We start from the raw sequence: 144,179 nt of genomic DNA, 5'->3' as shown, positions 1-144,179 counted from the left end.
TTTATTTTCAATTTAAAAAATAAAATAAAATTCAGTTTAGAGGAATCTGGACCATGGGCCAGAACAAAACTACTACTGTCTCCAGTAGCAAAATTCCTGGCAATCATGTGCTTCTGTCCATCCTGCCATTCCATGGGGACCAGCAGGCAGAGAGCCCTTGTTCCTGGTTTCTCCCTGTGAAGGGGAATACCAGCATAAATCCCACATGGCATACTTTGTAAGACTGCCCCAATGACGGGTTTCTGTCTCAGAGAGTGGACAGCCATGATGTGTCTAGATGCCAGGGCCCTGCTGAAAACAAAGGACAACAGACTGTTCCCGCTGCTCCAGGAGTTCACGGTGCAGATGAGATCGATGAAGACCAGTCAGTCACTTCTCACTGTGATGACAGGGAACAGAAGCGTATGTGGCTGATGTTCTGGCTTCTCAGGGCTGTCCAAGATGATCTCTCTTGACTGAGAGTCCTGACAAGACCCAGAATCGTACAGAGGGCTGAGAAGAAACTAGCAAGACAGAGGGGTGGTTTGCCACAGCCCCCAGGGAAACTGCAGTACCGAAGTCAGACAGCAGAGGGAACCAGAATTTGAGCACCCTGACAAAGCCACCAATTCCTCTAACTGGGAATTTGCAAGAACACACACACACACACACACACACACACACACACACACACACACACACAAGGCATTGGCTGTTTCTTCAATAAACCGCTTTATTATATAATCCAACAGCTATGCTCCTATGTACTACCCAGTTATGCTGCCTAGGAATGTTTACAGCAGCTTTATTCACAGCTGTAAAGTTGTTTGTTTGTTTTTGTTTTTGTTTTTTTTTTTTTTTTGAGTGCAGCAAAACATCAGAGATTAAAAGGGAAATGATCAAGCCATGAACAGGTGAGGCGGGAACACCTGTCACTATGTGAAAGCAGCTACTCTGATACCAGGATGCATGATTCCATATGACACTCTGGAAAAGGAAACACCATAGAGAAATAGAAAACTCAGCAGCCGTCAGAAGGTCTTTCTATGGAAGAGGGGCCGGGTGGTGGTGGCGCACGCCTTTAATCCCAGCACTCAGGAGGCAGAGCCAGGTCGATCACTGTGAGTTCGAGGCCAGCCTGGTCTACAGAGCGAGTTCCAGGACAGGCACCAAAACTATACAGAGAAACCCTGTCTCAAAAAACAAAAAAACAAACAAACAAACAAAAAATGGAAGAGGAATGAGCAGGTGAAGACGGGCTTTTCATGGTGTAGAACTACTTACTCTATCTATGTGGCTGTCATAGTCAGAATTTCTATTGCAGCAACGAAACCAAAAAGCAGTTGGGAGGAAAGGGTTTATTTGGCTTACACTTCAGCATTGCTGTTCATCACTGAAGGAAGTCAGGACAGGAACTCACACAGGGCAGGATCCCGGAGGCAGGAGCTGATGCAGAGGCCATGGAGGGGAGCTGCTTACTGGCTTGCTCAACCCACCTTCTTATAGAACCCAGGACCAGCAACCCAGGGATGACCACCCATCATGGCCTGGGCCCTCCCGCATTGATCACTAAATGAGAAAGGGCCTTACAGCTGGACTTCAAGGAGGCATTTCCTCAGCTGAGGCTCCTTTCCTCTGATGACTCTGGCGTGTGTCAAGTTGACACCCAAAACCAGCCTGTACAATGGTGGATATATGCATGAGGCATCAGCCAAAACTGATACAAACATTTAACACAGATGTATACATTATAAAAATCATTTAGCAAGTTGAAGGGTCCCAGGAAACGTTATGGAAGTAAGCCTGGCAGAAATAAACAAAAAAACAAACAAACAAATAAATAAATAACAACAACAATAAAACAATGTCCACCTGTACTAGGAAAGCATGAAATAGCCCCACTGAAGCAGGTGTGTGATGGGGGGGGGGGCATGAAGAGGTGTTGGCATACGTAAGTTTGGAAATCAGTCTGTAAAACTGAAGGTGAAAGTACGCACAGAAGCACATACAGGCCTGAAGGTAAAGAATTCTAATATTCTACACATGTGCAGGGGAATTACACAGTTGGATAAATGGATGGCACTGGCTAGGGGACAGGGTCCTTCTGGAGGGGAACTTTATAGAAAAGGAGAAGCTAAAATGGTCTGTGCAACAATAGAGTTGGACATCGGGATGACGTCACTTAGCTTAATGTAGACACACATATTATATAAAGAAAGCATACAGATTGTGTACTGCACAGGGAAGGATAGACACATATACCCTATGTTCTGGCTGCACTGTGAAAGCCTAAAGGACACAGCTCCCAATATCAATGAGTGCAGTACACCTCACTTGGTTTCAAACATCCATCTTCAATAAAAAAAGATCCCGGGCTCCTTGGAGAGTCAGCTGATTCTGGGATTGGGCAAGAAATATCATACAAAGGCTGGAGAGATGGTCTAGAGGTTAAGAGCACCGGCTCCTCTTCCTGAGGACTGGGCTTCAATTCTCAGCACCCAGATGGCAGCTCACAACTCTCTGTAACTGAGTCCAGGTATCTGACATCTTCTGGTCTCTCTGGGCACCAGGTATGTGTGTGATGACAAGACATACATGCAGGCAAAACACACAGAAAATAAAAATAAATACATCTTTCATTATAAAGAAATGTTATATGAAGAGCCTAGACCTCCTTATGCTGCCATAGAGTAGAGCAATGAATGCCTCCTCAAAGTAAAAAAAAAAAACTAAAAATGCTTCCCCACCACAGAAAAATCCCACCCCACTGATGGAAACGTATCAAAGGAACCCAGGAACCAACCAAAAGAGCCTCCCGTGAGCAAAGCTAAAATAATGTCAGTAATAAAACAATACGGGATTACATCCCAAAGCACAAAAGAGATACCCACAAGTCTGTGGTATAAAAGGCAAAATAATCTGTGAGAAAACAGAAAAAACTGTGAATTCCTCAAGCAGGTAGAGAGGAGCACAGGTCCCCACTGCTCTAGTCCAGGCTGAACACAGTCATGAACACCCAGAGGGAAGAGCCCGGAAAGAGGAAAACGAAAAGTAACCTCACAGTGAGGAAGTCTAACACAGACCTTATCATCCCCAGAGGCTCATAGTCAACAAATCATGGACAAAAATGACACTTTGGCTTTGCAATCTTCTCTCCTGAAACTGGCAACTCCAGTCTAACTATGAGGGGGGAAAAAAAACCATTAAGTTCCTGTAAGGGTCATGTACATTCCTCCACACAATCCAGGTCACAGAACAAGGTCTGGGAACAACAGCAAAGAGAACCTGAAAAGACATACCACATTATTTCAATAGAAATAGCAAGATGAGGGAGGGCAGATAAAATCTTGGGAAATTCAAATAACCTATAAAATCTAGCTAACAAACATTTTAGTTCATCAATTACAAGAGCCCTCTGCCAACATAATCAGTTAAGAGGAGAAACTAGTGACCATACAGCAGTTCTCTGCTGTCCTCTTAACCTTTCTGTGAGTCTAAAGCTGCTCTCTGAAATCAGTACCATCTACAGGAAAGAGAAAAAGATCTTTCAGTGCACAGGAAAGTATCTGAAGGCCTTGCATTTGGAAAGGAACTGTCAAAACACAAAACTAAGAGTTTAAAATAGAGCAATAGATCTGAACAGTGTCCAGGGAGGAGTACAGACAGCAGAAACGTGTCAAGAGATCTAATGGTTGTGGCAGGTCATTAAGTAACTGTGAGCAGCACCATGAGCTGCCGCCACATGCACACCAAAACAGTTGAAATCAGGAAGACTGGCCACATGAGGTACTGGTAAGGTGGATCAGATTGCTCATAAGCTGGTATGAATGGAAAATGGGTAAAAAAAAAAAAAAATCCCTCTGAAAAACTGTGATATCTCAAAAAGATGAGCATGAGCCTACCATATGACCAAGCCATGTCACTCCAAAGACACCATTTGTCCATAATGAGATATGCATGCAGATGGGAATCCATTCTCTGTACTGTAATGGGCAAATTGTGACAGTTATAGACATGATGCTTCTCAACAATAAAAAAGGAACAAAGTAATAGGAATAAAAGTCAAAAGAATGCTAACATCAGGCATGCTGGCTCATACCAGTAACCCTAGCACTTGGAAAACTGAGTCCAGGTGACTGACTGTTATGGGTTCAAGGCCCAGCCTGGTCTACATAGTTGAATTCTAGGCCAGCCTGGGCAACAAACTAAAAAGGATACTGGAAAAAGCCAGATGTAATTCGGTTTGCTGCTTTAGAGACAGACTGATCTCAGTGGTAAAGCATACCACCCTACACCCATCACCAACAGTAGAGAGAAAGAACAAATACTGCATGATCCCGTTTCCACTAATCTGGTGACTGGAGGCACACCAGTGGTGACCTGGAGTGAAGGACCCAGGACAGACACTGAGGACAAGAGAAAGCTGCCATCAGGATCGTGTTCAGTACTTTGACCACAGTGGTGTTTTCATGAGTATCTGTTGGTCAAAACCTATCAAACTGACACTTTAAGTAAGGGCATGAGACAGCATGTCAATCAAACTTCAAGGCAGATGGAACCGGCTGCTGGAACCATGCTGTGGGAGGGGGAGAACACGGTATTCCTTTGTGAAGGGGCTGCACTAGAAGGATTTAACCCAGAGACCACAGGACCAGGCTTCCTGCTGCACAGCTCTTGCAAGCCATCCGTGCTCTGTTCTGACTTCCGGGACTCGCCAAAGAAGAAATCAACACCCACACGGAGCACACCCAAAACTTCTTAATGAGAAAGTAGTACACTGAGGAACGTTCAGTCCCAAGCTCCTTTTCTAGGCACTGTTCTGCCACAGCCTACAGAGCAGCACTCCTTCACAGCCTTGTCTGAGCCTGCTTGCAGCCGTCTGAGGGGATTGGTAGTCATCGCTGCTCTGGACGCTCAGACTGATGCCTGATCAAGCCACAGAACTGCGGGGGCCAGCTAATGCTATACCAACCACTGAGGCATGCAGGGAGTCACTGAGATCAGGCAGCACACAGAGATGAAACCAGACACTTTTATTTGTTCAGAAGGTTTATTTGTAAAGCTAGCTGAGATGAAAAATGGCTTGTATTACAATTAGTTACCATCCAAAAGCTCAAATTCCATATTAAGCATGTATAAAAACCAATTTGTATGTGAGTAACAATATGTACACCACGCCATCAATGACAGCTTGATCTTTTTCTCAGACCACAGTCTCCCGAGGAGGTGGGGATGTGGAGAAATAACAATGTTATTTTCATTTTTTGTAGTTTATGTTTTAGTTCGTAAAATTCATAAATCTCAAATTATTCACACAAATTTTAAATATTTTCTTGTTCATGTCTGATAACAGTCTTTACAACTTAAAACCTTTTCTTTGCAACAGGAAAAGATATGCAACCTCCTGAGTAACATATGCAGCTTATACAGGCTTTAAAGCATTATTTTCCAATATCACAAATTCTATATTCATAATACATGGCTTGCTATTCGAATTCAATCAACAGTCCTGTATGTCTGTGCTTTGTGTGTTTACATTACTCTAGAACCTATTTTTACCTTTCAATGAGGCCTTATCTATAGAGTTCTCAACTACTTAATAAGCGAGACAAAACAATCACTGCGAAAACACAAACTGAGACTTGAGCTTTTCCATCTTTTGTTCTACGCATTTCCTGTCAGCCATACAATTTCCTGTTCGCTAGGGATGCTGACAGACTTTCACCTCTGTAATCTCAGCGCTGCTGCCTGCTCAGCCTGCTGCAGCACCCCCCCTCTGAACAGAGCACTCGATCCGCCGCGGTGAGCAGCGACATCGGATAGTGTTGAAAGTCACCATTTCCAGTCACTTCAACTGCAGGACCACCTTAAAACACAAACAGGGAGAAGCGATATCAGGTTAGACTGGCATGAAGCCGCTCTCTGCTAGATAAACTCCAAAGGTAGACACCAAGAACCACAGGCAAATCACGGCAGGGCCGTAGGGCTCCCGCCTGCCAAGTGCTCGGTCACTCAGCACCTGTACCAGGTTCCACCACACCACACTCACGGACAGCTTCATCCACCAGGCTTCCCTACTGGAGATGAGGGTCAATTGTGAAGGCAAATTAAAATGCGAGCTGTGGAGAATGGGAAGAAGGTGATGATTCTGAGGGCTTAAGAGGACAGGGGCATCCAGAAGACGACAGCAGCCAGGGAGCTGGCCAAGAACAGCTGGGAGCCAAGCGCTGGGACTGGCCCTCTCGAGAACTGCTGCCCACTAGCAAGTCAACACTGACAATGAAAGTCACGCTGACGTCTTCCTCACAGCCACTTCCTGCTGTTAAACACTGATCGCTCACATACTACATACACACTGGGACTGGCTGCTGGCGTTCAGACGCAACTCTGCAAATGTGAGGATCTAGCGCGTGAGTCAGTTCTACCGCATCTCAACTTGATCTTGTCATGACTACAGTTATACTTCATACTCGGAATGTTACAAAAGCAACTGTCTAACACTTGTCCGTCCAAAAAAGACGTTTCCTTTTTAGAATCAAAGTTTGTTTGTTTGTTTTTTTAATTATAGAAACTTGAGAATCAACTAATGTTCAGTCGTGGTTTCAAGGTAAAAATTTCATTTTTTCAGCTTAATGAACACTGAGGGAAAACAAAACACGGTTGTAACAGTACTGTTTTTGTTTCAGGAGTTACAGATAATTAATTCAGAACTTGGTCACTGAACATTGTAAGTTATAATTAACAACATTTAAGGCAGAGGTCAGAACATTCCAACAAAGTATTTTCTGCTCTTGATATCAAGTATCAGTAAGATGAGATACATTAAAATCCCCGCAGGATTCTACTTTTCCTACCCAAGGGTCTGCTGAGGCTTAAGGAGGTAAACTATATGATCCAATTCAAGTACGCACCTTATTAGCGGCCTCCAAGGAAGTGATTAGATTCTGTAGCTCCTCTTTACTCATTTCAATGGAGTGTGGTTTCACCTCACCATTTTCCTTCACATCCAGATGAAGGTTTAAAAGTGGCATCTGTAAAGTGGCGATCTTGTCACTAGAAAGCGCGAGCTGTGGAGGGAGAGAAAGACATCAACGGGAAGGTGGACTCCGCACAGCGAGCATCCAAGTTGGGTAAGAGCACTCAGCCCATCTGCTGGCAAATTCTGGGAAGCAGGAGTGATAAATTAAACACACATTCAAACACCGGGAGGGAAAAGGAGACAGAACAAATACAGGAAGTGGACAGGAAGAAAGGAGCCAGCACTCTGTCCAAAAGCCAGTATCTGGATTAGAGTCTGGCTAAACAAAACATTTCCTTCAGGTTCAAAACCGTGTTATATTATAGAAACTCAGAAGTGCTGAAAGTGTCCAGTACAGCAAGAATCAGAACTGTTAAAGATTCCAAGATGATGTTTCATATATAAAAGACTAAAAATACTCAGAAGAAACTCTTAGAAATTAAGCAACTTAATTCACGATTGGCTATCAAACTGTTGATGAGCATACTATCAAGATACTACCCAAAGGATGTCTAGTCTTCTGAACATAACTACAGTATGCAATTGGCCTTCTTTTCTAGGTTCGTGGTCTCCAGTGTCTCAAAGAAACTTCACAAAACATGATTCTAAATTCCTGGTCATTCTTTTCTGGCAGGGGTCCTATTTGTTTAAATATTTAAGTCTAGCAACCAAAACTAAAGGGATTATTATATTAACACAAAAGGTAGCATAGTTGTGGAACCTTCCCCTGCCATAAAGCACGGCACGTCTCCCAACAAAATGCAATGAAGCCTTATCAGTTAAGCCACAATTTGCTTTAAAAAAAAAAAAAAAATCGGCCGGGCAGTGGTGGCACACGCCTTTAATCCCAGCACTTGGAGGCAGAGCCAGGCGGATCTCTGTGAGTTCGAGGCCAGCCTGGGCTACCAATTGAGTTCCAGGAAAAGGCGCCAAGCTACACCGGGAAACGCTGTCTCGAAAAACCAAAAAAAAAAAAAATCAACTAAATATCCTTCATGAATGATATACTAGCACCTCTCCTGTATCATCCACACTCATTTAAATGTTAAATGTTTATTTCAATAAAAACTTTTATTTAGGTTATCGGTGCTTAATTTGCTTTTTAACATTTGGCTCATGAGTGTAACAGGTATAAAATCATTTCAAATTTTGGCTGTATTGCATACCAACCACACTTGGGGTGTTGCATCAATATAATAAGCATGTTAATAAAATGTTTAAACAAGGCTGAGCCACAAAGAGAACTATGAAGTCCATTTCCTCAGCTAAGACGGCCTTGTCGATGAGTGGTTATTTGCACGGCTAGGAGCCTACCTAACGGTCCACTTTCCAAACTTCTGTCCTCTTAGTCCATCACGACAGCATGGAGCACTTGCTGGATCTAAGGCCATGCTAAACTCACACAGAATGTGTCCGTTCTGTCTACTCGTTGAGAGGAACAGAAAGCTGCTCTGAAGTTGTCCTCGCTCTACTCAGGACCGCCCTCTCACCCGCTCCCACCATGTTTTCAAAACTGTTGCTCTATGACATACACTTTTCTCACAGAAGCAGAATAATGTACCAGTTCTGAAAAAGCCAGAGCATCTAGAAGACTCTTACCGAGGTTATATGCCAAATACACACTTCTCCTAGTCTGATTAATAGGTCCAGGAAAATTCATTATCAGTCCAATGGCACCACACATGCTCTAGTTGCTTAGAATGCTCTTTATGTCCAAGTTAATACAAACCAATAACATATATGAGCTCTGCTTTTACCTTAGAACAAAGTAGTCTTGAAATAACAAATTTTAGATATTTTTATTTCAAAAGACTAAGTATATTTAAATATTACACACAAAAACATATAAATAACTCGATTCTTACCTTTAACTGCCAATCAAAATCCTGTAGCTGCGCACAAGAAATATCAACTATTTCCCCTAACAGGGTCTGTTTGATCTCATTCTTCCTACTCTTCAAGCATTTCACAACAGCTTCTTGATGACATGAATTCAGTTGGTTCAATTGCTGGAGTGTCTGTGAAAACACACACAAATGGTCAGGGAAGTGAAAGGGACCTCCTGCTTCTAATGTGAAACCACGCCCAGCCTCTTCCCACACACTTCTTAAAACAACAGTACAACGAGAAAGAAATACCTCACTGACTACAAAGAGCACAAGGCGAAAATGAGTAACCCAGACAGGTCTTAACAAGTTCCTGCAAACCAGAAGGTAAAGAAAGGGACTAACTGAGCACAAGGCAGCCCTGAAAGCAGGGATTTTATAAGAAACAGGAGGAGATACTCAAGAGAAAAGCTCCAAGTCCTAAGTCTGTGTGTGCCTAACTGCACAGCTTCAAAATACACAATGCAGCAAAATTCTACAGTTCTGTTTTGTTTTTTTTTGTTTGTTTGTTTTTCAAGACAGGGTTTCTCTGTGTAGCCATGACTGTCCCGAACTCATTCTGTAGACCAGGCTGGCCTTGAACTCACAGAGATCCTCCTGTCTCTGCCTCCTGAGTGCTGGGATTAAAGGCGTGTGTCACCACCGCCCATCAAAACCCTATAGTTCTAAAGAGAGAAATGGGTAAGCACATATTCAGAGATCTTAACACAATTTCCAGTTACTGAAAGAAACTCATAGAAAGCATCGATGAAGTTTCTGAACATAAAAATATTAACTGCCACTTAATCCAATGATATGACGTATACAAACCACACCCCAAAACTTCAAAACACACAGCAGTTTCAAAGTATATAGTAAACCACACAATGTGCCATTAAAAGACTGAATTAACAGTCTGTATTACTGACAACTGTGCAATTAAATAAAGGCTAATGAGATAAATTTTTTCGCATTTTAAAAATTAAGTAGTTCCCTTTAATCCTAGCACTTGGGAGGTAGAGGCAGGCAGATCTCTGTGAGTTCAAGGCCAGCCTGGTCTCCAAAGCAGTTCCAGGAAAGGCTCAAAGCTACACAGAGAAACCCTGTCTCAAAAACACAAAAACAAAACAAAACAAAACAAATTAAGTAGCTCAATAAAGTAGCTCAATACCATTAAACAAAGAAAATCAATGGTGCATAAACTCTTCCAAAGGACAGGAAAAGAGGGAAAAACAAAAACCTTCTCAAAGTCACTCCACAAAGAGAATATACCTGAGACCCTGACAAGGGTACCTTAGGGAGGAATTCAAGGGCCAGTGTCACTCAAATAAGAGACCTAAAAACTAGGCAAAATACTGGGTCATCCAAAAAATGCACACATGAAAAAGAGTAATACTTCATGACCAAACTGGATTTATCATAGCAATGCAAGCTTATTTTAACATACAAAAAAAAAAAAAAATCAATGCATTAACAAAGTAAGGGGAAATAATTTTTAAAAAGCTGATGAAATGTCATAGCCATTGGTGAGTAAAAAACAAAGTCAGCAAAGTTGGAAAGAATCTTCTTTAATCTACCAACTGATATCTATAACATCAGGTATATATGCTACTAACAACTAAGAGGTAAGATAGTAATTTTCTCCCTTATTGTTTAAAAAAATATACATATATACATAATACACAGATACATACTTGTGTGTATACAACAAACACACTAAATAAACCAAGAAAAGTATCAGACATAGGGAAGAAGATAAAAGTCCAACAGCTTCTACATCCTAATAAGAAACAACTAAAGAATAAAAGAGTCTAACCAAATACGTGTAAGACTTCTATATTAAAAATTATAAAACAGTGGAGAGAAAGGGAAGCCCATCTAAATCAAGAGCCCTGGCCTATGGTCACAGGCCACGAAGCTAAATATTGCTGCCAATTCTCCCCCAAATAATCTAGAATCAGTGCAATCCACACTAAAACCCAAACTGGTTTTTACAGTTGACAAGCTGATTCTAAAGTGTACACGAAGACAGAAAGAAGCAAGGAGAGCCAAAGCAACCTTGAAAAAACATGATGCTGAAGGTCTTCTTCAGCTGACATCAAGAATTAATGTAGTGTATCTTCAATGCTGTGGTGATTAAAGCAGGGTAGAAACTCTGCCACAGAGACTAATGGAATTCAACAGAGTCCGGAGACAGACCCCACACATGACCACCTGATTTATTACCAAGGCTGAACAGTAGCCTTGTAGGCAAGGACAGTCATTCCAATAGATGGCACTGAGTCAAGGGGACACTGTGCAGAAGAAACTGAGACAGCCCCTGACCCCCACAAAAATATTAATTCAAAACAGATCTGAGAGATTATGGAAGCTAAAACAATCAAGCCTCCACAAGAAAACCCAAGATAGCTTTGTATTTCTTAAATACAACATTGATAACACTCAGCATCAAAAGAAAATACTGAGAACCTGGACTTCATTAACTTCAGAACTTCTGTTCACCAAAAGCCGCACTAAGAGAGTGAAAAGGCAAGGGATGTAATGGATTAGATGAATATAGTCAAAGAAATGCAGATCCAGATTATCATCCAAATCAACAGACAAACATAGAACTCCATTTGTTAAAGTAAACAACACATATAAATGTGTGCAAATAATTCTTGACCAAGTTGTAAGACACACTCCATGAGGTCCAATGTTAACTGTGTAATCAATCCCAGCAACCAGAACAGGAAGGCTGATCTTTAACATCCTGCCTTCTTCTGTACGCTTTAAACGTGTTACAGTGGGAGAAAAAAACAACTAAAAACTACAAAGGCCCCAAAAAATTCAACCCGGACTTCCACTCCCTCCTAACTGGATGTTTCAGTTGTTTATCATGTACTCAGTACTGAAGACCTGTGTTGAACCCTCCCCAAAAGCATCTTCAGAAACTCTGGGCCATGCTTATTAATAGAGAAAGAGATCAGGAGTGAAGTTACCTCTTCATCTGAAAAGTTTTTGCCCACTACAGCTTTGAAGAATGTGGTAACATCTTCCAGAACATGCTTCCATTCGGTTGAATCCCAAATGGTGTGATAATCCTGGTGAGCAGGATAAGCTCGGCCACACATGCCATCAATTATTTTGTGAAGCAGCTAGAGAGAAAAGGGAAATAAAAGTACTTTAAAGTAAATGACAAGACAGATTTCTCTTCCTTGCAGGAACACCAAGGTTGGCACACCGTCCCTTTTATAAAACCAGCTGAGACAGAAAGGTAACTATTTTTAAGATTTATTGTTGGGCTTTTTTTTTTTTTTTTTTTCATTTTTCTTGTTTTGTTTGTTGTTTGGGGGATTTTTTTGTTTTGTTTTTGCTTGTTGTCTGGATTTTGGTTTTGTTGTTGTTGTTTTGAGACAAGATCTCATTTCTGTAGTCCAGGCTGGTCTCAAACTTATTGCAATCCTCCTGCCTCCCAAGCTAAATATCAAAACTTTCCAATATGATGTCTACCATTAGAAACTAAAATAACATTAAAGATACCCTATTGTTTTATTTCCAAAATTCCTGAATAGAAAATAGTACTTTTAAAAGTTTTCCTCCAGGGTCCTAGGGCATCATTTCTAGACCAATGGCCAAACAAAGTACGACTGTCACATCAAAGCCTCCCACGGAGCTCTACTAACTTGACTTTGCTTTGCCTCCACTCACATCCCGACTCCCTCTGTGAAGCTCTGAGAAAGCCCTGACCCCCTTTCCTCCTCTACATCCCCTTCACTCTACACCCCCAGCAACAGAAATCACGTCAACTTACAAAACATGATTGAGACAGCTGGTTGGCATGCCTCCCAGTTCCATTAACTCCCAGTCTTATTTAAATTTTCTGCCGTTCAAGTGAAAGAGGAAAATGTCATCTGTCCACGCGATGTCATAAGAATTACACAGAAGAAACTCAACCATGCTAGGCGCGTACAGAACATCTGAAGACCTTGAGTCTGCCTTGTTATTGTTCTTCATGCTGTTATCACTAATTCCACAATTCAAGCCTCTGACTTAACTCTGATTCTCTCAGTTCTTAATCCACGACAAGGTAAACAGTAACTCTCTGATACTAACACCACACTGATGCGTAACTTCTGACTCACCTTCACACACTGGCTAATGCAGTAAGACAGTATGTTTATGTGGCATAAATACCCAATTCCTCCCAAGTTTTTACACGTATTACATCTTCTCCTATACTGTCCTATGATAAAATAACATCAAGAACTCAAAACTGAAAAAAATTAAAATGCTGCCTTTTGTTTATTCCTATGTATTGAACAGTCCATTGCATTTATTATATAGAATGGAAATACAACAAAAAACACCTTTCAGTGAACCCCTATCTAGGTTCCAAGCACTATTCTGATACTCCCTCCAACTCTGTGAGGTAAGCATTGTGACTGTTCTCATTTTACAAGTGAGGAAATTGTGAGTAAGTAATGCTCTACCATAATGGAGCTCATCTATTACCAAAAAAAGTACGTATATGGATGTGATATGGGAGAGTAGATACAAAAGATGTCCTTAGCAGGGGGAAGGGGCAAGGAAAGGACTCTGTTAAAAGGATGAGCAGCTGGCAGGCATTCCCAGCCACAAGCAATGAGCACACACAGGATTGAAACTAAAACCACAGGTTTGGGAACTGCAGCTACTGAGAGGTATGGAAAGGGTGAAAGGTCACAAGGTTTTTGAAAAGGTGAGTAGAGACCAAATCATGGAGGGCCTGGCATACACCAGAAACGAGCCAAGGCTTTAACATGTGCTCAACTGTCATTCCAGTGTTTACATTATTTTTCCAAGACTTTACCAAGATATTGTGCAAGATGCAGAAAGTGTGAGACTAAGAGATCGTGGGGGACTACAGAGGTAGAGACGTAGAACAGGTAAAGGAGGTTGGGGGGGGGGGGGGGTCCTGAGGACGACTTTCTAGATCCCGTGGCAAGGTAATGAGGGTGGGACCAGCAAAACTAAACAAGGCTAGAGAGGAACCAAACCACAGTAAGAGGAGCTGAGCCCCAAACAAGGGATTCTCCTCCACAGCTGTGGCAGAAGGTGGAGGCCGGGGAAGGAGATGGTTGGCTCCACTCAGAGGTTTAAGGGTCACGGACATTTACAGTAGTTACGTTTTGGCCATCTTTCTAAGGGAGGACAGCAGGTGTAAAAGTTCAGCGACTCGGTCCATACATAAGAGCATGGTCTTTATCTTGACCCTGGCTGGCTGAAAACCTCTGTCTAGCAAATGACTCAAACCTGAGGCTGACATTTCACTGTCCTCATTTGTAAAATCAAATATGTTTACAATGCATTTTTCCTGACAATGGAAAGAGTGAAGTTAAATTTCTTTCATCCTCACCTACACTATCCCCACTACAACCTGCGCAGAGTTTGGGAAGGAGAGCCATAATCATGATTCTTGGCACAGGCAAAGACTGGGCGCCACCACCAAACCCTTTCACAGGCGCCTGGACCCAGGGTATGCTGCAGGGAGAGCCTGGCTGTTCGTCCCTGGTCCCCACAAGCCTGGTTTTGTGCGTGACTTTGTTTTCAGCGGCTGCAGTCACCTCTTGGCCACACTAAAAGAAGTTGGTGGCCAGTTATTTTCTGGTTAGGAGTTGGCTCCAGCAGCCCTCCAGGAGACATGCCCGCCAAGGTCTCACCGCAATCTCTGCACCCAAAGAGTTCACAGGGGACGTTCGGGGCGTCTGACCTCAAAGACTGAATGACCTACTCGCAGATGCAATAGACCAAGGGCTCCGCCACGCCACCACAGCTTCCTAAATGCAAGGAGACCCCACACACCCCGAGGCCCCGGGCACCCCCGGGACGCGCGCAAAGTCCCTGGGCCGCCACTCTGTCCCCAGGGCCCCAGAACTGGATGTCCCGACCCCGCCCTCCCGCAAGCCCTCCCCGTAACCCCTCACCGGGGCGCCCCGCTCCGGAGGCAGCTTCTGCAGCCGCCACAGCGGCGTCCCCTCTTCCGCCTCCATCCCCGAGCACCAAGGACCCCGGTCACATGACAGACCCGGACCATAGGTAAAGCGAGGGCTGGCCCACGTGACTTTCCTGAGGGCGGGGCCGGCGCTGGCTCGCCAAGTCCTTGTGCGCGTGCGCAGAGCCTCCGCCGCGGTTTTCCCAGTAGACCAGAGAGAGCAAGTCTTTCCCGCTGGGGAGAAAGTCTCTCTGCCTTGTGTACTTGCTGTTTGGAAGAGGATTCACCGACCTCAGCTCGGTGGCCACTGTGTTCAGAGACCGATCTCGTCAACTTTCTTCACGCTGCAGCAAGTCATCTAGTGAAGGGTAGCTGCTGCCTGTATTTGAGTGAGCCCAAGTACTTTTTTCCCCAGAGATCCGACAATGTCTTACTAAAGGATTTTGACCTCAAAGGCAAATTAAAGTTAGATTCTTTATCCTACGAAGATGTTAGTTTATTCCCCATTTGCAAACGACAAACGCCATCCAAGGTGGAGCTCATAAAAAGGCAAAGCATAGTTAAATGTGAAAATTCAGGTGAAGGACAAATAATGTCTTAAATATGTCCAAAACACTGCGTGGCATATGATTAAGCTAAAAAGTTGTTTTTTGTTTTTTTTTTTTTTCATCTGAAATTCCTATTTAACTGGGTCAGCTGTGTTTTATCAGGCAATTTAAAAACCCAAGCTAAGTAACAAAAACAATCTGATGTTAAGGAAAATCCGTGTCTACACCCACACATTTAGCACGGGACTAAGCCTGAAACTCATAAAGCCTTTCTGTTAGTCTCCGAATTCTTTCAGCTGTAATTTTAATCTATTGCTAGAAAGTCCATGATAGAGTCAGTCCTGTGGTGCAGAGGCACCATAGCGACTGAACAGAACGGAGGTTTGCGTCGTGGTTTGTAAGGTTGATGTAACAGTGTTGGAAAGTGCTGAGGCACGCTGTGGAAGAAAAAGGAACTATCTGGACTGTAAACTATTCTCAGAAAAACTACTCAGTAGCACTTTCAAAATCAACATCAAATTCCTTTCTTTAGCCTGTGGCCCAGCATTTGGGAGTGGATGGTCTTTGGGGCTTTAGCTATCTCTCACTTAAAACACTTGCTACTTTTCAAATTTTACTATAATACAAAGAGATACTGACAAGTCACATTATTCCAGCTCAAAGATCATTGTTTTGAAGCACCGTGAACAGGGAGTCCCTAGACATCAGTAAGATAAATAGCTGCCTGGAAATCTGTTTAAGTATGCTAATAAATCTGGTGCTGGGCAATGTCACTTATAGAAGTTGAATTTTATACAGTGTAACGTGCGACAAGCGTTTGTTAAGCATGTAGTAAATGACAAACACTTGATTTATTTTGTCTTACTAATCCCCCCTGCATCCTGGTGTGGTCAGTAATTTTCCTATATTAAAGACAAGGATTCAGACTTTGTGGAGGAATTCATGCCTTGCCCAGAGTCACATAGGTAATAGCTGCAGAGTTTAAGTAGAGAGTTAGTGCTAAGCACACCAGTGAATGACTTCCCTGTGGCCATGCAACAACATGTGAGTGAACAGGGCAAAATGGCACATCCACCATGACATAAAGGGTAACAGAAATTAACAGCAGATAACAAGAAGCCTGCCATGGCCATACAGTTTCTAAACAATGTAAGTTTCTGTGTGCTTTCTTGGTTGGGTCTGAGCGACTATGGGACTGGCGGGTAAGAGAGATTTGTCCTGACTGGGCCAGGCAGGAAAACTCTAACTACACTAGACTTCTCTTTCAAGCAACACTGAACACCACGAAGAAGTGGACTTCTGGAATGTGACCGTAACAAAATTGAACTTCTGGCAGACACTGATTTTAAAGTATTACATAAATCGAGAGGAAAGAGTCCTTAATAGTTGTCTTTTTGTAAGCAACGGCTTGTTCTCATGTATGCAAAGGCATCAGATCTTTTTCATTTTCAACTTCTTTATTTAAAAAAATGTTTTTTAAAGTGTATGTATATGAGTGTGTGTGTGTGTGTGTGTGTGTGTTGGTCGAGGACAATCTGTAGGAGTTGATTCCTTCCTTCTAGCGCCCTGAGGACTGAACTCTGGTTATCAGTCTTGAAGACAAACCAACCCCTGAAGCATTTTAAAGCATTATCTGTCTCTGATTCTATCCCTGCTAGGTGTACTATGGTCTCTATCTCCCTGACCTTACTTACAGGAAGGGCTCAAAATGCAAACTCCAGGAGTTGAATTTTAGTCCAGCTCTGTAAATCATTGTAACCTGTACAACAGTGACAAGCTAGCTGACCTCTCTGGACTGTCTGCTTCCCCATTTCTCATTATTGACAATGACAGTATAGACCTTTACAGAGCTTGTTTTCAGTTCATGTGTGTGAGCTTATTTAAATGAAGACCAGCCTGGCACATAGAAAAATAGGATTCCTTTCTAAGCCGCCTTCTTCCCCTGCCTGGACATGGCCAAGGGTAAGCCGCTTCATCTCTGCTGTTGGCTCAAGTGCTGGGATCTGCCTCTGGGCTCCTTCCAGCCTGCCTTACAGGGCTGTACAGATGATGTAGAGGAGGGCTCACAGCTGGGAAACATATGAAAGAACTCAGGGAACCCTCACTGTACTGAGGAAGCTGGACAGCAAGTTTCCTCTTTAGAGAGCCTCCTCCTGGATTCCTTTCCTTGTTTTCTATTGTTATTGTTGTTTTATTGTTTTGGGGTGTTTTTTTGTCATTTTGGGGTAGTTTCCTGCATAAAACTTTGGGTAGGTCCTCCCTCCCTCCCTCCCTTTCTTCTTTTCTTTTTTCCCTCCTTCCTTCTGTCCTTCCACAATTCTTGATGGACCATCCACCATGCATGAGGTCCTCTAACATGTCTGATAAAGGAAACTGCAAATGAACACCTTCTAATTCAAGAGTAGGAGAGGTGCCTAGCCTATGAATAGGTAACTAAGATAAGACTGCCTGTTGGCAAATCTCTTCAGCATGTGAAAGAGTGGTCTACTAGAGAAAGAAAGTAAAAATTATACTTCAGATCTGTGAGGGAGCCCCATGCCCAGAAGCAGCTTTGACACAAGAGATGAGGAAGTGAAATGACTGTGGGAAGAAAGACTTGCTGGCCAAATGCCGCCAAGGCCCTGAAAAAGAAGTCAGATTTCTCTCAGACAGTGGCGAGCATGTGTGTGTGAGCTGCAGTGAACAGGGCAGGAGCTGTGGTGAAGACACAGACACATGGGAAGAGATTTGACTCAGCAAACTGACGTGGTCTTGTTATGCCACTGTGACAAGAGGCACTTGGGTGACTTAGAACAAAGTTAGGGCCCACAGAGCTGCTATCTCCTTCAGTGATTAAATTTCAGAGATGGCTGGGAGACATTCCTAGTTTGCAAAACTGATGAGAGACCTTATAAAAGGTTTACATCTCTAAAGGGTTTGGAAAATATAATTACATGTTTGGTGAAGGCGCTCTACAAAAATGAAGGTCGAGGGCCTAGAGGCAAAGAGGAAGTAAGGCCAGAGAAGATTAAGGAAACTTGATCAAAAGTCAAGTGAATGGGTAATTGTAGAGCATGGTAAGTGTGGTCTGGCTGCCCTGAGAGGCTGCCAGTGAAATGCACAATGACGAGCTTTCAGCAGCAAAGTTGGGTCCTCGAAACAGCTGGAAAGGGGAGCTGGTAAAAGACTTGAGCCACTTCCAGAGATTTAAAAAAAATGTGCAGATGTTTCTGCCTGCCCTGGAATAGCTGGAGAAATGAGAAAGGGGAATGTCTTCCACACTCTCTCACTCTTTGAAATGGACCTCCACCTCCAGGTCTGTGTCTCCACTCTGTACCTGTTGTGGGGACACTGCTCACAGTGGCCATGTTGTGCAGGCCTGAGGAATCCTTCTAGATGTTTAGTATATTGGTGAGAGCCATTTGAATGCACTCCCCTTCTCTAGTCATAAGTTATACCAAGCCTGTTATTTCAGTACAGGGAGACTAGCCTGTACTTGTTTCAGCAAAGAGAATTAACCAATGAACTTGTTGGAATTTGGAAAGACTTCTTTTGGTTTCATCCCAGAATTACTGAGGTGTTGTAACATGAATCTTAAAAGGTCTTATTAATAGAAAAAACCCAGAGCCAGATATTGGGGTGAATGCTGAAAGATCAGAGAAATAGAACAAGACGCAGTCAACCTCACCTTGCCAACTCCTCAGCTGATCCTGTTTCCTCAGACTGAAAGCCTCCAAGTCCTCACCCAGAAGGGATCTCAGTTGAACTGCTGCTAAAAAGCCTTAAAGTTTAAAAACCTTGGTCCTCACACCTTATATACCTTTCTGCTTCCTGCCATCACTTCCGGGGATTAAAGACATGTGTCTTTCCCAGCAAGGCATAGATCTCAAGTTCTGGGATTAAAGGTGTGTACCACCACACCTGGCTCTGTTTCCAGTGTAGCCTTGAACTCACAGAGACACAGATGGATCTCTACCTCCCAAGTGATAGGGTTAAAGGCATGTGTGTCACCACTGTCTGGCCTCTACGTCCGATCTAATGGCTGTTCTGTTCTCTGACCCCCAGATAAATTTATTGGGGTGTACAATATATCAACCACAAGGTATTTCTTACTTTTTTCTGATTCTATATATTTGTGGTTTGCAGGCTGATGTCTTCAAATATATAGTTTCTGATTTCTTCCAATCTACCATTTTTCCATTGGCATATAAAGATATCTCATTACTGTGGTTATTATCTAATTCCTTTTTAAAGGTTACTTATTTTTTTTTATTTTATGAGCATTGTGTTTTTCCTGTCTGTGTGAGGGTGTTGGATCCCCTGGAACTGGAGTTACAGGCAATTGTGGGCTTCCATGTGGATGCTGGGAACTGAATCTGAGTCTTATGGAAGAGCAGCCAGTGCCCTTAACTGCTGAGCCATCTCTCCAGCCCTATTATCTAATTCTTATACTACATTCTGAGAAAGACAATTGTAAAATGTCTCCTAAACCAAGAAATTATAACATAGTAAGAGAGATGTTGTTTTCATAAGACAAGTACTATCAAATACAGCATACATACATATTATAACATCCTATCAACAGTGGCATTTTAATCGAAGTAACACAGAGCCACAAAATGAAATACTTTATGCTCTTAACAGATATTAACCTATTAACTTATTCTGTATTAATAATAATAGAATAGATGTTACTATTGGTTATTAAGATATCAGATATTTAAAGCTTTATATTGTCAGGCCACATCACAACCAGGCACATTATTTCAAATACAAGATAAAATAAGAAGACACATATACATGAGTATTTTTTAAAGGTCTATAAGTTACATGTGGACATACGACTTCATTTTAGTGCTATAGTTCACCAAAGAAACAAGTAATTCAGAAGCACATAATTCAAAGCAGTCATGGTAAATCATTCAAAATAGTAAGACAACATAACTTTGATCTGCATCCCTTGTACTTTTTTAAGACTAACCAAGTTTCAGAAATGAAAATATAAGCAATTGTCACATAATGTCATCTGGAAGTGGGACTTCCGGTCAGAGTCATCTAAGACAAAGGTTTTCAGTGGGTCAAGAAAAACAGAGTTTGGAACTGCAGTAAGTATCCATAGTATAGGTGAATGGGAACAGAGGAACACTGAGCTAAGAGAAAGAAACTCTCCAAACCCAAAACACATTATAAACACTACTGTCAGTAAAATTTTAAGTCAAAGTTTGAAGCCAATAATGAAGAAACTTCTCCTTATAGTGTCATAACGAATGTTTAGATACATATGAAACATTTTCTAAGACAGCCCCTCTGTTGACATCATTGAAAATTATAGAGCATAACAGGAAAAAACAAGAACTAGGTCATATAATTGCAAGTAATTAGTTGTTTTGTTTTGTTTTGTTTTGTTTTGTTTTGGTTTGTTTTGGTTTGGTTTGGTTTGGTTTGGTTTTGGTGAGTCATCTGACCCAATATCTCCTCAGGAAACTGAGGTCTTTGGATATTGATGTTACCAGAGGTCACAGAACCTAAGCTAAGAAAGCAAAGCATATCCTGGCATTCTTAATAATAAACAAAATTACCTGTCTGTCATGCCCCAGTACACAGGTAGAATGATGAGTAAAAGTTGCCATAGGTGCTAAGTTTTAAAATTACACAAAAGCACAGTGACCATTTGACTTGGTTGTTTTCTTGTTTCTGTGATAAAAAAACGTCTAACAAAAGCAACTTAGAGGATAAAGGGTTTATTTCAGTTCAAAGTTCTAGTCAGCTGTGGCAAGGAAGTCAGGGTGGCAGAGGTTTGATGGAACTGGTCACATAACACGTGCAAACTGAAGCAGAGAGCAAGAAATGCTAGTCCTCAGCTCGCATTCTCCATGTTCCACCATCTAGGACTTCTGCCCAGATAATGGCCCTGCCCACAGTTAAGGTAGTATTCCCATGTCCTCAATGACGATACTCCCTCTATGAGACTCTCGATCTCATCCAAGTTGAGAATTGAGATTGACCACCCAACGATCATCAATTCAATTTGTTCATTCCATTTTATTGTAAAAAGTTAACACAAGGAAATATTAATCCAAAGGAATTATAGAAATTTAGCACAAACTATAAATCAAGAACCTAAGAAAGATAATCCTCTGTATTAGCACATGTTAAAAGCTAGTTTAATAACACTGTATCAAAGAAACATTCTTCTAAAATTCTCATAAAGGCCATATACTAATGACAGCAACAGATTCATTTGCAAACAAGGGTCTGGAGAGGACCCCTCAGAAATCATCAGCCCAGAGTATATGTGGCACATCATTGGTAGCCTCATAATAAAAGGATCATAAGAAAGTAGAAAATATAGAAGGCCTGTCATCAGGCACCTTTAACCATGAACTTCTTCAGAGTATTTGAAAAAAATTTATTTATGGAACTTTAATAAGTGTCACTTTTAAGGAGCATCATTATGTCAAATCAATGAATAAATAAAGTAATATTTGGCTCTTCTAGCATTGGATGTAGGTTCAGTAAATGTGTCATGTAGGTGATAGATGGTGCAATTTAGACTGAACATTTAACATTCCGCCCTGGGTTAATTTAAATAATAAGTATTCAGAGGCAGAGTTGACACCAGGATGTGTTAGGCAAAGCAGTACCAGGCTCAGAGCTGCCATCGGACTCGGGACCCATAGATAGCCCTCTTCTCAGTTTCTCAACCCTGCCTGTCCAGCAAATGAAGGTAACTGTTGGAAGTATGTTCAAGATCCTACCCTTTAGGTTACAATGCCCAGCAAATGCTCAGAACTCATAACTGGGAATTTTTAACATTCTTTTAGAACAAAGGGAGACACATCATGTGGACCTGGGCTCCTCAGAGCTCCTACCTGTCTGCTGTGTCTCTGTGTCTGTGTCTGTCTGTCTGTCTGTCTGTCTGTCTGTCTCTCTCTCTCTCTCTCTCTCTCTCTCTCTCTCTCTCTCTCTATCTCTGTGTGTGTGTGTGTGTGTGTGTGTGTGTGCGCGCGCGCACGTGCGCGCACGCAATTTTAAGTTATTTGTATACAGGAGCTTTCACAGTTCTTGAACTGGAGGTCCTAGATTTCAGACTGTCATATTAGAGCATGTAAGATCTTTACTCTGGTTTTATTTTAATGTCTATTTGTAGTTTGAAGAAAAACCCATGTCTAGTGGTTAATTGTATGTGTCAACAGGTAGGCCACAGCCTCAGTTTTTTGTTTCATTAAACATTATTTTAGATGTTTGATAAAAGCATTTTTATTTTTAGACTAGATTAAGATTTTGATCATAGCCAGACATGGTGGCACATGCCTTTAATCCCAGCACCTGGAGGCAGATCTCTGTGAATTAGAGGCTGCCCTGGTTTATATAATGAGTTCCTGATAGCCAGAGCAACATAATGAGACCCTATCTCCAAAAAGAAAAAAAAAAAGCACAACATTTTGATCTCAAGATTTTTAAATAAAGCAGATGACACACCACATAATGTCTGTGTGCCACATCTGCTTAGCAGCAGATCTCACTTGGAAGTATCTTTTTCACTGAAGCATCTAGATTACCTGGTGCTTTTAGATTTATTATAGTCCTGGTCTGGCCACAGTCTCCTTCTTTAAAGCCTTAAAAGTCTATTTAGCTGGAGTCCTTGCCTCTGCTTTCCACCAGGTCATTCCTATCCATGTGTTAAGCACCACTCAAATCCTATACTAAACCCTTCATTAAATGTTTGCTGCCTCTACCCCTACATCCCGTTAGCAGAATTCACCCCTTCCCTCCTACACTCCCAGAGTGTTGATTCCTATGTCAGTCCTAAATGGGTGTTCGATTAGCATCCCACAAGTTGGTGCTGGATTTATATTTTAGCAAAGAGAGTGAAGGACTCTTTTCAAAGACAACCACAATTATCCTGCCCTTTACAATAAGTGGGGGGTGTTAATGGGCCTATCAATCCTATGTGACATTTTCGTTCTTTCATTTTGGATTGGTTTTATTTTTGGATAGTGTCTCCCTCTGTAGCCCACTCTGCCTTGAAACCTGTATGTAGTTTTTCTGGCCCCAAACTCACGGCAACCATGCCTTAGTGTGGGACTAAAGGCATGATCAGCTTCTGCTGCCCCATCAGTTTGCCTGGCCTACTTAGCCAGCAGTGAAGCCCAGCTGTGGGCTCAGCAAGGTCTGAAAAGGAAATCTGAAGACAGAGAAGGGAAGAGTACTCTTCACAGGAGGTACTAGAGCAACTTCACATCCAGAAGGAAGGTGAGGTGGAAATGGTTAAAAACACATTGTAGGGGGTAAAAAGTGAGGGAATTCTCAGCCTGGAGATGTAATAAATTAATGAAAATGAACTTAGAAGACCTTGGGGAAATCACTTAAGACTGAGGGGGAGACAACAACATTCATCCATTTACGTTGGGAAATATTATTTTAAGGTATGTTACTATTGTGTGTGTTTAACTCCCTGAAGCTGTGTTACTGTGCCTGTGTAAAACACCTGATGGTCTAATAAAGAGCTGAATGGCCAATGGGGAGGGAGGAGAAAGGATTGGCAGGGCTGGGAGGCAGAGAGAAAAAAGAAAAAGAAAAATTGGGGAGGAAAAGGAGAACGAACAAATGAGAGAGGAAGGAGAGGAGGAAGCTAGGGGCTAGCCACCCATCCACACAGTCAGACACAGTAAGAGTGAAAGTAAGATTTACAGAAGTAAGAGAACAGGAAAGGCCCAGAGGCAAAAGGCAGACCAGATAATTTAAGAAAAGCTGGCTAGAAGCAAGCCAAGCTAAGGCCAAGCATTTATAATTAAGAAGAAGGCCCCATGTGTGATTTATTTGGGAACTGGGTTTTGGGCCCCCCAAAAAAGCAAAAAATAATCAACTACACATTTATTCATTCCATATATATACGTGTGTGTGTGTGTGTGTGTGTGTGTGTGTGTGTGTGTGTGTTTTGGGGGGATGTCTGCATGTGTGGATGTACACAGGTGTGCCTGCGTTTTTGTACAAGTACGTGCACACGTATCTGGAGATGCAAAGTCGGAACTATTTTTTTTCAATCACTCTCCATCTTATTCACTGAGGCAAGGCCTCTCACTTGAACCCAGAGTTTGCCTATATGGCTGGTCCAGTTAGCCAGCCTGCTCCTAGGATTCCCTAACTCTGCCTTCTGGGAATGGGAATCACAGGAGGGCTGCCACACTCACCTTACATTCACGGAAGTCTGGGAGTCTGAACTTTCATCCCCAGGACTGTGGGGCAAGCACTCTGACTACCATGCTATCACCCACCCTGCTTTTCCTTATTGAAAAGAAATCTCCAACCCCTTTTTAAAGCCAGGAATGAATGCCAAGGAAAAGATGGACAAGTCCTCAAAGGAGCAGCCATCAAAGCCAGTTACAATAACAAAACTCACTCTGACAAGTATTAATAGACAATGGCCTATCAAAGTTGAAGGGTTGGGGATTTAGCTCAGTGGTAGAGCACTCGCCTAGCAAGCACAAGGCCCTGGGTTCGATCCTCAGCTCCAAAAAAAAAAAAAAAAAAAAGACAGTTGAAGAGCAAAAAGGGGAATGAAACCCAACTCAGGGATTAAGGAACTGGTGGGTTTAAAATATCCTCGGTAAAGCTAGGATGAGTGATATTGAGAGAGGAGGAGGCCATCCCTTGTTTGACTCAAGAGACCAACCACGCTGCTCTGCTCGCCTCTTGCCCAACCCTCTCTCTTTCATGCTTCCTACTTTCTCCCTTCTTACACTACCTTTCTATCTTTTTTTTCCTTCCACTTTAAAACAATATATAGAGAGAATACATATATTCAGCTCCCAAGTATCTGTCTGCTGATGGGAGTAGTTTTCTGATAGAGAAAGGATTCAAAGAAAACCCATAATGTGAAGCATAAGGCTGCAATGAGACAAGAACTGGTAGATAAGAATATGAACTCCACAGAGCAACGAAACTGCTGTCTCTAAAGAAGGGGGACACTGCGCGTATAAATGCAAGGCTGGAGAGAGGTGAGGATGAATGGACTTCTCACTCCAGGTGGCTGGACTCTGAAATCAACTGTAGAAAAGGCAAGTGGTGAGGCTGAGTGTAGACAGCAGGGGGCCAGACATGTGTTTGTTGGAACAGGGATCCTGGTTGGAATCTTAGAAATAAATGGAAGGACTCCTCAACAAGATGGCGCATTCCACTGAGTGCACTAAACTTTCCAGGGGAAACCACCGTTTTCAGGAAGTGTTCCCCCCACACTCTGCTGCAGGACCTGGTGGTACAAGGGGAGGAAGCTACTGCTCGAGCCTCTCCCTCGATGGCAATTAGCAATATAGACATACAGTCAGTAGGGAAGGAGATGCTGGAAAGGAGCCTGAGATCAGGTGGGATACAGAGCCAATCAGCTAGTCAGCAGTGCAGAATCGAGCCGAACTAAAGACAGCTCTATCAAACCAAAGGTTCCAAAATTTAAAAGATCTCTTCACTTACCAGTAACTTAAATATGCCAGATACATCCCACATACAATAGCTCTTCAGGCCTAGAATGCTTCAGCTTATCTAAGACACTCTTATCCTTATTTATCTTTTTAATTTTATTATTATTATTATTATTATTATTATTATTATTATTATTATTATTTTGGTTCAGCAGGCTCCTTCAGAATTCACCTTACAAATCTCACAGTATCCAGGAAGTTTTCCTCTTTGTCTTTAGCCAAGTTGCTCATAGTACTTGAACTTCCACCCTGGTGAGTTTCTATACCACCTCACAACTGCATGGTCCTTGTTCTTCTCTAAATCTAGACCACATAATATCAAGGACTTTGGTCATGCTTCATAGCTAACAGCCAGCCACGTAGCAGCATACCAGCCTGTGTTTATTAGATAAATATATTAATTCTCTGCACACCTTTCTGCAAGGTAAGAATGAGAGACAGAGAATACCCAGAGAGGGAGCTGTCTTAAATTAGGGGCACACGGACAAGAATAACAAGGTTTAGGGCACATGAGATAGATCAATGGGTAAAGGTGTTTGCTGTCAAAACTGAGGACCTGACTTTGATCCTGGGACCACATAATGAAAGGGAAGAACGGACTGTCAGCATCTGTACTTATGTGAAAAGTGCTTCCATGCAACTGGCAGAAACTTAAACCAGTACAAGGCCTGCACTTCTGAGTCATCAGAATAGATATCCCTCAAAGTAACTTCCCAGCTGATGCCATCAAAATAATGCATAATCATAATGTCACTCCACACTCCAGGATACCGAGGCAAATCCTAGAGCGCTCTCAAATGAAAAACTCAGAAAGACCAGACACGTAATTTTTTTTACAAGCATCTCACATAAAAGAGGAAGATTACCCAGCTACCGTATTAAAAGGAAATCTAATAATATTTATAAATTTGAATTTAACCACAGGGTAGCAGTTCTGAAATAGCACAGTTGGCATTATTAGTTTAACTTCTGGAAATGGTATGCTAAGCATATTAAGTTTCTTATGAACACATAACCTCTCCTAGCCACTGGGTTAAAAGATGAGGGGGTTAGGATCTGAACCCCAGGCATCTGCAAGATCATTTCTAAGTTGCATGAGATGGTAATACTGTGTGATTATTATTTATTATTCCATCTACATATGAAGAAGTCGATAAAGTCTTAGTCCAATCACCTTTGAAGGTTATTTCTAACAGTATATCACATGGTGATTTAGAAAAAAAAAAAAAAACAGAGGTTCAAACAAGCATGTTAGAAACACACACACACACACACACACACACACACACACACACACACACACATTAAACAACTATTAGTAAAAAAACAATCAAGAGGTTTAGACATTCTTTGGTTTATTACTCCTTGTCGCCACAATTACACTCATCACCAGAAAAGATCTCTTCCCGGCAGCAGGCTTAATGAGGCATTAATGTCAGTTTTGCCATTTGTAATGTGTTGTTTCTTTTGGTGACCAATGAGAGAGCTTGAATTGGAAAGGCAAAAAAGCAGGAGATCCCTTCTAACCTCTTTAGCCTTATCAGAAAACAACATCTATAGCTGAATTGTGTTGTTTTAATCTCCTTCGAAAAGTCAGATAACTCTCCTGTGAGTCATTCTATTTCTTTTTTGTCCCCCAGATATTGGAACACATAAACATGTCAGCCATTGCTCTTCAGTTCCATTTTTGAGCATCTAAATTAAGAACGTTCTCTAAGATAATTGATGTCTACAATATCTTCTCCTTACCCATCCACAGGCTTTAAGGTGGCCTTGAACTCTGAACTAACATGGGCTCCAAAGTGTTAATTATAGGTTCCTTAATGAAAGACATGCGGCTGATGATAGACCATGATTCTCAGAATTCTAGAGCTTGTGTCTTTCCACTTTCAACATGTACAAACTGATAGAAGCCAGACAGCCAAAGAGTGGAGTTCTGCGAACTCTCAACTCAAAAATCATTACTTCCTTTTCTTATATTTTTATAAGATTCTGTTAAATTAAAGGAGAGGAAGTCCTTGGAATATGTTTACTAAAGTGTCTAGATGGAAAGTAGTTAAGAAAAGAAAAAGTATAGCCTGTGTGATAGAATTTTGCAGTAATATTTTTAGGGGATGATAATGTCCTAGTACATCTATCCTTAAAAGGAATGTTGCACTTCATAATTATTAATTCCAAGAAGTCGGTAAATATTAATTCTAGAAAGTTAATTGCCAGGCATGTATGAAAGCAAAATGGAGGCTTCAGCACCCTGACCACACGTATTCACTTCCTTCCTCATGGGAGTCAGATCTACAGCTAGGGATCATTCTGAGATAAGCAATAACCAGATTGATTAAATAAGTGTTCAGGCCCAAATCTTGTAATTATTCTTGACCTCACAATCTCTGAAAATTCACATAACAATTCTATTAGCTCTATCCCCAAAACAAACCTATAAACAGACCACCACCTTCACAGTTACCATTCTGAACTAGACCAAATTCATCTCTTCTCTTGGTTGTTAAAGGTATGTCCTGATTGGTGGCTCAGCCATTGTCCACTATTGTTGATTGTCAATAAGAACTTAAATAGGTCCCGTTAAAAATAGGTCAGATTGTTTCCCACTCCATCTATGAAAGAGATACTATAATAGAGGGAGATGTCATGGGGATAGAGAGAAATCCAATGCTAGGAAAGTTGCCAGGAATCCCCAAGGATGACCCCATCTTGGACTCCTGGAAATAGTGGAGAGGGCTTACCCTAGTGATCAAATCAGTGAATACCCTAACTGTCATCACAGAGACTTTCTCCAATGACTGATGGAGGCAGATGCAGAGATCCACAGCCAAACATCAGGCAGAGCTCCAGGAGTCCAAGAGGAGAGAAAGAGGAGGGATTCTATGAGCAAGTGCATCAGGATCATGATGGGGAAACCTGTAGAGACGACCAAACCAAACTAGTGGGAACTCATGAAAGTTGGATCAATGGATGTGGAACCTATATGGAACTGGACTACGCTTTCTGCATGGCGAGACAATTGTGTAGCTTGATCTGCTTTGGGCCCCCTGGAGGTAGAATCAGAATCCATTTCTGGTGCATGAGTGGCCTTTTGAAGCCCACCACCTATGATGGGACACCTTGCGCAGCCTTGAGGCAGGGGGAAGGTCTTGGACTTGCCCCTACTGGATGTACCTCCCCATGGAAGGCCTTGCCTTCTTGTGAGGTGGAGTAGGGGATGGGTTGGGAGGGAGGCTAGGGGAACAGGAGGAGGGAAGAGGGGGATATTTGAATATATTTTTAAATAATTAAGTAAACAAATAACTGGAGATTTAGGGAACACTTTTAAGAGAAGTAAAAACTAAGTTCTAACCCTTCTAGTGACTAGGAAATGACTGGGCATCCAAGAGATTCAAATTCTTGCTTTGGTTTCCAGGGTCATTTTATTTCCTAAATCCAAATAAAACATCAAGAACTCCTTGTTTGTAAGAGCCCCCACAAGGGCTGAGTCCCATTGGTCCCACAGTTTCTAACCCCACGTGGTCATACTGTCTCTGAATTTGCCATCTTTTCTCTAACTACCTTCCATAAGTGTAGATGTTCCTTCCAAGTTCTCCAAGGGCAATTAATGAGCCACTTCACCTCACACCTACTACAGAGGAGAGGATATTGTGACATGAAAGTTTCCAGCACTTTCTTTATGTTAATACCCACCCTCGCTATAATAATGTTTGTATAACTCACTAAGATAGACAAACCAATCCATGTGGGACTTTGTGCAAAATTCCTTGTGTCTTCTTTGTACAACAGATTAATCATGATTGTTAAACTTTATACTACTGGGGAAAATAACAGACTTTGAACTTATATAAAACTGCCTTGTAAAAACACTTTAAGTTTTTTACTGAGACACACTTTCATGCATATTATTATTATTGCTGAAATATTATCAATGCACTATAGAATTCACCCTTTTACATTCTCTTTGAAGTGGTTTAATTTCAAAATATTTTCATCAAACCAAAAAAAAAAAAACCTGTACCAACTGTCAGTCACTTCTCTTTCCCCTTCCTTGCACCCCCTGTCCATTATTCTACTATTTTCTTTGTCTGAAAATATACACGTTCTAAGGGTTCCAGACAAAAGGGATCAAAGAGCATAAAAACTTCTGTGTTTCACTTTTTGTGAACACTTTTATATGCTTGAAATCGTTACATACAATTTTGGATAACCCTTAAAAATTTCTCCAAATCTCCAATGATTACCATCAGTGAGACATTTCTTCATCCAAGTTTGTGACGAAAAATAATGACGGGTTTTTACAACCTTGTGGTTTTCTGCAGTGGTTGACATTATATTTAAAGACCATAAAGGTCCTTCCTTTTATTGGTTGAATCCCATAAATTTGTGATTTTTATAGCCAAAATGGGTTTTGCAGGTGCAGTTACATGTTGTACAAACTCTCCATTCACTGGTCATTGCAATGTTGACAATCTTAGTTTAATGGAGCTCCTACCCCTTGTCTTAGTTTCTTTTCTATTTTTGTTATAAAACACTGTGGCCAAGGCAACTTATAGAAAGGAATATTTAGAAAGCCCACGATGACTGGTGAATTGAATAAGAATGGCCCCCATAGACTCATATATTTGAATGCCTAGTTACCAGGGAGTGGCAGTATTTGAGAAGGATTAGGAGGTGTGGCCTTGTTAGAAGAAGTGTGTCACTAGGGGCGGGCTTTGAAGTTCCAAAAGCCTATGCCTAGTCCCTCACCCATCCCCCTATGGGTCAGGATGTAGCTCTCAACGACTTTCCCGGCATGCTTCCTGCCGTGATGATAATGGACTAAACCTCTGGAACTGCAAGAAAGCCCCCCCCCCAATTAAATTCTTCCTTTTGTAAGTGTTGTCTTGGACATGGTGACTCTTCATAGCAATAAAAAGTGATTAAGACAATGGTCGAGTGGAGACATGGTAGCTGGAGCAAGACACTGAGAGCTCACATCTTCAGACTGCAAACATGAAGCAGAGAAAGAAAACTTGGAATAACACAAGTCTTTAAACTCTCAAAGCTGTCTCCAGTGACACCACTTCCTCCAACAAAACTTCACCTCCTAAGCCTTCCCAACAGCACCACCAGCTGGGGGCCAAGTATTCAAATGCCTTAGACAAGAGGAGACATTTCTGATTCAAACTACCATAGCCCTCCTTAGGGTCTGTTTTCCCTCCACATTAGACAGTAGTTAATAAAGAGACTTACAAGTGGTCAAAATGCACAGAAAAAGTAACTGTGGAGTGCTCAGCTTTAATTGGAACTTGTATATCACTGTCGTTTTTTTCTGTTGGCATAGTGGCTACACCTGAATCTACTGATACTTTAACTATCATCTACAGCCCTGTAGTCCACCAGTCAGTGCCCCACTGCTCAGGCTGTGGCCTGGTGGGACTTCTGGTCAGGCCAGCATCAGCTTTCCTGCTTCCAAGTGTAGTTTTGGTTTTTTTTTGTTTGTTTTTTTTTAACTAAATCTCTATCATTATATGTTGTTGGTTTCTTTTATTCTTTATTCTTTTGGGGTAGGGGGCTGCACCCAGCTCCCAAATAAATGCACAGAGATCTATTCTTTCTTATGAACACCCAGGCTTAGCTTAGCTTGTTTCTAGTCAGCTTTTCTTAACTTAAATTAGCCTGTCTACCTTTTGCCTCTGGGCTTTTAACTTTTTCTATTTCTGTATATCTTTTCTTTACCTCTTACTCTGTGACTGGCTGTGTGTCTGGGTGGCTGGCCCCCAGTGTCCTCATATTTCTTCTCTTGTTCCTCTATCTTCTCTTCCTAGATTTCTGCTCCTATTTATCTCTCTGCCTGCCAGCCCTGCCTATCCTTTCTCCTGCATAGTTATTGGCTGTTTAGCTCTTTATTAGACTAATCAGGAATTTTAGATAGGCAAAGTAACACAGCTTCACAGAGTTAAACAAATGCAACATAAAAGAATGCAACACATCTTTGCATCATTAGACAAATGTTCCACAGAATGAATGAATGAACATACCTTCAACTAATATTCTCAACAATTCTATTTACCAATAAGACTTGGGAGTCAGAGGCTGAGATGAAAACTTGCTACCTCAAAGAGGTTAAGGAGCAACTAGCTGACCTTTCCCACTTTGCCAAGTGTCTCAGATAGAGAGTGTCCCTCTACTCTACCAATCTAAAAAAAGAGCACCATACTCAAAGTCCCTCCCTACTATTTCTTATGTGTCTCTCTATCTGTCTTTCAGATTCCCTCCAACTCTCTATGATTACTTTCTGTCAACTAGTTGCTGGCTCCACCTCCTGTCCCAAAGTGGATTTTAGTTAATTAATATGAACTCAAACTTGGGGTCAAATATCCTTTAACATTTTCCCCTTTTTGTCTAAATAAAAAGGATGGTTTTAACTCTAACACAGTAAAACTAATAAAATAAGAATAATTATCAGATAAGAATTACTTTCACAATATCCAGTTCATTTGTATTTGACAACACTGGAGACAGTACTCTGTTATCTATCCTAGCTTGGTGAGTCCAAAGTTTTATGCCTAAACCACTTTCTATCATAACTTGTATTACCAACCTAAAAATATCTTTTTTTAGACCTTAAAACATTTTCTTAGATAAACAATTTAAGCACTCATGTCTCTCAACCTATAAACTTTACATCTCTTTTGTAATTTCTTTTCTGAATTTGGTAGCAAGGAAAATTGAAAGACTATAACTACCTAGTCTTTGACCCCACCAGAGACCTGAAAAGGATAAAATATTACCTGAGTAAATAGGAAGTGCAGAGCAAACAACTATAGTTCCAAAACTATAGAAATGACAGAGACAGCTGGCTGCCTGGACAGTCACCCAAGTTTCCTCTGCAATGTTGGGGCATCCATCTTTGGCCTACAGGCACTGAACATTTGACAGACTTTTCTGTGAAACAGGGAATTTGAAGGACTGGCCTACCTTGTCCTGGCAAAGTTTGGCATTTGACTTCCTTTGTGTTCTGCTTGTCCAGTTTGGACAGCATACTGTCAGGATCAAGGCAAAGGGTAGTTTCTCACCCATGGCTAGCTTTGCCACATTGAAAGCAAACTCCATATGGAGTTTCTTCAATGCCCATCATCTTCTCTGAAGTAGATTGGTACTGCCAGGAGCAGATGGATCTCACTGTCATGAAAAGCCTTATGTTATTAAAACATTTTAAATGTCATATTTTGTAGATCTCTAAAGCATTTGAGGACCACCTATCTCTCTAAATATATCTGTCTAACATGACTACAACTTTGATTTCTATAGATGAGTATTAACTTGCATTTCTTAATTATCTAAACAGATTGTAACAATAGCTTTCAAGGACTAGAACTTACATTTTCATTTTTACATTACATTTTCAAATGAGTTGCATAGGTACAATACTTTAAACAAGAGTAGAAACATATACAGTATGCTATAACAAAAATAATCTTAAATTTGTGTCAGTATACAAAAATCCATACAAGGTAAATTATTTGAGACCAGTAGTTACTTTTTAGTAGATTCAATAGTCTACTCTATTATTATATCATTTCTATGTTCCCCCTTTTATTTCTTTTCATCCCTCTGTATCACAGTCCCTTTCCACAGGGCTCAAGAAAGAATTTAGAAGGCAGGGGGAGGAAGATTATAAGAGCCAGAGGTTGGTAAGGATAAGGATAGCTGCAAAGCAGCATCTTTTGGACATGCAAATTTGTTGTACTCATGAAATCACAGCATCTGTGGTTGCTTACACAAGCCCTGCTTTGGAGGAACAGTTTTCTTCAGGGGTGTGTCCTTGGTACATTGTTCATGTTCCAATGATTAGTCCTACACCATGTGCATATAGGCAGCACTAATTGGACTCTGCGTTATAAAAAGAAAAGGAGAAATAAATTTTGGAGGGGGAAAACAGTAGCAGGGTATCTGAGAGAATTTGGAATGGAGGTTTGGAGTATATGTGCTGTGGATATTGCTCTGTGTAAATAAAGTTCTGATTGGCCAGTGGCCAGGCAGGAAGTATAGGCGGGACAAGAGAGAAGAGAATTCTGGGAAGTGGAAGGTTGGAGAAAGACACTGCCAGCTGCCGCCATGAAAAGCAACATGTAAAGACACTGGTAAGCCACAAGCCATGTGGCAAAGTATAGACTAAAAGAAATGGGTTAATTTAAGATAGAAGAAGTAGATAACAAGAAGCCTGCCACAGCCATACAGTTTCTAAACAATGTAAGTTTCTGTGTGCTTTCTTGGTTGGGTCTGAGCAACTGTGGGACTGGCAGGTAAGAGAGATTTGTCCTGACTGGGCCAGGAAGGAAAACTCTAACTACATATATATGACCAAAACATGTTATGTACATATATAAAATTCTGAAATACTAAAAAATATATTTAAAAAATAGAGTGTTTGGGGGCTAGAAAAGTGGCTAGATGGCTAATAACACTTGATGCTTTTGCAGACACTGAATATTAGCAGCTCACAACTACCTGTAACTCCAGATCAAGGGGATCTGATACCCCTGACCTCTGTGGCCACTTTCATTCATGTACAACACACACACACACACACACACACACACACACACACGCACACGCACACGCACACGCACACGCACACACACACACACACACACACAAATTTAAATGATAAATAAGTCTTTTTAAAACTGAAAAAGTCTCTGAGGTACATTGTACTGGTTGGTTTTGTGTATCAACTTGACACAAGCCAGAGTCATCAGAGGAAGATTCCTCAGCTAAGGAAATATGTCAGATCCAGCTGTAAGGCATGTTCTCATTGAGTAATCAATGGGGGAGGGCACAGCCCCTGGTGGGTGGTGCCATCCCTGGGATGCTGGTCCTGGGTTCTATAAAGCAAGCCAGTAAGCACCTCCCTTCCATAGCATCTGCATCAGCTCCCGCCTCTGGGATCCTGCCCTGCGTGAGTTCCTGTCCTGACTTCTTTTAGTGATTAACAGCAATGCCGAGGTGTAATTCAAATAAATCATTTCCTTCCTAACTTGTTTCTTGTTCATGGTGTCTCATTGCAGCAATAGAAATCCTAAGACACATGTGTATCGGTCTGTTGTGTCCAGGTATTGTTATTTCCTTGGTATCATCCTCTTCTGACTCTTCCAATCTTTCTGCTTCCTCTTCTGTGTTGATCTCAGAGTCATGAACAGGAGGGATTTGATAAGGTCATCCTATTTAAGACTTAGTTTCTCACCCTTTGAACATTGCTCAATTGTGGACCACTATCTTAATTAACATCTACTACAAGAAGAAGCATCTCTAATGACAGTTAAATGATACTCTGATCTATGAGTACAGCAGTATGTCATTATGAGTTATTTAATTACTAAGTTTCTTTAGCAGAATAATAGCAGTAGGTTTTACCCTAGAACCTATGGCTTTCTAGTCTCAAGTTCTTGGCCAGTTTAGTAGCATTGGGTGTGGGTTCCATGTCATAGAGTGAACCCTATATCCAATCAAAAAAGTGGTTGGTTACTCCCATAACATGTATGCCACTATTGTATCAGTATATCTTGTAGACAGGTCTCTGTTATCGGTTATAGGATTATGTCTGGGTGATATTGATGATTACTTTTCTTATCCAGTTGTATGCAAAGTAGTTTTTAGCACCATGAATATTCGTCATAGAAATGAAGCTTCTAGTTCGGTACCAGCTCAATTTCTCCATATACAATGACTGAAGAAAGTGGTGTCTTCAGCAGTAGGGCCTTACTGTTTGTGGAGGGTAACTAGTAGCCTTAGCTGTAGTCTGGGTTGTTGAGGGGGTCTATGGGACCCCTTTGACTGGTGACTCAAAAAAGATGTAATCCATTCCTGGAACTGAGGTTTTACTTGGTGATATGAGATGCCTATTGGGGGCATTGTCTCCTCTATTATATGGAAATTCTGTTTAAATTTCTAACATATATGCATGTATTTTAGGAAGCTTATGCAGAAGTATAAATAGATACAAAGTCCCACACCTAAGCAAGGAGCTATTTACAATTGATATCTGCTGGAAAAGGGATAGCAAATTTTCTTCAATGCAATGTCACTGGGCATATCAACCACACTCCAGGATAAGTCCCATGCCCAGTAGTTGGCCAACACAAAATGGACTCCATGTCCTTGTGTGTGTGTGTGTGTGTGTGTGTGTGTGTGTGTGTGTGTACACGCATGCACATGCATGCATGCATACCTTTGGGGGTGATTTTTGTCTTGATTTTTGCTTTATATTTTTGAGAGAGAGAGAGAGAGAGAGAGAGAGAGAGAGAGAGAGAGAGAGAGAACATGGAAGTGAGTAGGTGAGTAGGTAGAGAGGTTTGGAGGGCCTAGGAAAGTTGAGAGCTAGGAAAGAATATGCTCAAAATGAATTGTATATAACACTGATTTTAATTTAAACACTGAAAACTTAATAGGAATTGTTGTTGGTTGTTTTACAATTTACTCTCAAATAATCACATGGAATCTGGTTATTACCTATAAATGTTTGGCCTTAGTTTGGCTTGTTTCTAGCCAACTTTTCTTAAATTATCCTGCCTTACCTCTTGCCTCTGGGTTTTTATATTTGTCTATTCTATATTAATTTCTTTACTTCTTACTCTGTGGCTTGATGTGTAGCTGAGTGGCTGGCCCCTGATATCCTCCTCTCCTTCTTTTCTCGTTCCCAATCTCCTCTTCCTAGATTTCTCCTCCCATTTATTCTCTCTGCCTGCCAGCCCTGCCTATCTTTTCTCCTGCTTCACTATTGGCCATTCCACTCTATTAGACCAATCAGGTGTTTTACATAGGCAAAGTAACACAGCTTCACAGAGTTAAACAAATGCAACATAAAAGAATGCCACACATCTTTGTATCATTAAACAAATGTTCCACAGCATAAACAAATGTAACACATCTTAAAATAATATTCTACAATAGTGAATAGATTTTTAATCTAATTCAATGATTCATCCAAAGCTTTAATTTGCAGTATGTATTTGCTAAATGGAATTCCCCACAGTTGGCTAGGATTTCTTTGAAAACCCTTGTCTGTCATAAGTAAAGCTAGATATCCCTGATGTATGAAAATGGAAATTTGGGATCAGGTCTCCTCTCCCAGTCCTACCCAAAATTCCCTAAGACTGATACCTGCTGAGGTATTGGAGAACATGGGGCCCAGACTCCCCTTTATCAGCACCAAGAGGTAATTTTTCATTATATACTCCAGATACTCCAGGTTCCATGTAATTGGCCTGGGAACTGAACAACTGTTATCTTACATTTGCCCCTGGCATGTTGGCAAGGTGATATAGAAATGTAGGCTATATCTAATCCCCAGGTAAGCTTTATTTGGGTACACAATATATCACCACAGCAAGGAGCTCTCTCATTTGTACAAAACATGTACCACATAAAATCAATCAGCTGAGATGTGTCTATTAAACATAACTTTTTTGCACATCACTCAGCCATGTTTATCTAAGATAGTCTTATCCCACCTCTGACCCAAAGCTATATGTCATTTCATGGAGGCTGGATCCCACTTGCTCTCAAGGTAGAACTGTTTCATATGTCTTCATCTTTCCAAAGTCTCCCAAATCCTGGATTTTCTGCTCATTGAAGAATAGATATAATCAAGACACATGTGTGTCCCTTGATCTCAGCTGCACCTAGTCTGACCAAAGTGTCTTTGTGTAAGTCAGAGACTGGTGAATGACGTTTTCACTGGTCTAAGGATCATGTTCAGTATAAGGAATTCTAATCTAGTCTTGATGACAGTGTTTTTCTTGATCATGGAAGAGATCGTGGAAGATCACATAAGAGCTGATGGGCTCATCTGGCACTCTGAAGGTGCAACATCTGCCAGAACTTCCATCTGTTATTGAGATCCAGCAAGGACTAGCTGCCTGACACCCACACGGTCAGTGTTATAGCACCAGATTTTATTAAACAAAACAAAAGAAAGAGTATTGTGGAAGGTGAGCTGGCATGAAGTCAAATCTGTTTCTTCTTTGTGGGTAGCAAAGGAATGTAAAAGCAACCCAAGGCAAAAGGAAATAGAAAACTGATTGGCAGTAATTGTGAGTCTTAGTGGAATAGTACACAACCAATACACATGCACAGTTAAAATTTGTGGGTAATTCTATCTATTCTGAAGCTTTATTTTTTTAATTATAAAATTTTATTATTAAAATGTTGCACGTGAAAAGAAATCACACATCAAACTTAACCAGACTCAAAGACTATACGGCTCAATGAACTTCTATACTAGTGCAGATAGAGTAGCCGTTCAGAATGAAAGCTGTGGATATTCACATTGAATTTTACACTTTGACTCCCAATATATTTGTATGCACTTATCTACCATACAAAGTGAAAAATTCATGACAGAGTTAGAGCTACAATTGTCTTTATATTCTCTCTCATAACTTTATGCACTCTCTCTCCCAAACAATTATCTTTATATTCTCTCTCATAACTCATTATTATCTGCAGTTACCCTTTTTCATCCCTTAATATTTAGCTTGTCTTGTTCTTTTTTTCTACATGTTATAATATACCTAAGCATACATTTGTTTACATGCATGCATATATTATTGGTTAGATATAACATATGAGCAAAAACTTGCATTTTTTCTTATGTAGTCTTGCATACTATTATATATCCTAAATCCATACTTTTTCCAGAAAATTTTATTATTCCATTTTTTTAAAATCTAGAGCTGACTAGCTTTCACACACACACATACACACACACACACACACACACACACACACACACAGAGAGAGAGAGAGAGAGAGAGAGAGAGAGAGAGAGAGAGAGAGAGAGATGCAATTTTCATTATCCACTCTTCGGTTCATGGACAGCTATGTTGATTTCAATTCTTTGCCGTAATGAGTAATATATCAATTTACATGGGTGTGTGAAAATATCTCTGTGATAGGGTATGGGACTCTCTGGGTATATATTCAGCAGAGAAATAGCTGGGACATATGCTAGTTCTATTTTAAAAATTTTGAGAAATTTCCAAACTGATTTCCACAATGGTTGTGTTCATTCTTGTCCCCACCAACAATGATCAAAAGTTCCTTTTTCTTCAGCCTCTTTTATGTTTGTGTTCAGATTTCTTTTTTTTAATAGTTTATTTTTATTTTATGTGCATTTGTGTTTTGCCTGCATGTATGTCTGTGTGAGAGTGTCAAATCTTGGAGTTTACAGACAGTTGTTAGCTGCAACGTGGGTGATGGGAATTGAACACTAGTCCTCTGGTAGAGCAGTCAGTTCTCTTAACAACTGATTCTTTCCAGCACCCAGTGTTCAGATTTCTTGATGACAGCCATTCTGTGGGATGAAGTAGTATCTTCAAATAGTTTTAATGGTGCCATTTAGTTCTGATCCCATTATGAAAGGCTCCATTTTCTGTCTTTGGGTTTTGCACAATGGAGATTCTCTACTGGACTCCCAAAATGATTCAGGTCAGCTCTGAGAGTTCTACATCTACACTCTGAAGCTGTGAGAGAGAGAGAAAGGCGTGATTCTATGGCTCCTGCTCACTGCATGGGCAGTTTGCTGTGGCTCCTGCCTTGGACGGCTCATCTCTGAGTGAAGAATGACCTCACAGGACTGCAAAGAATCTTAAATGAGTGATAGACTGCTGAGAACTAGAGAATAGTCCATGAGTACTCAGAAAATAGCAAAGGTGAAAAATGAAGAAGGAAAAAAATCCTGTGATGGCTTAATGAACATAATTAGGAAATATAATGTAATGTATCTAATAAATAAGCCTTATTTATGGCTTAATGAAACCAGAGCTCTTCCTCCCCCACTTCCGAAAGTTACTTAGACCTGGAACTGGGAATTGTTCCAATCTGCACATGAGTCATGCCCTCTCAACAAGTACAGAGGAGAAGAGGTGCTTCATCATGAATATGAAAAATCGTGAATATGGAAAATCAGCCCTTGTGCTGCTCTAGTCTGTGTAAAACACTTTGAAGGAAACCAAAGCATGTTTATCTTAAAGTGGTAGACAAAAAAAAAAAAATCACTTTTTTTTCACACAAACATGGACAAGAAGTATCTTATTAACCATGAGAAGAAACATGTTTGTTTATAGTTTTATAAAAAAAAAATGTTTTCTGATAATTCTTAGTCTGCTGCTGATGCTATATTAGTTCTTGAGCATGTACTAGGAAATATGAGATAACAGGACCAGTAAACTGATAGCTGTCATTTCAAGCAGCTGTTATGTCTTTACTTAACGATAACCACTTTGGCTACCTTACTTTATATAACCATAAAGTACTGACTGGATCCGTTTACTGATGGTGCTCCACGCTCACAGAGTGAAGGACTTTCACAACTAAGAGTTAGATTCAAGTCAGACTTAGATAACAAACTCTCATGCCATGTATTTCCCATCAACAATGTATTGTCAAGCTACTAATATTGAGAGTTTAAATAATTTCCCATTAGGGAAAGATGGAATTTTCTTTCATCTGAAATTATATACTGTGAATACTAGTTTTTCAAGTCTTCATGAGGAGCACACTAAAATGGAATATGTTATTGAAACCATAAGAAAGTAAACATTATATAACCGTATTACCAACATTATATAATTGGTAATAGAGTTATTGTATTGGTTATAGTATTGGTTAGCACGTTTAAATAACTAGTAAGTTAAGAATTTTACATATTTTATAAAAATATAAAATCATCAGGTAAAAAGATACAAATGCTCAGAAAAGCATGTAAGAAATAGTAATAATAATCAAACCCCCTCTAATCCAAACCATGAAGCACAACCCAACCTATCAAACAACTGAAAATCCACATTAACAGTGACCATTTACAACAGCCTTTATTTGTAAGTATAAAGTTTATATTTTTGGTTTCACATATATAAACCACAGAAGGGAAACCAATTCCTTCGGTTGGGTCACATGACACAGACACAAACGGGAAGCTCGTGATCTCTGGTCACTCCTCTTTTCCCAACTGAACAGTTCTGACGTGGATTTTGCAGTGTATTTTCCATGCTCATATTGAAATATGCAAACGTATAAAGAATATAGAAGGATGTTATATTACAGTGTTTCCCATGACTCAGCAACTGCATCTTTGATCTTATGAATGGAATGTCGATTTTCCTCTAAGACGTTGATTCAGATCGTAGGGGTGATTCTCAAACTTTGAGGCTAGTTAGAATGCAGGGAGGGCTCTGACAGAAGTCAGAAGAAAGAACAGCAAGAGCCCCACCCCCAGGGATTCTGGGTCAGTTGGCCTAGGTGGGGCCTTGGCATCCAACTCCGTGGTGTAGCTAGTTGGAACCACTCACTTAAGCATTTCCAAACAAGCTGCCAATGCCAGCAGTATGCCTGAGCTGTCCTGGTATGCACCTTCCCCCACCCCCCAAAAGGCCTCCCTGTGACATCCCTGCTCTGGCAGGAAGGGCAGGGAGGCAAAGCTGAGGCTTTCGATGTTGCCGGACAGTTAACTAACAAGAATGTAAACAAAACAAAACAAACAGGGACGAGGACGACAAAGGAACTCAGACATCCTGTCAGAAATAGTGATGTGACTGCAGAAGAAGTCTTAGCAGGGCCGGGAGTTTTCAGACGCCAGGGGTTGACTAAGCCACGGAGATTTGCCCTTGCCTGCAGAACGCGGCTCCACAGGAAGCCACACCTAGATGTTCTTCTTCCTTGCTTGGCACCTCCCGGGAGGGTGCAAAAACTCGTTTGGCATCTCTTGGTTTGGGATGGGTGTCAAGCTTCCCAGCCAGCTCCCTTGGTTTGTCCTGGCGAGCACACGACTGGGAGGCACTAACTAGCATTTTCAATTCGTTCTCTCTGGATGTGCGTTTGTGAAGCCCTTGAGAGACTAGAGCCTGGCGCACAAAACAGCAGAGCTGAGGAGTTCTTATCCGCCTCTTAGGTTGTTTCAGTGGAAGACCTGGTAGCGGGTTTTGGGGTTTTACTTTGAGTTATTTTGAATGTTCTGTTTTTTAAATGAACTTTCACCTTTTTTATTCTGAAGTGATTTTTTTTATTAATTCTTTGAGAATGTCCTATACTGTGTTTTGATTCTACTCTCTTTTCTTCCCTGATCCTCCCAGACACACACTTTTCACCCTCACTTCCCGACTATTCCTGGAGTGGGGCCTGCCCTGGAGCACGGTCGATATACTCTCTTGACTTCTTAAAGCAGTTGGGCAAACGTTTTGAAAGACCAGACAGATCGGTTCATTTTTTTTTTTTTAATTTGGAGAATAAAATTGAAGAAACGAAAAGAAAAACATAGGGGGTAAAAAAGGAAAAAAAAAGAATGCGTGAGCTTAAAACTAACAGATAAGAGGATAAAGCCACGTTATCCTGAATAAAGGAGTCAAAGGGGAAAGGACGCCCAAATCAGAATTGTGTGTGTGTGTGTTTGTTTTTTTTTAAATAAAATAATTACTAATCACGCAACTTTAACATTACATTTTTTAGATTTAACGTCTTTAACCTCCAAAACATAACCACTAAGTGTTTCAAGCCTCGGAAAAGGAGCGCATTGTTCAACGAGCGCATTGTTCAACAAAATCACAGGAATGTAAGAACACGCTGGGCGGCCTGCAAACCGCTGTCAGGGTGACCCTCAGAGTGGGAACCACAGGCTCTGGGTCACTGGGACATCTGGGCAGGGTGGGGCCTCTGCTGGGTCCAACAGCTGGAGCCGGGAACTTCGCAGCGGCCCGGCCCCGCCCCTCTACGTCAGGGGGCGGGGCCGCGGGAGATTGGCGTTCCACGGAAGCTCTGTCCGCCCGGAGCCCGGGAGGCCTGGAGGAGGGCAGAGTCGCTGGCTCCCTCCGCCGGCTTCAGGCGCCCGCGCCCCGCACGCGGAGTTGGGGAACTGAGAAGTGGGTTCTGTTCTGCTTCTCAAAGACAAATGGCTGGCTTGGAAGCATAACTCACCCCGCCCTTTGGATCCCCGATTGGTTCTCTTCTGGTACCTTGGGCTCCGTGGTGACCATGCTGTGATGAGCACCGAGGGAGGGACAGGTAAGAGAGACGCGGCCAGCCGCCCCCGCCCGGCCTCTGCTCACTCTCAGCCCAGCTGTGCTTCGAGCTAGTGACTGCATTTCTGCCACTTCTGGTCCGGGACAGGACTTGAAAATGGAGAAGCGATCACACCAGTTCAGTTACTTGATTTCTACAGGACGTTACCTTTTTATTTGAAAACAGGTCTTTGTAAAAGATGGACCGTGCACACACTTGCGCCTTCTCACAGGCAAGCACAGGTTCCGTCATTCTGTTTCGAAATCCTGTAGTTGAAAGCAGCTTGGACTGTTTGCACCCCTCCCCCTGGTAATGAAAATGTTGGTACTTTCTCCCAGCGAATAAACCCAGGGTTGATCCCTAGGGAGGAAAAGGTATTTGTGTGTTTGTGTTGGAACTTGTTGTGAAACTGTTTTGAACGGAATGCTGAAAATAATTAAATAAAGATGTCCGCATTCTTTCCTGCATACTCCAACTTTGAAGAACTTAATTGTTGTTTTTTTTTTTGGGGGGGGGGCTTCATCTGACATCGTAAAACGTGTTATATTTCCCCTTGTCAGTAGGGAAAGATGTGGGCTAGTCAATCAATGCATTCCTCCAACCCGGGAAATCAGAAGGCTGGTTTGGGACTATGTGCTTTTAGAAGGAATATATTCAAAGTACTCTCATTCGGGTATTTAAGATAGGACTACTAAAATTCCTCCTGGCTTCATTTCAAGGCAGCTTTCGCAGCTGTTCACGTGGAAGAAGACAATGTACCGGCTTAGAGCAAACCTCTAACTCCAGTCAACCTTGAAAGATTCTCCATGGAGGATAGGGGCTCCTTCTGGCCAGTGTTACTGTATCCACATTTAAACTGCTAGGCCATGCTTTTCCCAAAAATGCATCCAACAACAACAACAAAACAAACAAACAAACAACACCAAATCCCCTTGCTTTCTTAAGAGTAAAAATGAGGCACATGAGCTTTGTAGCAAATGGTTAGTTTGGTGTCCTTCATAAGCCCCCACTGCAATCGACCTTGGGAAGTGGTCCCTTCCACCAGTAGTCATTGAAAACTATCCTGAAGCTCTTTACTCCATTTTCCTGAAAGAGCGCCTTCCTTTTGTCCCATTCCAGTCTCTCTCTCACACTTCCTGTGAGAATATCTCAATTTTTGTGCCATAGCACACTCTTTGCAAATATCTTTCACAGTTTCCTATTTCTTCCAAACTAAGCATAAGCCCTTCACCCTGACACTTCAAACCCCACTCTGGTCCGCACATATATCACCGTCTTCATGACCCATCGCTGCCTCATGTGTGCTGGGATCTCCAGCTGTATGGAACTGCTCAGAGTCACCAAAGCATTTCCAACCTCTCTCCTTTGCTTTTCCAAAGTCTATAGCTCCCTCCTATCAGGATTCTGAGCAGCTGTCAAGGCTCACTTAAAATGCTCATTTCTGGGAAGCCTTTCTATCCTTGGACCTCATACAGTGATTATTTTTCCCACTGGTACTTTCTGTTTCTCTAAATTTCCACACTATATGATTGCCCTTATTTGATCTTAAAAAATTGAATTGGCTGTTTTCATCACATTTTAGGGCTTTTAAGAAAAAATTCACCACCAATGTGGTAACTAGGACAAGGTCAAGTAAATAAACCAGAAAAGGTAAGGGGATAGTTTTGTCTGTCTGTTTTGTGGCCAGGTTGGTTTCTGGCTTAGAGTGGGATCAAAAAGAAAAATCACTTTCATGAATGAAATAGTGGCAGTGGGCGAGACACAGCGGGCTTATTTAGTCATCTTTAGAAAACCTGGGGATAGAGATTATATTTCACAGACTTGGAAACCCAGGCTCAGGAAGGTTAGTGCTTGTCAGGTGGCCAGTTGTGGAACTGTTGGCAGAGCCTGTGTTCTTTCTTGCAGATGTGTTTGAACATAGAAGATTGCAGTGTCAGTATTGATTTAAGGTCCATGTGTTGACTCTCAGGGCTCCATTGTACAATTCCATGAAGATGACTGACCTTTTCTTCATGAAACATTTTTAGAAAGATACCCAATGCAACTTTTCTTTTTCAGAATAAAATAAATAGAATAAACTTGGTTAATTTTTTTTTCTTATGGCACATCAGTTCTTAACATCACAGCATCGCCGGTATTTGTTAATGGGAAAAGGACAAGAGAAGCATTCAGACTCTGAAATAAACATTAGACATATATAGCACATGCAATAAAATGGGGGGGGGGGTTAAAATAATTCACAGCTAGGGACATGACTTTGTTCAATCATCAAAGAAAGCCTTTGTTACCTCTAGCTCGACACCATCAAATTTATTGTTACACTGTCAAATTTATTCTTATTGACTTCCTTTTTGTTGGTGGTAATTAGTTGACCCATTTATTGTAGACTAGGGATGGTAGTGCTTCTACTGGTCTTTCAATTCCTTTGGTTTTCTGGTGGCAAACTTGACCGTGACAGCAGAGGCGGTATGGTAGCCATGTCTACCACCCATCGCTTTCATGTAGGAAGCAGTGCAGGGTACCTGTGCCCCATCTCTTTGGTCTCGTGATAGCAGAAGCAGCTACACTTTACTACACAGCAGCTACATAGCTGTCTGGTTTGGATTTTCTTTGTCATTTTGTGCAGGAGTTTCCGTATTTACCAATGATTCTGAACTTCTTGGTGCAGGGAGCCCTGTCACTGTGACCTAGGCTCACACCCGGAGCTTGCTGACCTCCCTTTCATACTCTTTACAGTTAGGTCTGTCTGGTATTAGTGTCACACGCTTGTCATGCTTAGTGTATGGGCCTCAGAGACAATTGAAATATGTATGTGGAGACAACTTAAATAATTGGCGTAAGTAATCCAATTTTTGACATTATGTGATGCATTGAAGTCACTTTTAGTCATTGAGAAAGAATGCTTATCCATATAGTATTTATAACAGACTTACAGTCAGCCAGCCGATAACTTCCAAATCCAAATCATTAGGTCTTAGGAATTCAGGTTTTCATCCACTGTACTGAAATGTGTTATCTATAGTATAACAAAGTAAGTGAAGAAATGCCTGTTTTCTTCATTGTATGTCCAGGAATGCCATTTGCCTTAAAGGATGTTTCAAAATTTGAGTCTTGATGTGCTTATTGGATTTGTATGTAACAAACATATAGTATATATTTATAATATATAATAAATATGTCATATATAAAGATAGATACATAGATAGGTAAAAGGGTAATAATCTATGAAAGACCTTCAGAAAATATTTGGTGTCATATATTGTGATATCTAATTTTTCAAGTGCATATACTGTTTAGAGGCTTAGTAATTTCCCTTTTAGCTACAAAAATAACTCATCTTCCTTATTTACTACACTTTTCTTTCATCATTCCTCAAATTATTTTCCCTTGCTCTAAATATTGTTAGGTTTACTTATACAAAAACAATTAATATTTCTGGCATATAAGGAAAATATTTTGACTAGTTATTTTAAGAATAATATACACAGGGAAGGAAAAGGTTTGCTGCATAAAACCAACATTAGACAGTGCCCTGTGAGGAAGATATAAATTATAAGTAAGACTTTCCACAGTATACTTGAATTGCCAGGTTATAGTTTTCAGGGTAGTCCCTAGACCTGGGGCAACAGTATTAGTTGAGCGTGTTTGAAATGCAATTTCTTAGCCCCGAGTGCAGACCTCCGAGTTGGAAACAGGATGGACTGTATCTGGCAGGAAAAAAGACTGAGCCAGTATTTAGTAAGCGTTTCCTGAGAGTCTGTTTAGGGATAAATCAGAAAAACAGGTTTAGTGAAGACCTCAGGTGAGCTGTCCAGCATATTCGCTGAACTTTGACAGGCAAAGGCTTCTTCCGGTTGGTGTGTGAATGCTGACAGTGTGTGTGTAAGTATGACAAATGTGTATAAACTCAATGTGTGCCAAAACTAGCAGCTGCAGCATCTTTCTTCTGGATGTTTCCAGCCTGAGACTGCTGTCCTTCAGGAGAGCGCCTACTGAGGCAAGCTAACTCCTCCCACTGGGCTGTATGAAATAAACAGGCTGCGTGCGGGTCCAGGTGGCTGTGTAGTTGGTACCACACCATGAGAGTACACATGGTCACCTGATCCTAGCTTTTCTGTGTGTATGTGTATCCTTTCTTAGTTACCTCACTGCCCCTAGTCAGGCCAAGGTGCCAAGCCTTGCAGGTTGCACCACCGATACCTTTGTGTTTCCTCTGAGCTGACTGGAAACATTACCAATTGAAGACCCCCAAATTTATAAAGCCATCAAAGCACAGTGTCTAATTCTTAAAGATAGTGTTGGCTAGTTTTATGCCATTTGCTCCCTGACAGCAGATTCCTGTTACAAACAGAAGTAAACTAAATGTTGTTGTGCTTGATATTAGGAAGTTCCTATAAAGTAGAATTTGTATCAATTATATCAATCTTGTAGAATTATAGAACTATATCAATCTGATATAATGCTGAGCGTTGATATAGATACACTTGTTGGGGACCTGAGTATGAATGTTATCTTTTACTACCAAATGTACTCGTTATACACTCTATGAGATTTTTCTCAAAAAGAGAAAAGAAAACAAAAACTTAGGTGGTACACGCCTTAATTCCAGAATTTGGGAGGCAGAAGCAGGCAGATCTCTAAATTGAAGGCCAGCCTGGTAGACAGAGTGAATACCAGGACAGCCAGGGCTACACAGAGAAACCCTGTCTCAAAAAACCAGAAAACAAAACAAAACAACAACAACAAAAATACCCCCGCAAAATACCCCAAAACTTAACATATTGTATCTACATCCCCCCATACATGCACACACACACACATACACAAACACACTCCCAATAGTTTAAATGTAGAAGCATTTCATTAACTTCCGGCTATGCAGTACTCCATTATAAGGAGGTTTCAAAATTACAAGAGGTAATACTTAGGATTAGAATTAATTAAAGCTTTTAGTTTTAAAGATAAAAATGAAGGTCTATTTCACAGTTCTGGAATAAACATGGTAAAAATAGAGGTTGCCATAAGAAAGACAGTTGAAAATCAAACTTGATGATAGTAACCAAAGTTAACCAGTGTTAACATTTTCAAAATATTGTATTATAAATTTTATATAGTATATCAACTTCTGTGTTTTTCCAGATTCTTTGCCAAAATATATTCCTCATGTAAATATTTAGATCATAAATGAATAATTTATGATATAGACTTTTTATAAGAGATGAGTTTTGATGATAATAGAACCATTTAGGATGGTATTCAAACAGTGAGGTGGATCCCACAAATGAGCTCCAACTTGAAATGAGTTCATGTCTAAATGAAGCTTATTTTGTATTGTCATTTTTTAAAAAAATATATTGATTTTTGTGTGTGTGTGCGTGTGCGTGTGCGTGTGCGTGTGCGAGAGAGAGAGAGAGAGAGAGAGAGAGAGAGAGAGAGAGGAGTTAGTTTATGGGCATGGATCCCTGGAACTAGAGTTACAGGGGTATTGAATGCCATATGAATGTGATAACCCTGGAAATCAAACCCAGGTCCTCTGCAAGAGCAGTAAGTGCTCTTAACCATTGATCCATCTCTCCAGCCCTAAGCCTTATGGTCTTTAAAATGCTTTTCCTGAATAGCAGACATGTCAATCTTTAACAATTAATAAATATTCCTGTTCTGCTATAACTACCATCTATTGGTCTTTCATATTCAGATAGCTCTTGCATTCTTAGGAGCTCCTAATAACTAACCTACAGGGTAGGTATTATTATTGCCATTTATCTTTTATGAAGAAACTGAGGGTTATAAGAAATCCTGCTGGGACTGAGTGATGGAGTCTGAATTTGAACAATTAATCATCTGTAAGTGATAAAAAAAAAAAAAAAGAAAAATCCATTCTTTCTAGCCTGTCACTCATCCCTCTGTTAAACAAAAGGATGGCTTGCTTTAATCCTGGGTTTCTCAGCAGCATTCTTAATTTGGGGTCTCCTGAGGGACCATTTTGTGTACTATAGGATATTCAACAGCTTCCCTTGCCTGTGGCATTCATAACAAAAAAAGTGTCTCCAGATATTGCCAACCTGTCCCTATTTACATAAACAGTAGTCTAAAGCTTAACAGAACTGCCTATTCAGGCAAAGGTGAGATGGCTTTAAGCCATTTTAAGGATAAAGATGAAATTGGCCAAACAGATCTCTGGCAAAGGACCAGCTCATTCATTCAATACTTGTCATAATTGATTAGCCTTCATTCTCTTAAAGTTTGTTTTGTTTGGAGAGAATTACTGCTAAGATGCATAATATAACCCCTAGAACCTGATGGACAGTAGTTAATGTATTTAAAAATAGTCCTTGGGTATCTGATTGTTTGGTTACTGTTCTAACAACAAATGAGGTGGCTAGGTAGGGATGTTGATATTAAACATTCTTTGCTCATTGCTCTTTATCTTCCTAATACTAATTTCAAGACTGTCTTTGTAACCATAGTCCAGGGTGTTTACCACAGTTTATGCGTCACACACACACACACACACACACACACACACACACACACACACACACACACACACACACAACATAAAACAGGAGCTTGCCCCCCTTTTGTGTACATGAGGAAAGAAAGCCCAGCAGGAGACTTGCATTCTGCCTGTTTAACAAGACCCTTTGGTTCTTGTCTTCAAAGTGAACACTTATCTGTGTGCTTGTTTCCTTTCAGAACTTGTTTACTTATTTATTGCTTGGGGTTTTAATGTTCTGTTCTGCTCTGAAACCTGCTTGGCCACTGTTATTCTCATGGCAGCTACTCTCTGAGGTTTTGGTTAAATGGGGGAACCTCATGGGGCTTGTGGCTGGTCGCTTTTCTAGACTGTGTACTCCTCAGGCCAAGAACCCTGGAGTTGGTACAGGACATTGGCTTCAGGACCTGGCAGTCTGGTGCGAGTATTTACTAAATGGCAAGAAGGACAGGAGGTATCCGAACAGCAGGAGATGATGATGATTGTATTAAGTCAGTCTTATTAACTTTGATCTTCGTTTTGGTCTTATACTTCTTGAAGACCATAGAAGTCATGGTTTACCTACATTTATTAACCTCTGTTTTGGAGTTAAAAGAGTTTCCTCTTATAACAGCAGCTCTTTGGTGGGGTGGGGTGGGGGAGCCTATAAACCTGTGTGTGCCCATTCACAGAGAGGGGGAAAACAAGAAGATTCAGACACAGCTCTGAAGGCACTGTCGGCACCTCAGCTCCCAGAGCACTGGTGCTGAATTCCCAGAGAAGAAAACGTACCAAGTGCCTTGTGAAATACAGGAACGTTGAGTACACATTGCATGATGATTTCCATCCTGGATGAAACTGATTTTTACTTTCTGTGATGTCTTTTTTTTTTTGCCTTCGAGACAGGGTTTCTCTGTGTAGCCTTGGCTGTCCTGGAACTCACTCTGTAGCCCAGGCTGGCCTCGAACTCACAGAGATCCACCTGCCTCTGCCTCCCGAGTGCTGGGATTAAAGGCGTGCCTCACCACCGCCCGGCATATTTTTACTTTCGGTGATGTCTTAAGTGGTCTGAAAACCCAGGCTGCTCTGAAGAGTGTCCTCCTTGAGAGCTGTAGAACAATGCGGTTTAAATACTTCAGCTATTTTAAAAACTTGGTTCTACTGTTTTATTTCCTCTGCTGTGTTACCCGATCAGTGTCTGTTTCATACTTACATGCTGTAGATCTTAATGTAAATTCTTAGGACTCTAGCATGCACAATAAAAGCTGTAGGGCGATACCAAGATATGTTGACGCCAGTGACTCCAGTCTAGGTCAATGGGGCTAAGACCGCTCAAGGGGACTGCGGCTGCGTTGCATATATGAGGGGTGCTACTTCACTCATTCACTCATTAGTTCAGACCGCAAGTATTCACTGAAGGTCTCTACCTGATCCTGTTCTAGGCTAAGCCTGTATTCATGAATGAAAAGCCCCAGAAATTTCTACTCTGATGAAGGAGGGAGACTGACAAAAGCTAAAATACTAAAAGAATTCTCTGTGGAAAACGACAGGAAAGCCCAATGGACGATAAAGCACAGAATGGACTTAATATGAGGCAGATCATGTACAGACATACGTTTTTACTACAGCTAACATGGGAGCTATTACCGTTTTCCATTGAGGGAATATCCAGATCTAACTCTGGTTGTAACAGAAGCAGAGTCATGGAGATGGCCTTGGCGGGGGGGGGTGGGGGGGGGTGGGGGGGGGTGAGGGGTGGGGGTGGGGGTGGAGGGTGGGGGTGGGGGGTTGGGGGGTGGCGGGGCGGGTACTGGAGGAGACAGTGAGGTGTGATGAGTTTCAGATTATTTTCAAGGGACAGCTAACAGAATTGGCTCACTGAGTGGAATATAAGAAAAAAGTGGATATGGATGTGGAATATGAGGAAAAAGCCATACTCAAGGAGAGTGCCGAGGCTCCGGACCTGTGCACCGACTGGCAAATTGATCTGTGATGGAGGTTGGTCTGAATATGGTATGACTAACCAGCTTAGTCTATCACGTGTCTGTCTGGAAATGAGCTGCCTCCTTGGCAGCTTGGTGCAGGAGTCTGGCTTTTAGGAAGAGTGTCTGCTTGAGAAGGTTGGCCAGGGGACCTTGTGGAAGCTTTTGTATAAAGACTTTGCTTTCTTTGATAAAAGAAATAAGAAAGGATATTGGAGGAGGGATAATGTTAGATACCAGGGAAGGAAGAAAAATGTCTGAAACAATTGTGCATGGAAGTACGAGTTACCAGACTGGATTCTCTGATTACAGTCCGTGTTGACTTGTGGTTTGTGGCTGCGAATTACAAGCGACTGTTCTGGGATGGTCTCTCGCAAGCCCTTTGAGACCAAGGGCACTGAGACAGAATGGATACAAACTTTGCTGTAACTGCTCAGACTATAAGCAGAGCATGGGTTTTTCCAAAAAGGAAGTGAGAAAAGTGACAGCAGGTGTAAAGAATACATAAGAGAGGGGTAGGCGTTGGTCATAAAATTTAAATCTGTCAAGGAGGAAAGTAAAACCATGTGAGAATGATGGGCAAAAGAGTGGTCTCTGATCTGATAGTGGTGGATGGATCACTGGGTATTGGAATCTTGTCTAAAGTAACATTTATTTAAATGTAAATCATATTCCTATATGTTGGGTCCTGTTTCAAGTACCTGTGAAAAATCTTCTATTGACTGCATCTAATGTTTCGGGGGAAAAAAAATTAGCAAATACAAATGGTTTAATAAATATTCCAGCATAGATTATGGCAAATATTGAACATGGTAAGTATTGTTGTGATTTTATGTTTATAATATTAAATCTATCACATATTAATATCTTATGTTTATGATATTAATATGTCATATATTAATATCTTATTAACATTGAAAAGCCAGATCTCAAAAACATACTATTCTATTATTTTCATAGCATAGTATTTTAGAAGTATCTAGGATTACCAAAAGCAAAACATAGAATTAAAAATAGCTACTTTCAATGTTTCAGTATATGTTTATTCAGTTTTCAAAATTGATTAAGGTAACTAGGAAGTCATTTATGAGTATGGGAGAGACTATAAATAACACAGGGATATGCCTCTTTATCCGCAATGTTTGCCTGTTCCTCTTCAAACTGACTGATGCCAAGTATCCACCAAAGGAGACACATTTATAGATGTGATCCCTTCAAGAAGATAAGAGACTTATGGAAGAAGAGCAGCACTGAAGCTTTCTCTGTCCAAATGGATCATCTAAAATCATCCACCCATCCATCTATCCATCCATCCATCCATTTATCCTTCCACCCACCCATTTCTCCAATAAACGTCTCTGCTAATATATGCTAATAGTTCTCAACATATGGTCGTCCAAGTGTAGTTTTTTTTGGGGGGGGGGTTTCTTTTTTGTTTTTGTTTTTTGTCTGTGAGTTGATAAAAACAATTACAGATTTGGCAGAAGCAGTAATGTACTTCAGATTTTGAACTTCGTTTTTTGTTGTTGTTGTTTTTCCTAGAGAAATGCACGGTATGATTCTCTCTCAGTGCTGAGTAGCAGCAATGAGCAGCCGTGCCTGCTCAGCCATAGTGACAATAAAGAACTGGTCTTTCACAGGGTACTGCTGTGTTACCAGCGTTCTATGCATATAGGTATTTAGTAAATTACAGAGATACTCCACACTGTATTGAGAAACAGAGGTGTTAGATTTTGCCTGACTTTAGGCCAGTGTAAATGTACTGAGCACATTGAAAATGGACTAAGCCATGATTCTCAGTAGCTTTGGTGTATTATATTTGACTTAACAACATTTTAAACTTGCTATGGTTTTACCAGACCATAACCCTATCATAAACTGAGAAATATCTATGCACAAAATATTGAGTCAGCTACAGCTCAGGGGTAGAATACTTGTCCAGCATTTGTGAGACTGTGGCTATAAAACTCAGCATCACACATACACATTTATTATATACATGAATTTACATATGTTTGCATATATAAATGTGTCATAACATGTAGATGTGTACATGGGTAAGATATATACATATAAATATATTCTATATGTAAAAACTTTATTTTCCCATTAAAGAATTGAAGAAACTTTGATGTGTTTGAAACAAAAAAAAAAAAAAATAGAGGCTTTTTCTAGTATAAAACAATACATCTTCATAGGTGCTTCAGTCATTTATTATTCCTCTACCTTTTTTTCCAAAATAAACATGTTTATTCGAAAAGCCTAATTTGACCCTTTATCAGGAAGGGTATATAAATGCGTGTGTCATTTTCACGTTGTGTGTATGTTGGGGGTGGGAGCTTCCCTTAGCCTGCCTGAGAGGCTGCTTCTCTGATACAGAACGTGAATCTTTTCTGTCTGTTCCTCAGCATCACCCGTGGTATCTGGCATGTGGTGGGCTGTCAGGGCATGTTCGCTGAGTAAGTTGGGAATGGAATGAGTTTAGTTTTAAGCACTCATTTCTAACAAGGTCTAAGGCAATGCATGTGATTTGACTTGGCCTTTTCCTATGTAGGGCCCTTTAAAAAATAACAAAACTATCCTAAACATTTCCCTCTTAGAAGTATAGTGAAAGTATGACTAAGCTTTTTATCACCTTACCTAACACCTCCTTCTGTGATAGTGATCACTCATTATCAAAAGTAATTACTTGATAGCTATGTTTTGAGTGAGGCAGTACCCTTGCCTGGCCACATGTATATACCTAAGATGTAGGATATGCATGTTTACTTGGGATTTAGTTCAAAAAGTTCAATATGAAGAAATATTACATAGCATTAAAAAGTCCAAGTTTATTTCATTCAAGAGATCCAATTTACCCAGTGTGGAAAATGGATAATATAGCTTCATTACCCAAGAGCCACAGCTTTCGTGTGAAATAAGTTGGCTCTTGTCATCGCAAAACCCTACACTAGATACACCCAGATAGATACATTTTATGCTTATCTTCTTTCCTAAAGGATATGTGAGGCAAAGGAAAGAAACTGTTTTTGTAGGTAACAAGATAATCACTGCTAAGGGTGTCCTGCCAATATGGTACCTGATACAGCAAGGAAACCCACAAAGATATCAAGCAATCTCGTTTTGTTCCCATGGCACGTAAGATAAAGAATCTGTCTCCCTAGAGTTAAGCCTCTTGTAGCGTATGTTAGAAAATTGGGTCATAGATAACACAGATTGGAACAAGAGTTTCACCAGGATACCCTCTGCTTCAGTTCCTGGCTGTCTCTGATGTACAGCCAGGAAACTTTTCTGAGATGAACCTTCTATGAAAGAATCCCGTCTCATATTTAGAAACCTTTTGTCATAAGTTTCTCAGTGCTCACTATTAAACCTGATAGATAAATAGATTTGCAGCATAGAAAAACTTTGATATTTTGTTAATATTTCTTGTGTGAGTTGTAAAAAGAAGGGTATAATTCTGTCAAGGGAAGATCCATCATTCTTCCTTGCCATGCCTTTGGGAATGGTAGTTGAAATTAGCAGTAATAGTATTAAGTCTATAGAATTGATCATTAAGACCACTAACTTGGTGGTGGTGGTGGTGGTGGTGGTGTGTGTTAACTTGACCTTTGTACACTTTCGGTTCATTTCAGCCTTTGTCAATGAGGTTCTATTTGTATCAACTGTCAAGCTATTAGTATATTGCCTTGGTCATTGTGTTAAAATAAAACAGGCTTCCCAACAATGTGTGATATAGCATGTATAGCACTAGCTGCAAACTTGTTAAACATGCTTTTTTTTTTTTTTTTTTTTTTTAACTCTATCCCAGACCTGCTGAGTCAGAAACCAATGGGCCAAGGTACAAGAGATTCAGATGCATGTTGAGAAAGACAGCCTTGAAGTGACTGTATGTGAACCTGTGTTTGTCTTTTAGACAAATGACCTCATGTGTGTATTTGAAGTTGTTTGTTGGCTGGGGGTGACCTCCGAAACTTTCAAGTGCTAACTGGGCCCAAGAGAATTCATTATCCTGTATTTACCTTTTGGTAATCTTTCCTGCTTCCAGCTTGCCAAATTAAACATTCACCAAGGGAAACGGAGTTTTGAGAACTTAGTGTGTTTTTAAGTGATTTGTGTATAGTAAGTGACTTTAATAAGCTCTATATGTAGCTATAGTTTATAGTAAAAGAGTGTGTGTGTGTGTGTGTGTGTGTGTGTGTGTGTGTGTGTGTGTATCTTCTAGAAAAAAAAATGCCTCAGGACAAAGGAGTATCTAAACCATAAACAATCTTTGGTCCCAACCGATCATCTTTGAACTTTAAGTGCCCACTTCTTTCCATGGTTTAAAATTATGGTTTTCTTTCTTTTTTTCTTTAAACATAAAAAATTGTTTTATTGTTCAAGGATTTCATACGTGTATATAATGTGTTTTGATCAAATTCCTCCACCTATGTAAATTTTGAATATACAAAACTAATACTATGTATTATTTATAGATAAACGAATATGTGAACCAGTATTTTAAAATATGTAAGAATGATACCCACTAACTGGAATAGCGGTACTTCTAAGGAAGCAAGGAAAGTAGGTGGAAGACTGAGAGGTGGTGATTCACTATATCCACGACATTTTCTGTTTTGTTTTGTTTTTTAACTTTCTTTTTTTATTTATTCTGCCCTTCACACCATGCCTCTCCATCCCATTCATTTCTCTGTCCCTTCTTATCTGCCCTCTGCCCTTGCAACCTCCTCCCAAAATAAAATAAAATAAAATAAAATAGAATTTAAGAGAAAAAAAAAGAAAAAGAGAAATCAATCTCATCATAGAAGCTGCAGTGTGACACAGTGAGTCACGTAGTAAGCCCTTTTATCCATGTCTTTACTTGTACGAGTTCATTTCAAAGTTATTGATCTGGTTCAAGGCCTCTGGTTTCTGCTACACTATTGATGTTGGACCCTCACTGGAACTCCTGTTGGTTATCCTTTTGTTGCCCTGTGTCATGGAGATCCTGCAACTTTGGGTCTGCAAGACCAGCCCCTTCACATGCTCCAACAGATCACAGATGGGGTAGATGTTGGGGTGGGCCAACGCATAACCCTGGTTCTAGGCCTAGGTAGTTGCAGGGTTGGTCAGCTTGCCAGCTCTCCCCTGTCTTCAACACCAGAGTGAGCTCTCCTGCATTGCCCTGGCTAGTTTACCCTTTGCAGCCATGAGCAAAGGGGTGGGGTCAGTTTTCCTGCTTTCACATCCTCAGGGTCAGTTCTTCCACCTTCTGGGCCAGCTCTATTCTGTAGCCCAGGCATGGTGTAGGGGCCGCTCTCCAGAGTGATGCAGCTGATGAGGGCCAGGGCCAGCTCTCCTCTCTTACAACCTGAGAGCCTGCTCTCCCACCTGCCTCAGGCATTGATGGGCAGGGGTGAGGGGAACATCTCTTCCCTGCCCTATACTGCCACATGACAGATGAGTAATGAGGACATGCTCAACTTTCGGCTGGCTTACCCATACCTACGCCAACAGGATTGGGTCTATTGTGCTGTCCAGGCAAGGTGCAGGGCCTGCTCTCCCAAGTGCTGCAACTGATGGGAGTCAGGAACAGCTCTCTCGCTCTTCCCTGCTCATACCACCAACAAAATGTTTTTCTTAATCCTCAGGTCTGAATGCCTATCAGTGAATGAGGCCACCTATACCATGGGAACTTTGGGTTGTTAGCAGAAAACAGTGATAAATCAGCTACTGAGGAATATGGCTAAATCTTTCACATTAGACATGATGATCTTGAAAAATATCTTAAAAGTGTTCTACATTAAGTTATTCTATGGAGCTTCTGTCTCCAGGAGTCAGACTTGCCCCTGGGAGCAGCTGAGAGAGAAGAAGAGGAGGAGGGTGTTGTTATCCTTAGCCATTTAGTTGCTTAGAAATACTCTAGTTAACTGAGGAGCAAAGTTACTAAAAGATTAATGCAACCAGTGGTTGAGCATGAGTTAGAGTTTAAAAAATTAAACAGAGACAAGTATCTGGGGTATGGTTGTTACTATCATCCATGCATACAAACTCTCAGCTAATACTGCAAGAATTCACCTTTACTGAGCATTTGTAAAGGGTTACACATTATTGTGAGGAACTGAAGTATTCATTTGATGCTTACAACAACTCTTTGAGCAAAGTTAGCTGGTAAGGGAGGTACCAGGAATGGACATTGGTCCCTGTACTCACTTTCTGTCGTTAATCACTGCTACACTGTTTACTGATCTTATAGACACAACAGCAGAGAAACCTGTGCTTTCCTGAAAGAGTTTCACAGACCTGGAGAGGCAGGTTCCTTCTATCATTGGTGGAATGATGCAATCATAAGCCAACACTGATAACCTCTGATTCCTGGTTCTAAGAGAAAGACAGAGGTACTGAATTTGTGTCTACTTTTCCAGTATTACTACTTTTCTCTGAAAGTGCAATGATCAACAGATATTTGTTGACCATCTAGCTTTGGCCAAACCCTAAACAGACACATGGAGAGCAATTGCTTAAGTTCCGTATTGAAAAAGGAAGCCGCTTGCAACACACTGCCAAGTACAAAGAGCCATGCTTAGGTTTGTAAATGGGAGCACAATAGGGAATGCCCTGTCATTCTGCCTGTGTGAACTCTTCCCAGTCTCTCCCATTCCACAGTCAAGCTAAAACAGGCCAGCATTACATCAGTAGGGGCTAGTGAGGTGAGTATGTTGTTTGGCTAGCCCTCTGGTAAGAGAGAACAGCATTTGCAGGAGTATAGAGGTTATTCTAAGCTCTCAATCTTACTGATAAGTCATTGGGGTGCTAATAAAATTACACATGCATGGGCTCCACTATAGGTCCCCAAGATCAGAGTCTCCTGGGAGGAGACCTGGCAGCCTGATTAACCAGGCCCTGGAGCATTCTTATCATGGGAGCTTGGGAAACAGAACAAGTAGAACACAGTCGATTCACAAACATGGTTAAAATGAGCTTAGGAGAGAATGTTTGGGGATGAGTTTGGGTGATTTGGAGGTCATTTCTTGCCACACTTGTCTTTTGCGACATTGGTGTGAATATTCAGTGTTGGCTACTTCCCAGGTATTACAGGCACATTAAACAGTATGTACTTAGACTGAAGCAAGTCAAATTATACTCCAGGAGAAGCACTTACAGTCTGTAACTCACCTCAGCGTATAGGTTCCAGCCTCTGCTTAGGGATGGCCGAAGAGATGGCAGGCAGTGAAAGTGTAGGTGAGAAGGCCCAGTTTTCATCTACCGTGTGTCCTGTGATCTATAATCTACTTTCTCTTTAACACACTGAGGTGGAGAGATGGCTTGTGTAGGTCAGATGGCTGACAAATACAGTGGTTAATACGAGAGCCTATGTAAACACAGCAGGAGGATTTTGATGTGTCACGATGTGTGAGGCTGACCAAACGTGTGACATATAGAATTGGTTTCATCAAAGTATAGAGTATAAGGCTGTCAGGAGGCAGAGGGGATAGGGAAAAGGAAGAAATAGGGAGAGATTGCTGAAGAGATGCCAAGTTAAAGTTAGATGGGAGAAATACGTTCTGATATTCTATTGTACAGCGAGGTAAATATGGTTACCATATTGTATTCAGTACTTCAAAATAGCTAGAAGAAAGAACTTCGAAAGTTCTTATCACAAAGAAATGATTTGTGCAGGGAGTGTTAGATATGTTAATTAGCCTGGTTTAATTGTAAGATATTTTAAAATATCATATCATGTTCTGTATATATGTATAACCATTACATGTCAGTTAAAGCAATAATGGTGAGCAAACTGCTTACCTATTACAACTTTAGCTAAAATGGATGAACTAGGAAATGGAGGGTTGGAGTCAAGGGGCCATAATGAAAAATTCCTGACAAAAATGTGTGCCAGTATTCTGTTACTTTTCAGTTTAGAAGAAGCCAATTATTAATGCGTTATCTCTATTTTAAAATGCTGATTCTCTGTGTTCTTAAAAAGAAATTACAAGAATGTGCTCATTGGCAGCCTGACGCAAAGTACATCACTGAGTAGAAAACTACCTGATTAGACTCAGCTGATTTGTGATTTCTAGATCACAGCTAGTTAAACCATGGCTTGCAACACCATGTACGGTTGTGTAAATGAATATGTGGCTTGCAAACACCAGATTGGTAATGATAAAATATGTGTGAGCATGAATGATCAAAAACAAAATGAAATGTGTGATACACCTGAGGTATTTCTGACAGGGCCCGCCTGCGTTTTGTCTCTGTCTCACTGCAAGCCTTGTTTCTGAATGCACGCCAGGTGCACGTGGTCACGTCATCCAGGACCAGTGAGTGCTAAAACACCTGAGTTCAGATTTGGGACAACTGGACGTTATGTAGTGTCTTTACTTAGTGTTTAAGTAAGATCTCTCTGTTGGTATAGAAACGCAAGGCTCAATTATGGAAAACAAAGTTGTTTTTTGTTTGTTTGTTTGTTTTTGTTTTTATGTTTTCCTACCATTGCTTCCAAGCATGTAAGTATCAAATTACTCTATCTTTGGATTATATTATATTTGGATATTTGATTTTTAAAATTGCTGCTTGAATTGCTGACTTGTGTTTCAAAACAAATAAAATCATTAAGTAGATTCTGTCTTGGGATTAGGACAGAATTTCTAGCAATTTCTTAAATTGTTTCTTTCAAGTTTTTGAGATTATAATATAATTACATCATTTCCCCTTCCTTTTCCTTACTTCAAACACTCAAATATATTTCCTTGCCCTCTTTCAAATTCATAACCTCTTTTAAAATTAATTTTCAACAATGTTTAAAGTGTTCTTATTGGCATTTTGCGTTATGCACTTATGAAAAGTAGTGTCCTTGGCATTGACAATTATGAGATATAACTGAAAAATATCAAAGATGCTCAATGACATTCAGTACCAAATATTCAGCCCGATTTAATTCCTTACATAAAAATAAGCAAGTGCACTCATCTTATTAGTATGCAAATTGGCTGTTTTAAAAGAATTTCTTAGCATCTATTGTCCATAAATGTTTGATTTGCATTCCAGTTTTATATGCTGGCATACTTGGGGGTCTCATAAAAAGTTTCTTGAGGGAGAAAGGTTCATGGAATGGAAAGTTTAAGAAAGTCTGCTTTAGATTAAGTAATCCCCAAAAGCTAGACATTAAAATATCACAAGCCTCAGTGATCCTTGAGGCACAACTTAATGGAACTTTGATGAGTGTTTTCGGAAAACACTACTAACACGAGACTCTTTTCTAAGCGCAGGCTGACATACCTTTCACTTGGCCATATTAGGATGTTTAAAAGGCTCCATCCTCCTGGCTGTGTGCACCTGTGCCCTACAGCCTCCCCTGGCATCTTTAGCAGGTTTCTACAGTAAGAGTCCAGTGTATGCATACATCAGACCAGGGATGTGGATCTGTCTACTCCCATAGATACATTCAGTTCAGTGTGGAGCTAGTGGCTTCCAGAGAATGCGTTGCAACACGTTAGCGAACGTTGAAACCAATACTATTGTAATGAAAGAGGGAGACAGAACAGGAGATGTCTGTCTGCAGAGCCAATAGCAAGGGCACTGTTTGTAGAGCGTTTGTTTGCAGCTACATGCAAATATATGTTAGGTTGCATCTCAGATAGTGTATTTTCTAAAGGTGGTAGGGAGTACAGTTTGAAAGCTACGGAACCAGAATAAACTTGGTAGATTCTTGGTCATTCTGTCTGCATTAGTTACTTTCACACCACTGTGACCAAAATACCTGACAGAAACCACCTATGGGAGGGAAGATTGTTTCTCATGGTCTCATGCAGTCTTAGTCCATCATGGCGGGAGAAGGAAGGGCAGGGGAATCTTAATTCATGATGGCAGCCTGTGAGGCAGGAGATGTGCACATGGCCACCGATTGGGAGAGAGCTGCTGAAACTGGGCCGAGCCTAGTAACTTCCAAATCCACTGCTGGCGACCTCACCTCCTAAAGGCCCCATAATCCCAAGCGGCACCACCAGCTAGGGATAGGGGCTCGGAATATTGGAGACACTTCACATTCGCACTCCAAAGCTGCCCGGTGTAAAAGGACTTCAGTTTTAGATAGGAAATTCAAAATATTCCTACTGGTCTGCTAATTACCTCCAAATGTTTCCCCTGAAAGCACAACTTCCCTCCATCATCCTTAAATTCTCAGATCCCTTAGCACTTGCTTTTAGAAAGAGTAATACTGGTTGACATCGACTCCACATTCTCTAGCTTCCAATCATATGTGCTTTAGCGATCACATCTACACGCAGATAAGCACGCACAGACTGACAGCTTACATAACTTGACAGTGCATCACAGGGTATTGAAAAACAAGAAAAAGCCAAACTTACAATCGTTAGACAGAAGAAAAAAGTGATTAAAATGAGAGTCGGAACTAATGAAATGGAAATGAAGAAAAATGATATAACGAATCAGTGAAACAAAGAGTTGGTTTTTTTGAAACTTAAATTAGGTCAACAACTTTAGCTAAACAAAGGAAGAGAGAGAGGAAGTGAATGAAAAGAGTTAGAGAAAAGAAGGTGTGTGTTGCAACAAACACTAAGAAATTCAGAAAAGCTTTAGAAAATAAACTAAGGACACATTCCACTAAATTGGAAAAATCTGAAAGAAATGATTGTCCCAAAATATATAACCTGCCAAGTTAAACTAAGATGAACTAGACAAGCGTCTTACACAGACCTATAACAAGGAGTGAGAGTCAGGGAGCAAAGAATGAATGAATGAGTGAATGAATGAATGAACCTCCCAGCTGAAAAAAATGTTCAGGCTCAGTTATGAATAATAAACTGTATTGGAGTGATGGCTTCGTGGTGAGGAGTGCTTACTGCTCTTCCAAAAGACTCAGTCCAATTTCCAGCATCCATATTTCACAGCTTACAACCATCTGCAAGTCTAGCTCCAGGGGAATCAATGCTCCTGACCGCCATAGGGCCCTCATACATGGGCATATAACCCAGCCTAGACAGAAATACAGGTGTAAAAACAATTAAAAATCTTTAAAAAGAATAAATATACTTGTAAACTGTACAATAAAAGTTTATTGTTTAAATTAAAAAAAAATATAGTAGGGCCTCCTGCATGCTAAGCAAGTAAGTGCTCTATACAAAGCTATGTCACCAACCATTTCTACATTAGTTTGTTTATTTACTTGTTCATCCAGTTGTGTGTGTGTGTGTGTGTGTGTGTGTGTGTGTGTGTGTGTGTGTGTGTACGTGCATGCCGAGGTGTACTTGTAAAGGTCAAACAACTTCTGGAAATCAGTTTCTCTCCTTTACATAATGGTTTCCAGGACTTGAACTCAGGTCCTCAGGCTTGACAGCATGTACCCTTGCCCACTGAGCTATCTTGTGGGCTCTCCTCAATCCACTTTTGATTTTTGTTTGAAGACAAAGACTTGCTAAGTTATTCAGGCTGACCTTGAATTTATAATCTTCCTATCTTAGCCTTCTAAGTAGCTGAGGTTCCAGGCCTGTGTCCAGATCCAGTCCCCAGCTATCAATTTTGAGGACCGGGCAACAGTGCCGATGAGCTGGAGTTATTCTGATTCTGAGCTGCTGGGCTGTCAAGAGTGGAATGGCTGAGAAAGGTAGTGTGGAACAGTGAGCCAGTCCCAATTCCATACCGAAACCCCTTGATAAAGAGAAGGAGGAAGGGGTGAAACTCAGTGTGGGTGGATGCAGACCCTAGTGTGAATTTAAGGACATTGACACACTGCTGGCAGTGACATGTTCTCCAGCCATGCCTTTATGTCTCTGAAACCGGTGAGTTGCGGGGAGATACAGTTCTTGCCAGGCTTTGTGCTAGGCAAAGCCGTCCGTCTGTGTGAACCACGTGAGTATTTTCGTTAGGGTGAGGTTGTTAGACACACCACAAATGACCGGAAGTTAACACCTACCATATTTGTTCCATGTCTCTTTAACCTCATGTGTCCATTATCAGGAAACGGCTCTGAAATTTGAAGAGCTTTTTCAATTGTTACACGAGGATGTGGACACCAGACAGACACGCAGCGTTGTGTCTTACAAAGGTTTAGTTGCAAAGGAAAACTTCCCACCCAAAGCTTGCAGAAACGATAGGAAATCACGCTGGCTTCGGCATTCTACAGGGAAGTATGAGATTTGTCGTGATGGCCCCCAGTGCTAGGGCTGTAAAAATACACGAAAGCATTCAGTGTTATGTTAGCGATTTTGCTCTGCAGTGTTAATTAATTTGCGGAGCATTATCTCACTTCCTTGTTCTAGGGGAGAGTTCTGGCTTTGCTACGAACTACCTTAGTTACTTAGGGTACACTTCATGTTACAGCTTTTAAAAAATAAACTAAGCTGTTTTTATAGAAGGTAAAGCCCAGGCTTTTCTCACACATTCCGGGTGTAGACATTTAAGCACTGTGTTGAAAAGATACAGTTTAGCTGGTTGATTTTCAGTGACTTATTTCTCTGTGAGTAGGTGGCTTAGAGGACAGGATCCCAAGGACAAGTCCAATATAGCAAAAGCATTCCTCCTCTCGTATGTATAAAGCCGATAAGACTGCTTTTATGTTATAACAGCCTCCAATATTCAGAGACAAAGACATGCCCTCGGAAGCTGTATTCTTTCCTTAAGTGGCCTTCCAAGCCAGGCCATTGTGTGCAGGCTTATTATCTCAGCTATGCAGAGGGCTGAGGCAGGAGGATAGCAAGGTCAACCTTTATCTGGGCTACAGATGAGTTTAAAGCCAGCCTGTGCAACTTGTTTAGACCTCATCTCAAAATGAAATCTCTGAAAAAATAGATAGAAATCCAGCTTAGAGATAGGATGCTTGCCTAGGATATGTACAGCATGTACATGGCCTCAGGTTCAATCCCCAGTACTGCAAAATGAATGGATGAATATGTGTCTGTTTTCACTCTTTATTTTCGTTGCTTTGTTTCGGTTGACTTTTTAAAGAGATCTAACGGATTTTAAGTCATTTCTTCGTGTTTCAGTGTATTTGTTGTAAGTGTGAGAATAAAATATTGTCAAGCAGCTGTGGTGCTTGGATTGTGTAAGGCCCAATGCACAGTGAACAAATGTGCTGTCAAGAATGAATTGTTCAAATATTGATCCTTGGAATGAGGAGAATCAGGACAGATCTGCCCATGTTGGTGAATAATGACTTAGGATTTTAGATTCATAAAAATTGAGTCTAATTTCAATGCCCTTAGGGGAAAACAATTAACTTCTGACTAGTATAGTATTTTAGAAAAATGGATTAGTACTCAAGTTATAGACTTAGAATGAAGCTTAGAAAGGAAATCACCTGGAATAATCTTCCTAAAGGGCAACAGTACCTTAAATAGGATTTTACAGTAGGATTGCCTTTGGTATGTACATGCCTATAAGGTCACTTAGACCCTCAGCTCTTGGAGAAGGCTCCAAGTCTTTCTGGTGTCTGGATTCTAGTCTAGTGCAGTATCAGCACATCTCCAACCCCTCCCCCCCCATAAAATCTGTAGATGCCCAAAATAGAGTTCATTTGGGATATTGTCAATTCAGATGACAAGGACACATTACAGATTTCCTAACTAAGAAAGTTAGGTGTAGAGCTCCAAACGATGACCTTGATAAATCAAGATGGAAATCAAGGCATATGGAATTTTGTGGCATACTCAATGACATGTTCATTACCTAACTTATGAATTTTGGGGGACATTTTTTAAGTGCCAGGTCCTCTAAAATAGGTAAACAAAGTACAGTAACAATGAACTCTTGATGCAGACAGATATGACTTGAATAGGCTGTATCTACTTGTATTATAGGATTGATATAATTTAAAAAATATATTTATTTTTATGTATGTGCACATGTGTAGGCATACACGTATGTGGATGCCCACAGAGGCCATCAGTTCCCTGGGCACAGGAGTTAAAGGAGATTGTGAGACACCTGACATGGGTGCTATAAACTGAACTTGGGGTCTCTGAAAGATCAGCAATGCTCTTAACTGCCAAACCATCTCTTTAGCCCTAATTGATTTAATAGTAAGATAATGTGCATAGAGGGTTTTGCAATGTGTTTGGAATAGAGTGAGCCCTTAGTAAATGCTAGGCTTTTCCTCTTCAACAGTAAATTTCTGGGAAAATAAAGAAAACTTCAAAGTAAAGAAAATGAGGCTGGGATTATGCATCACTTAGAGTTTGGCATAGAACCTTGATGGACTCAGTTTGGTAGGTGGTTGTTTTCAGTTCAGGTCATCTGGGGACACTCCTGCTCTTTATTCTAGATAGTCATCTGAGTGCCCTGATGTGGTCAGCTGACAACAGGTAGCCTCAGCCACACATGCGCAGTAGCATTGGTACAAGTGGGTCTCGGTGGTGGTGAAGGGTTCAGGGTAGCAGTGAAAACGAGCAGCCTGATCACACTTTCCAAACTTCTGCTGTGTCTTGTTTCCTACTGTTCCTTTAGCCAGACTGAGACTTGCGGCCACTGTAGAGAAAGATATTCATCAGGCAAAGAAAGCGTCACCTCTTGATGAACAGGGGTGGGAAGGACTTGCAGCCATGTTTGTGATCCACATAGATGTCTCACTGTCTACTAGGCCTTAGGCTGGATCATTTGCATGCTACCCAACTAAGCTTCAGGACAACTTCCTGACATGTACGCATAGTCCAGCTTCAAAAACAAAAAAGCTGATAACCAGAGAAGCAAAGAGACTTGCATACATTAAAGCCAACTTGTTACTCCAAGTTATGGCAAGGCCTGTGGTCACTGCCTTTACATGAGAGGAAGGTGCATGCCTTAGCAAGAATTTGGTTTAAAAGGAGTAACGGTGATGAGCTGAGCATCCGCAATTACCTGTGGAAACACCAAGCCGTGTATTTTTCTGGTGTAGAAAACTGTACTGTCTCTTACAAGTCAAAAGAGGCTTATGGGAAGTGTGTTTTTGTTTGCCAGATCACCTGCACCGCCTGGGTCTCCCTGCGTCTTGGACATGACTGAGCTTCTTCAGTGGGCCAGACATCACTGGCATCGGCTGACAAATGGGAGAACCCAGGATGAAGATGAGAGGCCATACAACTATTCCTCACTGCTCGTTTGTGGGGGCAAGTCCCCACAGACCCCCAAGCCGGCAGGAAAGCACCGCGTCGTCATCCCTCACCTTCAGTGCTTCAGAGAAGAGTATGAAAGGTTTTCTGGAACCTACGTGAATAACCGGATACGGACAACCAAGTACACACTTCTGAATTTTGTGCCAAGAAACTTATTCGAGCAGTTTCACAGGTACTGTGGTACTTTTAGAGAAAGTAAAGCCTCAGAATGTCCCTCATTCTTCTATTGAAATGCCCACCAACCCACCCACTTTCCTAGTCCTGTGTGCTCCATAAGCTCATCCAAGGTAACTTAGATTCAAGTCTGGGCTGGAGTGAGGGTGCCTGGGGTTCACACAGTTCTTTACAGTTAGAAGGATGTCTTCTGTTTATCAGAGAAGATGATGTTACCTGTTATCTTCCGATAGGAAATCATCTGTGGCTCAGCCAAGGCCACACCGGTAACAAGCAGCAGAGTGGATGCCATAGCCTTGGGCCTTCATTGTCTTGCCCCAATGACCTTTCTATTAAACTGTGTTGCATTTTAAGTTCAGATTTTTCTTACTTGATAACAGGAAAAATAAAGGGACTCTTAAGCAAATGTACTAAGATGGTATTAAGTGAGGCAGTGATGTAATTCAGTTGAACAGGCATTTATCAAAGCTTACTTGAGATCTTGGCCAGGGAAGAGAATGCAGGTATAATTTGCAATTTTCCTCATAGATTCTGTAGGTTATCTACATACGTGTAGAAATACTGAGAAGACACTGTGGGTTTACAAAGTGCTACCAATCAGAGTGGAAGCCTCAAGCGAAATCGTACTATTCCATGGAACAATGGAAGGGGATGTGACACTTAATGTAACTATGGAGGGTGGGGTGTCTCCTACCCAGGAATGGGCAAAGCATATCTCATGGAAAAGAAGGAATATCAGTGAATGTACAAAGACTTCAGCATAGAAGCCTCACTTGAAGCCTGGAAGGTTCCCTCTCTGATGATACTTACTGTCTGGGTAGGGGAGCAATAGGAAATAATGGACAAATGGGTCTAGCCCACCAGAGGAGTATTGCTGTCAGAACAGAGAATTGAGACTCCATACAGCAGGCATGGTTCTGAAGAAGAGAAAACCATGCTTGTGACTGTATGGAGGCAGGCGGGTGGGCAAAAGGAAGGCCTTAGAAATGAACTGAAGAAAAAGTAACAGTTAGGATGCTGCTGCATATACCCTGGTGAGCTGTCAGGGAGACCCATGCTTATGATAGCATGGGAATGAAGAGAAGGATGGCCCATTACATGCGTTATAATCTAGCTTTGGGGAAATAAGGGGAAGAGAAGAACCTTAGCTGGACATGTTGTGGTGACTAGAAAACTCACCAGGAAAAGGAAAAGCAGGACCAAAAAGCAGCTGGGCTGTTCAATTCCTTGTTTTGAAAATGCCTGGGTGGGTCCGGAGATTCTCACGGTTTGTACTTCATAGGTTCTATGTACATTTACTGAATAGTGGTTATGTTTAAAGTGCAGATGTGAGTTTATGAGGTTAATGGCCTTGAGGGTTATAGGTGTTTATGTCTGTAGAGTGTAATCACTGTACATTTGACGAGTAAATTAACTTCAAAATTTACAGTGTTCTCTTGAGCTGTAGACTTGGATGTGACCCATATAGAAATAATTGAAGTCACAGATCTAACAAAGACAGTTAAAAAGGAAAAATTCAAAACAGAATAAATTATGTTGATGACATAATAATAAATTATTATGATGACAAAGGAGACATTTGGATAGCTAATGCTTTTAAGAAGTTTCACGGTCAAAAGGAAAAGGAAAATTCCTGATAGCTATGCAGGACTGAGATTTCTTGTTTGTTCTTTTTTTTTTTTTTTTTTTAATTGAATATATAAAATAGCAAAGTTTGGGGCATAGAAGAATTCCCTGGATACTATGGTTCTAAATAGTATGAAAAGTAACAGAAAGTCTCAGGGAGAGTAAATCTCAGGTGTCCCTGCTCACTTTGAGCCTTTAGATTTGAGCCTTGTTTGAATCTAATGTGTTGACTCAGAATGCCTGGGTTTTTCTTTTTTACTTCAAAAGAGAAAACAGTACTTCCTTTTTTCAACATGTGTTACATAACTTGAAACTATCCCATCCAAATGTTTACTATTACATATTTAATGAAAAAACTAGATATAAATACTTCATATTTGTTAGATTCTGCTAATTCCCTGTTCTGTGACCTATGAAACCATCCAATACTGACTTAAGCAAAAGAAAAAGCAAGGTCATGTCTTGCCTCCTTTATTTTAGTTCTTGGAGTGTTGTGTGCAAACTTCCCTGTGTGTGCTTGGCTTGCAGGGCTGCCAATTTATATTTCCTGTTCCTCGTGGTCCTGAACTGGGTGCCTTTGGTGGAAGCCTTCCAAAAGGAAATCACGATGCTGCCTCTGGTGGTGGTCCTCACAATCATTGCAATAAAAGATGGCTTGGAAGACTACCGGAAGTACAAAATTGACAAGCAAATCAACAATTTAATAACCAAAGTTTACAGTAGGTAAGTGGGATGGGTGTGTCCCTAAGGATATACTGTATCATTTATAAGCATGTTAGTCTTTCTACCCTTACATATGATCAGGACCATTTTTGTGCTGCTGTTATTATTTTGGTTGTTTTTTTTCCTCTCCTAGTAACAGGAATTGAACCTAGGATTTTATGATCTTTTACATAGTAGTCAAGTGTTCTACCACTGAGCTGTACCTCCATTTGCTATTATTGATTTTAATTAATACTTCTTAAAAATCCGTCAATGAATTTAATTGAAATCTTAGAGGGGAAACAAGAGCTACTGTCAATCATGGGCCTGAAAAAAAAATACAAAACAAAACTTCTGACTCAGTCACTGGGGAACTGAAAGGATTTGAACTGGATTGAGAGCTTGGTACAGTGACATACCCCTATAATCTCAGTACTTGGAAGACTGAGGCAAGATAGTTACCAGCCTGGGTATGAGAACCTCCATGAGGATCAAGATAAAGAAAAAAACTTGAATAGATATAAAAAGTTGAATGGAATATGAGAAGTCAGTTATCTATGGAGAAAAGGGTTATGAAAACAGAATAGAATTCTTTTTGTGCGTAAAACCCAAGGCACCCTATTGCATCCATACCCGAGGCTTCATTGGAAGGGGTTTACCCAGGTAAATTCAGTTATTGCGTAACTTCCTTTGCAGTGTGTAAAGAGAAAGTCCATGTATCCAAGAGGGAACTCAGGGAAGGTGAGTTTTGAACTGTGATGCTCCTGATATGAGCTCCTAAGTGATTCTTTTTAGATGTAAGTGAATATTTAATAAACAGCATGGCTCAGGGCAACTTGTGAGAAACAGAGAGATTCTCTTATGAGAATCAAAGAGAAAAAGTTTAGGGGAAGTTTGTTTGAAAATGTGGCATTTAAGCTAAAGCCTGAAAGATTGTGAATTCTGTTCATAATTAGACTTCTTCAGTACCTTTCACAACATTTTTTTACAGACCTATTTCTTAAAAAAATGAGGAAAAGAATTTATTTTTCATCATTATGATGTGAGATTACTTGAACAGTGAAAAATTGCTTATAATTTTTTTTATATTTAAGAAGGAAACAAACAAACAAAAAGCCTTGATACATGCCACCAAACTAAATAGATTTAGAGTAAAAAGTCTCTGATTTGCAGTTGAAAGCCACAGAGCATGTGTGTACCAATTCCATGAGTCATTCAGTAACCCTGGAGGACTTAGGAAATGCCAGAGAGAGAGAGAGGTGGCATTCTAGACCACACTGACCTTTGGACACCAGCTGGAAGATGATCATAGTGACAAAATCCAGATTTTGTAACACTAAATTTAGCCAAAGGGGAGTGCACTATATATGTGCATTTGTATGTAATATATATATTATATGTATATATATATACACACATATATATATACATATATATATGTGTGTGTGTGTGTTCCCATTTTTGTGTATAGATTATTTTAAGTGTAAATGCTTGTTGATTTCTGCCAGTAGTTTACAGTCAATAATGTGTCTTTTATTTCTGTATTTTCCTAAAATGCTACCATTTTAATTTCCCCCATTTAGTAGCTCTGTAGCCTTGGGCAGATTATATAAGCTAGCTAAATGTCCGAATGTATTCTAAGAGCTAAGTAAAGGTTAGGCACTGACATTGTGATGGCAGGTTAATGGCAGTTAGCAAGAGGGTTTCTTGGCACATGGGCAAGTCATTTAATTAGCATGGGAGACTTTGTAATAGCGCGTCTCTGTTTCCTGGATGTTAACTGCCCAATGGGAGGCCTGGTAGAGCCTTTTCTCTGGGGTCCTTTTAGATGGTTTGCATATACATTTAGTATGAAATGCACTGTTCTAATCATTTATACCCATTTTATCACTTCATGACTGAATTTATAAGAGACCTGGGTAACTTGATATCTTTTTATCTATATTCCAGGCAACTTATTTTTGCTCAGAGCTATGGAAGAAATAATGTTTATTATGTTTTCTCCCCCAAATTATCTTTGGAACAATAAAGATAAAAAGACATAAAAATAGGCAATGAAGCCATACCATGTTGATTTACATATGCTGATTTAAATGCCCATGGAATATTAAAAAGATAATGGAAGACAAAATATTTTTCAGACTATTTAGGATGAAAACATGAGGCTATTAAATGGAGCTAACTTTTGGAAGAAGATTGTTGACATTTCCAGGCTGAAAATTTCTTTCATAATATTTGGCCTATCACAAAGTAGATATTCATAATATATGGCCCATCACAAAATAGTTCATTTCTATGGGTAAATATCATATAAAAATAACAAACACATCTGTAGAAATTAAACATTTAAGCCCCGTCTTAGCCAAATTAAGATAGAATGAACTAATACAGAAGACATGACTTTCTTTAGATTGTCTTTAAGATAGAAGTTATTCATAAAGTTTTCACGACACTAGAGTTGTAATAAGTCATTAAACCTAGTCATTAAACAAACTTGAGTGTCTTCTATGTGATTAACATGGAAAGATTTAGAGATTGGTTGGGCTTGTGTTATTATAATAAAATGCCTGATAGAATCATCTTTAAAAGATGGAGGGTTCTTCTGACTTACAGCTTGGGAAGTTTCTGTCCATGGTCTGCTCTCATTGCTTTTGGGCCTGTGGTGATGCAACTTGTCATGTCAGGTTCATGTGACAGAGAAAACTGCTCACCTTATGAGGGCCAGGAAGGAGAGAGAGAGAGAGAGAGAGAGAGAGAGAGAGAGCCAGAGTCCCTTCAAGTGCACATTTCAAATGACATACCGTCTTCCCACTAGGACCCAGCTCTTAAATGCTAAACCACTTCCCAATAGTACCATGAACTGGGGGGCACCTTCATCCCTGTGCTTTGGGAGGACCATTTACCTACACAATAGGAAGGTTTAAACAAGTCGTAGATACAATGCATACCCTTAGTGGTCAAGTTCATTTTCTGACCTGTGAATGTCACCAAGATTTCATGTGATCACCCTTCTTGGAGGTCATCAGACCTCCTGATAAGCTAATTTCATAGGTGTGCTGGTCATTATTAAACAGGGTCCCTTTGTAGAGTTGGACTAATATTACTCCCTTTTTGAAATTCTCTTCTCCTTTGGTTTTTATGACATCACTTCCTTTTAGATGCCCTTTCACTTCCTTGTCTTCTTTTTTTCTCCCAAGGATGCTTGTATCCTTCCTTGCCTGTTGCCACTTGCCCTTTATGGACTATAGGCTTCTACATCCATGTCTTCACTCACAACATCTGGATAAGAATCTTACACCAGCTGTACACCTCAACTACCTAATTCGTGTCACATAAAAACTTCTTATGATGAATTTGCTGTCTCACCTTACATGGAATAGTTGCTTCCAAAATCTGGAACACGGCAAAAGGCATTGTCTATCACCCCATCATGCAAATTAGGAACCATTCTGTCATCCTGGAAGTTGCTTACATGGAACAAGTCAGGAAATGGCTCTCTCTGCTATCTAATTATGTCTTCATTTAATCTTTTATTCATTTCTTCCGCTACTGCCTTATTATCTGAGCCTTCTCATCCATCCTTTGAATTAGTTCAGTAACTTTCCATTGGTGTCTTGTCTATTCTAACCACTAACTAGACTGCCACTCAATAGTCCACTACTCTGTTACAGGAACGAGAATACAGTAGTAGAGACACACCTTTTTTTGTGAACTTTAGTGACTCCATTTTCTGTAGAATGAAATTTCTAGAATACTAGAAATCCCTTTCCTAGGTATGTGTGGCATATAGGACTGAACTTTCAAAGTATAACCTTTACCTATTTTTTTCAATCTTCTGTTATTTCTCTCCATGGAAAAATTCAGTAGTATGTGTAGACACTAGGGAGAATTTTGGAATAAATAAATAAATAAATTATTGATTTGCCTAACAAATTCTTAAGATAATCAGAGATTTCTCCTAGTTAGATTTGATATTGTGCATTAGGCACTTGTAAAGCTATTTACTTATTTACATTTATTTAGCCCTTCAAACTAAGCATTTCTTTACCTAGCTGATGAAGTTTGTATGGTAGAGGCTATTCAAGTAATCAAGGGCAGCATTTCCATTCAACCTGATGATATAAAGACTTTTAATATGTCATAAAACTTAGATTATAAGTAACTCCCAGGATCCTAGGAAGTGAATACAAATTCTACCTTCATAAATATAATAGAAAATAAATAGCTTTGCAATTATTTACTTACTTACTTTTGAGACCATAGCCTCTTGAATGTTAGGGTTACAAGTATGTGCCACAGTGCCTCGTGTGCATTAATACAAACACTAACTAAAAAAGTAAAATGTAAAAAAATATTGGAAAAAAGTATATTTTACAGTTCCTTCTTGAAGAAGTCAGATACTGCAGACTCAGGAGTAAACTTCTCTGTCAGTGTTTGGGAAGAGGGTGGGGGAGCACAGAAGACTGGCAGAGATGCCCAAGTCCCTCATATGATATGTTGCAGCATGAGCTTCTATCTCATGCATGTTGCCTGTGCACGTTAATTAGTCTTTAGAGTATTCAGAATACTGATATAAGGCAAAAGCGGCATCAATAGTTGTTAAATGCATTTCTTTAGGAAATGATAGCAGGAAGAAATGTCTGAACATGTTTAGTACATGCTTTTCTTTTTGAACATTTTCAAATTGCACTTTCTGGAAAGCTCAGAGTCCGTGGATATGGAAGTCTGCATTTGTTTCTGTTGAGTGAGAATAAGAGGTGGTAATGCGGAGAACAGTTATTTAATGTTGTGTGTGAGTATTTCATTTCATTAGGTTTTCTGTAAATTATCCGGCATAGGTATGTGTCATAGGGCTCTCTAAGACCAGACATGTCTTGTTGCCACTCCAGGTCCTTGATACCTGATCTCAGAATCACGTGCAAGAACTGTTCTCCTTATGAACATAGTCATGTAATGTTAATTGTAATTCTGTTCTAGACTTGTATTCCAACAGCAGAGGGTTTGAAATTCCACGGTGGGAAGAAAGAGCAGAAAGAACCTTTTAGTGACTTAATAACTACATTTTCCAAATGAAGCTTCTGTGAAATTTTGGCTTTAACAATTCTGTAGTGTCTCTGTTAGCATTACACAAAAAGTTGTCAATTCCATACTAAGACTGTAAGAAATAATTGTGTTTCCTCTTACTACTTTTCCTGTCTTTTTTGATGCCCTGGTTCGATTTTAGGAAAGAAAAGAAGTACATTGACTGCTGCTGGAAACACGTCACTGTCGGGGACTTCATTCGCCTGTCTTGTAACGAGATCATCCCTGCAGACATGGTCTTGCTCTTCTCCACTGACCCTGATGGGATCTGTCACATTGAGACATCCAGCCTTGATGGAGAGAGCAACTTAAAGCAGAGACAGGTGGTGCGTGGCTATGCAGAACAGGTAAAGAATGTCTTCTCTGCTGGGGTTTTGGGCATTCCTTCTTCCTCAGGAAAGGGCTGGGCTCATTTTCACAGGATAGATAAAGAGATTTTTAATTTAATTTTTACCACGGGCAAAATAGAATCACAGAAGGCTTAATCCATTTTCAGATATCAGGGGATGCATATTATGTTTTATAGATAATGGGATAAGAATGACTTTGAAGTTCACACTCTTTGGTCTGCAATCAGCCAGTGTGGCGTTGCATTAGGGGAACCCAGCCGAGTTCATTCGCAATAGAAATAATCACCTGCTAATTTCATTTTCCTACTCTGTGTTCACCATTGTTCCTGAAATGTCTAATTACCTATATACCAAAACTTATTAAAAAAAAAAAAAAACTTTTGTGGTTTCTCACTAACTTCTAGGCTGTACATCTTCTGTAATAAGGGAAATTAGGCTGACACAGATTGGAATAAATAAATATTTGCTCTGCCACTGATTTGTGCCTTTTATTCATAAAGTAATGGTTTTGTGAAGTTATTCAAATACATTATGGCTGAGCTTCCTCGTATTGACGTGGACATGATGTCTCTTTCTTAGCATCATTGTTTGACTCATGTGAAAAACATGTTCATAGCTGAGTATCACTTTCCTTTCTCCATATCTGGAAGCACCTGAGGTAAAGGCTTTGAAAATTTAAGTGTCTTTTTTTTAAACCTGCAGTACTAATAAGTTGCAATTTCTTCATCATATGTGCATAAATAAAACTGTGTTTTGCCTCCTAGGACCTTACAATTTCTTCTCATATTAGACCCCTCTTCCCATCTATGGATCTTCATGCAGATCCCTCTGTGGTTCAGCTGCCTCTGAGCTCTCTGTCTTTGTCATTTTATAAGCATCCCTGTTCCTATGATTCTGACATCTTACACAGCTTAGGATTCTATTGTAGCACTCAGTGCCAGTTAGGCTGCTGCTGGTTGGCTAACAGGTACACTTTGGGTTCAGTTCCGCATGAGCACAGCTACTTCCTTTGTAATTCGCAGTTTCTTTTAAGAACTTGGGCAAATTCCTGGATCCTCTGTCTCTCCTCAGCTGTCCTTAGGCCGGATTGTAATGAACCAGCACCTTTGGACTGTGAAAAAGAAATTAGTTAACAGACATAATGTAGATTCTCATACATCAAAGACATTCAGTAGGTATTATTGACAAACTGAATCATAGTATCATGTAATTCATGTTTTTCATATTTACTACAGTGACATAATACTCAAACAGCATCTCTCTCTCTCTCTCTCTCTCTCTCTCTCTCTCTCTCTCTCTCTCTCTCTCTCTCAGAAGATATTCTGTAGCTCATGCCAGCCTGAACTTCACTACATAATAGCCCCAGCTGGCTCTAAACTCATAACAACCCCATAGCAAACCTCCTGCCTTAGCCTCCTAAGTGCTGGAATTGCAGGCATGAGCCACCAGACCCGAGCTGGTGACTCATTCTTAATGAAGCCACATCTTCATTTTTCAGCATCATCTTGCCCGCATCCCCACTGGTTTCATAACAGTGTCTGCTTGCTCCACTAGGGAATTTTGTGAGATATTTATGTCCTGCTTACTTGGGGATTTTGTTCATGAACTTTGGCTGAGATCCAATGCGTATGTTCTCCCAGGTATGTCCACGTGCTCGGAATCTAGCAAACTATCATGTGTAGGCACCGACAACAAAGTATTTTCCACACCTTATCAACACTGTTTGCTCCAGGAGGGGGAGCCCTGATGCAGAGCCCTGCGTGCACTTCCCCACATAACTTGTATCACGTGATTAATCTGAACAAGCTCCTATTTTTATGGCTGCCATATGAGCATTCTAGGGTCATTCTGATTCCTGTTATGGATCCCATAATTATGACTGTATTTTCTTCGTCCTAGGAGAATTACAGCACAAACTCGGAGGCAAAAAAAGGAATATGCCTTAGTTACTATATGTATTAAGAATTGACCAACATGATACAGTGTTTAAATACTGAGATTTAATCATGAATTCTTTCCCTTTTTTTTTTTTTTTTTTTTTGATGTTGACAAAATATTTTTAGGATTCTGAAGTTGATCCTGAGAAGTTTTCCAGTAGGATAGAATGTGAAAGTCCAAATAATGACCTCAGCAGATTCCGAGGCTTTCTGTGAGTGATGTGTAACTTACCTTTGTGGGCATGAAAGAAGTTGTACTCAGTTCAGAAATGGATGTGTGTATCATAGCCAGTGTAAATCATTGAAGATGCAAGTTTGGCCATCGATAATGTGGTATACCTAAGTAATTCAATAAATGCTCTTCTCCGTGTACAGTGAAACAATCTAAACAATAAAACCCTCTAAAAGTATTCCTATAACCTCTTCCAGTGGTGTAAGAATATCTTTGGGGACTGCATAGCTTAGACTGGCCTTGAATTCACTATGCAGGCCAGGCTTGCCTTGAATTTGTTATTGATCTATCTCAGCTTCTTGAGATGACAGACATGTATCTCATGCCCACCTTCATGAGCTCCATATTAAACCCAGGAGATGTTAAAGTTTGGAAGGAAATATTTCTGCAGACATAAATGATATCCTAGGATGGTCTGTTCCCTTTGCAGGAATTAGAGTAGAAGGTGTGCAGTTCTGGTTGCAAAGAGTTGCTGATTTGGAAGCTTGCCTTAAGAGTGTGGGAAGCCATAGCAGTATTCCTACTCAACACTTATAGTGCCATCCTTAATTCTCTGCAAAGACACCTGTAATGTGGGGTCTTTTCCAATCTCCAACTTGGCTTCCAGCACTTAGATTCTTTATTATTCTGATCCAACTAATACTCATTAACTTTGTTTTTAGTAAGAAAAAAGTAATTCTTAGAGAAAATTTCCCACCTAATCTCCTATTTTTAAAGACGAAAATTGTCCTGATCCCATTTCCTGGACATCTAAAGCATACCAAGTCATTCAAGGAAGAAGCTAATGTCCCTCATGAACACATGAAGAAAATGTGGAGTCTAGGGAGGAAAAACTGATTTTAGCTAAAGAACTTTAGAGATGATGTTTTTGTTTTAAAACCTCCTGTAAGGATTCTGCAGCAAATGTCGCATCAGTGAGAACTTGCTGATGCACTCCTACATGTGCTATTTGTAAATGTGAATGCTTAGACTTAACCTTCCTCATCTATAAAACCAGAGTTGTAAATCCATCATTTTGGGGGCTGTGACAGGAGGATTGTCACAGGTTCGAAGCCAGTCTAGGTTTGACGTGAGCTTGAGTTAAAGAGCAAGCCCCTAGTCACAACCCAACCCAAGGAGTTGAGTTAGGTTAGGCTCAGGGATGTCTCTTGAATTGACAGCTCTGCACAGATCCCAAATAGAACAAAGTCTGTAAAACTGGGGGTAAAATGGCCAACTGTTTTCCTCTCTCTGTACAAAATGAAACTTTTGTAGGGTTTTTACTTATTTTCTTTGCAGTTCAGAGAATCAGAGCAGTAGATTGCTTGACAATTTTTACTTGGAAGAAACAACAGCAACTTATATATAGACTAGTGATCATGGCTTAAACAACCATCCAAATCTAATGATAAACTTAAGATGACATTTTCACAGTGTGTAAAAGGTGATTTCTGCTTGATTTTATAAATATTTCACTGATTTTGCCCTGAACTCTTATGGCTGTCATAGTTTAGTCAAGTAATTACTTCAATAACCTTGAAACTAGTTATTACACAAATTTCCAAATGTATGAAAGTGGAAATAAAAGTGTGGTGAGCACCCAGGTTTCACCCCAGCCTTGGCCATTTCACAGTGGTGTTAACGTAGTACCATCTTTCCTGCCTCCTTTCCCGGCCCTGTGACACATCACTTCACCAAGAGTACATCGCCATATACTTGGAGCAGAAAGGGACATTAACAAAAAATATAAAGCTTTTGATGACGTTTGAGAAGAATCAAAACCATTTCTTTAATCTCATTTAGTACTAGGAATTTGTTCAAATTTTTCCAGCTGATAAGAAAAAAAAATGTTTTCTAACAACTATCTTATTCAAAACAGGACCAAAGTATGTTCTACACATTACATTTAGCTAATCAATTTCTAGTTTTCCTATCCAAAAAATTTAGGTCATGTACCCCACTTCCGGCTGAGTGGATTGCCTCCTCCCTGTGTTAAGACCATCTTTGCTGGAAGCAGTTACTATATTTGGGGTTGACCAACTGTCTCCTTGTAGTCAAATGTACCTGTTTCTCTGGCCCTTTTATCTGCCACTGTCCCTAGGCACTTTCAGAATCTGTTGAATGAGTCAGATTCTGTCTCTAAGATGTACACATCCATCCATACAAAATATTGTTTATGATTCTAGAGGAGTCAGAAAGCCTCAGAGCCACAGACTTTGGGTTGCAATTCTCTGATGAAGAATCTGGGGCTCTCACTTCCTTTCTGGTAACTCGGAAGCCTGTGATGTCCCCTGATTGCCAGATTGGCACTGTCAGCCTTCACCTTTGATTATACAGTTTCCCATCAGCCTTTCATCTAATGACTTAAGCAGCCCACCAATTGTCAGTGTCCCACAGGATTCTTAATTTCAGCCAAATCAAAACTACTAGTGTTCTAAATCAAGACTGTCTCCCTCACCAACGATTAAGTCCTCAAATGCATTGCGCCCTAGAAAAGCAGGACCTTTAGAGTAATTTTGAGTTCTTGCAGTAATGGAATGTGACAGCTAACAACTTTGAGAAGTAATGGGAATTTGCAGTGTGCTGCAGCTTTCTCTTACCCACAGCAGGTTAACCACGACACCAAAAGCAAATGGGCCAGATATTTGAAGTCCTTCCTCTGAGCTGTCCAACTTCCCACATGGTGTATAGAACCTTCCCGGATAAAGACTGTTATCTTACCTCCCTCCCTTTGCCATTTAAAAATTAATCTATATACTGCCTCTCTTACAGGGAACATTCCAACAAGGAACGGGTGGGCCTCAGCAAAGAGAATTTATTGCTCAGAGGATGCACCATTAGAAACACAGAGGCCGTTGTGGGCATTGTTGTCTACGCAGGTGTGTTCCTTTCCTGCCTTTTTCATGTCTTCCTCTGTGCTAACATGCTTCCTTTCCTCAAAATGGAACCTACGGAAGGGAAATTGTGCCCTGATGAACTTAACCAGGGATCTTGGTTTTCCTAACTAAACCGCCGATTAAACTGACAAGATGCCATATTTGATTAAATGGTCAGCCGGAGGGACTTTTTAACTCCCTGCTCTTGCTTTATGCATTCTCAGACCTACCATGCTTTCTGTGCAGGTCATGAAACCAAAGCGATGCTGAACAACAGCGGACCACGGTATAAGCGCAGCAAGCTGGAGAGAAGAGCAAACACAGATGTCCTCTGGTGTGTCCTGCTTCTGCTCGTAATGTGTCTAACCGGTGCACTTGGTGGGTAAAGTTCAGTTATCTGATACTATCTTGTCAGTGTCATCTGATACATTTTTTTTTCCAAAATAATATCTCTGTTTGGTTTTGGTAAGATTTTTATTTGTTATTTTTCCGCACCTGTTTTCTTCTCTTAGCCTTTAGCTTGACAAACACTGATGTTAAGTGTATCCACTTACACTTTGCCACCGTACTGAAGGGTCCTGGGAAGAGATTAAGAGGGAGAGTCAAGGATGAGAGACTGTGTAGCCCTTTGAGTTTGAGCTTGTTTTAAAGAACAATTAAACAAACAATTTAGTATTCAAAGTATATACTCCCGTCTGTTTTTCTTGAGAGGTGTAGATCTCTATTTACATACTGTCTGTGTAACATCCTTTTGTGTCTGTGTACTTTTTAAAGGTCACGGAATATGGCTGAGCAGGTATGAAAACATGGCCTTCTTTAACATCCCTGAGCCGGATGGACGTGTCATATCACCTGTGCTAACAGGATTCTATGTGTTCTGGACCATGATCATCTTGTTGCAGGTAATTTCTGCCAGAGTCAACAGAGAAATTTTATATCTTTGCTCATTATCTAGCTACCTTCACCTTCTTGCACTGACTTTCACCTTTTTAAATTGTTTGTACTTTATTAGGTCCTGATTCCCATTTCTCTCTATGTGTCCATTGAAATCGTGAAGCTTGGACAGATCTATTTTATTCAAAGTGATGTAGATTTCTATAATGAAAAAATGGATTCTACCATTCAGTGCCGAGCTCTGAACATCACTGAGGATCTTGGGCAGATCCAGTACCTCTTTTCCGATAAGACAGGAACCCTCACTGAGAATAAGATGGTTTTTCGAAGGTGTAGTGTGGCAGGATTTGACTACTGCCATAAAGAAAACGGTGAGTGTATGATTTGTTTGTTTGTTTGTTTGTTTGTTGAGACAGGGTTTCTCTGTTTAGCTTTGGAGCCTGTTCTGGATCTCGCTCTGTAGACCAGGCTGGCCTTGAACTCACAGAGATCAGCCTGGCTCTGCCTCCCAAGTGCTGGGATTAAAGGTGTGCGCCACCACCGCCTGGCGTGAGTGTATGATTTCTACAAGAACTTCCCATTGCTTTGTTCCCAGCTACTTAAGTCCCTAATAATTCTTTCAAGAAAGAGCCATGTTTAAGTATTGAGTAATTAACTCACCCCACTGAACTTTATGCTGCCTTCTTGTTCCTTTGGGACAATGGTTCTCGACCCGTGGGTCATGACCCCTTTGAAAGTTGAATGATTCTTGCACAGAGGGTAACAGTAGTAAAATTATACTTATGAAGTAGCAATGAATATAATTTTATGGTTGGGGGTCACCACAACATGAGAAGCTGTATTAAAGGGTTACAGCATTAGGGAGGTTGAGAACCACCGCTGTAGAAGTTAGTGGATGCTGAATGACATACTACACTTTGACAAACAGTAGATGCTTAAGTGATACAAAGTCGTGCAGTAGTATGGATGCTCAGCTGTATTTGGTTAACACACTATCTTCCTCAGTGCAGATGTACACACACACACACACACACACACACACACACACACACACACACACACACGAGGCAAGGGGAATAAATGGACTTGGGAAAAGGGCCGATTCTTCCTACACTATAGTTTGAGACATGATACTTTCACTGAAATGAAAGCTATTAACAGTACCTAGGTTTCTATGGCCAATGTTTAATGATTTTCTAACAAAAAAATTGCCTAGGAGATAAGTCAGTAAAGAACACTGCTGTGTGGAGATAGCCCCCTCACACATACAAATGATCTAAACACATTTGGCAATACTATTACATGTTTCCAAACCTGCCAACTTGGCAGTGTGACCCATGACCTGGCATGATCAGTGGCACCGGCAGCACCTGTGCTGTATTAGGAATTATGGAGCTGCGATTAAAATCTCATTTTACCACAATTCTCCCATGATTAGCATGCATATCAAAATTAAAAAGCTACATCTGGAAAAAAAAGGCCACTCCTACTTTAAGAGAGAGACTATTGAAAAATGTCATTTCAGAAATAAACTTTTCACATTGGGATAGTAAATTGGAGAACAGTTACAAAGATGTTATGTAGGGTTCATTCCCCCATTTCTCCTGTTAATGAGAGTCATGACATGCCTTTGGTAAGTGATGAACATCATCATTACCTGAAATTCACGTTCTGAAAGCACCCTTCATTTTCATTTTTGTCTCTTGTGGTTCCAGGATGACACCTGGAATACCATCATTTAGGCTTCTGTACACTTGACAGTTTTTAGAGACTTTCTGTCTTTTCGATGAACTTATCAGTTTTGACGGTCACTGTTCTGGGATTTGGTAGACTGTCCCTTAATTTGGGATTGTCTGGCAAGTGCCTTTATGATGCACAGTTTGTAAATTTGTTTATCCATGGAGGCATCAAAGAACACTGTCCGAGAATAAAAAATTTGTAGTGGCTGATATTGTTATTTTTAATTGTTGTTTTGAAAGTAAGAAGCAGCTCTGCCATTTAAGTAGCTCATGGTTCAGTGTGGGAGACAGATGTGTAATTATAAAAATATCATGTTCATTGTAACATTAATATTGATATTCCTGGGTCTAGGGGATGGCCCAGTTGTTAAAATGTCTGCAATGTGTGCATGAAGACCTGATTTCAAATCCGCCACATTTTTCAAGAAAAAAAAAGTGATGTATGCATCTGTAACTTCACTGCTGGGGGTGGGTGGGACAAAGATGGGCTTCCCTGCACCCTTGGAGCTCATTGGCCACCAGGCTATCCAAAGCAATCAGCTTCAGGTACAGTGAGATACACTGTCTCAAAAATTAAAGTGGCTTTTCCTCTGGCTTCCACTAATGAACACACATATGCATCCATGCATATTCAAATGCATACACTTGCATGAATATGCCCATATCATATAACACACACACACACACACACACACACACACACACACACACACACACACGGAAATACTTGTTCCAAATTTGGTTTGACATTCAGGCAGCCACGTAGTTCTGGAGATGAATTTTGCACTGATGTAACTTGGCATCCTGATTAAAGGCAGGACAGCAGACATTCCTGGAATGTGTGAAATGTATGGAGAATTAGTTCAGAGCAGAGGTTTGGGTATCAGTTGTCTGTGGATGATGTGGTTGGAGGAAGGTTGGCTGAGTGTGCTGTTTACAAGTAGGTGAAAGATGGGAAGCCAGGGATGGTTGAGAAATTAGTTTGTTGTGAATGGTTTGAAGGAACATGTACAGATGATGTGTGGAAGGAAGCACTTTGAATGTGCTGTGTTTGGTCCTGTGTGGGCCCTCTGGAGAGCGCATTATAAATTATGATAAGCTAATTTTTCCATAGTCTCAGACTTACTTCTTTCAGATATCAAACCAATGCAAGTAGTAGGCTGTAAACAGATTTTAGAATATTTGAGAAGGAAATGGCAAAAGAAGATGTCAGAGATAAAGTAAGGAAAAGAAATGAGATAATTTGTTTAATGCAGGACCTACCTTTAGACATAGAGAATAATGACAGACTATGTTTCCTGTGTGAGTCAGAAAATGAGTTCCTGGCCCATTCTGAGGCCTTCAGAGAACCAAAGCGGAAGCTACTCTATGAGAAAGATTTATCATCCTTATGATCTTTATCGTAATTTGGGTATATTTTACTTATTGACATGATACAAAGCTTGGCTTTTCACAACCATCTTTGATATAATTTTCTCTGGGCCTGAAGTTTAGTTCCAATGGCTCTGTTTCTGAATCACACTGTAATTTTCTTGACCTATATGTTTCTAGTTTCCCATGAAATGAGTAAAGGTTGAGTCATTCACCTGTTACATTCCATTACCAAAGTTCTACTTACTGAGCAAGTTTGTCTTACGGTAATGTATGAAGTGTATGGAGTAATCGCTACAGCAATAGCTGAGCTACTTGATGACATACTAATTACACAACCATGTGATCCTCATTCCCCCAGTGATGGCTCAGAGGAATTAATGAACCCATTAATGTGGGTTTTGAGGTATTTTAGTTGTTTTTAAAATGCCATCTCATTACCAATAAATATCTTGAAATAGTCAAAGTGTTATCAATCTCAGCACTAGTTCCTAGAATATATTGATGTCTAACCACTGAGTGCCAGTAGCCATTGCCAAAAGTTCCACAGAGAATCTATTCACCCACAACAAAACACAAAAAACAAACAAACAAAAACAACAACAACAACAAAACCCGACTCAACTTCTTATAACTGTTTAGAGTTAAGGAGCCATGATGTGGGAATATGAGTATTGGCTTTAGAGGCAAGAAGACTAAATTTAAATCCCAGCTCTACCTCTAGTCAGCTGTTTAGTCATAACTGGAATATTTAGTCCCTCTGTTTACTTTCCTCTGCTGCAGAAGGAACAACAGTAGTTCCTGTCAGTACAAGTATTTTGAAGATGAAAATGAATGTGTGTGTATGACTTTTGATGAAAAATACTTTAATAACTCTAAATCCCTACCCATAACTTTTCCTTAACACTATAGATACTTCATTTATGTACCTATTCATCCATTATTCATTTACCAAATACTTGTTTAAGATTAAAAAATACACAGGCTCATAGAAATTTGACAGGGGAGATTGACGTGTGTTAAAATTGGCCACACTCGGGGTTGGGGATTTAGCTCAGTGGTAGAGAGCTTGCCTAGCAAGCATAAGGCCCTGGGTTTGGTCCTCAGCTCTGGCAAAAAAATAAAATAAAATAAAAATAATTTAAAAAATTGGCCACACTCATTCATATGGCTATATTTAGAAACTCTATAGCATTAGGTCACAAAATCTTGGCTGTAGCATCCAATAAATCTGGTCTTAAGACCAATATAGTCTGTGTTTGTGAAATGACAAATTAATAAAGTTTATTTCTTTACTTATAAAATGGGGATGTTGAGCTGGGCAGAAGTGGGATATGTCTTTAATCCCAACACGCAGGGGACAGAGACAGGCAGATCTCTGTGAGTTCAAGGCCAGCCTGGTCTAAAGAGCTAGTTTCAGGATAGCTAGGGCTACATAGAAAAACCCTATCTTGAAAAACAAATAAAATAATAAGATAAAATGGGGGTGTTAATAGTCATAATGATTCAGTGAAGCAAGGTCTGGGGCACAGTGTAATTCAGTCCATGAAAACTGTAAATTGTCCAGTGAACGCTCTGGATGTGTTCATCTACATTAGAGAGCTTCAGAAAGAGTGAATGTTTATTGAAAGCCACTTAAGCCATGTTTATAATCTTAACACTTCAGAAGTGGAGGTAGGAGGATCAGGAGCTCAAGGCCATCCTTGGCTATATGACGAATATTCTGGTCTTAATGAGACTATCTCAACAAACAAACAACAGAAAGGGGAAAAAAGGAATGAAAGAAAAACAAGCTACCATATTGCTTCTTAGCCTTTCCATTCCCTTAAAAATATGGCAAAATTATTACAATAAGTATAACATGAAAACACTTTATGAAACAATTTGTCCCAATCTATATCTTATTTGGTAGTTGGACTTAGGCTGAGTAGGCACAACCATCAACACAACAAGCGTGTTCTCCTGTCTGTTCCTCCAACACAGTTTTAATAATAAATGAGAACAACTAGGTAGCTCTCACAGGGCTTTTATGAGAGATCGTCATCAAGTATACATAAATACATAAATCGTGATTGGGATCTGGCCGAGAATCAGAATAAAGTGGCATGGTATATGAGGATTGGATGGGTACTTTGTGCTGTATGCCTAGGCATGATCCTTTAAAGTAGGACATTAGAGTCTAACATTGAATGACAGAATCTTGATGTTCAGGGGCAAAGATTTTCCCCGATCCAAGGTAGTAACTCCTCTATGGGCCCTCATGCTATAGAGAGCTCACATTTTCTTTTTTCTTTTTCTTTTTGTTTGTTTGTTTTTTGAGACAGGGTTTCTCTGTGTAGCTTTGCGCCTTTCCTGGAACTCAGGCTGTAGCCCAGGCTGGCCTCAAACTCACAGAGATCCGCCTGCCTCTGCCTCCCAGGTGCTGGGATTAAAGGTGGGCGCCACCACTGCCCGGCTGAGAGCTCCCATTTTCAAAGTAAGTAAATAAGGCCTGTGAGTCTGAGTTAGACTAAGGATGTAGAGCAGTGGTTCTCAACCTTCCTAAAGCTGTGAACCTTTAATATAGCTCCTCCTGTTGTGGTGACACCCCCAACCATAAAATTATTTTCATTGCTACTTCATAACTAATTTTGTTACTGTAATGAATCATAATGTAAATACCTGTGTTTTCTGATGGTCCTTTGGGAGGTTGTGACCCACAGGTTGAGAACCTGTGTAGAAGAGAGAGAGAGCTAAAGGTCCTATTGGGTATTTAAGGCAGGATGAAGAGTACAGTTTATTCTGAGGGGATCCTGAGGCCGTTGGAAAGTTTGGTTTGTTTTGTTTTTTACTGGAAGTGATCTCATGTGCTACCATTTGAGAAATGGATTTCAGAGGGGCAAAGAGACTAGTTTTGAGGTGTTGTACTGATTCATTTGAAAAATGATGGCAACCTGACTAAGGTAATGGAAATATGGAGAAGTCTTGACACTCAGGATAGATTTGACGTGTGATGGGCATGTGCTGGCGAGCCCCTGGATATGAGGAAGAAGTGAGGGGTCAGGAGTCATTTCTTTGTGATGCGGTGTATTTGCTGTACATGTGGGAATAAGATGATAGCCAGCAGCAGTAGTAGCTTGGATTGTGTGAGGCCCAACACACAGTAAACAAATGTGCTGTCAGGAATGGATCGCTCAAGGTTTTGGTTACCATATAGACAAGACAGTGTTGTACAAAGGTGAGGAGGAAGAGGAAAGAAAAGGTTGAGGAGGAAGAGGAAATAGCTCAGCTGTTACTGGGTGGAATTGAAGATTACAGTTATTGAACTACTCATTTATTCCTCCAGCATTTCTATGAGCTGCTGCATTGGACTCTCAGGACATATTAACAGCACATGAGTTTCTCTGACCATTTTAAGGTGTATGTTTTATGGGGTGAGATGAAAATAAAAACAAAAGTATATAGTAGGCAGTAATGACAAGATTAGAGGCAAGAGTAAATAATGGGGCCCTGCCTGAGAAATCTTCACTGTTAAGGAGGATGGACTCAGGAAAGTCAAGGCATGAACCATCCCACTACCCATCTTCTAGAAGAGCCTTATGATAGCCAACTGCAAGTGTCGTGTGGAGAGGAGAATACATGAGTGTGGATTCCAGTGAGAAGACAGAGTTGAAGATACAGGTTGTTTTAGTTAGGGATACTATTATTGTGATAAAACATCATGACCAAAGAAACTTGGGGAGGAAAGGGCTCATTCAGCTTGTGGTTTCACATCATAGTTCATCATAAAAGGAAGTCAGGACAGAAACTCAAGCAGAGCAGGGACCTGGAGGCAGGAGCTGATGCAGAAGCCATGGAGGAGTGCTGCTTACTGGCTTGCTCAGCCTGCTTTCTTATAGAACCCAGTACCACTAGCCCAGGCACTACCCATAATGGGCTGGACCCTTCCCTACCAATTACTAATTTTAAAAAATGCCCACTAGGCTTGGCTATAGCCCAATCTTATAGAGGTATTCTCTCAATTGGGGCTCACTCCTCTCTCTCTGATGGCTCCAGCTTGTGTCAAGTTGACATAAAACTAACCAGTACACAGGTTTATAGGCTATGCATGTAGACGTTCTGTTTCAAAGATCAGACCATATGAGAATACCAAGAAGAAGTGTGTAGATGGAGAAGAGCAGGCAGTCCTGCAGCTTGCCAATAACTGAGGGATGTGAAGAAAGATAACTGGAGACCGGATATAACATACTGTCTTAGTTAGGGATTCTATTGCTGTGACGAGACACCATGACCACAGCAACCCTTACAAAGGAAAACATTTAATTGGGGTGGTTCACTTACAGTTCAGAGGTTCAGTCCATTATCATCATGGTGGTGCATGGCGGCATGCAGGCAGACATGGTGCTGGAGAAGGAGCTGAGAATCCTACCTCTTGCAGACAACAGGAAATGGTCTGTGATACTGAGTGAAACTTAAGCAAAAAATACCTCAGTACTCTCCCCCACAGTGACACACTTCATCTAGCAAGACCATACCTACACCAACAAAGCCACACCTCCCAATAGTGCCACTCCCTCTGAGTGTATGGGGGCCAATTACATTCATGCTACTATGCATAGTGTTAGAATACTTGACTAGATGCTTGAGTCTCTAAGTTCAACACCAAACACAACAAAAAGATAACAAACTGTACCTAGGGGCCGGGGGATAGCTTAGTCTCTAAAACCCTCAGCTTACAAGCATGAGGACCTGAGTTTAATGTCCAGAACCCACATTACAAAAACTAGCCATAGTGGTGTCCACTTGTAATCCCATCACTGAGGAGGTGGAAACAGGCTTATCCTGGATCTTGCTGGCCAGACATTCTACCTTCCATGGTGAGTCCTAAGCCAGTGAGGGTCCCTGTCACAAAGCACAAAGGAAAAGCATAAAACAAAACAATGAATCTTGAGAAACAATGCCCAAGGTTCTCTGTCCTCGACATATATGTACACACACCCACATATGAGTGAAACACACACACACACACACACACACACACACACACACACACACAAATAAATTAAAATAAAATATGTATGAAAGACAACTGGGAAAACTAAACAGCTAATGTCACCAGTGTAGAAGAGAAAACAGGTAAGGATGATGCTAGAAGCCCAAAGAGTTAGTTCTAGAAGGAGTTGACTATTATTAAGGGTTCAAATGAGATAAGAGCACACATACACATGTATATATGTATACATACATGATCACTGGGCTTGGCAAGCTGGAGCTTCTAGGTGATCTTGAGAAGAGATCAGGGATTGGTTGAGGAGAGATTGGTGTACATGAAAGACAAATGTGAAAAGAAAGTCCTTGAGGCCCCAGAGGGCAGGATCCAGATCACAAGTGGAGGGCTTGGCACTGGAAACAAGGAAGGCTGAGTTCTGCATCACAGTAGGAGAGCAGACAAAGAGTGTGGAATGAGCTGTACACAAGATGCTAGATCTAGAGATGGAGGAGGAAGGGGCTTCCTAATCCATTGTCTCTTCATTTCCCAGTAAAGAAGGGGGTACATTTATTGACTATGAATTCTCTTGGGGAGAATTTAGAGGCCAGGACAGAAAGGACATGGTGTAAATAGCTCAGGAACCACCTTCCGTACTCAGCCGGCAAGTCCTTCTCAGGGGGTGACTGACTCTGTGTGAATTCTATCCTACAGCCAAGAGGCTTGAGTCCTATCAGGAGGCCATCTTTGAAGAGGACGAATGTACAGACACTCTCAGTGGCTCCCTCAGCAACATGGCAAAACCCAGAACCCACGGCTGCAGGGCAGTTCACAGGGGACCTTTGGGAAGCAAGCCCTCGACTCACCTCTCCGGGAGCACCCCTGCCCTAGGAAGTGGAGAAGGATCTGGGGAGGTGCCTCACTCCAGACAGGCTGCGTTCAGTAGCCCCATTGTAAGTGTCCAGACATCATCACATCCTGAACGGAAGAGCCCTTGCCTGGTTCTAATAGCCCAAGCAACACTGCTTTTCTTTGTCTAGGAAAGAGGTGACATCATTACAGCTCAGCTTGATGGTGACACATAATAAGTTAAAAAAAATACAAATGGGAGATTTGTCGCGTAATTCAGTGTTGAAAAGTCAGGTACCATTTCTGAAAAATGTAATATTTCTGGTCAGGGCTGGTCATATCAGAACCTGAAGAAGGCTACCTTGACTTAAGATTAATAGCTGACTTTATGAAGCACCAAGACTTAACCAGAATTATCTTGGAGACAGGTATGTGTGTCTAATGAATAGGTTTTTTTTATCACCTCTGCAATTTTTTTGGCACATCAAATCCTCAGAACTGCTGGATGACAGAGTCTGTGTAGAGGAAAAGTCACCCGTGGGTGGCCTTTGTATGTTTCCTTCAGGTGTATGGTGTTTGGGAGTCAGAGGAGTCCAAGTGTATGTCCACAAAACCCATAGTAACGTGTGTGTAAGAGGGACAAGTCCCTGGAACTCTTAGGCCAGCAGGAAATGACGTCAAACTTAGGAGAGGAGCTCTCAAGAGGAGTCGGGACAGCTTTCCAGCTGCCTGCTCAGCTCTGTTACCCGCTAGAGCATCATTTTCCATTGTTAAACCCTGGGTGTTTAGAGGTTTGCAGAAACGATGAAGTAGCTTCCTGTTACTGTTGATTTTAAAACAGATGGCTTTTAAACTATGTTGAAGCCATACAGAACCTTCAGCAAACAGGGAGGAGAGCAAAGAGCGAAGTCTAGCTAGGTTTTGCATGTTTAACTTGGATCTAAATAGGGGAGAAAAATAACCAAAGAAAGAAAAAAAGAAAAGCCCGAAATAGAATTCCTTCAGCCAAGTAGGAAGTGTGAGTCCTGATACTGAACGTAAACTTGGAAATGATGGGGTGTTATCACACAAGGTGAACAGCAATGCTGTGACTCCAACTATGAAACCACCAAGGCTTTGCTGACAATGTCGAAAAGAATGGTTCTCAGTCTATGGGTCGTGACCCCCCAACATCCTTTTCACAATCGTCATAGATCAGATATCCTGCCTATCAGATATTTATGTTACAATTCATAACTAGCAAAATTATAGTTATGAAGCAGCAACAAAGTAATTTTATGGTTGGGAGTCACTACAACATAAGGAACTGTGTAAAGGGTCCCAGCATTGGGAAGGTTGAGAACCACTGGTGTAGGAGCAGTCTGTGTCCTTCTGTGTATTCTGTGATCTAATTATGAGTGGAAATGTTCTCTGAATAGTAACCAGATGCCTGATTAAGGCCACATGGGAGCTTTATGCATTTATTTTTCCACGGGTAATGACTCAAGTTCATTTGTTTCTCTACCCTTCCTGTATAGAATAGAATACAAGGCCAGGGAGAGTTTGATAATAGTATACAATAAACTTGGGTTGCTTATCATGTGCCATGTACTGGGTTAGAGATTCCAAGATCAGCAGACTGTGGTCCTTGCCTTAAGGAGACTTCCAAACCCTTAGGGAGTTCGAGCTATTTCAACTAAACAGGCACGGGTTCATATAAGATGGGAACAATTGTTCAGCACAGCAAGAGAACTATGTTAAGCTTGTAGAACAAGGCCACAGTGAAGATGGTTCTGGTCTTGGGGAAATAATTATGGATACAGTCTTGTCGATAAGAAAAATTGCAAGTAACACTTCTGAGCCCTCTCCTCGACTCAAGAACTAGCTTAGTCATGAGGTATTAAGTTATTTTGTCAGAACCAACAGAGCGCTCTTGTTTCCCAAGCTTTGTTTTGATGTGAATGTCTCTTTACATCTTCCTGTGGGCTCTTCTTTTATTTATATTCTTTTCTGGTGATTTCAGTATCTTCTGTGGTCCCAAGTATGTAGAGAGACCCAGCTTCATTTTGACAGTTCTTATCTGCAGAGTTTTGCTGACGGGAGCATCTCCTTCATGACGGCATAAATACTCCCGCAGTACCTTTGCTGGCTTTAGAATTGCTTTCACTGTCTCATCACAGACCAGGATTTCAGCTTTGTAGGTGTCTACTTGCTGAATTTAGATGGAATTTTAAGACTACTTTGTGACAACTGGTAGCATAGGAATTTTTAAACCTGTCATGACCCTGGTAATCTGAAAGGTGGATGAATATTCATCACTTGAAAGGAAAGAAAGAAGGAAGGTGGGCAGGCAAAGGAACTGGGTGCAAAGTAAGCTTCCTTCCTAGGCCAGCTGTCAGCAGAGTAGAGGTGAGACATGAGCCTGGGGCGTGTGGTTACCAGCCTCGCTCTACTCTCATTAAACCTGTGGTCACCCTCACCAAATGCAGAGACTCTAGCCATGGCCGCTCAGTTTTCTCCTTGCTTTTGAAATAGAATCCCTAGCTTTGCACAGTGGCAGTAAATGAGGTTTATCCAAGGCGTGATTATTGTTAATTAAATAAAATTCCTGACAAGAGCAAGGTAGAGTTTGAGAGGATACAGGCCATCCTGGCACGGGAGGTCTGAGCAACAAAAGCTGATGCCCAGCTAGCCTTCTCTGCCTTTGTTCTGTGGAGGACCACAAGGAAAGGTGCCGCCCACATTTGTAATTGGTCTTCCCTCTTTAATGAAACCTCCCTGGAAACACCCTCATGGACACACCCGGGATTTTTTTTTCTTAGCTAATTCTAAATCCAGTCAAGCTGACAATGAAAGTGAACCATGACATGACCATGTGAGGACAGTGTCACAGCCTTGCTACACTCTCTTCTGCCAGTCACCTCTCTGGCTTCCCTGCAGGCAGTGTGCTGTGCTTGGCAGCATCCAAGACTCCCTGCAACACAGTGCTGCTTCCGGGGACCATGATTCTAACCAGTACTCTCTAGAGCAGACTAAACGATGCCGTGTGAAAAGCAGACTGCTACTATGACACATTTGTTAAAACTAATACTCTCAAATGAGTCTGAGATGCACTGTGCTAGATGAAACGGGGCTCCTGCACCCCACTCTAGAGACAGAACTTCTAAAAGTAAATCCTTACCAGGACTTCTTAAGAGGAGGTCACTGTTGCTGTAAATAAATACCTAGGCTATGAAATGTCAATTAGTCTCTTAGCCTGCTTATAATGTTTTTCACAGAAAGTTGTTTGTATAATATTAATGAATTGAGCAAAAATATTTTGTTTAATACTCTGGTATGAATTAAATGTCACTTTTGAAATAATTGGTGTCCGTCAGTTGTTGAATAAAATACAGCTATGGTAGATTTCTGAGTACAATAAAATATGTGCCTAGCATTATGTATTTCAAAGTGAGAAATAGCCTTTCAACTAGATTTTGGTAGAAGGTGATGTTTCTGTCTTCTATTTAACTAAAAGGCCAAAATGTTCATCATTAATAATATACAATCTGGGGTTGGGGATTTAGCTCAGTGGTAGAGTGCTTGCTTAGCAACCACAAGGCCCTGGGTTCGGTCCTCAGCTCTAATAATAATAATAATAATAATAATAATAATAATAATAATAATATAATACAATCTGGATAGCCCTTTTATTACATGTGCTTCATTTTATTGTTTTATTTTCCAAGACATCATATGTATCAATCTTTTAAAAATCATATTGGGCTGGTGAGATGGTTCAGTGAGTTAAGGCACGTGCTGCCAAGCCCAAGAGCTGAAGTTTGATCTGTGGCACCCACATGGTGGAAGAAGAAAATCAGGTTCCTTCAGTTGTTCTCTGATCTCCGTATGCGTTATAGTACCTGCATGAGTGTGCACACACACACACACACACACACGCACGCAAATAAATAAATGTAGAAAAGTTAAAATTTAGTTTACCATCTCATGCTTCATCCAAATACCCATTGTAGAAGCTCCTTATGTCAATAACAACACTTTGTCATATTGTCTCTTCAGGAAACGGACGTGGTACCAGATACCAGACTTTTAGACAAATGTAGCCAGATTACCCCTCAGCTCTTCACCCCATTGGATGGTACCACGCAGAGTCCACCCCTGGAGATTTTGTACATCCTGGACTTCTTTATCGCCCTGGCAATCTGCAATACCGTGGTGGTTTCTGCTCCTAACCAGCCTCGGCAAAAGGTAAACTAATGCACACAGAAGCTTTTCTCAGCAGCGGACGATGTGGCGTTTACATGCATCTGTAGTGGTTTCGCTGTGTGATGATAATAAATGACAGTAGCAGCGAAAATAGCAGGTGAAACCGTTTGCTCGGGACTTGTTCTTGGCCCTGCATTTACGGTGTTCTTAGAGATTTGCTGGTGCTGATTGTTAGTTATTGGGCAGCGCTCTTACCCTGTGAGGAAACGCCCCGAAACACGACAAATCCACAAGAGTTTTTATTAAGATAGGAGATGTAGTTGGAGTTTTTCTGCCTGGCCCACAGTCAGGACAAATCTCTCCTACCCGCCAGGCCCATAGACGCTCAGACCCAACCAAGTAAACACACAGAAACTTTCATTGTTTACAAACTGTATGGCCATGGCAGGCTTCTTGTTATCTACTTCTTCTATCTTAAATTAACCCATTTCTATTAATCTATACTTTGCCATGTGGCTCATGGCTTACCAGTACCTTACATCTTCCTTGTCATCGAGGCGGCTGGCAGAATCTCCACCCCAGCCTTTCACCTCCCAGAATTCTCTTCTCTCTTGTCCCGCCTATACTTTCCGCCTGGCCACTGGCAGGTCAGAATTTTATTTACACAGAGCGATATCCACAGCAAGGAGAGATAGAGACAGACATGAACAGGCCTGTGGGAAACACACGTGGTCAAGATGCAAAGTGAGGCTGGTGCAAAATGGCGCCGGCTTATAAAGGATGGGCCGTGTGTTCGTACAGTACTCATGTGGCTACTCCATGCATGTGCGTAGATCTGCCCACTTTACGCAACCAAGCAAAGCCACGGGGTCCTACTCATGTGAGATGTTTTGACCCGGAAATGGCTATTTTGAACCGGAAATAACTAGGCGGAAGTGTCTAGGTCTTCCAGGCATGCCCAACCGTGGGGGCATGTTGTGAATTCATATCACTGATGTGTTAGCCCTCTCAAAGAGCTAGGCACTCTGGTTCTGTTCTTCTGCATCTTAAAGATGCCTTGGAAGGATTTTGCCAGGTTGTGAAGCCAGTGTGGGGGTGGGGCTCAGAGTGGAGGTTGAACAGCAAGACTCTGGGCTTCCTCTGGTTTTTGCCAAGGAGAGGATAGTTCATGAGAACTTTCACTTTACCTTCACTGCCTTACTAAATTGAAGCTGTCTGTGACATTTCTGAGACCTCCAACATCATCTGCATGACCTCAAACAAAATCTGAAGCATTAGTTTAATGGGTGTGACTGTGACAAACTTCCTTCATGTACCAGCTAGGTTTGTTTTAACTCGGTCTACCCACTATCCAGTACGAGTATGATGTGCCTCGATTCAGCAGGTCCTCTGTATAGTTGCATCTTAGAGCTCACGGAAGATTCATTTCCAGTTAAGAAGGAAATCATTGTAGAGCCTGGTGATCTAGCATGGTGTGCTAGCCTCCTGGTGTATCTTGCCATTCCCACATATCCACTTAAAATTCAATTTACAGCAAAACCCAATTAAATTTTAATTTTCCAACCGATCATTTTCCTTTGGCAACTTCAGAGGTGGGAACTTGAACATAAAAGTAATTCACATCCAATTAAGCTGCACCTGATCAGAGACTGTATTTTACAAGGTGCTGCCTGGGAAGATGCTCTGGAAAAAGTGATTATATAATTAGAGAGTAAATGATGGGATTGATAAAAGTTGTACTACACAATATTTTGCTCTTGTTTCCAAAGTTGGTAACTTTCAGTTTTCTTTCTACAAAATATGGTTGATGCATTCCTAGAGGATGTAATGCTTTACTGTTTGGAACAGAATCTTTTGGAGGCATAAAGAGCCCCTGCTTCTCCCAGGTTCTTAGGGCAATGAGAGAAAGGAAGCATACTGTGAGAAACAGAGACTTCACCATGCAGGTGCATACTTTACCTCTGAGTCACTGGTGATGTCACAGACTGACCAGCAAGAGCCCTTCAAATGGTTATAAAGTTAGTTTCTGAAGAAAATATCTAAATTCTCCATGTGCTTCTGAATGAATGAATTTTAGAATCCATGGGGTGGTCTTTTATGATAGGCCTGGAACTATAAGCCAAATCACTGATATTAAAAACGTTAAAAAAGATAAGGAGCAAATAAGAACAAATTGTGTACTAGTAAAGAGTTAAAGTCACGTGATGATGTGGATAAGTACCCCTTTAACTGACTTTCATTTTCTGGACTGTTTTGTTGTAAAGGTCAAAATCACAGCCTTTCCTAGACTCTGAAAAGAGAAAAGAAAAATGCATTCTGTTAGTCTTCTGCTTGATTTCCTCCTGGTGATGTGTGCTCGTATTTATTTGTCCTTCTATTTCCTCTGGACTTTCCCTGTAAGACTCCCAAAGCATTGAACTTTTCTGGTAACATGTTCATGCTCTCTACAAACGTCACCTTAAAATAAATTTCAAGAAGATGTTTTTGTTTTAATATTGAATACTTAATTGATTTGAATTCTTAGTTTAATGGTGACTGATTGTTTCATGGTTGATTCCTTGAGACAAATTCTCATTATGTAGCCCAGCTTGGCTTTGAATTTGGGGTCCTCCTGCCTTTTAAGAGCTGAGATTATGTGCAAGCCCTGCCATGCCTGCTTCAATTTGCTTTTAATTGCCATTGCTAGGCTGTGTCAATGAAGATTGTAAATTTTATACATGTAGAATTATTTCTTTAGAAACAATTCTATAAGGAAGTTCAATATTAACATTTTGAATCCTTTGTTTTTAGTTGCTGATATCTTCTTAAATAGTTAGAGAGATGTCTAATGCCATCACATGTGGCACATCCTTTTACCTAGTGGCTTTGAGTCTTCCTGTTTGCTATGATATTTCTAGGGAGGAAGCAGACTGACAGTTAAGACAATGGTAACTCTTTCACATCTCATGTTTTCCCCTAGCTGACTTTAGAGTTGTGATGACCTAATTTGGGGCATGTTATTGAGACCTCTCCCATTGTGTTTCCTAGATTGGACTCTCCTCACTGAGTGGAATGCCCATCAAGTCCTTGGAAGAGATTAAAAACATCTTCCAGAAATTGTCTGTCCGGAGATCAAGTTCACCATCCCTTGCTAGTGGGAAGGACCCGACTTCCGGGGCTCCCTGTGCCTTTGTGAGCAGAATCTCTTTCTTTAGTCGAACAAAACTGTCACCTCCTATGGAGGATGAGTCTTCCCAGATGGGTGAAAGCCCTCAGGCCAGTAACTCAGCTTGCTGTACAGAAACTGAGGCACAAAACAGTGCTTTAGGACTCACCATTGGCTCAGCTGAAGCCCTAGATGGACCACCGCCCTTAGCTTCCAACGTGTGTTATGAAGCAGAGAGTCCAGATGAAGCAGCCTTGGTGTATGCCGCCAGGGCTTACCATTGCACTTTACAGTCTCGGACCCCAGAGCAGGTCATGGTGGACTTTGCTGCTTTGGGCTCATTAACATTTCAACTCTTACACATCCTTCCTTTTGACTCGGTAAGGAAAAGAATGTCAGTCGTGGTCCGTCATCCTCTTTCCAAACAAGTCGTGGTGTATACAAAGGGTGCTGATTCCGTGATCATGGAGCTGCTGTCGGTGGCTTCCCCAGGTAGGTGGTTGCCGTGTTTGCCACGGTGGTGATCGGAAGGGCTGGGGATTCAGCCTCCACTCCCCGGTGTTTTGGTAAAGGCTATGAAGTCACACTTGAAAAGGAAAAATATTGCCTAGGATTGGGTGGGAAGGCGGAAGGGCTCTGAAGCTCAGAGACCACACTGTGTTTCCATCTGAAATCTGTCATTAGCTGTGCCTCTGTAAAGTTACCTGTTTGGGAAAAAATGGACATCAGAATACCTTTTTATGGGTTCCTGAGAGGCTTAATGTCACTCTGTGTGAAATGCAGGAAGAGCCTTTTGCCTAACAAGGGAAGGGTGCCCCCAGAGGATAGGTAGGGCTGACCCAATATGGCAGCCTTTGTATCAAAGCTTTAAGTACTTCCTCTGCCCAGGGGGAGAGAATCAAAGTGAAGAATTATGCTGCTGTCTTCCTTCCCTAGACACAGTTGAGATTCAAAGCTAAAATGCCTTTTGTTTATTATGGATTAAACTGTCATTTTTCAAAGGGAAAAAAAAAAGTCTAATTGGGCAGGCTGGCAGGAATAATGATTTTCTGCTCATGATTTCAGATGGGACAAATCTGGAAAAACAACAGATGATAATAAGGGAGAAAACACAGAACCACCTGGACGAGTATGCCAAACGCGGGCTGCGTACTTTATGTATCGCCAAAAAGGTGAGGATGCTGAGTGTGTCTCTGTCTTGGTACTTCTGACTTCCCCATCATCACTGAAGCTGAGTGAGTGGGTAGCAGAGTGCAACCCCAATCCAGGTACCAGCGAGGCTCCTCAGACTGGGGTCCCTCTACAGAGCCTCTCCATGCTGTATGTGACTGGGTTAGGTTTCTGTCCCCAAAGGTTTTTTGGCAGGTGCCTAAGTGTTCTATTCTCAAAATTCTCACACCATTACATACAAGTGGTCTTGTATGTAAACAGTTGTTCTCGGGAAATAAAAATCCCAACATCTTACTGCCTTCCTCCCTCAGAACCTTGTGTATAATGCCCCCCCCCCCATTTGTTAGCATTAAATGTTATTTGAAGAAAAAAAAAATGACCAGCAAGCATCCTTCATTTTTCTCTCATGAAGTCTTGGGAGTTTTATTTTGTCTTGTTTTCTTATGTGCCCATAAATTGATCTTTAAATCAAAGTCAGCTTGCCAGGTTTTTATCCCAGTTTGGATTATTCTTTACTGAACACAGTTCTTGAGACATGGCCTGTCCTTTCTAAATGAAAGTGCAGAGCCCCAGCAGTGATTTGGGGACTGTTATTGCCCAAACCTCTCACGGACTACCCATGTTCCAGGTCTTAGATGTTGTGGGAGGCAAAGTGGGACTAGCTGTGTCGGGGACCTCCGAGGAACCCTGTCAAGCTGCTGCAGGGAGGAGCAAATGCCTCCATGATGTGACTGTAGGGGACTGGGGAGGTCACAGTTGAATCCACTCTGCCTTCTCTCTTGAATGTATTTCAAGGAATGTTATATTTTCCCAAATCAAAATCCCCACCAGGCCAAAATGAGTGTCTAAGAGAAAAATTGCTTAGCTCTCTCTACTTGGTATCCCTGCTTATAAGACCTGAAATGTAGATTCATCCATGATGGCAACTAAAGACAGGAAGACATTGGTTCCGTCTCTAGGAGTTGCATTTAAGTTTTGTTAGAAATGAGACCTTCTTGCCTTTCCTATAGGGCGCCTCTCATTTTACCTTTTCTGACGCTTAAAGCATATGAATGAATCTTCAAAGACAAGACCTCTGAGGGGCTGCTGTTGGCTGTGGCATCATCCCTCAGATGAGCAATCGTGAGGACGTTTTCTTAGCTGACCCATTAGAATGCTCCCAGATGTAATCACCAACAGGAGGCCTGTTCTACCTCCTTATGTCCTGGGTTAATTAAATAAGTTAGCCCCCTTTCGCCAAAGATAACACTTAAAATTTCCTGAGATAACTAAGCTGTGATGTCTCCCTATCGGCAGGTTCGAATTCACTTGAGCAGAGTTTGGGAATCTTGCGTCCCTGTGGTGAAGGAGTATGGGTCAGATACAAGTGTGCCCTGAGGGTGAAATTAATAAAGGAAGTTGTTTCCATGGAACTTAGTCCCGTGTCAGGCCTGGCAGGATATTACAAGGTTAAATGGCCTGCTTTCTAGCCTCTTTTCTTCCTCTCTTAGGTCATGAGTGACGCTGAGTATGCAGAGTGGCTGAGGAATCACTTTCTGGCTGAAACCAGCATTGATAACAGGGAAGAACTGCTAGTTGAGTCTGCCATGAGATTGGAGAACAAGCTCACATTACTTGGTAGGTAAATGGTGCTGTGTTGCCTGAGAGGGTTTTATCTCTAAATCCATTCTTCTCCAGCCCTCTGTAGCCACTTGGATATAGGAAGCAACATGGTTCTCCCTACCATGTACGTCCTGATCTCTTCTCATGTTCCAGCATCTTCAGACCCGTGTTCCACGTCAATGAACTAGAGGGTCCCTTTGTGCTGGGAACAGGGGAGGCATTCTTGGTAAGATGTGAACTGAAACACCCTACTCAGAATACAAAGCCAAGCAAACATATTGGTCTGAGAGAAGGATTTTGCAAGTGTCTTGTGAGGAAATGGGTAAAGTCTTAAATATATGTTGTCTTCTTAAGTCTTTATAACAAACATGCATCTTATTTAGAAGAAATAGGGCACAGAGTAGCACAGTGACGTCTTCATGCTCAAAGGCTTAGACTTTAACTGAAAAGCAAGAAACTCGGGGCTCCCCAAGTATAGAGTACATGTCCTTTATTCTGTACCTGCAAGTGATCTTGAAGTTTATTTTTCTTCTCCTCTTTCCTGATTCCAACTCAAATTGCACAAGGGACATCTCTTCTATCAAGTTCACCTGCACCTGAGAATCACTTAAGGAACTATAAACAGTCCAGGACTGTTGGTCTTGTGTGTGCCCTTGACAAGGGAATTGCTGAAAGTCTCCTGAGTGATTTTGAGGGGCCATCAAGTTCAGAAACACTGCTTGGAGGATGGAGATATAGATTCTGATAGAAGGGATAACTCACCAAGAGAGCCGCCTCTGGGGTCCATTCCTCTGTTTAGGGGGAAACATGACATCACTTAATATCCATCAAGTACTCATGTCCCTTTTAAATACTAATAATGTCTTTATGGTAGTATAAGCAGCTTAGATGTATGTATGTATGCTTCCTAATCTGCATTTCCAAATGAAACAAGGCTCTGTGGGTTTAATGCCAAAACTCATTTGGCAGCAAAAATCAAACCCGATTTGATGTAGCACTGTTTTTAGTATTAATACTCTAATTAGCATGAAAATCTGAGTTTTCTATAGAAAGATAAATACATGTGACTAACAGGTATTGCAAAATAGAAAATGTAAAAAAAAAAAAAAAAATAGAAAATGTATACCACATCACTGGGAAAAACAGGAATTCCAAAGCACATCTGGTTGCATCCCATTCCAGAAAAAGACATTGTGGACTGACATTTATGAAAGAGCACCCCTAACAGACATTGTATCTTATAGCCAAGAGTGTTAAGAGCCTGCCTCTACCCTGGGGAGTTTCATAGAAGTGTAGAACTCAGGGCAAGGTTATATAAATAAGTGAACCAGCTTTTGAATTTGCAGATAAGGATACTAGCCCAAAGGAGCATGGGTTTGATAAACTCCATGATCCTGGGCATTGTACGTCTGCTCTGCAGCTTTCTTTGGATCTCTGGAAGCTCTTGGGGCGGTTTGCAGAGTTCAGGACTGGATGTCCCATGGAAAGGACTCAGTGAATGGCCCAGTGAGGTCCAGCTGGCTCTGGGTTCTCAGAAACCTTTCTTGCATTTTTGGTTACTCTCCAGGTGCTACTGGCATTGAAGACCGCCTGCAGGAGGGAGTCCCCGAGACGATAGAAGCCCTTCACAAAGCCGGCATCAAGATCTGGATGCTGACAGGGGACAAGCAGGAGACAGCTGTCAACATAGCTTATGCATGTAAACTCCTGGAGCCAGAGGACAAGCTCTTCATCCTCAATTCACAGAGTAAGGTATGTGTGATGCTGCTGAGCCAGACACTCTTTTAACTCAAAGCTGGCAGGACGTTAGGCGATGGATGTACGCCACGAAAAAGAGAAACTGAGCTGATCATCTGTAGTGATGTTATGATGTTACCCAGTGATCTTTCTCGTATTTGGGAGGATGCCATCATTTTTCTAAAAGCCTTATTTAGACGAATCGGGGGTGAATACAAGCACTAGAAAAAACTTCCCTTTTTATTTTGGGCACCCCTCACCCCAATTCTAACTGTATGATCAGGAATTTGACAAAACAGACAAAAATGAGAGTATATTCGAAATCTTGAGACAAGAACTTACCCCCTTTTCAAGTTAGAGGGAAGCAGTCATTTCTGTTAGTAACTATAGACATTTTTATGATAGCTTTTAAAATTAGGCTCTCAGCATAATCCTGCCCTCTAGTGGTAAATTTAGATAGTGCACCTAAGAGCACCCAACACTTGTAGAAATGAAGGCGATGGAGTGTTAAAAGAGAACGAGTTGAAAAGATTTTGAACCACCCATTCATTCATTCATTCATTCATCCATTCATTTATTCATCCATTCACTCATTCATTTTGGCTGCCGTTAATCACTAGGATGGATATTGAAATACATTAAAGGGCATTTCACAGACAGCTCCTAAGAAAGAGACACACTCCCAGGTGAGTGCATACTGTTCACTGTGCTTGAAGGCTCTGCCTGTCTCCTTCCCCCGTGAAGTCAGGCAGCAGCAGCAGCATTCTCTCACAGCATCCTGACTTCATGATGTCTCCTGCAGCCACCTCGTGGAATCAGGTTCTGCAGAGACCGTCCCTTTGGGCTGTTTTATGGCTAAGCCTCCGTTGACACTCAGCTCGGTAATACGTTTTGAGGAAACTCAAGAGCTGTCCTTATCCAACACAGTTCTCTTTTATAGCAGACTCAGGGGCCATATTCATAACTGACGGCCAGCACCCAGCACCATCAAGAGGCCGAATCATTTCAGTGATTCAAAACGGATGTGCTTGAGTGGCTAGGGGAATGTTTACCTACTACTAACAAGCATATGTCCTTGGGGAGTTGTTTGCCCTGTGTGACCTCTTCTTCCTCACCTGTCATAGACAGTGACACCTGTGCCATGACGTGGATATGTACAAAAAGTGAGGAAATGTCTCCTGTCAGCATTGGTTCTATGAAAGGGTTCTGTAGACTTGAGGACTTCCTCCTGCAGAGGGTCTCCAATGCCAGCAGCCCCTGAAAAATGCTAAACGTCTACTGAGAGATCTGGAAGCCTAAAATAAAAAAAGAAAATGAATTACTGTTGATCAAATGCTGCTGCCAAACCTGGGACCTGAGTTTGATCCCTGGACCCAACTTAGTAGGAGATAACTGATTTTGACTCCTGAAAATTGCCATCTGACCACCACACATGGCATGGGTGCACACACACACACACACACACACACACACACACCAAATCCATAAACAAGCAAATGAAAAATAAAGTAATTAGTTGTGTTTTTAATTTGACTTAGAACTTTTTAGACATGAAAAACTTTTCTCTAACTTTTAATTAACATGGTAGTTATTCAACATTCAAACAATTTAGAAAAGATAAAAATCTTAAAATTGTGCCTCAGAGAAAGCCTATTGACAGTTCAAGCATCCTTCCAGATAGCTCCAAGTCTGCATACATGGGAAGCCAAGCATAACATTGCATGCCTCATGGACCTGGGACTCCCTGCATTTGTCAGCAAAAGTGCTCCCAATGTCTGTGAGGATAAACGTGGTGATGGGTGTCACCTTGAGAAGCAGGGCATCACATCACTCAAGTCAGGCATGTTAGTCACTCTTTGCAATCAAAGGGGCTTTGGTCCATGGGCAGATTCTGTACTGTCTAAATCAGATTAAGCATATTTACCACCTCAACCATTTCTCATTTCTTCATGATACAAACGTGTAAAACCATTTTTTCTAGGTTTTTTTTTTTTTTTTTAGAAACACAGTATATGTTTTTTATCTATTGACTTAGATACTTTATTGATAGGTAAAAATCAATGGGATTATAAAATTTATTTAAAAATAAAGTTTATATTGGAAGGCATTTAAAACTACCAGTCCAAGAAGTAGTGCATATTTGGTTAAATTTAGTTGCTACTAATAACAGTTCATATATGTGAATCTTCTATATAGATCAGAAGAAAACAGTGGAAATTAATTTCGTTTTGTGAGTATCGGTCCAGTCACTAGTCTGCAAATAGGTCCCTCTTCCAATCTCCATTCCACAGGAGTCCCTACAAGCTAAAAAGGGCTCAGGTCACAAAGCCCATTCCGTCCTGTGGTAAATTGCTTCTGTAACAGTCTAAGGAGCCACTTAGCAGCCAGCAGGTTCTGGAATATCCAAGGTCATGTCTCTGTGCGAACTTCATAAATTCTGTGAACTCCACTAGTGGTAAAACTAAGAGAAAACTGCATCCGTTTAAAAGCCTTCAGGATTTCCATCTTCGGGAAGGTTTTTCCTTCGGTGTTCACATTGTCATGTCCTGACATGGTTTACTGCACTCACATACACAGAGACATCTGAGCATTGCTCCTTCAGTTTACATTGTATGCTTATCAAACTTTTCTCCTAAGAATAACCTAATATTTATAATCTTTATTAGATGCTCTAAAGGGCTTTCCATGCATGATCTCATTTGACAATTGTAGCAAGTCATTTTATAGGCAGAGACACCAGAATGTCTTGACTTATCAAGCATGGAATTATAATTAGCATTGAATTTGATCTCATCTATATCAAGATACATCTGTACTATATTGTGATTTACACACTATAGATAAACAACCACTTCCTACAATTAGTGGAGTTATTATGTTTTATAACATTACCTTGAACCTGAATTAGTGAATAGTGATTGCTATCCCAAAGGAGATTCACAGTTTACTTCCTAAAGGTCACAATATATTGCCAATTGATCTATACATCATGTGTGTTTCTCTCTCATGATATCTTATTTAATATTTACTGTAAATTCATTCACATAAAATGTGTGGGCAACCTCACTCTAATTCATGCCTGAAAAGAGAGTATCTAACCCAGTAATTTCTCAGTATTGTACATCATAGCTGTGGAAAGTTTAGGGACACAGGCAGCACTGTGATTGGGAGCCATTTCAAATAACAAAATCACCAACAAAGAGAAGAAAGATGAAAAAAAGAAGTTCCACCAAACAGATTCTCAGCACTTGGGAGGCAGAAGCAGGCAGATTTCTGAGTTCTAGGCCAGTCTGGTCTACAAAACAAGTTCTAAGACAGTCAGGTCTACATGAAGAATCTCTATTTCAAAAAAAAAAAACCAAATAATAATAGTAATAAATTGTAATGTATCCATTTGCTCAGCTTCTGCTGAGAGGGCATTATTGGTGAAATTATTAAGGCCACTCCACGTAGTTAAAAGGGAGGTTTATTTCGTGGCATAACTTACAAATGAAGGGATAGGTAGGTTGCAGGGTCTGGGAAAGGTATGGCGCAGCCCAGCAGTGTTCTCTGGAGAACTCTGCCTGGTCTACCTCCAGGGTCCAGGGCCCAGGGTCCTGGAACCAAGAGCGCCCTGGCATTGGGAACTCAGGTCTTCAACGTCCTCTCTCAGCCCCACCTTGTGGGTGTGAGCATTACCAAAGCCTCAGTGGGGGTCGGAACTTCCAGGTCAAAGCTGGAATGGCTACCCACTACAGGGCATGTATCACATGACCCAACTGGCACTCTTTTCTTGGCAGTATATGACTCAAAAGCCTGACAGTACAGGTTGAAAATAATGGTGGTAAGCATCTAAACTCACGAACTTGGATTCCATGAATAGTGAAGACTGTATGTGTGTGTGTGTGTGTGTGTGTGTGTGTGTGTGTGTGTGTGTATACGTGTGCATGACTGTATTTGGGTATGCATGTGTATATATGTGTATGCACATGGGTGTACATACTACTAAAAAACTAAACCCTCATAGATTAAACATCTATGTGTAATCATACAGCTGCAGGTGATTCACAACTATATTATGAAGAATATCTGTCTAGACTGTAAACTCTACCGTATAATATTAAGTCTACAAAGACCATTTTATATTGTTATAGTTGTATTATATTCCACTATAAACACCACCTCATATGAAATATTCTGATTTTTCAAAGACTAAGTATACTGATTTCTAAATTTTACCATATTAATTTCACCAAACTAAAGAATATTTGTGCAAATATAGTTTTTACTATTGTAATTTTGGTCTATAATTAGCATGTCTGACTTTTCCTTCATGGCTTTAGAGGTATATAGGATCAAATTTGTTCAAAGGTCAAGGTAGTTGGGTAGCTCCATTTTATAGCTGGATCTAGACTGTCTATTTTGTGGGACTATAACAAAATCTGTGAGGCTGAGTACTGTATAGAAGGTAAGTGGTTTATTTAGCCCACAGTTTGAAAGCTCACAGCTTCTGGTGGGTGTCCCATGGTGGAGAGCATTACATGGGGATATGTGCACAGCTGGTGAGTGGTAGAAAAGCTCACATGGGAGGAGAGGAAGCAAGAGAGTAAGGAGAGACCAGGCCAACTCCTTTCCCCATCTGTTTCTGGAGGAACTATCTGTACCTAGTAGACTAACCCATTGTGAAAGACCAGTACCCACTCCTTCACATGGGTAGTCATGACCCCATGACCATCCACAGGGCTGCACCTCTTAAAGGCCCAGCACTATTCAAACTACATTCGTGATGATTGTACATAATATGATCATTAAATCTTTGTTGCATCACGCCTCCGTATCTGCTCCTATCTTTTCTTTCTTCCTTGTATTTTATTGTGGGTTAAGAAATGCTTGGTAAAGCAGCACTTACAAGTTAAAAAAAATCACTCATGGTATGTTCTTGAATCAGCAAACTATTTCAAGATGGGCATGTAGGCTTAAGTCTCCCAATCCTAGACCTGAGATCTAGTCTTAGTGATAATTTGACACAATACTTTCTGAGTAAGTTTATTATTAATCATCCTGAGTAGAATCCACTCAGTAAATATTTAATGAGTATTCGATGGGCCTAAATTGCGTGTGTGTGTGTGTGTGTGTGTGTGTGTGTGTGTGTGTGTGTGTGTTTGTGTGTGTTTGTGTGTGTGTGTGTGTGCATGTGCGCACGCATGCACATGTGTACGCGCATGTACATGTGTGAGTTTATGCATGTGTTAGTGCAGGTGCACCCAGAATGGAGAAGAACATGTTGAATCTCACTGAAACTTGAGTTACAGGTGTTCATGGGCCTCTAGTGGGTGCTGGGAACTGAATTCTGATCCTCTACAAGAGCAGGAAATGCTCTGCATTGCTCAGCTGTCTCTCCAGCAGGATGGGCTTTCTTTTTCACTATAAAGTGAGTTAGGCTCAGAGGCCGCAACTCAGACACAGAGCACATGCTTAGCATGTGTAAGGCCCAAGGTTGTCTCCAGAAGAGCAACAACAAACCCCAAGGAGAATAGAAGGGATGACTCCCCTTAAAGCATGTCCTGTGTCATGCAGAGTGCAGATGCACACAGACCTGATGTGATATGCATCACGAAGAATGTCCTGACCAGAATGCAAGCTTTGTGAGGCTGTCTCCCAAGCCCAGAATGTTCTCTGATACAGTTTCTCAGCTAACACTAATGAGTAGATAATGTGTTAAACACAAAGAAGATGAAAATGTTGAAATGTCTGTATTTTGATTGGTCCTCAAAGCAGTGTGGATGGAGGTAGCATGCGCCTTCTGCAGATGAGGAAGTTGAGGTTCAGAGAGTTTCTGTGTTTGCTTAATGCCAAGCTAGGAGCTGGTGCGATGAGACCTCAGGTCTCTTGTGATCCACTTCCGGGGAAGAGACAATCCTTACCTGATGGAATTTTTTTAAACGATTTTTATTATTGTTATGTTTTACATCCCTACCCCAGTTTCCCCTCCCTCCTTGCCCCACCTCCCCTCTGCTCCCTCATATCCACTCCTCCTCTCTTTCTCTTCCAAAAAGTGTGGTCTCCCATGGATATCAACCAAACATGGCCTATCAAGCTACAGTGAGACTAGGCACTGTAATTGGCTTTCCCATCAGACTTTCTTTTGGGCTGCCAGCCCCCCAATAATGACACGGAGTCTTATTAATTATGAAAGCTTGCTGTTCCTAACTATCTTTTATAACTTAAATTAAACTGTTTCTACTTATCTACATTCTGCCGTGTACCTCTCTTCCGTTCTGTACATCCAACTTGCTCTCAGTCTCTCTGACATCTGTCTAGATTTCATCCCAAGTTCCTCTCTCTGCCTGGAAGTTCCACCTAACCTCTCCTGCTTAGCTATTGGTCATCCAGCTCTTTATTAAACTAATCAGGTGCCTTAGGCAGGTAAGATAAAACAGCAACACATTTTTACAAAGTTTGCTCAAATATCCCACAACAAGGTACCTCCCCTCTTATTAAAGTTGGACAAGGCAACCCAGTATGAGGATTAGGGTCCCAAAAGCCAGCAAAAGAGTCAGAGACAGCCATGTGCCCATTGTTAGGAGTCACACAAACTACACAACTGTAACATATACAGAATGGAGCACTGGCAATCCTGTGGACAGATGGAGAGGAAGGATTGTAGGAGCCAGAGGAGTCGAGGACATCACAAGAAAACCCAAAGATTCAACTAACCTGGCTCATAGGGGCTCACAGAGACTGAACCACCAATCAGGGTGCCTGTGTGGGACTGTTGTGATGGAATTTTACATCCTACATAGACCTCTTAGCTGTAAAATTGTGTTCGAGGGGCTTCTTCCTTCTTACCTGGCCTCACACCCACAGAAGCCCATGGAAGAGCCGCAAAACTGAGAGGTTGTGAAGTAGGCTCCTTGAAAGTAACGCATGGTTCACTACCCAAGGCAGCCTTGACACAGCAACGGCTAAAGAAAGAGAATGAAAGATTGAGCTGGCTCTCTAGTGGCGCCCCAAGGTTTAACTGTCGCTCCCTCTTTGTTCAAGGGAGCCTGTGAGATGCTGATGAGTGCAATTTTGAAAGAACTTCAGAAGAGAACTCAAGCTCCTCCCGAGCCAGCACCACTAAGGAACTCCTTCCGTCGGCCTCCTGACCCCCAACACTCTGGACGCGCTGGCCTCGTTATCACTGGCAAGACTCTAGAGTTTGCCCTGCAGGAGAGTCTGCAAAGGCAGTTCCTGGAGCTGACTGCATGGTGCCAGGCTGTGGTCTGCTGCCGAGCCACGCCCCTTCAAAAAAGCGAGGTGGTAAAATTGGTTCGAAACCATCTCCACGTGATGACCCTGGCCATTGGTGAGTGGAGGTGGGAGGGTGGGCACCCTGCCTGGCACTCTCCGTTGTACGACCCCAGGGGTTGATCCTTTGCCTGACCTTCCTTCTGTCTAACCTTATAATTTTGTGTTTCCTTTTCCAGCTGTACTCACCTTCTGTCTGTACAGCTTTATTCCCGCCCTGCCTCTGATCGCCTGCTGTGAACCTGGTGTTAGGGATGGAGCACAGAGAACAGTATTCTGAGTTATGTCTTAGACCCCAAATCAACTTACCTAGAGTTAAATACTGAATCAGGGAACTGAAAACCTCAGTATTCTACCTTCAGGAAGGTTAAATTTAGGAATTAAAAAAAAAATAATGTACCCATTCAATGAGTAGTTTTTGAGTAGCATATTTGTACCAGGCTCCCCTTCCTAGACAACAGCTATAAAGTGATAACTGTAACTGATAACTTTCTTATAGAGCTTACATCCAGCAGAAGGGTACATAGTAGCACAAATGCATGAACAACTCAATGTGAATGTGGAAAATATCAGTTAACAAATGGTATTGAAAAAAAGGGGGAGGGAGGATTTGCCATCTTAAGTTTGGTTCCCAGATCAGAACTGGCTTCCCCGGGCTGTCTGTGAGTAAAGACATAAGGAAATGGTAGCAGAGCCGCTGGAGATCAGGGGTAAGCGTTCTTAGCAGACAGCACAGAGAGGGAAAAGCCAAAAGATGGGGTGTGCCATTTAAGGGCAAGGAAGACTGGAGAATGTTTTCTGCAGCTGACTGAGCAGGAGCCAGGTGGGCGTGGCCAGATCACATAGGTCTTGAAGGACATTGTAAAATTTTGGCTTTGATCTGAAAAAGGAAGTGAAGGAGCCAATGGAAAGTGTTGATCTGAAGTGGGATCTGCCTTGTGTTTAAAGGGATCTAATTGCCCCTTGTGTGAGAATAAACATGCTACAGGAACATAAATAAGGAAAATATTTGGGAGGCTGTTCAAATAATTCAGACAAGAGACGGTGGTGGCTTGGACCCAGATAGGAAGAGAGGAGGAGGAAGTAGAGTATGGTCAGACAATAGGCATGCTGTGAAGAAAGAGCCGTTGGTATTTGCTGATGAACTGGGTATGTGCCATGACAGGAAGAGTTGTCAATTGGACGACCAGAGTTTTGAGGGGCAGGGTCTGACATTTGATGATGTGGAGGCAGGGCCATGAGGGGGTGGGGTCTGACATTTGGTGATATGGAGGCAGGGGCTTGAGGGGTGGGGTCTGACATTTGGTGATATGGAGGCAGACCTTCAGGGGTGGGGTCTTAAACTTACTTAGCTTGAAAAGTTTCAAATGCCTTGGCAGTGATGTCAAGTGTCCAACTAGAATAAAAATCTGAAACTTAGCAAGGAAGAATTGAACATAAAAATTAGTGAACTGTAGGTCCAGTGAGTGTTAAAGGTTTGACATTCTAAGAACATCAAACAAATGAGTTTCAATGGGGAGAACAGCATGCCTTGAAGTTCTGACACATATGAGTGTTTAGCTAGTATGGGGTGGAATTTGGTCCAACCATTCTGTTGTTTATACATGGAAATGAATGAATGATTCAGATCCCTGGACTAAGATGTACCTGAAGCCAAACCCTTGGACTTTGCATTAATTAAATCAAGTGCCCATCTTGACCAATCACTGAGGGTAGGGAAGATAAGATATTGACTTCCAGGCCTCAGCCAGTTTCCCATTCATAAATTCACCCTAACAAACCATGTGGGCTCAGAGTCAGCAGCCCTTTTGGGACATTACTTGAAGGAATATAATATCTGAAGAGGCTTCTGTGGTGATATATTGTGCATCCTAATAAACTAGTCTTGCAGTAGATTGGTGACCCTAGACAGCACTGTGAAACCGTGTGGTAGAGAGGACAGGGGCACACAGGGTGGCTCTGGCACCTAGCAGGGCAGCTGACTTAAGGGGAATGTGAGAAGGATTTTCTAGAGAAAATGACATGTAAGCAAAGCCTTGGTAAGTGATATTCAGCGAGATGGGATTGACAGGAACAGTGCCACAGAAGCAGAGAAATGGCCTGTGTAGCCTCCAGAAAGAGCAGGATGTGTCTGGAAAATTGAAAGGAGCGTGATGATGTGAAAAGGGGAAGGGTCTAGTCTAAGAAGGTCTCACGGTGTCCTGGATAGTTTATTGTCACCTGGACACAGGTTAGAGTTATTTGGGAAGAGGATTCGTCATTGAGACAATGGGTCCCAAAGATTTGCCTCCAGGCAAATCTTATCGAGCATTTTCCTAACTTGTGATTGATTTTTTTTGGGGGGAGGTCCCAGCCCATGGTGTGTGGTGCCACCCCTGGGAAATAAGTCCTAGGGTGTATAAGAAAGTAGGCTAAGCAAGCTAGGAAGAGAGACAGTCAGCAGCACCCCTCCATGGCTTCTGCATCAGCTCCTGCCTCCAGGTTCCAACTGTGACTTCCCTCCATCACAAATTGCGGTTTGTGAGGTGAAACAAGGTCTTTGCTCTCCCGGTTGCTCTTTTGATCCTGGTGTTTAGCAGAGCAATAGAACCCCAAGATACACAACACGAAGGATTTGAAGACAACATTGGGTTTGGAGTTGTTCCTGGTGGCAGTGAGATACTACATTTAATTCTACTTCATGAGTTTCCAAGTAACTCTGGAAAGTGGGATAAACCGCGAAGGGCCCATGTGTTCTCTTGACTAGCCACTCGATTTGCAATTTCCTCTCCTCACGTGTGCCTCATGTTTTCTTCTGCCTTGTAAAGGTGATGGTGCCAATGATGTTAGCATGATCCAAGTGGCCGACATTGGCATAGGTGTCTCAGGTCAAGAAGGCATGCAGGTGAGTACACACACACCCGACTACAACGGCTGTCTGCCTACCAAGGGAAATCTTCTCACTGATAAGATTTCAGTGGGACAGTGGGGCTGTGGGGTAAGGAGTGAGAGGCTGGACCTTCATCCATTTCACCATTGGTCACTTGTGAATAATATGTGGTTCTAACTATTGTCTGCTGTGTTCGTGTGTTCTGTTTTTAATAAGCTTATGTACATCGTAAGATTGCACTTTGTAGGCATGTGATAGGTTTGTTAAATTCTCACTAAAAAGAAATCTACTCTGATTTGAATACATGACATGAAATATATAGACAACTGGGAGGTGAGGAAAGGAAAGGAGACATGAAAATTGGGAATGAGGAAGATGTGCCTGTGTCTGTCTCTCTGTATGTGTGTGTGTATGTGTGTATGTATGTGTGTGTGTGTGTATATGTATAAATGTCTGTATGTATATGCATGTATATATGTATAGTCTCTCTTTTTGGATCTACTTGGGAGGTAAATTAACTGATGGTGAGGTTATACCTGCTAGGCTGTGTGTGTGTTCTAGCATGTTCCATTGCTCAGGTTAGTCTTCTCTCCCTGTTTCCTCTGCAGGCTGTGATGGCCAGTGACTTCGCCATCTCTCAGTTCAGGCATCTCAGCAAGCTCCTTCTTGTGCACGGGCACTGGTGTTACACACGACTCTCCAACATGATTCTCTATTTTTTCTACAAGAATGTGGTATGTACCTGCTGAGGATTTGCCACCCTGTCTCCAGTCCAACCTTCTACTCCTGGTGGCCTCAGGGAGGGATGACTAGCTGTGTTCATTAGTACCTGGACAACAGCCGGAAGCTGTTCTAATGACTTCTCAGAGATGATCCGGGAATGTGTGTGTTTGAACTGTTGACAACAAATTGCGAGGCCTGCCCGTCTGCTAGCACACTCTGCTCCCTGTGCATTTATATTCCATTAAGGCCTGACTGGTTCATTTAAAATCTGATTTTTGACCTTCTATAAAAAAAAATAGTGACAAGCAAGATTTGAAATATTTCAAGTTGTTGGTAGAAAATGAAAAGGTTTGCTTCTGTGGTACTGTGGATGGCAAATAAGTAAATAAATGGGTAAATAAATAAATCTACTGCTCCTACATAATGGCTCCTATACTCTATCAAAGAGATCTAGAGATGAAAACCCAATTACAAGAATTCTCTACCCAGCCCATAAAAGTCTATTTATGCTTAGTAGATATTTTGTGATCATGGAACTTTAGTGTATTATTACTTGGAATAATAATCAGAAATTACTTGGAAATCCTGGTGTCTAATCTTGTTCCATTTATATTACACACACACACCTGTCCCCTCTCTCCCTCCCTCCTTCCCTCTCTCCCTCCCCTAATTCCCTCCTTCTTTGCTTCCTTCCTTCTTTTCCTTTTATTCTATCATTTTTTTCAGGTGGTATCTTGCTGTGAAGCCCTGAATGTCCTGGTATTTACTATGTAGTCCAGGCTTACCTCAAATCTGTGATAATCCTCCTTCTTCAGCATCCTAAGCACCAGGATTGCAGACATACAACAAAACACTGGACTTCAGCTTTCTTTCTTGTATAGGCGTGCTGGCCTAGGCTGACTCATCTTTCTCCTAGGTGGACTGTGCGGCTGCATCCTTGTCTTTAGACTGCACTTATTCCTGGTCTTTCAAAGCACAGCACATTAGTAGGGGACATGCATTGGATCACTCCACTGAAATACCATCTTTAGGAGAAATGCATTTCTCCTCTTCAGGATATGCCTCAATGTGTCATTTAGGTCTGTGTTTGGGAGACAGGGTTTTTTTTCTCTTGTATACAATGAACTTCTAGAAAGATCTCAATTCTTTTCTAAATCAAAGTAGCACATTTATCACAAATAGATATCTTACAAAAATATTTGAAATATCAGATATCTCTACCCAGAGAAATCTTTGGCTTGACATGGGAAGTTTTGAGACATTATGGTCTATGGATTTTAGAAAGGACATTTAGAAAGGGTTTAGAACTCTCTCAAGACTTCCCCCTGCCAATATCTTTGCATTTTCTACTTTTATTATTATTATGATGCAAGCCATCCTTACCACCCGTTTTTAGCCCCTATTATACCCAAGGTTCAAGAAACACAAATATTAGGAAGTGATACCATAGCTCTTAGAGATGGAGAGCTTTTAGTGAGTAGTCAGGACATCCCAGGGGGAAGGATGACTTTCTGCTGTCTATACAGATAGTCACTTACAGTCCAGATTTATTGTCTGCCCTTTATTTACCTAGCCAATCAGGAATTACATTATAAGTCACAGAGAACTGGGTGAGGACCAGAAGTCTTTTGTGGCTTCATTTCTGATACTGTTTCTTTGATGTGGGACAACTTAATGAATACTATGGGCTCACACCCTAGAGTAATGCCCCAAACTACATGTATCCAAACTGGATAGATTTGTAGTAACTGACCATAATGCCTCTCCATGAGCAGTACGTAGAAAGTTCTTCCTAAGTTTCATGGTCCTGTGCTAAGGTGGTGTGGTGCATCCACGGTGCTAGTGACAACAGTATCTTGCTCTTTGGTGCAAGTTCAATTGGAAGAATGCTTGTGTAGCATGCCCAAAGCCCTGTACTAGATTCCTGTCATGCAGAAACTGCCTGTGTGTCAGCACATGCTGGTGTCTTCACATCCTCAACGGAGAGGCAGGAGGTTCAGAATATTGAGGTCAGGCTGAGGTGATGGTGCAGTGGGTAAGAGCTGGACAGAGGAGATTACTTGAGTTCAAATCCACAGAACTCATGTTAACAACCTGGGCTTGCTCATGTGCTCCTGCAACCATAGCGCTGTTGTGGGTGGAGTCGGGCTCACTGGGGCTAACTGATTGCCAGTGAGAGACCCTGTCTCAAAGGAGTGAGGTAGAGTGTGATAGAGCAGGATATGGATGCCCTCCTCTGGTCTCCACTTGCGCACAGTGTGTGCACATAAACCACAACACACACACACACACACACACACACACACACACACACACACACACACACACACACACACACAGTAAAAGAAGTTTAAGGTCTTCTTTGACTAAAATTGGATGGTTCCTTGGGAAACATGGGGAGGTGGCTGCCCTAGACAGAACTGGAGGCAAGCATGAGCTATAAACCTTGCAGTAATAGTAGTAGTAGTAGTAGTAGTAGTAGTAGTAGTAGTAGTAGTAATCAGACTGCTAAAATAACTAACACCCCCCCCCCATTTCTTAATATATGTTAGATTCATCACAGGTTGTGGGCACTCCCTAACATTTTGGATGGTTAGTCCTGAGGTAATGTAATTTCGACTGTACACAGGATGAAACCAGAGTGTGCAGAAAATGACAGTCAAACAGCAGATATCCCCTGAAATAAGAAACAAGCCCCAGGACCTCAGTCCAGTGCTCATCCCTTTGCTTGAAAGCAAAGGGGTTTTGCTGCACTGGCCAAGTTAAAGACACAGTGCCGGGGGAAAGACTGACCTCTAGGGTAGCTGCCTCCTCGTCTAGGGACCATCTGATTTTAGCATGAGAATCCCATGCTTTGGTCTTTATCTCAAGATAACTGGACGTTGGCCATTCTGTTGGCATCATTCTATCTAACTACTAAGAAATGGCTCGGCAGAAAGGTGGAAAAACTAATGTGTGGTATGCCTTCTCTCAGCCAGACACTCATCTTGTGTGGTAGTATATTATGTAACCTAATACAGCTTGCCTGAGGATCAGAGGACAGAGCCAGCCACAAGATTAGACATAGAGGTGTCTATGGCAGTGGTGGCACACACCTTTAATCCCAGCACTTGAGATCTCGTGCCTTTGCTTGGGAAGCACACATGACTTTAATACCAGGATATAATATGGCAGGGCAGAGAGAGGTATACAAGGCGTGAGGAAACAAACTCACTCTCTTTAGGCTGAGGGTTTTGTAGAGGTAAGAACTAGTAGTTGGCTGTTCTGCTTCTCCAATCTTTCAGCTTTCACCCTGATATCTGGTACTAGGTTTTTTATTAATAAGACAGTTTAACATTCGAACAACAGTCTTGGTTCTCTTTATCTAGAGCAAAAATATCTACAACTCTGCCACTTATATGGCAAATAAGTAGCTGGGTAGCTTTGTGCAAATTTCTTATTCTCTGTGGGTCTCAATGGCTTAGTTTATTCAACCTGCAATAATGAAGTACCACAGTAATAACAATGGGAATTTTCAGCAGTCTAGGGGCCAGAGGTCAGAAATCAGGGAGTGGGTGTGGTTGGGCTTTGGTAATGATCCTTTCTGACTACATCCTCTCTGGGGAGAGGAAAGCCTTCAGAGGTTCATTTTATATGATTGCTAACCCCATGCACATGGACTCTACCATGATGACCTCATAACTTTACCATCTGACCACCCCTCTTAACACCATCACACTGGAGGCTAAGATTTGCATATATGTATTTTGAGGGTATAAAAATATTTAGTAAGATGAGAGCAATAATACTTCCCAAGTTGTTATGAAGATTAAATGAACTCTTTGTAAATTATTTAAGTTAGTTTGAATACTGCCAGCACCACATAGTACTGGTGAGGGTATGTGTGTAATTTGTTAAGATATTCACTAAAAAGCAAACAAAATTAAAGAACTCCATGACCAGTTGTGTTCTTCATCTGAAGTTGACAAAGATGAAGAGAGGCTGAAGGCCCAGGACTCAGACGTGCAGTGTGGGATGTGTTCTGAGTGTACACTGATGTCTCTAAGCTCTGAATGTCTCTCTTCATGTCCCCAGGCCTATGTGAACCTCCTTTTCTGGTACCAGTTCTTCTGTGGGTTTTCAGGAACCTCCATGACTGACTATTGGGTTCTGATCTTCTTCAACCTCCTCTTCACATCTGTTCCCCCCATCATTTACGGCGTGTTGGAGAAGGATGTATCCTCGGAGACCCTCCTGCAGCTGCCTGAACTTTACCAGAGTGGTCAGCAATCAGAGGTAAGCGTTCAGGCAGAAACATGTCAGCAGATGCATGTCATGGTGAAAGCCACTGTGTTTCCAGTCAGCCAGGCCCACATATTACAGGATAGTCAGAACAATTTAACATGCCCTCTTGCTTTCAATGCTCTAGTCCACTGGTTCTCAACCTTTCTAATGCTGGGACCCTTTTATATAGTTCTTCATGTGGTGACTCCCAACCATAGGATTATTTCATAGCTACTCCATAACTGTAATTTTGCTACTGTTACGAATTGTACTGTAAATATCTGCTCTATAGGATATCTGATATGCAATCCCCAAGGGGATCACAACCCACAGGTTGAGAACCGTTGATCTATACTCACTTGGCAGATGTTAATTCAGTGGCCTATAGTGTGAACATAAATCTTTACAAGTTCTTATGTATTTATCAGAAGAAATTCAGAGTTTGCTTCCTTGCTAGTGACAGCTGACATTTGTTAAACCCCACTTCATAACCTGTTGTGACCCAGCAAACGTTCCCTCCTCATTTATCTTCACACAGACACTTTTTGAGACAGAATCTAGTGTTTTTCCCATTCCAAAATGGGGAATCTGAAGCCCAAATGTATTAATTTCCCCCAAATAGGCAGAGTTAATAAATGAGAGAACCAGGATGTGACTCCAGCTCAGTCTGGTTCCCAAGTTCAAGTTAATTCTTCAGTGTCTGGTGTCACATAATATAGAAGTGATCTGAATGGCTCCCATCTCCACTCCACTGATCTCTAGGTCCTGGCTCAGCACTGGCTCCTCTCCTGCTTCTCTGCTTCTACCACTTGATGATCATCTCTTCCCTGGAGGATTGTGGGTAGCAGGCAGGATAGCCTATCACCTGGGGTGGCTGTCTAAATGTTCTTGTTTCCAATTCATCTTTTGCAAGATTAATAATAGCCAATATGGTTGTAACAGGAAATTTACAGGATGGAAGACACTGTTCTAAGTGCTTAACATAATCTAATGCCCCAATATCCTGCAAGAGCAGGTCTGCCATTTTCTCTACTTTGTAGGGGATGCAAGTCAAGCACAAGCAGTCGCCTTTAGTAGCTGCTCTAGATGCTGAGCTGGCGAGTGTGACAGTTAATCCCAACATCCAGGTCAAAGCGGTGTGCCTTTATGCTGTGCAGCAGAAAGAGCTCTCATGGTCCCTTTAGTCCTTGGGCTTCCCACTGTGGTGTTTAGGTCAGAATGTAAAGTGTTATTGTAGGAGCATTGTGAGGCTCCCAACAGAAGAAGGCAAGAAGCCTTGGACACCTATGTATGGGCAATGCTGAGCACCCCAGGTGATCACATATTCCAGCATGGAGAATGCTGGTTGTCTGCTTTCTCACATTTGTAATGGACAAAGAGAAGAAGGAAGAGGGGGAAGGGTAAAGAAAGAAGATGGAAAAAAAGGAACAGAAGAAAGAAACCGCTCAGGCTAACCTAGAGAAAAAGAGAAACGTATGAACACACACAGCTACAAAATCCAGGGCAATGGGAGCAGTGTATTTTCCTCTAGCCTAGAGCTTGTCATTCACCTTCTCTGGTCTCTATCATCAGAGCTAGAAATGTCTTCTTGTTGTTGCTCAGTTCTGGGGGGCGGGGGGAGGTGTCGTTCCCAGGGCTATAGCTGAAGTAAATGGGTGGGTTTTCTATGGAAGCACTGGGCAAAGCAGAGTGAGATTAGCCATCAGAAATCTGTGGCTGGTCCCCAAGGGCTGCCTTGAAGACACTGGCATGGATCAGCGTTGGGTGGGAATAATGGTGTGTTTACGTCTGAGTCGCTGCTGTGTGACCTTGTTAAGTCCCTTTGTGTCTCAGTTTGCTTACCTTCTAGAAATGCTGTAGGACTAAGGAAGATAACACATGTAACGATTCCAGCCCCGTTAAGAGCTCAGTATTTTTATTTTGAGCAATCGGGTTGGAAACAGAAATTTGTTGTAAGAGATTTTAGTTGATGCCTTCCTTTTCTTAAACTTTATTTTGACTCATATCTGAGTAGGTGGATGATTCAGTGTCCACACCTAACAGGAACAGCCAACAAAGCAGAGTCACACATTCAGCTTGCTGGAGGAAGAGATCCACATAAGTCTTTGCTAACACACAGTCCACTCTAACCAAACAACTACGTGAACTTCCCTAAAGCTGTCCAGTCTGCCTGTAGTTCAAGTCCAGATGCCAGACTGTATGGTAGGAACCACTGAACACAGTCCTGCACCCCAGGCCCCAGCTAAGTCCTGTGTCCTCTGGAGAAGGAGTGGAGAGGAGGCTTTCGGTGAAAAGGGTTACAGGCCAGTTTGTGTAGACTGAGACTACTTCAGTCTTGTTTGGGGAGAACTGAGCTCATTGCTTCCTGAGGTTATTTCTTTGTGCACAGTGTTCTGTAAGCTCACCAGTTTGATGAAGCATTATCTCCTGGGCAGAGTCCCAGTACAGACACATGAGGAAAAGGTGGTACCTTTGCATTTCCCTCCCAGGATCTGTCCTTTCTTTGGACTTGACCTCCAAGGAAGTTCTGTGTTATATGTGGGTCATGTCCTGGCCTTCTACAGCTCCCTTCAGAATCTGTCTCTTCCAAAGACTATGAACGTGGATGGGCACAGTCAGAGGATTCCCTTCCCAACATCTGTGGCTCTTCTCCACTGTTCCTCCTCCCTCATGGTCTTCGTTTCTGGCTTTGCTTCATGTTTGAATGTTAAGTTTCATGAGATTCTGTAGGTTCAATCAACCCTAGAAGTGTGAAGTTGTGTTTTAACTTATTTTCAAGTCACTCTGGTCCAATGACATTTTGGGTGTCCCTTTGTCTCAGAAATATTTTCTTCTCCTGTTATCCCATGCTGCTGCTGGGATTTTATGAACACTTGAATGAAGAGAGACACTGACTGTCCCTATCATTTCCAGGAGAGAAATAATAAAAGAAGAAGCAGGGAACTATAAACTGGAAGCAATGAATCTTCATTGTTTGATTCTGTAGTGGACAAAGACGGAAAGAGAACTATATTATATAAAGGTTCAAAGTGTAGTCCTTTGAAAAACAGGAGAACATATATTAGTCATGGGCATATTAATAAAGCTTTGTTCTTAGGAGAGAGTAAGATTTCCCAAGGACATTTCTGTCTCTGTTTATATTTGAGAAAAAAGACCAAGAAGGGCATGTTAAGAAAAGGCACTATCAGGACTATGATATTTGTAATTCCTTTCTTGCCTGTGAAAGAAGCCATGGTCTTCCTTTCAAACACCGGGTCTGGACGAATCCTCAGAATCCATCTGCACACACGTCACCATCCGATCAGAGTTGACGCTGGCGTGAGAACCCATTTTCAGTTGTTTGGCTGTTCTCCCTCCTGGTCTTTCTCTTTCTCCAAACTTTGGCTAGGAAACAGGGACATTAATAAAGAAAAGCGAATTAACCTAATAAATAGTTCTTGAGTACCTGTTTTGTGTGAAGCATTGTTTTAATCACTTGAATACAAGAGCTAGAGTTCCACTCTGAACCTTGCAATCAGTTTTGAGAACCAAAATATGCTTAGAAGTTTTCCTGATAGAAGAGACTGTCTGTGATGCCATGCTGGTAAATAACAAGGTGGACATATCTTTAGATTAGTTAGATGTGTCTCTATGAGGAGAGGGTATTCCAGATTTAGAAAATTAGAACCAGTCATGGGAGGCCTAAGAAAGAACTCCCAGCAGGGAGGATGGCCTGGAGGAAATGAATAGGTTTGGCTGTTTCCATGCTGTGGTATGAAAATGAGAACATAACCAATGGGAAGATCAAATTGGACCTGATATGTCACGGACAGGAACTTCAATTATACTGGAGATGCAGTAGGACTCATTGGAGTGACTGGAATGAGGCAATTTGATCAATTAGGAAGATGTCATGAGCCAACATATTTTTGGAAAAATCTAGTGGCTGGTACTGTGTACTGGAGATATATATATATATATATATATATATATATATATATATATATATATATATATAATTTTTATTTATTCTTCAACAACTGTACATTTATGCAATGTATTTTTATCATATCCTCACATCATTACTTCAGATTCCCCCAGTGCTCCCACCTGGTTTCCCGCCTAACTCCATGTTTTCCACCTTTCTGTTGTTATTGGTAATCCCAATCCAATTAGTACTGCCCATATGCACATGGGTATGATGCTATCCAGTAGTATCTTTGTCCTCAAAGTAGAGTGACTTCCTCAGCAGCCATCTACTGTCAGTAGCTCCTCTACTAGGCATGGAGCCTCAGGGACCCTCCCCCCTCTGTTGTGGGATTTTATGGTCTTGATCTTATGGATGTAATTACACTTGCTGTGGGGAGATGCATCCAACAACCATGTCGTATCCAGAAGCCACCATTTCCCAGCTCTCCTCATTCACCAGCTCTTACATTCATCCTACTCAATCCTCTTAGATGTTCCTTAAGCCCTAGATGAGGGAAAGTTGGTGTAGATAATTCATCCATAGCTGAGCACTCAGAGTTACATATACTTGGCAATTAGAGCAGTGAAGATTTTCTGCATTCACTCTTAACACTGCCTCTGACCAAAATTGAGAGCAGCACACATTTGTAGATATCAACATAAACATAGAATGCAATACGACAGCATGGATATTTAACATAACAAGAATAGATTCCCAGTTAGAACCTATGATCTCCCAGGTTTACAGTGCCAAGCATGAACTAGCTCCTCTGGAGCATACAGACAGCCAGTCAGAAAGTGGTTGGTTATCCCCAAAACTGTCAAGACACTATTGCATCAGTGAATACTTTGTTAGTATGCAGCATGGCATTGTAGAATGTACTCTCCCATGCTGGCTGAGATCATTGATTTCTTCCCCCCACCCTGCCAATCTCCCCTCCAGAAGCCTGCATAGCATCTTCTGGCACTGTGTAAGATAGCCAGTAAAGAGAAAATTTCCTGCTCAGTTGAGGTTGGTTTAGTTATGCCTTGTAGCCAAAGTGAGTGGTGTCTTCAGCAATAGGCTCTTACCATCTAGTTATGGTGACAACCAAGAGCAATGGTGGTAGCCTATGTTGTGTTGGGGGCCCCTGGAACTTCTGTGACTAAGAACTCACTGGAAAGTATCCTGTGCCTGGCACTGAGTTTTTCAGTTAGTAAACTATGCCTTCTGGGAGCAGCAGGGTACTTTCGTTCACATTCCTTTTAAAAATGTGTAATTTATTTTTAAATTAGCTTACAAAGGAGTGTATTTCCTTAAGACTTCTTCATCTTCAGTTTTGGTTGAATCACCCTCTACCCCCATGCTCCAGTGTCTCCCCCTCCCCATCCCCACTTATACCCTTTAACTCAGAGCACACCCTGTTCTTTCCTGGAACCTGTGTACACTCTCCTTCTGATTGTATTTTTACCTGGGTTACAAGTTCGTAGGTTTCTCTATAGCGTTTCCATACACCCCTCATTTTGGTCAATCTTTCCCTCACCCTTTCCCCGTCCCCGTCCCACTCCATGTTTCAATCTTTCCAGTCCCAGAGGTTTTTATTTTACCAGTTTCCTTCCTTTAATGTGTCCACTACTCAATGTCCTTTCTCATGACCTGGCTTCCACATGATTCCAAGTTAATCAAACAAAACAAGAGTCAACACTAGAAACCACATGAGAGAGAAAATGTGACATTTGTCTTTCTGAGCCTGAGTGACTTCACTGAGTATCATTTTTTGAAGTTCCATCCATTTACCTACAGATGTTATGATTTCGTTTCTCTGTACAGCTGAGCAATATTCACTGTGAACATGCACCACATTTTCACTATCCATTCATCAGTTGATGAGCATCTAGGTTAGTTCTGTTTTCTAGCTATTGTGAATCAGCAGCAATGAACATGGATTTGCATATAGTTCTGAAATATGATGTAAAGTCCTTTGGGGTTTTCCTGGGAGTCCTAGAGTTGGGTCATACACTTGTTCTATTTCCAGTGTTTTGAGAAACTAGCCTGATTTCTAAAGTGGCTGCACTAATTTACAGTCCAACCAACAGTGTATAAGGATGCCCCTCTCCCCATACCCACACTACCCTCTGCTGTCGATTGTGTTCCTGGTCATGGCCATTCTGACTAATGGGAAATAGAATCATAAATTGGTCTTAGTCTGCATTTCCCTGATGATTTTAGTGCTTCTCCCAAGAACCTTCTGCTAGTTCTGTAGCTCTTTTTTTTTCTTTTCATTTTTCTCGTTATTATAACCAAATACCTGACAGAGCCTATCAATGAGGAAGGATTTATTTTACCTTACATTTATTTGTAACTGGCCATGTTATAAGGGACAGGATGGAGGGAGCAATGAGGGGGGGTACAGATGTACAGAAAAAGTCAAGTCTCAGCACTTGGGCAGGGAGAAGAAGAGCTGAGGTAGCCTACCTCTGCCAGCCAGGTCTTGCTCTTAGATTTCAAAACTTCTCAAAACAGGACCAGCCACTGGGGTCAAGTTTAAAAGACATGAGATGATCGGAGGAGATTTTATATTCACATTGTAACACACAGAAAGATTGGTTGAGGGTTACAGAGGAAAGCATAGCAGGTCATTAAGGTGGCTATCCAGTCATTCATAGATAGAGCTGATGGTAATGGGGGATGGGAGGAAGAGTGTAAGCAAAGAAAAGTGATGGATTTGGATAGGTATTTGAATAGAGCTTTCTGATCAATAGACATGCAAAGTTACTACAACTAGCTAGTCCTGCTTCAGGTATTTACTAGATCCAGAAGGACTTAGGGGTGTAGCTCAGTGGCAGAGTACATGTTTTACATGTGTAGCCCATAGCTCAGTAAGTCCCAAGAAGGAGAAGCACACACACACACACACACACACACACACACACACACAAACACACTGTGTACACACATTCATGCACACACACACAAACACTGTGCACATACACTCACACACACAAACACACACACTCACACTGTGCACACACATGCACACAAACACACTGTGTACACACATTCATGTACACACACACAAACACTGTGCACATACACTCACACACACAAACACACACACTCACACTGTGCACACACATGCACACAAACACACATGTTCACACACAAGCACAGTACATGTGTGCAGGCACACAAATGCATATATGCACACACTCATGCTTGTGCCCACATATACACACAACACACACATGCGAGAATACACACATGTTGATCTATGACAAAATAGATTTTATTTTTTTTTAATTAAAACATAATTACATTTCCTTTTCCTCCTTCCAACTTCTCCCATTCTCACCCCCTCTCCTCTCAAAATCATGACCTCTTTTCCTATAGTTGTTATTGTTACATATATACATATATACATATATATGTATGTATATGTGTGCGCGCACACACACACACATATGTCTTTATGTATCTTTCCCAAGTCAGAATGGCTAAGAGCAAGAAAACAGCTGAAAACCAATGCTGGGGAGGATTCGGGGGAAATAAAGGAACCTCCAGCCACTGTTCATGGGATTTCAAACTGCTCCAGCTACTCTGGAAATCAGTGTGGAAGACTCTCAAAAGGCTAAAAATAAAGTTAGATTGTTTTTTTAAAAAATGGATCAGGTACGTTGAATAAAATTTCCTTTGGTTTGTTACTCTTCCCGCCACATCCGACAGTGAACTTGTCTTAGCTCACTGCCTGCATTCCTCTACCAGGCATCATGAAATAGAGAATGAAGGACCAGAGGATGGTTATTTTGCTCTGACCATTGTTAATATTACTCTCTTTCTCCAATATGTGTTTCATTTCCAGGCGTACTTACCCCTCACCTTCTGGATCACCTTGTTGGATGCCTTCTATCAAAGTCTGGTCTGCTTCTTTGTGCCTTACTTTGTAAGTCTTCGTTTGCTCCTGTGTTTGCCCTTACTGACTTGATGGTGCTTCTGTGTACTTAGCTTCCGGTTGGCTGTCAGCTGACTGATGTATAACCCCTCACAATATGTTACATAATGGAGTCAGTTAAGTACTTAGGTGATGTCTCTTGGGTCTCTTATTAACTCTAAGTTGTCTGTTAATTTTTGTCAGTGGCTTAAATAAAATTTAAGTTCTGGCCATATAAATAAATACATTAGCCAAAAATCCTTGAGCAATTTCAGAAATAGAAGATCTTCTATTAGTGAGTATTGGGCTAATTCTATCAGTTGAGACTCAGAATATTAAATTTAGGTGCCTGAAAGAAATATCTTCATCACTTAATAAAAACCACGTTTTACAAATGAGTTAAGAAGAAACGAACTAAGCAAAGAACACATAAGAGATCATTTTGAAAGTTTAGGCTGGCACCAAGCACATTGGAGCTGCGCAGCTGTGTGCACCTTGTTCTAGAAAGAAATGAGTGTGTGGTCACAGAGTATGTTGACAGAGTATAGCATTGAGGGTAAAAATGATGATACCCACTAGACGGGCACTTTCTGTGCTGTGTTCCAATGAAATTACCTGAATTAGCTCCCTTGAAAATTCTCGCCATCTTGCTCTGCAAGAGGAAATTATACAAAGCAACTGGACGTGCATTCAGAAAAGGAGATTGAGAGAACAGAGAACTGAGAACCGGCACAAGGACTTCATGATGCATAGGTGAGAGGGAAGCGAGATTTACCTACAGTGTAAGCTTAGGATAGTCACAACTGCTGCTGCAATGATTCCTTAAGCGCAACGTATTTGATGTGTTGGTGTGCCTTTAGGAGCTGGTCTATGAACAATAAAGATCAATGATGATCCAGAATGAAGAGAATTCCACCTAGAGATTCAAAACGTAGATAGATAGCCTATCTGGGAGAGTCGGGCCCTTCCCTGAGAAGGTTCATTTTTCCAAAGTGACTGGTTAGTTAATTGAATTGCTATAGAGAGTATTCAAGTCACATTTGAGCTATAGAGAAACTGGTGTTACACCACCAGGTGTGTGCAGTGCCTCATGCTCAACACCTGTTGTCCTCTTCTTGAAGGCCTACCAGGGCTCTGACATTGACATCTTTACGTTCGGGAATCCCCTGAACACAGCAGCTCTGCTCATCATTCTCCTCCATCTGGTGATCGAAAGCAAGAGTTTGGTGAGTGTTTTCCCTCTGCTTGGGGGTGTGTCTTCTGTTAGCCTCAGACCTGCCAAGCCCTCTGCGGCTGTAAGCTCGGCGCTGATAACTGTAACGGCGCTGTAGGGAAAGGGTCATTTAGTGCAAAGTTGAGGGTCACTGGGTGCTGTGATGCCGAGTCCAGGGAAAGTAAGAAGTACCTGTGTGTGGCTTTGTTTCTGTCACTGGTGGGTACTTCATAGAGGTGTGGGTCCGTGGACGGGAAAACCCCAGCTTGTGCTTGGTAGGTTTTAGACCAAGCTGATGTCTTTGCACAAAAATCCACAACATTCTGTGCCATAACCTCACTCTGTTAACATTACTAAATGAGCACTTTATGCCCTGTGGTCATACAAAATATTTTTTGTTTCTTTGGGCAAAGGTCCTTCATATTTTGTTATGCTTAGGATGAATTTGAAAACCCTAATAAAGCTCATCAGACCTCACACAGTGATATTTTATTGTTTGTTTGTTTGTTTGTTTGTTTGTTTGTTTGAGACAGGGTTTCTCTGTGTAGTTTTGGTACTTGTCCTGGATCTCGCTCTGTAGACCAGGCTGGCCTTGAACTCACAGAGATCCGCCTGGCTCTGCCTCCCGAGGGCTGGGATTAAAGGCGTGTACCACCACCGCCCGGTACAATGAAACTCTTAACCTATGCCCAGCTTCATTTCCTTTCTCAAGGGCTGGCACCATGTTTTCCCTCATTCACCTTCTCTGATGTGTGGAGCTTATTATCACATCAGAACCTCGCTACTTCCTGTTATCTGTCAGTAGAGAGACTTAGTTTTCCCTTGTGTTCGTGAATTTTTACCAACTTCAAAATATTACTTTAAATCATTATGTACCTTAGCACTCTCTTCCTCTAGAACCTTCCCTGTATCACCTGGTATCTCATTTTATTCTCTTGCTTTGGTTTATAAGCTTAAAAATAATTTATAGTTATTCATTTAATTATGGGAGTATGCTGTTCATGTTTATCTTCTGCACCAAACTATAATCTGTGTAAGTTCAGGGTTCTGGCCTGTTTTGTTCACCATATAAACTACTGTGAGAGATAAGACTGACTCAGAATAAGTGTTCAAAAAACCCTCGTCAGTGAGTAGGTAGACACCTGACCACTTCAGGAGTATGTTTATCATCAGGGTAAATAAATGGATTTCAAATGGGAACTCACTGGATGAAGTTATGGTTCAAAATATACAATGCTATATTACCAAATTATTTATAAGAAGTCATAAAGTAGGACCAAATATCTATTTTTGGCATAATTTGCTTTGCTTATGCACAATGACCTATAACCAAATCTTCTAAGCCCCAAATGTGATTAAAATGTTAATATATGCCAAGACCAGATTAGCAAAAGGAAATTCAAAAACCATGTTTGTTTTCCTTTGAGCAACTACTGAACTTTTACACAATTGTCAGCGATACTTTGGGTTCTACCCAAAGACATACCGCAGGCTCTGTGGTTTGTCTGGTCCAGGGCAACTGACACATCATGTATACAGTTGGGGTTCACTGAAGAAAGAAACAACGGTCCATTCTGGATAACTTATGCAAGTAGAAATGTTCTGAAAATTATATTGGGGAACCATGGCCCAACAAACAAAATCCCAAAGAGTCACTGGAGGGCCAGAGAACAGAAACTAACAGATATGCTTGTCAGGATACACAGCGGTCTGAACCGACTGCATGCATTTGCTCCTGTTCTTGCCTCATTGCTACAGTCCTAGTTGCTGGTGATCAGATCCTGTCTCCCTGGCTTCGGTCACAGGCTTTAGCATGGGAGGAACATGTTGCCAACACTGTGCTCGGTGTGCAGTGTTCTCTCCAAGAAGGAGAAAGAAAGCTAAACCTGCAGTGGTGTCCCCAGAGAAATGCAGCTCACAGAAGTGTCCCTCCTCCAGAGGATGTGCTCCAGAGCTCAGGCACTTTGCATTCCCTTTTTAAGAAAGTCAGCCTTTTTGAACTCCCGAAACATGTGTCCTTGTGTCCTTCACATTGTTCACTGTGTTGTGGTCACCTGTCACTTCCTGGGCAGTCTTACCCAGTGTCCTCCACATTCACTTCCTTGTGCCAACTCCTTTACAACTGTGGGCTGTGACATCACCGTCTCACTTGCACATAATAAGGGGGAAAAACTAGACTAGGCCTTAAATAGAAGAGAGAGCATTTGAGCAAGAAAAACATGAAAGGAAAGAAGGAAGGAGAGACATGTATGTGAATGGCTTAAGTTTTGAAGATTACTGAATAAAAGTGATTTCATAATCAAATTAACAAGTGACTATATAAAAAAATGGAAAAGGAAATCCAAACACCTCCTGGCACATGGACAGTACAAACTGACCCGGTCAGCAGAATCGCCCATTGGCTTTTGGTTTAATTTTATAGATTGCAAACAGTGGCATGAGCCACTCATGAATGATGCGCTTCCCTTTTGCCCTTGGTATCTTGTGTCTTGCATGGTCTGTAAAATGGGCCACTCAGAACGTATTGTTCTGTTTCTTTAATGGAGCAGGTTTTCCTGGGTTGCAGTGCGCCACCAGTAAGCATGTGTTTTCTGGCCCTTCTTGTCTTACAGACGTGGATCCACATGCTGGTCATGGTTGGGAGCATCTTGTCCTACTTTTTCTTTGCCTTGGCTTTTGGAGCCTTGTGTGTAACTTGCAACCCACCCTCCAACCCCTACTGGATCATGCAGAAGCACATGTTGGACCCAGTGTTCTACTTAGTTTGTGTCCTTACCACCTGCATAGCTCTTCTACCCAGGTAATGGAATTTGTTTTCTCCTCAAGAGAGTAAGTATATAGAATCATAGGCTTCATCCGAAGAGTGAATGGCAGACCTCCCTGCTCAGTGGTGAGGAAGCCAGCCTACACACTAGCTACAATGTTGGTTTCAATTTTCCCGTAGAACAGGACTAAATTAAGCAAGTGAAGACATCTATTTCCCTGTCATGGAGAAGTCCAATCTGATTGACAGTTCACAGGAAGAAAGAAACTTTGCCTCATGGGCTTATCCAAGGACCTGCCATGCCCTATCTTTCTCTCTGCCGTCCCCTGAGCCCTGGCTTTGGTCTGTGTTTTGTAGCTACCATAGAATACCCAAACTAGGTAACTCACAAACAGAAATGTACTAACTCAGAGCTCTGGAGGCTGGGGAGTCCCACATCAAGGAACCATCAGGTTTGGTGACTCTCATTCGAGGATATAATCTTAAAGCTTCATCCCCATATGGCAAAGGCAGAGGAGCAAACCCCACGTAGCCTTCTCTCTTCCTAAAGGCTCTCCTGCTATATTGTTAGAGTGCACACCATCTGTCTCATGGCAAAAGAAGCTTCCGGTGGGCAATATGGATCTGCTAACAGGAGCCAGCTTCACTTATGCAGAAGAATCTTCTCTGCTTCAAAAGCTTTCCCTATAAAACTCATGCTGAAATTTATTGTCATTGTAACAATGGAAGAGGGGGCCCTTATGCTTATTTGGCAAGCAGAATGAGTTCTTATTGTTTGCTGAGTGCCTTACAAATATTAATTTATTAAATATCTTTAATTATTGAATTTTAAAGTCGTGGTCTTGCATAGCAGCCCAAGCTGACCTGGAACTCACTGTCAAGCTTAAGCTGGCTTTGAACTCATGGCTATCCCTCTAATTTAACTTTCCAAGTGTTGGAATTATATAGGCTCGCCCCCCACACACACCAAGTTTAATATTATTTTAATCTTTATTTTATAGCTTACTTCCCTTCCTCTATCTCAGAAGCCAAGTGCCTCCCAGACCCTTTTACTTTTTAAAAAAACTGGCTAATATTTCCAATGGGTCCCAAGATGCATTGGAAGTGAACTTAACGCTGTGGTGGTCTTTGTAACCTAGGTTTCTATATCGAGTTCTTCAGGGATCTGTGTTTCCATCTCCAATTCTGAGAGCCAAGTGCTTTGACAGACTAGCTCCAGAGGAGAGAGCAGAAGCTCTCAAGAAGTGGAGAGGGACTGCAAAGACCAATCAGGTGGCATCTACGTGTGCTAGCCAATCAGCTGCCCATTCAGGAAGACCCATGACTGGCCCTTCTGCTGCCCTTGCAATGAAGTCAACAACAGTGTGTGCAGTTGAGCCAGAAAACTTACCTACATGTGAGACTATGCTTGACCTCGGCTGCTCGGAACTAGGAGCCACGAAGATGCCTGAACTTTTAGCACGTTAAAAGCACAGGATACCCTGCTTAGCCCTGTGGGAAACCTTTCAAATTTGGAAGGATTCAGAAGAGGTGTCTTTCAAAAGTGAGGATCACTTGCGTTTCTGTACAAGGCATATCAGCATTTTGCTAGGCATGGAAAAACAACACCATGTCTGCAATTGTATAGCTGTGTGCACATTTGTGAACAAGGGATAGTGTTTGACCTCAGCAGAGTTCAGGGAAGTAGAATATTTAATTCAGGATCATATGTTGTTTTATGAGACTTTTTTAAATTTTGTAAAGGAATTTTAATTGTCTTATAAATGCAAACAATTATCATTTGAAATATACTTATTTTATAGGTAAGTCTCATGCATTTGAAAGATGCTTTAAGTAAGATACAACCTGAATTTTCTTTAAGAAAAAAAAGGTACTTTTAAAACTGGTTCATTATAGCCAGACAATGGCTCACACCTTTAATCTCAGCACTTGGGAGGGAGAGGCAGGTAGATCTCTGAGTTCAAGGCCAGCCTGGTCTACAAATCAAGTTCCAGGACTACCAAGGCTGTTAAACAGAGAAACCCTGTCTCAAAAAGCCAAAACCAAAACCAAACAAACAAACAAAAAACTCTCTTTATTAGGAAAGCTCGTTCATTTAAAGACAAATCCCCAAGAACGTTTTGTTTCCCATGAGAAGAAGGCTTTGGTCCCTGACTGCAGGTGGTTAGCATAGAGCCTTTGCAGGAAAGGGAGAGAAGAGGGCTAGTGTTTCCAACAGCACCAGGATGCCTTCTGCTGTTTACTGTTATGAGATGACACAGGAGCTCCCCATGTGCAGGTGTTGTCAATCAGGAAATGGACAAATAGGTCATGAAACACAATCAGCTGAGCCTAGAGACTGTGAGCAACCCCCGAGTTCCAAAACTGATGATACCTGCACCACCGTGAGATAATCATCTTCAAAACCGTCTCCCAGAGACCATTTGAGAGTTCATAATTCTAACAGTGCTCAACTGCCTGTCTGCACTGTAGCCTCTACAGAATGAGATCTGGGTTGAGACTGATACAAGTTATGCCCAGTGGGACTCCCAAGCTCTTAGAAAAAAATTAACATATTTAATGGTAGAAATGTCTGTAGCAAGTTTCCTGCTGTGACACATCATGGACACTTGCTTCATTTAGTGCCTAGAAGCTAGTTTACACCAGGTGAGTCAGTTTGCTACTGGGAGGTCATGTATTCTCGTTGAAGTCTTTCAAAACTTCTATATTCATCTGAAAGCTGTCACCTACCAGTCATGTGGAATTGCCTTCATGAATCTCAATGCTAAAAGTCAATGTCTACAGCGAAGTCTTATCAACTGTTATTCTCAGGGCCTAACCGTTGCCTGCTTGTACTGTCCTAGTCACTTTCTGTACCTTCCTGTTATTGTTAAATGTCTTTTTATATAGATTCATTTTTGGAAGTATGACAATATCATGTGGCTAAAGGAAGTGCCCTTCTGCTTCCCTAAGATTTTTTTAAATAAATTATTTAATAAATAATATTCATTGAAAGCTGTCATCACTCCCATGACTCCTCCCTGAATGTGGGTACAATTAGTGTCACAGATGGGAAGCAGTACACTAAGGCATGCCTTTGCCAGGATGCTGTTTGGACCTCTTTGTTTATGGGGGGAAAAAAAAAATCACATCATTCATTCATTGTCCCTATAGCAACTGGAATTCCTTTGAGATCTCCATTTCCGAAATAAACGTTAAGGAGGTGCTCATATGCAGATAAAAGGTTTTCATCTAAAGGTTAAAAGGATATACCAAAAAGGAGTGGAAGAAGTTTCCAAGACGTGAATTATCTTTCCATAAGAATATATGAAATCATTGAATCCTCACAACTTTGTTCATAAATTATATGCAAATTCAATGTGCTACAAAAGTCTGAAGCTACTCAAACACTTAATGGAATCACTTGTGTATCTTGCTACAAAAGTATTGCTGCATTAATTACTTGTTGATTAACTTTCTTTTTTTAATTTGAAAACTTCTAAAAAACAAAACAAAACAAAAAAACCTGACCCCTAGGCTGAGGAAATTCAGATCTTTGTAAAGCTTTTAAAAGGTCACATTAAAAGAGAATAAGAATAAGAATTTTATGCAAAATTAGCAAAGCTAGTGTGGTATATTGTATTTTCATATTAAGAATATCTCACCAAATTTTGAGGAATCCAAGAAAACAAATAATAAATAGTTTGGGGTATAATTTTATTATAAAAGTTTTCTGAAGAGTAGGAACACTTGCAAAAATGCACCACAGGCATCTTAGCAGGGCTGATGTTTTGAGGTACTTCAGGAACAATTAATATGATTTAGCAACTCATAAGACTAAAGATGAAGGTGTTACTAGTCTGAAAGATCAGGTTCCTGGGAGAGTGAGTTATATGGCATGTAAATTTTGGCTGACAAGATACTGGGTGCTATAAGAGAGATAACCACTTTCCTGGAACTTGGTATCTATATTCCATCCATATTCCTGAAAAAGAAAAAATTATCATTTTATTTGTATTCAGAATTACTGAAAATAACCCCAACATGTCCATTTTGTTGAATATAAGTTCATTAGGCTAAAAAATTGCTTCATTAATTATGTGCCAACAATTGTAACAAAACAGACCAATGGTCTTAAACCTTCATGCCGTTGTGAACACAGTACAAGTGCTCTTGTAACAAGTTCCAGGACAAGAGGTGAATAACATGGAAAATAAGGGTTGAAACAACTTGTTGGATTTGAACTATATTGACACACAGGAAAAGCATACAAAATACACATATAAAACTGCAGGTAGTCCCTGTTTGGAATGCTGAGGCAGGCTGATTGCTGGTGAAGTTTAGTAGTACATCCTACTTGTTCAAAATGGCATTTGGATGTTACATAGTTTATGTCCAGCTAATTAAATTAGGTATGTATTAAGGTTTGTGTTTTGAAGCTTTTTAGTGCAAAAAAAAAAAAATACTTTTAACCACTAATTGCTTTGGAAATTAATTTGTGTAAAGTGGCCCAGTGCTTAAAAACAGTTTTCAATTTTTGTTTTAATTATCAATGAGGCAAAATGGCAATACCAGATGTTAGACATCATTGGGGGAAATTGCAAAATGTTTTGCTCCATGCAACATTTTGCTCCACTTTGAAATAGCTTTCTGTGACATTTCTGGTTTGGGTGAACACAGGGAGACTAATTTTCAGATTTAATTGGGGGTGGGATATCTTTGATTTTCTTCTCTTTTTTTAATTGCTTGTCTCCAAAGTGGAGAAGGTTCTCATTCATTTTCATATAGGCAAACAATATATTTCCCCAAGAATTGACCTAATTGTTGAAATCTCGGTCATATAACTGACATAGACTAAAAATCCGCAATGACAGGGCAAGTCCTATGGAGATTTTCTATGGAATTACAATCTTAATTTGAACACAGAAAGGATAGAATTATACTTCTGAGTGTTAGTTTTGATGGCTAGAGAATTTTACATTCTGTATGTCTTGCAACTTCAACTGTCTAGATCAATACGGTGGGTCTTTTCTGTCTTTCATAATTTCTCCAAATTATTTAGAAGAGTCTGGTAAATAATATAAGCATGTACATTATCTTGGCTTTTTATGAATGAAAAGCCAGTCTCCAGGATCAGTTCTGAAAAGTGCCCCCTATGCCGTAGTGTTTGAACCGAACCTGGAGAAGATCCATCAGTGTCTCCGTGTGTTTGGTGTGACAGTATGAAAAAGAACTTCCTATAACTTGTTACCATAGAGCTCCAAATGTCGTCTCTATGGGGTTGATAATTCTATACTACATTCAAGATTAGCCTAAGAGAAAAAACAAAGCCTACTTTGGTCTGTACTTTTAAAAAAAAGTCATGAACTTAATGAATGATAAAGCTGTAAAAATCAAAAGCTGAGTAAAATGGATCTTAGGCAAACAAGAGGTCTTGCAGTGCATGTTGGGCACCCTGCCCATGAAAAGCCCATCCATACAGCTCTTGGTGGGACACAGTCAAGAGGCCGTTCTTGTGTGGGTTTTCCGGCTAAGTCTCTAATCATCCTTGGAGTTCCTTTTGGAGAAAGGTCTGGATGTATATCTGTCTTTCGATCCATTCAACAAAGTAAGACACATTGCTGTACACTCCAGGCCCCAGAACTTTGGAAAAGCAGACAGAGCCCCACGAAGTTAAACCGAATAATGTCCATTGTCCTCCACGTCGCTCACAAACCAGAGGCCCACCACTGTCTCCCTGCAAGAAATAGCAACTGCTGTTAGTCATGGGATTTCAGGACTATCATCCTAAGGGTACAATAAGCCCAAACCAGCTTAACTGAGTTGGAAATTTTCTAGCATAAGCCTGGGAAGGTGTCTGCTTTCCTCTGTATAAACAGAACTTCCTAATAAACATGATGGATTCTGAGCTTTAACAGGATAGATGTAGTTAGTAAAGAGATTTTTGTTCTTATCACAAGGTCTGAAAACTCTTAGTTGCTTCCTGCAAATAACAAAATGTCATAAAAAAAATTGATTTATCAAAACAAATTCTCTCACACAATTTTATTCTTTAAATTGGATTGATCTTATAAAAAGAGAAATAATCCCAAATGGGAAATCAAAACACCGCCCCCTACTAATCACATGTACAAAATGTTCTACTGAACCATCACAAGTGTCATTTAATTATGCAGGGCTAATGAGAAGCATGGCTTAGCTCTGTTTAACTCTGAAGTCTGAGGAACACTCTGATCACTCTGAAGCAACAGAACAGCTGTGTAAAACAGCCGGCACCTGCTCCTCCCCTGCCAGCTACTTTGTGTACCTACCCATTTGAACCCCAGAGGCAGTTCAGCACAATAGCTGATGATTGTTAAAACAGGAAAAAAAAAAAAAAAAAAAAGAAAAAAAACCATTTCCCTACACTGCTGTGAGGCACACTTTGCAGATTGCTATGGCCATACTTCCTGTCTGAGGATGGAGGCAGTGACATTTGACAAATGCCTGGTAATCAACTGAGGGCCACAAGATCTCAAGCAATGTCAGGGTGGTCACATTAGAAACAATTCCTATCACACACTGTGGGAACTGGGGGCGGGGTGGTGGTGGCAATGTATATCCTAATGTCTTTATGGTTATACCTGGTAATGCCCTCTGGTGTTCCCCTGCTGCTTATGACCATGGATTTAAACCTGTGGTTTCCACTTGCCCCTCATAATTAGTCTTGTCCTAGCCACCAAAGTGATCAAAGGAGATGGACTGACACATCTGTCCTCCTGGCAGTGAGCCATTTTCACAGATGTTCCTAAGGGGCCACACATGACTTGTAATGAGCTATGCAAGCTCACCGAGGTCATGGAAGACTCGATGGCTTGCATAGTCAGAAGGCAGCTTACCATGCATGAATCCACAGTGCCAGACTCGTAGCCGGCACATATCATCCGACTGGTGATGGTCTTCATGTCAAAATAGGACTGGCAGCGCTCCAGAGGAATGATGCGGACCTCTCCCTCCTGCAGCTTAAAGGGCACTGCATTCAAAAAGAAGAAGCAACCAGAAATGCACAAGCGCATAAAAGTAACTCAAAGGTACAGCCAGCAAAATACAAAACGAACAATAGTACGGGAATATTTTCATATGCCTAGAGAACCATCTCTTTCCCTTAAGTATCATCTCAAAACCTTCTGGATGCTGGTGGCACAGGCCTTTAATCCCAGCACTCATGGGGCAGAGGCAGGCGGATCTCTGTGCGTTTGAGGCCAGCCTGGTCTACAGAGTGAGTTTCAGGACAGCCAGGGCTACACAGAGAAAACTTGTCTTGGAAATTTTTTTTTTCCAAGGAGGAGACTTGAAATTGGAAACTCCAATTTTTTATTGAGAACATTTGATAGCAGTCATCTGGTAAAACTCCTTATTTTTCTAGTATAGCTGAAGTGTTGAAATGATTGTGTTCCCCCCCATCCACTCCTTGTCATGTGCTATGGAAAAACATCAGCTTTAACAATGAAAAGGGGGAAACAAGGCAGAGATTTTAGCTCAGCATATCTGTCTTGCTCTCTAGGAAGAGAGAAAGCCTCTGACAGGGAGAGGCCCTCCTCACGTGTATTCCTGTGGTCACTGTTCTGGTGTCGAATCTTTCATCCCAGGGGCTATGACAGAAAGATTTGAAAGGGATGATATCATTTCTTGCTTACAACAGGTAAAATATGTTATTCCTGTCTTGCTTAAAGTTTTTCAAGAATAATAGCTGCTGTCTTCAAGCAAAACCTCATAAGTCTTATTTGGATGGGGAAGCAATGCTAATAATACTCATCATTTTGGGGAAAAGAAATGTGACAAATTTAACAAATTGTCAGAAGGATAATGATGATGAGACAGAGGCCAACATGCACTGCACATTAGGGTAAGCAAGGCTCATACCATCAGCATCTTCTGGACCACAATGCTTTTCCTCTGTGTAACAATGCTGTGCTACAGGATTATCTCATTCCTTTCGTGAAAGAGGCTAGAATGGCTAAGGTCAGTGGGATCTTCCTGAATGAAATCCATTGCCTGCTCTTCATCCTATCCCCTAACTGCTATACAAGCTCTATGGTACCCTATTACTGTAAGTTTACATAAATATTTTGTGAAGAATACAGATAGAGACACTATGAAGTGTATTCTGCTCATTTCATTACAATGCTACTATGGTTTTTAAAAAGCAACAGGTATAGGAATGGTGGCATCGTTAGGCAACCCTACCTTCAAAATTCTTACAGCAAGATCTTCTTAAAAGAGCCACTGATGTATGTAAGCATTTCCTTCCCATTATTATTATTATTATTATTTTTTAGCCTTAGAGAAAAGAAATAGCTCAAAAAATACCTGACTAAATTTCAAGGAGAAAACAATTTCCTTTAAATTGGTGTTTCTATGGTTAAGAGCAAGCTGGTAGGAGACCAATATCCACCACCATTCTGAGAAGCATGGCCTGCTCCTGCAGCTGATGTAACTGTTTTTGTTGTCTCTGTTCTTATTCTAAACTATAAATGGGTCAAACTACATGCCAATGTCCTTTAGGGAGGTTGAGAGTAAGTGGTTTAACAAAATTCATTTCTATGTGTTTTGTGTCCAAAGCATTTCTTATAAAGCCTAATTTAAGCAATTTAAATAGTAAGAAATGTATCACATTTCTCTATAGAAGGGTATACTGTATGGGTAGATAAGAACAAATCAATTATAGGATTGAAAGTGTGAATGTGTAGCTTGACTGCAGAAATGGAATTACCTAATTCTTCCACACAGCCTCTGAGAAATTCTGCCAAGAGATATCCCAAACCATTGCTCTGTCTAGCAGAGATGTCTGGCAGGCCTCACCTTGCATGGAAGATCCAAAGCATTGGTGGTAGCTCCCTGGATAATGAGTCAAAGCTGTGGGGAAGGGGACTTAGGTTTGCATCTCCAGTGGGCAGTTTTATGTGTCATGACAGATTGTTCATTTTTACAATTGGCTTAGAGGGGAGAACATGACACAGCTAAAGTAGTTACCCTATGTGGCTGTGATTTACCAGGGAAATGGGAGCCAAAGCCTAGAAGGAAGCCTGGCGCTTTTCTGTCAGAAGCTGAAAAGCCCAACATCGCTGATGACTCTGGCTTACTTTTGTTTCCCATGTGGCCCCAGCCTGTGATGTAGCAGTATGTATCCGGTTCTAGAAACTCCTCTGGGCTGGGTAAGCAGACAGGTCTGACATAGCTTGTCTCATTGATATCATCGCTCAGCTCCACTATGCTGATGTCATAGTCCACCACCGCCCGACTATAACGGGGATGTAGCAGGATGCTCTTCACAAAGCGGGTCTGCATGAAGACTGACGGATGGTCCAGGTTGTTTATGCCAAAAACCACTTTCCAAATATCAGCGTCCTCTCTCCTAAAACAATTCAAGAGCACCTTCAATTCTGTCTGCTTTGATTACACGTCTTTAAAAATAAGTTTTGTATATAAACAATAGCTATTCCCAAGCCTATCTCCTAGTACATTTACATAAGAAATGGTCACACAAGGGCCCAAAGAATGAATAGCTGAGTGTAATTACATGAGAAAGCAAAGCTCAGGGCTGGAGAGATGGCTCAGCAGTTAAAGGCTAGGCTCAAAACCAAAAATATAAGAGAAAGCAAAGCTCAGACTTCTTTTGTTATTTCTTTAACTATTTAAATATTTTTATAAATATGGAATGCTTCACAATTTTGCATGTCATCTTCATGCAGGACTAGACTAACCTCCCATGTATCATTGCAATTTTGGTAGCAAGCACTCAGCCTTCTTGAATAGGGAATTCTTGAAAATAGAACTTGTTTGGTCTTAGGGCAAGTTACCTGTTTCATGGCATAAGAATGATAACTTAAAGTTAAAAGAAAGAGAGAGGAGCAAGGGAGGAAGATTTAAAAAAAAAAAAAGAATGAGGGGAAAGCCAAGACTAAGATGTCCTTCCAAGGGAGGACAAACACCTCAGGAAGTCTCAAGTTTTCATGGCACCTATTTGCAAATTTCCAAGGCAGGGTTTTAAATGGCTGTTTAAAAACCCCAGTGGTCAGTCTCAGGTTCCATTTTAGGGGAGCATTTGTCATCAACATTTTAGATAATTGTACCTTAAAATCCACTTTCTCCCCCAAGTTTACAGGTCCTATCACTCTTTGGAATTTCCTTCAACCTCATGTGTTGCTTCCTGGCCCCTGCCTATCTCTTCTTCTGGATCCTTCACCCACACTCTTGGTGTCAATATTGACATGCTCTAGGACCCTCCTCCAAATTCTCTATGCACTGCACACTCCCTTAATGATTTCCTGTAACCCCATGGTTTTAAACACACCTTACTCTTGTGACTCCTAAATGAATACACGAGCTAGATTCTCTGACCTGAGTAACAAACTTGATCCAGTTGTCTATGAAACACACTCACTGGGATGTCTGATAATAGCCAGGATTGTCAAGGGCTGTCCACATGATTGGTGATGTTTAAACATTCAGAATTTACTTTCGGTAATCAAATGCTTCGAATCACTGGGGACTCACGGAATCTTTCCTCTCTTAAACCCAGTATTGCAGGCATCATCAGAAAGTCCTCCTCATTCTTGCTTCAATGTATATCCTGCACCTTGCTATTCTACCTTCTCTCTTGTCTGCTTATGACCCTGTTCTAATTTGGTTCTCATGGGTAACAACGACGTGTCATGTTAATAGATATATTTGTCTACTCTCCACAGAATTTTATAACAGTGAAAACAAGAGCTATGTGAGCTACTTTCACATTGCTGTGACCATACCACCACCACAGCTTAAAGGAAGAAAGATTTCTCTTGATTCATAGCTTCAGGGGATTTCAGTGTACAGTGGTGGTACAGAAGGCATGGTAACAAAAGTGTGTGTGGGAAGGCTCCTCGCTTTATGACAGCTCAGAAAGCAGAGAACAAGAATGCAACCAGAGGTCAGGTTATGACCTTCAAAGGCTCATTCATCCAAGTCTAGCCCCTAATTCCTGATGAAGCCTCAGCCTTCTAATACAGTACCACCAGCTGGAGTACGAATGTTTGAAGTATGAGCTTAGGCAGTATCTTAGTTATCTTAGCTCCTGTGCTAGAGACTGTGACCAAAATCAACTTTGGGAGCAAACAGTTCCCTTGGCTTAAAGTCTAGGTCACACAGTCCACTGAGGGAAGGAAGCTAACACAGGAACTCAAGGTAGGAACCTGGAGGCAGGAACTGAAACAGAGGCCACAAAGGAACACTGCTTCCTGGCTTGCTCAGCTCATTTTCTTACACAACTCAGGACCACCTGTCCAGGGGTGGCTCTACCTCAGTGGGCTGGGCCTTTCCACATCAATCATTAATTGAGAAAATGCTGATAGAGGAATTTTCTCAACCGAGGTCCCTTTTCAAAAAAAAAAAAAAAACTCTAGCTTGTGTCAAGTTGGCAAATAAATAACCAGAGAGGAGGCACATTTTAGATTCCAACTGTAACAGGGACTTTATTGGTCTTACTCATTGCTATATCCATATGGCCTTCTAGGACCAGGCAAATAGTGGGTTTGAAAAGGCACTTGATAACAAGTACTTAATCTAAATTATTTTAAAGCATTATTAGTAGACTCCTGACATGTAAACAAAGTCTATCATTGATCACTTTATGCTCTATTATTGATGTACAGAGTAGGCTATGGTCAAAGCTGTAGATATTTGTTGGATAGTAGTATTAAGGAGTTATCATTTATACAGACACTCCCTTATATTGGGGTACAAAGAACTAGCTACTCTACCACTCTTCCTCACTTACAAACTTCTGGTCAAATTAGTTCTAGTAGACTGATTTCATCGTGCAGACCAGCCATGTGTGATGCCAGGGTAAACACGGAAGCATTTGGAGAGATAGTGAAGTACCAGTTCTTTAGACTTCTCCACCATATCGCTTGATAGGAAACCAAAGCTGGACAGCAGCCTGGGGTGGGCTCTCCTGGCTTTGGCAAATAGTCAGTCTTGACATCCAAGCTTATCTCAGCACCATTAGATCCTTGACCCAAATGCCACTCACAGCTCCAGACAGTCACAAAGTCTGTATTTTGACAATTTGTTTTAAAGAAAATGATATCAAACCTATAAAAATGATGTTATAAGAAAAATTACAATTTTTCTAGGCCAAGCATTATGCTAGACAAGCATGCAGCAAGCTACAGCAAACAAGAAAGGCATGGCCTCTGCCCATACAAATGATAGGACTGAGTGAAGATGGTTAATTCATGAAATGACTGTAATATGTTGGGGGAAGTGCTATGTCCTGGGCATGACAAGATAATGTTACAAATTCTGTTTCATTACATAACGCTGTCTTTTAAAGGATATGTTTTCCCTCCTTTCTCCTTTCCTCCCTTTCTCTAGCCTTTTGTTACTTTTTCTTCCTAGTCTACAGGAGTAAGTCTGCATGACCATTGAGGAAATGCCACATTCACATCGACTTTTATAGTTTAAGGCGTCTGGAATCAACAATATTTTTTTCAGATTGATTTATTAATTGCCCCATTAGAAGCTTCTTACCCTGGAACCATAATAACTCATCTCTAATTATTACAACAGTTCACCCTCTGCTTAAAAGTCATAACAATATTTAAAATAATTGAACATTCTTAATTATTTGTAATAAAATGAAATAACATCAAAATTCAGTACTCAATTATATTGCAGTTAATTTAAACCCAACAGTTAAACGCAGGGGTCAATAAAACAAAACAAAACAAAAAAAAAACTGTTATTACCTTACATTTGGTAGTCTTGCTACACAAGCCTAGCATTCTTACAGCATTAATATCCACCAAGAGCAAGAAAAGGAAATGTAGACAGAATTATCCCTTTCTGTTTTGTTATGCATTTGATATGAAATGTTAAGTGCTTCTTAATGTTTTTTCCTCCAGAGCCATGGAAAAAGAGAACCAAAAAAGTAGAAAGGGGTTTCTGAAGTCAAGGAGAAGTATGTGAATGGCAGGCTGATTTCATTATGTAGACCAGTCATTTTTTGTGCCATGTTAAACATGACATGAAACATACTGAGCATGTGCTAGAAAAGGGGATCAGGAATGAAGGAAGAGATGGCCCTGTCTCTAGGAGGAAGAAGACAGGGGAAGAGTTTTAGACTACATGGATGCCCAGTGACAAGCAGGACATGGTTATAAAGTGAAAGGGGGAAATCAGGATACAAAGAGTCAAGTACATGCCACAGCATAAAGAAGACTACTTCCCACCTGGATGCCAAACCTCAAAATAGCCCCAAAGAGAACTGCACCGTCTTTAGTGATATTTGTGCCAAAGTACTCAGGATGCAGGAGCTGAGAGGATTGCTCTGATGGTGAAGTGTTTGCATTGTAAGTACAAGGATCTGAATTAGACCCTCCAGAACTCACACTAGGAAAAAAAAAAAAAAGTAGTCATGCACATTTGTGAACTCAGCTGGGAAGGGACACATCTCTGGGGCTTTCTGGCGAACTAGCCTACTCTACTTGGCCAGTTCCAGACCACTGAGAGACCATTTCAAGCAAAAGTGAAAGGAGATACATATGGGAATACTTAATGGGAAGTCACGTAAGTCACAGAGATAGTGACAGTGACTAATGGGGTCAGATGCTGCTCTTTAAACACCTGCACCACACAAGTTCTATTGAACTGTGAAGCAATGAGTAGCATCCATGGGTATTAACCAAGGGACGAGAGAAGAAAGGCTTTATCAGGTGGATGGAAACCCATTTGTGGGTGAATCGATAGCCGATGATAGGGACAGAAACTGTCTTGTTGAGCATATCTTTCCAGGTGTGATGGGAGTCAGCCACCAGTGATAAAACTAGAAAAAGCAGAGAGTTCTGTAAAGCAAGGGCCCAGGAAAACTAACAGGAGGACTTAAGGAAACGTGTGTGTGTGTGTGTGTGTGTGTGTGTGTGTGTGTGTGTGTGTGTCCTTTAGCAACTGGATTTGGAAGGGTTTTGAGAAGGGAAGGAAGGAAAAAAGAATAAACAGAGAATGGAGGGAAGGAAGAAAGGACAAAAGAGGGGAGGGAGGGAGGGAAGGAGGCTGGGAGGAAGGAAGAAGCCAGGCAGGCATTATAATGTAGCCACAAAATCCCAAAGCTGGTCCAGCTCAGTAGAATCACTGTCTGTATTCTGCCATCACAAGTGATCACAGTAAATGGAGGGAAAGGAAGAACCATCTAAACAGTTAATGTTTAACTACATATGGATCCAAGCACTGTGAAATTGGAGTCTATCACAGAGTGGCATGAAACTACAGCAATTATCAAAAGTCTTAGCCATAAAATGAGTAGGAGTTTGTTTCAAAAGAAAAATGAAGGAAATGGAAACGGCTCCTCCATGCAAAGTGCTGTCTGTTACAGCTCATTTCCTCTTAATAGATAACTAGAGCCAAGCAGAGCTTTCTACCCTCAACTCTCCCTGCGCCCACCTCTCCATTCCAGAATAATATGCAGACAGTATCCACAATATTCATCTTCTATGTGATTGAATACATGTGTGCCAAATACACTGAAATACTGAACTGATGTACAGTTCAGTATTGGGGAAGAGTTGACAAGAGACTACTGATCCTCTAGCTGATCACTGAAAGACAAGAGGGTTCAACAGCCATGTAAAGTAGGGTCTTCATTATACAGCTCACTGGACATCTAAAGTGTGTGTGTGTGTGTGTGTGTGTGTGTGTGTGTGTGTGTGTGTGTGTGTGTTTGTGAAGTAGATGGTAATGGTAGCTGACTGGGAGGAAAGGTAGGATGGGCAGGAAATACAAATTTGAAATCCATTAACAATATTTGATATTTAAATAGAATAATACTTAACATTCATATTTGCTCAAATATGGCATATAATTGCAACAGTAAGTGAAAACAGTTAAGAAAGCCAGGCGGTGATCCCTGGAACATTCAGTGGTCCCAAAATGGGAGAAGTTGGGGGAAAAAAAGAAAACAATAGGTCATGAAAACAAGATGAAAGCCAAAAATTTTTCACTATTCTAGAATAAAAAGAGAGGAAGTTATTCCAAGGAAGATAGAGTGATGAGATGGTAAGGGAGACCAGAAACTGAAAATTCACTTTGGCAAGGTAGACAGCATTCCCAAGCTCCAGTAACATCATTTCTTAGCTGGAGAGGTTAACTCTAGTGGACATTTAAGGAGTCTTCCAATGAACAGTGATTAAACAATTGGAGTCTTAGTTAAAGATGGCAGTAAAGTAAAGAGAGGGCCTTTTAAGTCAGTGATGCTAAGGCACAGATGTGTAAGGAGCTATCCAGATCCCAAGGAGAAACTGAGGCAGAGTAGAATGATACTGTAAGGAGTAAAGTTTATGAAAAGCTAAGAAGGGACATGATTGTTCTTAATCAGAAGGGGCACATCACCAATCACAACTAAAGGCAAAATAGGAAATATGACCAAAGACACAAGGAAATTTTTGGAACTGGGAATAAGACAAGATGAATGATCTGACAGAATAATATCTATATTATCCATGAGATATGAGGTGGGATCAGTAGAGGACAATGAAGATTTGTTGAGATAAAAACTGTGAAATAATTACTGTCTCTTGGGGTGAAAAATAGCTTTACTATGACAGTGTCCATTGCATTAGTTAGATGCTCATTTGAAGTTCAGGATAATGCATTTGACATGAGTTCCACTAGCCGTTGGGTGCACGAGATTCTCCAACAGCTGTCAACCCTTCTGTCCCAGGTGTGGTGGACTGGAACAGGAAGTGATGTCATGGGAAGCAGGAAGTCTCTATCTCCTCTGGTTCTGAAGGCTTCCCAATGCACAGCCATTCTTTTTCTGATTCAACTTTGCCAAACTTAATTTGCCTAAAGCTTCCTTTTAATCACAAGTAGAATGGAGGCAGATACTGTTAGAAGTTCCAGAAACTATGGTGATTGGTTGGCAATGCAGGCCAACTGCTATCTTTATTATAGACTTTTTTTGTTCTGGAGAGAAGATTGGAATAAAAGGCAGAGCATGGAGCCAGGTTCCAGTCACCCAGAAGTCTTTAAAACTGCATTTGCTTATACTTTATTGATGCTGAGAATAGTGCCACAGGAGAGGCATGAGTCCAAAGCTGAGGATTTCTGTGTTTATGAACATTTTTACTGATAGGAATGGAAATGGAAAAGTAAACTGTGAATGACTGACCTAGTTCACAAGCACCAAGAGGAAGGGGGTAATCC

At 41.1% G+C, this 144,179-nt stretch overlaps 3 protein-coding genes across 4 annotated transcripts in view; 1 reads left to right on the top strand and 2 right to left on the bottom strand.

Moving 5' to 3' along the window:
* Positions 1-5,015: 5,015 nt before the first annotated feature.
* Commd8 (COMM domain containing 8) lies at positions 5,016-14,922 on the bottom strand. The gene is made up of 5 exons (XM_036200878.1): positions 14,808-14,922; positions 11,844-11,999; positions 8,863-9,015; positions 6,891-7,046; positions 5,016-5,845 (listed from the first exon to the last, which is right to left on the bottom strand). Exons 1-5 carry the CDS (start codon positions 14,871-14,873, stop codon positions 5,825-5,827), a joined length of 552 nt encoding a protein of 183 aa, XP_036056771.1. The 5' UTR covers positions 14,874-14,922; the 3' UTR covers positions 5,016-5,824.
* Positions 14,923-42,757: 27,835 nt separating this feature from the next.
* On the top strand, positions 42,758-129,933 carry Atp10d (ATPase phospholipid transporting 10D (putative)). Its single transcript, XM_036200141.1, has 23 exons — positions 42,758-42,863; positions 66,252-66,578; positions 68,735-68,929; positions 74,133-74,337; positions 76,404-76,489; positions 79,261-79,367; positions 79,611-79,742; positions 80,139-80,266; positions 80,377-80,629; positions 89,049-89,287; positions 93,222-93,410; positions 96,396-97,005; positions 97,579-97,685; positions 99,174-99,300; positions 100,853-101,037; positions 108,046-108,352; positions 111,102-111,178; positions 111,772-111,897; positions 115,961-116,161; positions 123,937-124,017; positions 125,127-125,231; positions 127,831-128,018; positions 129,122-129,933. The coding sequence occupies exons 2-23, from the start codon at positions 66,289-66,291 to the stop codon at positions 129,447-129,449; spliced, it is 4,266 nt and encodes a 1,421-aa protein (XP_036056034.1). The 5' UTR covers positions 42,758-42,863; positions 66,252-66,288; the 3' UTR covers positions 129,450-129,933.
* Positions 129,934-132,049: 2,116 nt separating this feature from the next.
* Corin (corin, serine peptidase) overlaps positions 132,050-144,179 on the bottom strand; it is a 240,972-nt gene continuing 228,842 nt past the window's right edge. For both annotated transcript variants that reach the window (XM_036201349.1, XM_036201347.1), the window contains exons 20-22: positions 137,084-137,355; positions 134,840-134,973; positions 132,050-133,698 (exon numbers count right to left, since the gene is read on the bottom strand). In XM_036201349.1, coding sequence (XP_036057242.1) covers positions 133,504-133,698; positions 134,840-134,973; positions 137,084-137,355 — 601 coding nt within the window. In that variant the 3' untranslated portion in view covers positions 132,050-133,503. The remainder of the gene's footprint in view (positions 133,699-134,839; positions 134,974-137,083; positions 137,356-144,179) is intronic.

The sequence above is a fragment of the Onychomys torridus genome, chromosome 10 (genome assembly GCF_903995425.1).
Source record: "Onychomys torridus chromosome 10, mOncTor1.1, whole genome shotgun sequence".
Taxonomy (NCBI): domain Eukaryota; kingdom Metazoa; phylum Chordata; class Mammalia; order Rodentia; family Cricetidae; genus Onychomys; species Onychomys torridus.
This window is presented reverse-complemented; position numbering and strand designations above follow the sequence as displayed.

Excerpts from the sequence above, each read along its gene's own strand:
- Commd8 (XM_036200878.1), bottom strand. The coding sequence starts at position 14,873 with ATGGAGGCGGAAGAGGGGACGCCGCTGTGGCGGCTGCAGAAGCTGCCT. Across the intron at positions 12,000-14,807 it reads CTCCGGAGCGGGGCGCCCCG|CTGCTTCACAAAATAATTGA; the intron begins GTGAGGGGTTAC and ends TTTTCTCTCTAG. Across the intron at positions 9,016-11,843 it reads AAAACTTTTCAGATGAAGAG|ACACTCCAGCAATTGAACCA; the intron begins GTAACTTCACTC and ends GTGTTTTCACAG.
- Atp10d (XM_036200141.1), top strand. The coding sequence starts at position 66,289 with ATGACTGAGCTTCTTCAGTGGGCCAGACATCACTGGCATCGGCTGACA. Across the intron at positions 97,686-99,173 it reads CTTTATGTATCGCCAAAAAG|GTCATGAGTGACGCTGAGTA; the intron begins GTGAGGATGCTG and ends TTCCTCTCTTAG. Across the intron at positions 116,162-123,936 it reads AGAGTGGTCAGCAATCAGAG|GCGTACTTACCCCTCACCTT; the intron begins GTAAGCGTTCAG and ends TTTCATTTCCAG.